Source organism: Gopherus evgoodei, chromosome 9 (assembly GCF_007399415.2).
Source record: "Gopherus evgoodei ecotype Sinaloan lineage chromosome 9, rGopEvg1_v1.p, whole genome shotgun sequence".
NCBI lineage: Eukaryota > Metazoa > Chordata > Testudines > Testudinidae > Gopherus > Gopherus evgoodei.
Genome location: NC_044330.1, coordinates 103185308 through 103329486, shown reverse-complemented (window position 1 = coordinate 103329486; position 144179 = coordinate 103185308). Strand labels below are relative to the sequence as shown.

Here is a 144179-nt window from a genome sequence, read left to right as displayed (position 1 = left end):
TACACCTTTCCTGTCACAGCATTTTAATAATATAAAAACTAAAATCAAAGGCCCTTTAAATTGTGAACTACAAATGGAAAGTCAAAACTCTGCTGCACATGACCTCAGCAGAGCTATTTTCACAAGTTCTGGTGATAGGTATCTCAGAACCGAGAGCCAAAGAGCTCTCAGGGCGAAATTGTAACCTCACTAACACCTTTTGAATACAGTGCTGGGGAACAGGAATAAATGAGGTCAGTAGTAGGTCTTAAATATCTGCTGTACCAAAGCAATGAAAAATACTGCTTACCATAAAAATGAATTCCAATAGGCTGCACTGAAGGGAAGAAAAGATTTCACAACACAGTTGATGAAAATGGGAACTTACTGGCATTTTTCTTTCTGCTTTCTCAAATATTTATCTTATCCTCTCTCCATACATCAGAAACACTGATAAGGTAGTTCAGGCACTAGAGAGAACCAAGAGGATTACACTCAATGATGATGAGCTGTCAATTTCTTTTATTCAAACCTTGCCAAACAGTAATAACCAATGTCACTTGTTAGAGGGGCACTGTATTGTCCCCCACAAGTGCTATGCTTTGTTTATGTACTAACAGTGATTCTGCTAATGCAAGGTCAGAGTGGTTGCCAGAAAAACAAAAAGGGGTGATCTATTCTCCAATCTTTTTCTACTCATGGAATTTTTACTGTATAATGAGGCTGGTAGATAGGGGATGCCTTAGTGTTCTAGGCATCTGATTTGAAATGCAAGCAGCCCTTCATCCTCCTGTCAGACAAAAGGAATAACATGCAGTTTAATATGGATTAACCTTTAGGGTCAAACTGTTTTGCTCTGTATGTATATTTACATATGAGTAAAGGTTTGGTTCCCCCACCCTGCCACTATTTTTCATTATGCTGTCCTACCTTCTAGCTCCCCGAATTGGCTGCCTTTCCTTTCGTATGGCCCTGCAATCCTTTAGGATGATAAGTTTCATGTAAATCTAAAATATTAGAGGTCAAACTCTGCTCTTAGTTATGCTGGTGTCCTTTTACTATGAATATTGTTATATGGTCAGAGATAACTCCAAGGGTACTATTCTGATACCTTTGGTTATCACACATACATTGTAGGATGAGATGTGCTATGTTTGGAACACTAATTAAATGTGATTTCAAATCTCTGAATAACCTTTTTTAACGCTCTGGTTTTAGGATACAGAAGTCAGCAAGGATGATGCAAAATTTGAAATGCAAAAAGGTACATTTCTTGATATTCTGGAAACTTTTACTAAACGAAATAAAGTGGAAACTAGGTCTGTCAAGAGACAATGTTCTTTGCATCACTGAAAACATCAAAGATAACATAGGAAATCTGGGAATGGCCTGCACTGTGCTTGGAGCCTGATCTTGCTCCCAGTGAAGTCAATGGCAACGCTACCATGCAGCAGGTTTTGTTCCTTATGGTTCAGAAGGTCTAGAGTCAGTATCTTAATATCTTTGGCAAACTTTAGCTTTGCAGTGTCATTTTGGAACAAGATTTGAGGCATCCTTTGCTCAGCATCTGGTTCTTTCAATGTTATTATATCATGATAGCATGAGGCAGCGGAACATCTCTACGAACCTAAGAAGGATAAGATGTCAGAAGAATAGAAAGTGCTTACCAGGAAAGTGACCAAAAAGTGCTGAATTGCTAAATCTGCTGGTATAAAAGCCAGTAACGAAGCACTGTTCTGCCAGTGCCCCCATGCAGCTAATCCTTCAGTTTACGTAGGCAGAAAATATTTTACCAACTATTTACTATGTATTGTATGCCCATCATCTGTGTGAGGCCATTGTTCATACCAAACAAATTGAAGAGTTCCTGCTGCTAATTAAAGCCAGGGAGTTAAAGCCCTTTTGAAGTCAGTGGGGCTGTACACCTGCAACCAAAGGGAGGATTGAAACACAGCATATACAGAAGGAATATCAAGGTGGCATGCATATAAATACTTATTGGTGGTGTGCATTTTACAGTCCTGCCTGATGGATTCCTGTTGGTGCATCTGTCATATCTTGACTGGGCTCCTATAAGGGAATGTCTTCACTGCAGAGTTAGCCCAGGTGATTAGCACCTGAGTCCGAGCATTCAAGTTAGTCTAGCTCAGATGTGAGCAGCCACACAGCAAAGCTATGCCTGTATTACTGCATCCTCACTGATGCTACACTCACCCATGTGTGTAACTAGGACTTCTGGGGGCACATCTCATAATGCTTGGCACTGCAGTAAATTGAGCCACTCTATAATTTTTTCCCAGTAAATTGTGGGAGGATTTGTCTGTCCTTCTAGGCACATGGGGAATTATGGGAAGGCATTGGAGGATTATCAGCATTGAGTGATTTAGCCTGTGTCCTCTCTGCAAAGTGGGCACGTTACCAGCCCGAGTGAAAGTGGAACCCAGGCTCTAATCATCACCCCCAGCCAGCCCAGCTAACCCAGGGTGAAAGCACCATCAAACTTGGGTGAAAGGGTTTTTGCTTGTGGAAGGGAGGGGAGTTAGGGGCAACCTTTGAGTCAGAGCCTGAGCTAACCCTGCAGTGAAGACATTCCCTGCTCACCTCAAGCAGAGGGTGTTAGGGTAAGGCTTATTGAAGTGGTTAGTGCTGCAGTACACAGCATCCTACTGTCTGGGTGAGGCTGGTTTCTGTGAGCGCATAACACCTTTACACTGTGTGACCCACAAGCAACCTATTGGTAATTCAGCATGCCAGCCAGCCCTTCAGGGTCTGGGAGTTGGTTATTTAATGCACCATCTGTCACTTCATTTGAACCTTACATTTGATGTTTGATGAGATGTCTCTGCTGTCAGTGCCTTTCAGGGCAGCACCAAGGCACTCTGAGCTGAAAGTCCCCATCTTGCTGTGCCCATCAAAGCTCGAATTTGCATTTGTACACATGGAAATTTGTACAGGTTTTGTTTGGTCAGACTTTTGACTGAATATTAATTTAGGCCCTGGTCCTGCAGGTCTCAGCATGGGCACAGGGGGCTGCTTCCATAGGGCTCATTGCAAGATCGGGGCCATTAACTCTATTAGACAGGGAAGTTTTCTGTCAGGGGTGGGGCTTTTTAAAATCATTCCTGATTATTCTGGCTCTTGAGTACTTTAATATTATTACACAGCACAGTGCGTCCAGGGCAGTTGCTGTACCGCCCAAGATAACGAATAAGGATAAATACATGAATAAATCACTGGCCTTGTTTGATTGCAGATGACAGGCAGCAACCAATTTCAGCTCACCTAATGGGGTTCAAAAACAGCACCAAGAAAGTATCAGGTAAGGAACTCAGCTTTGCCAGACCTTATTCACAAATCAGAGGGGTGGGGAAGGAAACTGGGAGTTATAAATGGTGAAATAATCATACTAATTATTATAATAATTGGGAGGGCATATCTAGTGGAGTCTCCCAGGAGTCAATCCTTGCCCAAAGTCACCCAGCAGGCCAGTGGCAGAGCCAGGAATAGCATCAGATCTCTTGAGTCCCCGTCTTCTGCTCTAGCCACTGGGCTCACATTTTCCTGTGTGGGGTTTTGCTCTTCAGGGAATCAAACACAGCGGTAACTATGTAGAGTATTATTCTTGAGTATGATGGTATTGCATGTAGGCTAACTCCTGCTTGCCTTACTCATGCGTATCTGCCCACTGAACTCCACTGGGTCAATGCACTTGAATAAGGTGGGCTCAGTTTGGTCCTATGTGAAGTGTAATTGAAGGGCTACAGAGAGTTAGAAGACAATAATTCTAGCATAGGAGTTTGGTGACAACATAAACTAAACCTTGCAATGAACGTTTTTCCTTTTGCTTCATTCCTGGTTGTTTTCTGTGTTTTTTTATTTTAATGTTTCCTAGAAATAAATAATAAATTTTCATTAAGAAAAGGAAATAATGTCATTGTTTTCAAATGGACCACGCTCCTGCTGCAATCTGGCTAAAATACATTTGATCTTGTAGGGCATGTCAGAGGATGCCTACAAGGATTGTGTGCCTTTTGCAGAGTGTGTGTGTGTGGTATATGTGTGTGTGCGCTTTTTGTAACATTATTTCTGGTGGTCATTTTACAAGAAAAATGCTAAACGAAGAATAGCATCATACCAGGGATTGTCAGGGTCAGCTGTGAGCGGAGAGGGTTAGGGCTGGTTTAAGTGAAGGGTAATGTTCATCATATGCAGAATCTGAAATAGCCCAAGGCATAGGCAAAATAAGGCCTAGTCCTGCAAACCCTTTGTCATGAGTGTAGTCCTTACTCATGCAAAGCGTCTCACTCTTCTCAAGGCTGTCTCCACATTTCCCCTAAAATTTCCCACCTTTGATATCAACAGTGAGAACACTCATTAGATAAGGCGCTGGTGGTCACTGGCTTTAAAGGGTATATCTACACTGCAATTAAAAACCCATGACTGGCCTGTGCCAGCTGACTCAGGCTCACGGGGCTCAGGCTATGCGGCTGCTTAATTGCAGTGTAGATGTTTGGGCTCAGGTTGGAGCCAGACTCTAGGACCCTGCAAGGTGGGAGGGCCCTGTAGCCTGAGCCTGAACCTCTCTACTGCAATTAAACAGCCCCTTAGCCAGAGCCCCACGAGCCTGAGACAGCTGTCACAGGTCAGCCACGGGTGTCTAACTGTAGTGTAGACAGATCCTTAGTCACTATAATGAATGTATAGACACCACAGAGCCATGTTCTGTACCATCTCAATTACATTTACCTAGAACAGTTTTCTGAAACTGCTCAATATGTTGTGGTCCTGTCTACACTTGCATTTATACCATTTTCATCACTGGTTCGGCTGCACTAATTGTCAGCAATAGGTAAATTTTCTAGAGTAGTCCTGGCCCAGGAGACAGCCTGCAAGAGCAAAGGTGTATGAGTAAGCGTCTGCAAGATCAAACCTATAATCTGGTAAAAATCTCTAAACCTAAGCACATTTCGATTGACTCTGGAGTAACTACCAGTAAACAGAAATTGCTCTTTCCATCTCTGACGCTACAACTCACACAGACTTTATTCCACTTTATAGCTCAACCCATAGCCTTGGGGAAACCTTAGTATCAGATGAAAATCACAAAAAAACTCCCTGTAATCCTATAGATATTATAATGTAAACTAACAAAAACTCAGAAATGAACTAGTTTGGCTGGAACTCAGTGCTTAGACTCAGCCATTAGGGAAAAAGAAAACAAGACAGTAACATGCCTATGTATAGATCCCATGCTGAATTATTCCTTCACTAACAGAACTTCTTATTAAAGGACAAGATACCCATCCTGCTCCCATTGCAGTGAATGGTATTTCAGTTTCTCCAGGGTTGGGTTTTTTGTGAGGTAATTAGAAACCCTGATACTGGATATTATTTTCATATTAATATCTGAAGCTGGAGTTCATTCTATTCTCTTCACTGGATTATAGAGGGTCACTCAACATATAGCTTGCTCTGGAACAGTCATAACCATCAATGGGATTATTTGTGTGCCCTAAATCCAGAACAGACCGTGGGTGTTTAAATTCTGCTCTGTGCTGTAATGCCACTCTCAGAACTCCATCAGGTCTAGCAAACTTTCAAAAACCTTAGTTATTTATTTTCTACTTCCTTACCTGATTCTCACTCTTTTTTTCCTATTAGGAAAAAAAATCAAGACTTTTTTTTAATTTAAAGTTGAAAATGAGTATTTGCTCGGTAGACTTCAATAGGACTTGATTTTGCATTAGAGAAGTCAATGGGAACATTGTAATTGACTTCAATGGGCACAGGATCAGGCCCGCAGAGAAAAAAAGCCCTCTAAAGGTATGTCTACACAGCAACTAGACACTCATGCCTGGCCTGTGCCAGCCAACTTGGGCTCGTGGGGCTCGGGCTGTTTCATTGTTGTGTAGACTTCCAGGCTCGGACTGGAGCCTGAGCTCTAGGATCCTTCTACCTCACAGGGTCCCAGAGCCCGGGCTCCAGTCCGAGCCCAGAAATATTCACAGCAATGAAACAGCCCTGCAGCCCAAGCTCTGCAAGCCTCTCAGCTGGCAGGTGCCAGCCACGAGCATTTAGCTGCTGGGCAGACATATCCAAAGGGTTCCAGCTGGAGCTCAGGCTCTGCAGCCTAGGGAGAAGGGTGGGCTTCAGAGCTCAAGCTGCAACATCTACGCAGCAGTTTTTAGTGCTGTAGTGTGAGACCAAGTCTGCAGCCTGGGGCCCGGATACTCGCTGCTGGAGGCTGTGTAGGTGTGTACTCTGATTGCTTGTCATATTTCATGTTCTAAATTAGAGAGGGTTTTTAGTTATTTTAGTTTAGTTATTTGACGATGCTCAAGGTGGTTGTACAAGTCAGCCAAGAAAAGGCCCCTCCTGTGCTCTTTTACTCAGCTCTCTTTGATCTAATGGGTACTTTACCTGAGTAAGGATGTACTCTGAAAATGTCCTTGGCACCTCCACTCACCCCCTCTAGCTGTGGCAACTGGTGCACACACAACAGCCCAGCCTGGCATGCAGCAGATAGTGCTGCAGATGCTGTTGGTGGAGATTTGTGTCTTGCCACAAGAACATTTATGGTACATAAGTTGCTAGGCTCGGAGGCACCCACTACAACTGTAGAGTGAAACCTGCAGCAAGTTTATTTTATACTTCCTCATCTGATTCTCACCCTCTTCAGTAGCTGGAAGAGGGCAATGGAAGGGGGAATCTAAATACAGGGTACAGGTCAGAAACAAATGTCGGCACCTGGGTGTTGAACACACCTGATAACATAAAAACAATCATTCATTTCAGAGGGACTCTTCATGGCTATGAGTCAGCTCCTCTCATAGGCAATGCCCGAGCACCTGAAGGCTGCATTGATTTCAGTGGAGCTATGCCCATTTACACCAGCTGAGAATCTGGCTTTTTGTGTTTATTATTTGTAGCAAAACGTATTATAACCATGACTACTTCTCTGCTGCGTAAAGAAGGCCAAATGCTAAGCCACACACCAGGTCAATCAGAGGGGACAGTGTGGGTTAAGAACCAAAAAAACCCAACTTCCTTCCTGTGTATAAATAACACAGCAGGGCAAAAGGCCACTCTAGTGCTGGGATCCCGCTAGAGCGCATAGGGGAAGGACAGAATATCCACCTAGAGCTCCCAATCCAGCTCTAATAATTCCCATCCGCTTGTACCTCACAGACTCATAGACTTTAAGGTCAGAAGGGACCATTATGATCATCTAGTCTGACCTCCTGCACCAGGTCTGGCTTTAGGCCTATTCCACCAATTCCCCCAAATTGGGCCCCGCGCCTAAGAGGGCCCTGCACCCTTCCCTGAAAGAATCCCTTCCCTGGCTACAGGCGCCTTTTTAATTTTTACTCACCTAGCAGCGCTCCAGGTCTTCAGCGGCACTTCAGCAGCGGGTCCTTCACTTGCTCTGGGTCTTTGGTGACACTTCGGCGGCGGGTCCTTCAGTGCTGCTGAAGACTTGGAGCGAGTCAAGGACCCACCGCCAAAGTGCCGCCAAAGACTCGGAGCACCACCCAGTGAGTACAAGCCCCATGTGTTTTACATGTGTGGGGTTTTTTTTTTTTTTTTAAATCGTACTTGCCAGGGCCCCATCGAAACTGTTCGAATTGGGCCCCGCACTTCCTAAAGCCGGCCCTGTCCTGCACAATGCAGGCCACAGAATCTCACTCATCCACTTCTATAACAAACCCCACATCTATGTCTGAGTTATTGAAGTCCTCAAATCGTGGTTTGAAGACCTCAAGCTGCAGAGAATCCTGATGACAACTGATACAACTACTTGCCATGAAGAACAAGGATCCCCTTTCTCCCAGAGCAGGAAGAGGGAGCACAGAAAGAGGGAGGCTGTGCTGTGCTGTGGGTAGCGCTCATGGCCCCAGAGGAGGAGCATCTGGGCAAGGGCAGGATGGAGTCTGGGAAGCTGTGCTGGGGAGCAGTTATCTTGCTACATGCTGTAGATACACTTCGAGAGACAGTTCTTACTACAATGAGCTTACAGTCTAAACAGACAAGAGAGATTCGGGGTGGGACTGATTCCATTCACACGAAATGTTCTAATGGTATTTTTTTCTCTTAATATGATTTCTGACTCATTCAACTCAAAAGTGATATTTTTCCCTCCACAGTTTTACAATGGCAGAAAACTGGGTATGCCCCTATGAGCAACCTGATATCTTACAAAGGAGGGACATTGAAGGTGGAAAAAGAAGGGCTTTACTACATCTACTCCCAGGTCAGCTTCTGCACCAAGACAGCACCTGGGGCGCCATTTACAGTGTTTATTTATTTGAACCTACCATCAGAATCTGATCGGCTCTTATTAAAGGGACAGGATACACACAGCTCATCCAGTGTTTACTGTGCCCTACAATCCACTCACCTGGGAGGAGTGTTTGAACTCCGGAAAGGTGACATGGTGTTTGTTAATGTGACAGATTCGACTCAAGTGAACTATGATCATGGAAACACATACTTTGGTATGTTTAAACTCTATTGAGAAGTGACCTGCCACGAAGAACAGAACTGCAGGAGGCCCCATCCCAACTTTGTTGAACAAAGTGAATCCTGGTTTCCAATATTTATGTTCCTTTGCATCTTTAGTTTTCTTGTATTTAGTTCTGTATATTTTGTTATTTATTAACTGGGGCAGAATGAGCCCTTAGAACAGAAACAGAACAAAGTTTGGAGCTGTTACTGTGTGCACTTTGTTCTCACCTTTACTCATTGTGGAATGTCTGTACACATCTGTATCATATGTATTTAAGCCTTCCATGCCCTGTGTGCTATTACTTGTCTGACAGAGTGGATATGCTTATTTAGTAGAACATAATATGAGTGTTTCTTTCCAAACAACATTACGTATCTCTCAGGGGACTCCAGTCAGATAGATTATATGCACCTCTTTTTCAATCTGCTTATAAAGTAACAATGGAAAAACTTTAATGGTTTAGAAATATCTTCTCTAGGAAAAAAGCAATCAGCAAATTGCCATCCTTAAGCGGTAACTGCCAATGACACATATTAACCATTTAAATCGTATATTTCACCTGAAGTCTCCCTTCTTTTCATCTCTGTATATGTACAATATACAATCAGCAGAGACTTGTACCTTTTATAATCATGTGATATTTGCTGGGGCTTGTTCACACTGGGTGAAATTCACTCTGGAGCAGAAGGGCCTGCACAAGGTCCATGTGCCACTCCTGTCCTCAGAACAGGGCTTCAGTGAGATGTAAATAGTCCTCTGCCCCAGGGTGAATTTCATCCACAGGCCTAGACTGTCCTGTATAGATTTGTGAATGAAGGGGACACTGCTCATGGAACAACCCACACCCATGTGAAAGGGAGCTTCAGCCACCCTCCCCGTACCACGACCCCTTCTCTTCAGGCCCCCTGGACAGTCCTCCTCCATTGGCCCTTATTCCACACTAGGGGAAGAAATGAGAAGGCAGAAGGCTAGACCAGGCAGGATCCCTTGTCCAGTCCTATGATACACCTCCAAGCTGTATTATCTATTGTGTAGCGCCTCCTCTGGACATTTTGGGGCTACCACTGCCAGGGTAGGTCCTGTTAGAGAGGCTCCATTGGGGTCACTAGGGCCATAGCTGGTGCAAAGGGACTGGACCTCTATGGACAGGCCCCAGAGCCTTTTTCATGTGGGAACAATGGGTAATATGGGATGTCTTTGCTGAGATTTTCTCCCCGAGACTTTCCTCCCATGGACTGTGAGAGAGGATGATCCGGCCCATAATAAATTAAGACAGTTACATAGCACCTTGCATCCAAAGATCCCAAAAACCAAGAGACTTTTAAGGGTCCTGATCCTGGAACTCTGACTCACTCAAGTAGTATTCACTCATGGGAGTAGCTCGGTTGAAGTAAATAAAATTGCTTGTATAAGGGCTGCAGGATTGGGACATAGGATTTTTGCCTGAGTAAAGATTGCAAGATTGGCCCATATAGCATAGCATGGTCACTTGCCCCATCTTCAATATGTAGCCATCTCTGGGATGGAAGGCAGTAGTCTTTACATGCAGAACACACCAATACCAGTGACTGTGGAATTAAGGCCTGATGCTGTACCTACGGATGTCAATGGGAGGCATGCTCAGAATCTGCCAATATAATTTTATACGTAGTGTTGGTGGCATAACTTTGTTAGAGAATGGAGTCAGTGAAATGTTTTTGTTTGATGAGTTATGTAAAAATTATTTATTTAATTAAAGCTGAATTATATTAATGGACAAAGGGAGGGAACAACTCAAAGTTGCATTGAAAAATAGAAAGTATGCAAGGAATAAACATGACTGTTGTTATGTTTGTTCAGTAATGTTGGAGCCCCAGTATTGAATGTTGAGTTCTGAAGTGCTAAACAGGAAGTGCTGTATTGTTTACACATCACAGCACTGAGCTAATTTGCAGTCTCGCTACAACAGTTGGTGTAGAATTCTGCATACTGTAGTGTTACAAATAACAAATCATTTAGAAATTAACCAATAAAATTTCATTTGTATACAGTTTTTAACGTGGTTGCATTTTTTTAAAAATATGCCAGAGTTTGCCACTCTGATTTGGGGTCTAGTGTAGAGTTCTGTACTGTTGCCCATCATTGTATCATCTGAGCACTTACGCTACAGGATACTGTATGTGCTTTCCTAACTGAAGTCATGACACTCAACATTATATGTACTCTTGCAGTTTGACAGGGATTTTGATTTTTCCTCTCTTGCCATACACAATATGCCTGTGCTTCTTTTATCCATGTATTTCCTGTGTATTTTCTGTATGAGTTTCCTCCCATCTCTCTTTTTTGCATAACTTCTTCCTCCTGCAAAAGTTACTCTTCATCAGACGGAAGTGGAAAAGTGAAATTATCTCAGCCAATCAGAGTGCAGTTACGTACAATTCTCTTCACACTGACTCTGTGCAATAACTACGTAGTATGGAAATATATGTACCTTAGCTGGTTGTCAGCCATTATTAGCCAGTTAAAGAACAAGGATCGGTAGAACCACTGGATGGTTATTTCTCACAGATTGTTCTGTGAATGCAACTCTTTGCACTCCCATTTCTTCAATGCAGCAGTGGTGAGTCCTGTGATGGGGGAGAAGAGGCAGCTGCAGCATGTAATACACAGAGGTGTCTGTTGCATTCAACAACCAATATTAAAATAAGAAACAATATGGGATATTTAGCACAAGGGAATTTACAGAGTTTTTTTAATCATTTCACATTGTCGTAGAAACCGAACCCTGCTAAAGGAGCCAATGGGAATGGACAGCAGATATCTCAGGGCCAAAGATCAGCTACAGCTGGGAAACAATTAACTTATCAAGGCTTCTGTCCCTGAAGCAGGGGCTTTTACCAGGTCTCTGCAGCAGTCAAAACCGCTGACCATGAGATACTGCCATCTCACCTGCAAGAGATGGCAGGGATCCAGGAACTCCATGGCCTGGTCCCAAGACATCTAAAAGAGCCTAAAGACCTGGGAGGAAGACAGTGGTCGACACTTGCACTGCTCAGGCACGATGGAACTCTCCGCAATAAGGGTAAGGTTCTTCTGTGTGGGACACAGAGCTTTCCTGGGGACTGGTCGGAGACTATGGAACAAACTGCCCTAGTGTTCTGTGTTCAAGCATAAAAACAGAGAGAGCATAATTCAAGCTTTAATCCTTCCTCCACATATAGTGCACTCTGTCCTCAAGCACTTACGGAAAGTAGAGTCCTCTACATTCCTAGCCATTACCCTATACATAATCATACTCTTCATACCGTGACACCCCCACTGAGCAGCGAACTATTGTAGCCCACAGGAACGAAGGACCGTTACAAATCCACTACCTTTTGCTCCAAATGCAAGATGCATTTATTTGACAGAGTAATGTGTATTAAAAAACAAACAAACAAAAAACCCTACCAAAACAGAACATTCCTCTGCACACACAATTGGCCCCTGGGAAGAGGATGAGAGAACACATAACATGTGACAGATGTTAGTCACTTTGTTTAATGCACTCTACTGAAGCTGCTCAGATACCATGGAGATGAGGGGGGTAGAAGAAGCTATATACAATAGGGTTTCAGGTGTGGCTGTAGGCACAAGTGGAAGACAGTCACACTGTTCCCTGCAGGGTGAGATACTGAGACTCAGTGGGGGGCATGCGTGAGTTCATGTCGAGGTGGAGCTTTCTAGTGCAGACCTGCAAGGATCGGTACTAAGCTCGCTTAGCCTCTCACTCTCCCCATCCCCAAGCCCACCTCTCGCGCTGGTATTTCTGCAAGGTTATGGTTGCAGTGGCTTTGAGGGCACCATTTCTTGATATTCACATGGGTTTAGTGCTTACTCTTCCTTTTTCCTGCCTAATTCCTGTAAAACTCTATACAGAATAGAATACAATAGACACAAGAGTTGCACCAGTAGAATTCATCTTATTTCGGTGGCGGCACCCACGCATCCAAACTCATGTGTGTCTATCACCAAAATATCCTTCAGGTTTTTCAGTGGCACAAAACCCGAATGGTGGACCTATATCGGCACAGCGTCAACATGGACACACAGACATCAGTACTGTATTGCCAACCTCCACAGATCTCCCCTGGCCCATCCCCGGTGTGTGTGGACAACCACTATTGTCCACTCTCCCAAATTTATTGGGCAAGCTGATTCTGGCCTGTACTGCAGAAGCTCTTACTCCCACATCTGCCTGTCCTCTACCCAGCAATTAATTCTGCCCCCCAGCTCCCACCCCCTCAGTTCAGCCCTCCAGTCCTCCTACCTGTATCAGTTCAGCTGCCCTCAGTGCCCAGCACCTCTGTTCAGCCCCCTCAGCCCCATCTATTCAATCCCCACTCAGTTCAGCCCCCTCTGTCCCCCTCCATTCAGCCCCCTTAATCTCCATCTGTTCAGCCATCCTCAGTGCCCAGCACCTCCGTTCAGCTCCCTCAGCCCCATCTATTCAATCCCCACTCAGTTCAGCCCCCTCTGTCCCCCTCCATTCAGCCCCCTCAGCCCCATCTGTTCAGCTCCCTGTGCGCCTCCGTTCAGCCCCCCCAAACTCCCCTCAGTTCAGTCCCCTCAGCCCTGTCTGTTCAGCCCCCCAGCCTCAGTTCTGCCCCCCCTTAGTTCAGTCCCCATCCCCAAGTTCAGCCCCCCAGCCTCAGTTCTGCCCCCCCTCAGTTCAGTCCCCATCCCCAAGTTCAGCCCCCCAGCCTCAGTTCTGCCCCCCTTAGTTCAGTCCCCATCCCCAAGTTCAGCCCCCCAGCCTCAGTTCTGCCCCCCCTTAGTTCAGTCCCCATCCCCAAGTTCAGCCCCCCAGCCTCAGTTCTGCTCCTCCTGGGTTCTTCACACCCCTCTCCAGGCCTAGGGGCTGCAGTGGGGTCCCCTCCTGGTTCCAGGCGGGGGGCAGCTCATGGGCTGTTCACCCCCCAGTGCCCCTCCCCAGGCGATGCTGCAGGGGGCAGAGGAGCCATCCTGTCCCCATTGCTCACAGGAGAGGATGGGGCCACCCCTCCCCCTCCCCCTCCCCCTCCTGAGGGGAGAGAGAGCGCACCAGCGAGCCAGCCTGCAGTAGTTTTGATTGGTTGTTCTGCCCCAAGAGGCGGGCAAGCAGGCTGGGTGTCCAATCAGAGGGCTCAAATTCCCCAAAAGGCCAGAGCGCCTCACTTCATGGCCAGAAAGGCTCATGCCCAGGCCAAGGCCCTGTGGCTGAGAAGGTGGCGGTGTCGGGCAGGTGCACACCGAAGCCATGCCGGCAGCCCCCCCGCTGCAATCCTACACTGCACCACTCCCGTCAGCCGTGACGCTCCCCCCGGTAATGCCACCAGGGAGAGTGGGATTGTCATAACATTTCTTCCCAGATCTGGACCTTAGCGTCCAAAATATGGGTGTTAGCATGAAAACCTCCAAGCTTAGTTACCAGCTTGGACCTGGTAATTGCTGCCACCAGCTAGGAATTATACAGTGCCTAACTCACTGTGGTCTCCCCAAAACCTTCCCTGGGGGACCCCCAGACTCAGATGCCTTGAGTCTTACAACAAAGGGAAATAGCCCCTCCCCTTGTTTCCTTGTTACTTCCTCCCAGGCTCCCCTCCCTGGACGACCCTAGGAGATTCCCTGCTTCCAGTCCTGGAAACACAAGTACCAAGAGATCTAATCTCTCTCCCCCTCACCCAGAGGTTATGCAAAGTCAGGCTTAGTAAATCTAACACAGAGATTTTCCCCCTGACTTCTTCCTCCCACCAATTCCCTGGTGAGGTGCAGACTCAATTCCCTGGAGTCCCCACTAAAGAAAAACTCCAACAAGTCTTAAAAAGAAAGCTTTATATAAAAAAGAAAGAAAAATACATTAAAAATAGTCTCTGTATAACGGTGAAAATATACAGGGTCAATTGCTTAAGAAAAAATGTGAATAAACAGCCTTATTCCAAAAGAATACAATTTAACACATTCCAGCAACTACACACATGAAAATACAAAAAAAACAATATAAACCTATTGTCTTACTATCCTTGTACTTACAACTTGGAAACAGAAGATTAGAAAAACCTGGAGATAGAAAAATCACTCTCAGAGCCGAGAGAGGGAACAGAACAAGAACAAAGAACAAAAACTTCCCTCCACCCAGATTTGAAAAAGTCTTGTTTCCTGATTGGTCCTCTGGTCAGGTGTTTGGTTCCCTTTGTTAACCCTTTACAGGTAAAAAAACATTAACCCTTAGCTATCTGTTTATGACAGGGATGAGGGTGGGTTTGGGAAGAAGGTGAAAGACTCTGGGATACCTACCCCCAGTGCACCATGACTGTAGTGACAGAGCTGTAGTCTGAGGAGTAGAATTGGAGAGGGAGGATCTGGCTTCAGGAGGGGTTTGTTGCAAAGTGACACCAAATCGCTCCTTATTTCGGGCCTTTCGTAACAGGTGACTTCAACACAAAGTTATAGTTTAAAAACGATTCTAGGAGTGGTGTTGGTGATTGACAGGCATCAAGGTATATGCACTTCATTAGAATTTTAGAATCCTCCTGTCCCCACTCCCATTATTTTAAGAAAACACACCCAAGTCTGTGAACTTTCTGGCCCGTCCACTTGACACAGCCTATGTTCCAGTTTTTCGTCCCAAACCGGGATATAGGCACGTCCCTTACAACTAATGGCAGCGACCTGTGTGCAGGACATCGTTAGACTGACCTCACACTTGGTAAGGCAACTCCCATCTTTTCATGTTTTTATACCTGCTCCTGTATTTTCCCCTCCATGCATCTGATGAAGTGGGTTTTAGCCCACAAAAGCTTATGCCCAAATAAATGTGTTAATCTCTAAGGTGCCATAAGGACTCCTCGTTATTTTTGCTGATACAGACTAACACGGCTACCTCTCTGAAACTTAATGTGTGTCAGCAATGTAATGCAGTTGTGAAAAAGGCTATTATCTTTTTGGGATGTATTAACTGAAGTGTCACATGTAAGACATGGGAGATAATTGGACTGCTCTAATCTACTGGGCACTGGAGAGGCCTCAGCTGGAGTACTGTGTCCAGTTCTGGGTGCCATGCTTCAGAAAAGATGTGGACAAGTTGAAGAGCATCCAGAAGAGAGCAACAGACATGATAAAAGTTTTAGAAAACCTGACCTATGAGGAAAGGTTAAAAAAATTGGGCCTGTTTGGTGTTGAGAAAAGATGACTGAGGGGGAACCTAATAGTGCTGAAATATGTTAAGGACTGTTATAAAGAGGAGGGTGATCAATTGTTCTCCATGCCCACTGAAGGAGCAAGGGAGATTCTGGTTAGATATTAGGAAAATCTTCCTAAGTATAAGGATAGTTAAGTTCTTGAATAGGCTTCCTAGGGAGAATGCGGAATCCTCATCACTGCAGCTTTTTAAGAACAGGTTGGACAAACACCTGTCAGGGATGGTCTAGGTCTGTGGTTCTCAAACTTTTGTACTGGTGACCCCTCTCATATAGCAACCCTCTGAGTGTGACCCCCCCCTTATAAATTAAGAACACTTTTTTATATATTTAACACCATTATAAAGGCAAAGGAGGGGTTAGGGTGGAGGCTGACAGCTCGCAACCCCCCCTGTAATAACCTTGTGACCCCTGAGGGGTCCTGATTTCCAGTTTGAGAACCCCTGGTCTAGGTGTATTTGGTTCTGCCTCAGTGCAAGAGGCTGGACTTGATGATCTATTGAGGTCCCTTCCAGTCCTACATACTATGATTCTCTGACCCCTAAATCCTTTTCAGAGTCATTGTTTTCCAGGGCACAGTCCTCCATTCAGTAGGTATGGTCTGTGTTCCTTGTTCTTAGATGTATTAAAATGTATTTTATTTAGATCTAGATCACTCTGTAGGACGGCTCTGTCCTCATACTTATTTACCATTCTTTGTGTCATCCACAAATTTTATCAGCAGTTACTTCCTGATCATCTATGAAATAGTATTGAGCTTAATACTGATCCTTGCAGGACCTCAGTAGAAAGCTCTACCTCGACATGAACTCATGCATGCCCCCTACTGAGTCTCAGTATATATTAATATATGGAGCTATACCTATCTCATAGAGCTGGAAGGGACCTTGAAAGGTCATCCTGTCCAGCCCCCTGCCTTCTCTAGCAGGGCCAAATACTGATTTTTGCCCCAGATCCCTAAGTGGCCCCCTTAAGGACTGAACTCACAATGCTGGCTTTAGCAGGCCAATGCTCAAACCACTGAGCTATCCCTCACCCCTGAGGGAATGGGGGTGCACAGGTGGAAGACAGTCATGCAGCCACACCTGTGGACAGCATGCAGGGAAACAGCAGCGCTGTTGGGAAAAACATATTTTTCACTGGTTTTTTTTTTCATTTTTATTTTATTTTGTTGAAAAACTTGGTCTTTGGTTGCTGAAAACCAATTTTGTTTTTTAACAAAACCACCTAAAACTTAGATAAAAGTGGACATTTTCTTGTGATCAGAAAGCTGTTTTTGGTTGCAAAAAGGTTTTGATTAACATTTTTTCAACCAGCTCCACTAACCAGGCAAATGCCCCTGAAGTTAATGCAGCCTCAGACAGCAGTGACTTCAGGAACATGGGCTACATGGATTGCAAGAGATTCCCTGCTCCTCATACTCTCTGCAGTTTTGGCCATGTCTGAGACAGCCATGTGAACATGGCTCCAGGGCCACTTTGCTCAGAGCAGGGCATCTTTGTGCATTTGGGATGGGGGACTCCAACTGGGTCTCTGCTCTCTTTGCACTGGATCTTTCCACCCCTTTCTCTACACTCTGTCTCTAGGACTCTTGGTGGTGCCAGTCTCCTGCCTTGGACTATGGGCTCTTCTTCAGTGCCTTGCCCTTTCTAACGGTTCTTTGTACCGGAGGGAACTGTGGCAGCTTGTATGCACATTATGTAATATCCGTTCTCAGGAAAACACTGAAGCAGTACTAGATAACCATCTGCTCTCTCAAGTAGCACATCTTCTGCTCGGTTCTAGCCTCTCACTCTCCCCACCCCCAAGCCCACCTCTCACGCTGGTATTTCTGCAAGGTTATGGTTGCAGTGGCTATGAGGTCACCGTTTCTTGATATTCACAGGGTTTCCTGCCTGGGTTTGATGCTTACTTTTCCTTTTTCCTCTGAAGGGACAATCTGCCTAATTCCTGTCAAATTCCTGTTGCTAGGAAGCCCTGCAACTAGACACAGGGGCAGGGCTGGCTCCAGACCCCAGCGCGCCAAGCGCGTGCTTGGGGCAGCATGCCACGGGGGGCTCTCTGCCGGTTGCTGGGAGGGCGGCAGGCGGCTCCAGTGGACCTCCCTCAGGCCTGCCTGCGGAGGGTCTGCTGGTCCCACAGCTCCGGTGGAGCATCCGCAGGCACGCCTGTGGGAGGTCCACCGGAGCCGCTGGACCGGCGAGTGGCAGAGCGCTCCCCGCGGCGTGCCACCGTGCTTGGGGTGGCGAAATGGCTAGAGCAGGCCCTGCATGGGGGGCCTGAGTCTCCATGCCTGTACACCTTGTGCAGTCATTGACACCAATGCAAAGTGGGTGTAAAACTCTACCAAAGCAGAATCGAGGAAATGTAGGACTGGAAGGGACCTCCAGAGGTCATCTTGTCCAGTCCCCTGAACTTAGGCAGGACTAGATATTATCAAGACCATCCCTAACAAGTGTTTGTCTAACCTGCTCTTAAAATTCTCCACTGACAGAGATTCCGCAGCCTCCCTAGGCAATTTATTCCAGTGCTTAATCACCCTGACAGTTAGGAAGTTTTTCCTAAATGTCTAATCTAAATCTTCCTTGCTTTCCTAAGCACATTACTTCCTGTCCTCGGTGGTTAAACAAATAATTTATCGCCCTCCTCTTTACAATAACCTTTTCATACTTGAAGACTATGTCTCCCCTCAGTCTTCTCTTCTCCAAACTAACAAACCTAGGTTTTTCCATCTCTCCTTGTAGATCATGCTTTCTAAACCTTCAATCAATTTTGCTGATCTCTTCTGGACTTTTTCCAATTTGTCCACATCTTCCCTGACGTGCAGTGCCCAGAACTGGACATAGTCCTCCAGCTGAGGCCTCGTCCATGCTGAGTACAGGGAAAGAATGGGAGCTTTATACCCATTTTGCTCTGATGTCAGTGGCAACACAAGGTTCAGGGCAACAGGCAACCAGGCTCAGTGCGTATGACCTGGGGGAGGGGAGGGGAGGGGAGGGGAATTCCCATCCTGCTGCAATTTGGTTTTTTGTGGTCACATTCTTCTTCCCCTGCCATGGGAACAAGATCATGTTAACATTTCAGTCAGACTTGAGAACCACATTAAACCATTGTGAGGCATCAGAGAGGAGATGGTCTCAAAAGACCAGGTATTTAGAAGGGTTAGATTCTGCTAATAACTTCCTGAGATTTGTGCATATGCAGCTGAGGGGACAGTTGGGTCCCAGACATCTGGCCTCATGATCCAAAGCTGCTTAGGGGAGAGTGGGAAGAGAAATAGACAGACTCTCTCATAGTGATCTGGGGACAAAATACTCAGCTCTGAATCAGGAAGTGCAGAGACTTGAACTTGAATGGAGGGAGCGGTGGCCCCCGTTGCCTCCCAAACTGCTCAGGTTTCCAGCTGAAAATGACCACTTTGACAGAGGCCCATTTTCACGAAGCCTTTCGAAAGGGCTCGTTTGTTCCAAAGCAGAATGAAAACAAATATCAAAACCACAAAAGTTGCCGGGAAACACCAGTGTTGCCCTGTGCTCAGCTGTGTTCACGCTGCTTTGCACACAGTTCTGCCTAAGCACCAATGCACCTCACAGCCCAAGCCTCAAACATTTGCCTCCACAGCGAGGCTGATGTATTTCTCCTCGCCTTAAAATAAACGCTAGTGCTAGTGTAACCCACACACCTCCTGGGTGTGGAGCTCTGTCCCATCTAGTGGCACCGAGACCACTGAGAGAGAGAGAGAAAAGAAGTCTGCTCTCACCCTTAGCTAACAGCCAGCTGGCTTATAGCTCATGCAGTAAACTCCAGAGGTCCCAGGTTTGATCCCTCACACCACTGACCTGGTCTGTTGGCATTACACTACCACTTTCCAGTCACTGAAGGAAAGAGCAGTTTACAGCCCTCTACTGTTGTTCAGTATAGCTCCATTTCTGAGTCAGATCCAAAGTCCATGGAAGTCTTTCCACTGATGTCAGATCAAGTGTCACGTGCATTATCAAAGAATAGATGCTTGTCTCTGCCTGCTGTTACTATATGAGATACTTTCTCAGGGAGTCCTGAGGTGTAAGTCACACTGGCACCTTTCTGCCTCAGCAAAAGAGTGATTTGCTGTGTGATAGCCGGCCAGCCAGCCAAACAAATGCCTTGGGATTCTGCCAGTCCGAACTTTGCCTTACAGGTAACCCTGGGTTCCCCCAGCTCCCAAACCCACTGGAAGAGCATTCCTCCATACTGGCCACTCTCTGAAATAACCAAGTCTCCAAAGAAAGAGAATGCACACCAGCCTGCTGGCTCAGCTGAGGATGGGCACCTCACTGGAATATCACAGCACTGAGATGAATTTACAATAAAACTAGAATAAGTTTAGTAATAAAGAACAGATATTTACATGATATGAAGCAGAGATGATAGAAACAGAAAATGATTCCAAATAATTTAAAAGTATGACATGCTTCAAAGCTTTGTCTAAAGCAATTTTCTCACCTAGTTACTTTTCCAGCATCACCAACCCACAAAATCAGGGACCTACTGCTCAGAAATGCAATGAGTGCTGATGCAGCAGTTTTGGCTCACAGCCCCATCCTACCGTGCCTCAGTTTCCCTGCTCTCAGTCGCATGCAGGCTCACATCTTTCTCAGCTGTGCCAGAGTCTCACCATTCCCAGGGGTCTTCCCTGCTCTCAGTGGACTGTTGGGGTCAGTGAGTCACTGGTACAGCTAGTAAAGCTCTTGAATCTACTGGGAACCATCTGCCGAGTGGTAAGAGCTCTGGTTTCACACCTTAAGGGGGTGACAGAACTCTTCACTGGTCTGAGTGAAGGAAACAGGCACAGCTCAAAGATGCTGTGGCCCAGAATCTACTGTGGGCCAGGACTCCATCAGAAGTAAAGAGGCGTGTCTGTGCCAGGGGCCCAGCTAGGCATGGAGGCAGAAAGCGCTGGCCAGGGAGGTTCGAGTCGATTGGTCACTCCCTCCCCCTGTGTGAGAGAGGTGTGCAGGAGTGTGTGTGTGTGTGCGTGTGTGTGTGTGTGTGACCCCTTCCCATATGTGGGGTAGAAGTGTGTGTGTGTCACCCCTCCGTGTGTGAACCCTAATGCCTTAAAGATAAGGAAGTAAATAAAAAGAATCCAACTGTGCAGTATTTCTTTTTAACACAGGCTTAGTCAACTTGATGTTAATTTGAACATTTGTACTGCATATGATTGCTGTTGAACTCGCTTGAATATGAGTAATTTTACCAGGTGTCCCGTATTTAGCATAGAGAAATATGGTCATCTTATTTAGGATGGTCATTTCAGATATCATTAAACCAATTGTGAGACTGGAGAACAAAGTAGTCAATGCTCTGTCCAGAAAAGAGATGGCAGAGGTGAAGCTTACATCATGGCCAGTGGCCAAAAGGGAGTTGTGACAATCAGGGTCCAGATACCGCATGGTGAGAACAGGGGTCTGAACCCTGAAGGATAAGCAATGAATCAACTGATTGCATACAATATTATTGTCCTATAAAAGTGTATCCAGTAAGGTCTTTTACTGGTGATGAATATCAGCGTGGTCTGTATGTTTCAGCTCTATATGAGGAATTTTGGCTATTTACTGATATGTTTAAGTCTGTGACCAAACAAAGGGAGAAAGAGGCTATCTCCCTGTCTGCGCTGTGAATTAAGCATTGTGGAGTGGAACCAAAACGCTGGAAGCTCTATTTACATAGGAATCAAGGGGAAGAGAAGAATGGTGGCGTGGGATGGGGGGTGGGAGTCATCCTGTCTCTGGCTACAAAAATGAGTTTTTGGAAACATAAGGAGAAGAACAAAAGCCATTTTGGCATCCATCACTGGGGGAATAGAGGTCGGCTCTCTTTGCATCTCCGAACAGTGGGTCCCCCTGCTATGTGGGTTGGTGATGCTGAAGAGAAGTTGTAGAGGAGAAAACTGCTTTAGACAGAGCGTGGAGCCTGCTAGGAGTCCCCTAGAAGCATGTTATATTTTTGTTTTATTTGTAATCATTTTCTGTTTCTATTATCTCTACTTGGTATCACTTAAATCTCTGTTCTTTATTAATAAACGAGTTTTATTATGAACTCATCTCAGTGTGGTTATATAAAACTGAGGTGTGCATCCTCTGCTAAGCCAGCAGGCTAGTGAGCGTTCAGTCTCTTTGGAGACAGCAGGCTTGGTAATTTCTGCGTGTCCAGCAAGAGAGCCTGGATTCTGCAGAGGAACACTCTTCCAGCGGGGTTCAGGAATTAGGGGCACCAATAGTTACCTGCCAGGCAAGGACTAGCAGAGTCCTGAGGAGGTTGTTAGGCTAGCTAACGATCTGGAGTGACATGGAGCTGATGGAGTTTAGCAGCTGCAAATCTCTCTCTTGCTGAGGCAGAAGGGTAACAAGGTGACTTACTGTTCTGGACACCCCGTGAAAGCATCCCCAGTAGTGTGTCTGTACACTGATTGTCACACTATGCAAGAACTTATTCCCTTCCACAACTACCCTCACAGCCATGCTCTCCACTGACTTTAGGCCTGAATTTACACCAGTAAACCACTTATGGAGAGCACCAGTTCCTTTAGGATGGTTGAATTAATTAAAATCACAAGGTACTATTACAAATGTAGTAGAAATGTGGGCATGTACTAGAGGTTTTGTCCAAGTGGGAGACTAACTGAAATCCTGTTGCAAAGAGAAGCAATAAACTCCACCTGGGCAGAAAGTAACATACTGTATAACAGGCAAGTGACTCATGCAGTAGAAAGAACAGATACTTCTCTGTAAAATACCCTAGTTAGAAAACCTTTACAAGAATGAATATGGGGCACAGGCAAGGTTTTGAGACCCAAAGCTTCACTGCTGTCTTCATGTGTCCTAGCTAGAAGGGCTTTTCTCATTTTTCAGAGGGTGACAGGTTAGTGGTAGATATTGCAAGTGCTTGTGCAGGTAAATTACAGCAGATCTGTGCCAGGATTGAGTAATTTGGGATTTGAGAAATCTGGGTATAAGTCCCTGCTCTGCCACAGCCTTTGTGTGACATCTTGGGCAAGTCACTTAGCCTCTCTGTTCCTCTTCTGTACAGTGGGGACAATAGCACTGCTCTGCCTCACAGAGGGTTGTGAAGATAAACACATTAAAAGATAGTGAGACACTCAGATACTACAGTAATGGAGCCATGTAAGAGTACTTACCTAGATAGATGTCGATGCAGGACATCATTACACTGCCAGAAGCCAGTGAGAAAGACCAGAACTGAGTACTGTAAGCTGGCATGTGAAGGAGCAAATCCTCATCCATGAGGGGCACAAATAGAGCAGAGACTCAACTCCTCTGCTTGCTGGGATATCCCCCAGCATGGAGGAGTGCCCAGTGGACAAAGAACTGGCTGAGCAGGCACTTCCACCCACATCCCTATAGACCAAGCACGGGGGGCATGACGGGAGGAGGATGGGACCATGGCCAGCTGACATAGACTTCAGCAGGCTGTTCTAATCTATGGCTGGAGTCAGGCAGAGACTCAGTGAGTGGCCAGCTCCCCAACAGCCCAGCCCACCACCCCTCCCTGTGCTGCAGAGAATCAGCCTGCAATCACCACACAACTCACCTTCTCCATATAAATCTGGTTGACTGTGGGCAGTATTTTGAACACCTCCAGATTTCACTGTGGCAGGATTTTCAGTAAAATCCACTGATGCCAGAGCCTGCCAACAACCTGTATCCTAGATAAGATAGGACCGAGCCTGCAAACTCTAGCCTTAGATTGACTTCTGTATTGCCATACCAACTCGTTCTTGGCATAGCCTTTGTGCCAAATGCCAGACTGTCAGTGGGTACACGGGGGGGTGGCACTGCTGCCCTGTCACTAAGCATGCGCTTCCATGCCCAGGCCCAGGCCAGGAGGTTTATTCTTTTATAAGAAAGGTTAACAAGCAAAGAGAACACAGTCTTAAGCCTATACCTGGTCCCCAGGCTGCTAGGTCACTCCTTCCAGCTGGTTCTCCAGCTCCTGGCAGCACCTTGTCTCCTCCAGCTCTGCTCCCATCTTGGAGTTGTGGAGTTGCCCCTTTACTCCAGAGACCCACCACAGGAATCAGCTCCACTCCAGTGTGACCTCTGCTGACGGGTGCTCAGCCTGTCTCAGTCCTGTCCCACCAGCTGCCTATTAGCTGCACTTTATAGGCTCAGGTGTAGCCCAACCCTCTTCAATTAGCTGGATTGGGCTCCCCTGCTCCAGTCCAGTGGCCCTGGGCTCAGTCTATTCACAGAAATCAGCGATCCTGTGACACAGACACTGAAAACCTAACCGAACAGGTGCTATATTTTGAGGATTCCAATCCCGGGGAAGAGGGGAACTGGACACAAAGAAATCAATAGATGTAGCAAAGAAGCCATTTTTATCCTTCTTTATTTGTTGAAAATGTCACTTAAAAATAGTTCAAAATAAAAACATTAGAAAATTGAACTTGCATAAGTAGTAACAGTAAATAAATCTACATGACAAAAGATCAAGTGGAAGGCAGCTGACACAGAGCATCCATCTTAAGACAGACTAACCAGAACCTATTTACAAAGTACTGTAAACAAAGTAACTATGGCAACACTGCTCTCCGTTTGACATGGCTTCCTTTCCTTTATTTATTTCTTTTCTTTTATTTTTGGCTTGTTATGCTCAGTACATGCATCTGTTCCAAAAACGTACTAGCACATCCTCCAGCACATCAAAAATCCTATAAACATGCATATGTACACAGCATGGGTTCAAATAAACTCTAACTAGAGGGATATATTTATACCTTTTGCCCAGGACTATAAGTCACAGTCTGGCTTAGTTCACTTATTGATTACAGTTCATGAGCCAAATGTGGCCTGGGTGCGTAAGTGCATGCCAGCCCAGCGAGTCAGAAGACACAGCTGGCCTGCTGCTGGAGCATGGGGTAGATTACTGCCTCTCCTACTCTGGCTCCCCAAAAATCAGTGGAGAAGTTACTCTGACAGGAGCAGCACAGGTAGGGTGACCAGACAGCAAGTATGAAAAATTAGGACAGGGGGAGGGAGTAATAGGAGCCTATACAAGAAAAAGCCCAAAAAATCAGGACTGTCCCTATAAAATCAGGACATCTGGTCACCCTAAGCACAGGGATGTTACTAGGGAAGTCAGAGAACCAGCTTCATGACATCCAGCGACACACCAAAATTTCACACTTCTGCCCTTCAGAAGTGAATGCATGTTAAAGCCCAGTGCCCGTGCAATGGGGCATGGACAGATTGCCATGGCCAGTGTCAGCTCGGTACATCTCAGCTTCACACACTCGATGCCAATGTGAGAGGAGTCAGAGAGCTGGTCACTTCAGGGACCACCTACCATCGAGAAGTAAGGACAGGGACAGTGAATGTTGGCCAAAGCAAACAAGGCCCAAGATTTAAAAAAAAAAAAAAAAAATCAAAATCAAACAAACTCACAATAAAATGAAAACCCATTTGAAAATGCTCTGCCGCTTTGAATCCAGCTTTTCAGCCTAATTGCTTCTCAACCCCAAATGCAATTTGCACCACTCATGTTGAACTTTAATTGCATTAGGAGGGTAATAATTATTCCCTGTAATATTTCCTTCATGAAGAACTTAGAGTAATGTGCTATGATATGTGTCTACATCACTGTGGGACACTGCCCCTTGATATTCATTCTCACCAGTTAGAATATTCCAGACCTTCTGCTAAAATGAATGACGAATTGCTAGCAAGGAAAATAAAGCAACAATAACAAAACAAGGGGAACCCAGAGCCAGATAGTCTACATATGCACACTGTATGTGTTCTTTGATTTAGCTGGTATTTCTGCCAGCAATTTGTAAACACTGTATAAATTCTTATACAGGAGGGAGATTGACCATTGCAGCTCTTGTCAAAGCATAAATGTAAATATTTCTCCTATTGCAGCAGAATATTGTTTCCTATTATAAAGCCCCTTTTGGGGTGGACGGAGTAATTAGTGGTCATTGTCTTTTTTTCATAACCAAGGTGAAGGAACTACAAATGTTTTAAGTAGGGGAAAAAACCTCTAGCAACCCCTTGTCAAGCCAAGTGTGCATTCCATAAAGGGGGGAGCACATATGGCAAAGTAAAAGCACTGGGAAAATATAAAACGTATTCACTACATGGAGGTTTAGAAAGTGAAAGTGTAACAGGAACCAGTATCAGAGGTCACACATTAGAAACAAGCCTTTGGGCAAAAGAGAAGTTAACTGTTATGTTAACCATTAGCTGCTAAGAGTTTCATCCAATGTGACTTCCTGATGTGCTAATGACAGAACAAGATCCTACTGCTCCAAGGAGTTAAATTAAAAATGTCTTAAAATGTTAATTGCACATTTTCATCTTTATAAAGGCCACATGGGAACCACACTATTGCAGGGCACTATCTTGCTACAGACAACTAATGGGGGGTGGGGGGAATATTTGGAGGGGAAAACTTCCATTCTTGATTTTCAGAAAACAAGTGCTAGTTGCTTTTTGGTTTTTACCTGACTCCAGCTCAATAACATTTCCATTTAATAAATTAAGTACCAGGGATGTTAAAAAGCATAAAAAGGAAAGCATAAAAAGTGCTTACATTTCCTTTATAGGAAACCACTGCCAAGCCCCTCTTCTGAGTGGCAGTCATTTGCAGACTTCTTATTTGCTTCCAGTAGCAGGTACAATGAGGTATTAGTTGCTGCAGATGAACTGTGAATCTTAGACCCCTTGCTGACCATTTTAGCTGTTGACTATTTAATTGTTTGTGGTATGTGTTATATCCTTATGGAATAGAAACAAACTATTTTTCATTACCACTTTTTTTTTTGTAACAAAAAACCAAACCCCCCAACAAAATACAATAAGGAGCAAGAAGAGGCAAAGCATCCAGTTCTGCTTCCCAAGAATGCCTGAGGTCACACGCAACTGCCAGCAGCTTCGTCCCGAATTCAAGCTAAAACCGAGGACTTGCGCCCAGTCTCATCCCTGGCACATTCATCAGTTTGCTTCAATAGCCTTCTGACTAACTTCTCTAAATCTTTTCTTGACTTCAGCTCTTCTTCCAAACATTGTTTCATTTTTTTACTCTCCTGTGGGGGGGAAGAAAAAACCTGCTATATTTATTCTTAGCAAAGTTCAAAAACCTTATAGGCCCAAAAAAGCAAAGTATTAAATATGTGGTTAATGTTAAATGCATGCCTAATGCTTTGCTGAACAGTAATAGACTTAAACATGTGCATAAGTGTTTTGCTGTAGCATGGCCTTAATCGTCACCAAAAAGTGGTGGTGTGGGGAAGCCCCCCCAAACCCAAACACACCCAAAACAGGGACAATTGACAAAATTTAGTGCTGGTTTCCAACGATTCGCAGACCAGGTCACTTGTGGTTTTGAATAAACTAAGAGTCTGATCCTGCTCAGCCAGAGCTGTGCTGCTATACCGGTCCACATCGAAGTAACTGGGACTTCACATGGGCATAAGCATCCACCAGCAGGAATCCCATTCCAGGACCAGGACTTCAAGGCCCTCTGGTAGTGGAGTGAGTCAATAAGATCTAGAACTGGGGTGCAGGGGAGGGGAAGGAGGGATGCTTCCCTCTCCTACCCCAACGGGCATTAATTTTTACATCTGTTTATCAAAATTCTATAAAAGGAACACTATGGACAATAGAGATTAAAGGACAGGACAATTAAAAAGCCAATATACAGCTGACAGAGGCTAAACCTGCTCTGTACTCTTCATATACTGAGACAAAGCATAGAGCCCCACGGATCCTGCAGCCACTTGGCACACAGAACTCAAGTTGATGTCAGGGCTTGGCTACACTAGAGTTGCAGCGCTGGTGAGGGGGTTACAGCGCTGCAACTTAGGATGTGGCCACACTTGCAAAGCACGGCCAGCGCTGCAACTCCCTGGTTGCAGCGCTGGCTGTACACCCGGTCGAGCCTCGGGTGTAGGGATTCCAGCGCTGGTGATCCAGCGCTGGTCAGCAAGTGTGGACGCCCACCAGCGCTTTTATTGACCTCCGGGGTATAAGGAGGTATCCCAGAATTCCTGTCCACAACAAACCGGAAGAAAGGGAGAGCTCGGAGTTCAGCCAAACTGCTTATTTAAAAAACGAACACAGCTCCTGTTTGCTGAGCGAGCTGAGGCAGGCAGGGGAATTACTTTGGAATGTTCACAGCTGTTTGCTTGAAGAGAGAAACAGCACTCTCACACAGCAAGGGGAGAGGGAGAAGTCCATGTTCAGCAGTTGCTGATCTGGTCTGACGGGTATTTAGCAGTACATAATTTGCATTTAGTGAATGAGAGAGGAGTGGGGGAAGGGAGTTAGAACTTTTAAAATGATTGAAGGTAGGCACAGTCCTTAGAACTTGCAAGGCAGGGAGCTGAGAACAGTGTCAACTCCAAAAATCCATTCTCTCTGTCTCCTCCACGCTCCCTGTCACATTCCACCCCACCCCCCTCTTTTGAAAAGCACGTTGCAGCCACTTGAATGCTGGGATAGCTGTCCACAATGCACCACTCCCAACAGCGCTGCAAGTGCTGCAAATGTGGCCACACTGCAGCGCTGGCCCTACACAGCTGTACGAACACAGCTGTAACTACCAGCGCTGCAAAACTGTAAGTGTAGCCATACCCTCAGTGTTAAGTATGCCTGTCAGGCAGCTGCAGGATCAGACCCATCATTTTGAAGGCAGCTGAGTTCTCAAACAAAGATCAGCTAATTGATAGAATGTGGGTAGAGCAAGGCCACCTGTTTAATCACTGCTCTTACTGACAGCACATGCAGAAATACTCTAGTTACCTGCTTTAATTCTTTGACCTGATCTTTCAGTGCATAAACCGTGTCTACCAGACTTCTAGAAAATAAGCAGAAAATTAAGATAAGAGAGCTGAGGTGCAATAAATCTACATCAGAATGATATCTGCATACAAATAGTTGGGGGAGGTGCTGGTAGTTTGTATTTTATCTTAGGCTGCTTATTCCAGCAAGGCTATTAACATTTCCTGAGCTAAGTATGTGCCAGCACTTCAGTGCTGAGGGTCCATCCAGGAGACCTAGTTCTGGAGTCTTAGCAGAGGAGTATTTAAACCTCACAGCCATCAAAATGTAACTCTCTTTTCAAATTTTAGAAAATATTGTTTATCTAGGTCTCAACAACAAAACATACAAGGCATTTACATCGAACGGTATGCATGGAAGATGGATGGATGGATGAATCTGTCGGGGCTTGGCAGGAGCAGTAATGATTTTACAAATAAATAACCTGTAAAAAGGATTTACCTTAGCTGTCACAGTGAAAAATCCAGGTGCAGACCCTGAGCTGGTGTACACTGGCATAGCCTCCAATGAAATGGTGCTGATTTACACCAGCTGAGGATCTGGCCTCCAATTTTAAAAAGAAAAGGAGCTAAATACAAATTGGAATCAATCTTATATTCCTTGCCACCTGAAACTCACAGTGAATGTCAAGGGCCATAGTTTGTAAGGATGCACCGGGCATGTTCTGACCTGAGTACCTATATCCTTCCAATGACATCTACACAGAGAAGACATGGCCTTGGTTTTTAAGGTATCACCCAAAATCCACTGCAATTTATCATAAAGTTTAAAGCATAAACACGCAAACAGGGAAACCTCACGCACTTTTCCTCCGTGACAGTCTGACCATTGCTTCTTGTTTCCTCTATGATGATTTTCTCTTCCTCAGGCAGTAGGACCTGAGGTAGGGAGTCTTTACGAGAGCCTATAAACAAGAGTTGCCAAACAAAAAGAAAAACTGAAACCTGCCACAACAGCTGACACCATTTAGAAATCACAAGCCTAATTGTGAACTAGCTCACCCTAGTCTATATTAGGAACACCTCCAGTGAAGCCAATGAGGATAGATCATTGTGAAACTGCTGAAGGCAGAACTGGGTCCATTCATTATTTAGTTTTTATATGACAGTAGCACCCAGAAGCTCCAGGCAGGATGGGATCCCTGTTGTCTACACATGTCCCCTGCTTAGGGTACGTCTATACTACCCCCTGGATTGGCGAGTAGTGTTCGATGTATCGAGGATCAATCTCGTCTGGACGCGATATATCGATCCACTAATCAACGCCCGTACTCCACCACGGCAGGAGGAGTAAGCAGAGTCGACAGGGGAGCCGCAGCAGTCGACTCGCCACTGTGAGGATGGCCAGGTAAGTTGAACTAAGATGCTTTGACTTCAGCTATGCGAATAGCATAGCTGAAGTTGCGTATCTTAGTTCGAACCCCCCCAGTAGTGTAGCCCAGGCCGTAGAGGGTTTCTTCAAAGGCCACGTACAACATTCCTCTTTTGAGCTAACTTGCCATTTACACCTTGATAATCCACTAGTTTCTGCACAAACAACATACATCCAGGAGTAAAACTTTCAACAGCACGTGCAGAGGCAGACAGGCCAAGTCCGCTAACAATGAGAGCAGAAGTGACTCCACTAGGTCCCCACGATGCCTACACTGCAATACGTTAAATACCCACATGGAGTCAGCACCCAATTAGCTGTGGCCATTCTCAATCCAAGCAGCAGGAATACTGAAAGAAGGTACATTATGGGCAATGGCCTAATTCAGCAAAGCACTAAATCACATGCTTAAATACAAGCATGTGTTTAAATCCTGTTGACTTCAATGGGACAGCAAGTGCTTAAGTGCTTTGCTGAAGAAGGATGGACTTAAGCATGTGCTTAAGTTAACTGAGGCTAAAGCAGTAAATGGCAAGTTGTTGGAGGCACTGCCTGAATCTAAAATTATTTGATTGCTTATAAATTAAAGTATTTGTTTAGGGTAGGAACCATTAGAAGATACATTTTTCATGGGTCCCAATTTAAAAATGTTTCCTCATCTGATAGTTCACCAATTGACTCTGATCTCTCACCAGCACTGATAAATAGCTGTAGTTCCAGAGTTTCACAAAATGTTAGATACTCGGGTTCTCATGAAGCAGCTTGTTCTTAAACATGCGGCTGATCAAGAGATAATATTCAAGCTTCCTTTCAAAAGCTATCTACCAACCTGAGATTAGCATCAGTTTCTCTTACTCACAGCCACAGGCACAAACTAGGTTTGTTTAATTCCTACCAAGTGCTAGTGAAGTAGCTGTGTACTACAACCCAGAGCGTCTGCCATCTTACCTCCTACTTTCTCATCCTCTGTGATAGAAGAAAAAACAATAGCAAATAAACCACTAGATGTATGAAATGTACTTATCTTGATGATTCAGACACCATGGTTTCTTTGCACAAGCTTGATTGCCATATGTTGCAACACTGTTTTTTTCCTAAGAGGTGATGATCATTTCAGATACCTTGTGAATTATGTAATAGGTTTGTGTGTCTACCTGAACTGAGAGTTTGCTGAAAACCTGCACCAGTGCAATAGGCCTCAATAACTTTCAGAATCTGGGCATCCTCTTCTAGTGCAGCAGTACCTGCAAAACATTACAAATATTGGCTAAAAGCAATATATTTTGGCTTCTTTTTTCTCTTTCAAAACCCTTGCAACAAACTCACTTACGAGGAGAGACAGCCGTGCTTGTATGACAAATAGTATTGTCTCTGGGAGTAAGGCAGAGGTGATAGGGACGGAGAGCTTTGTATGTCACAGGAAGGCCAGTTAAGTGGAGTGGTGCCTACCTCTGGCTGAGGTCTGACTAAAGGAATGATGGGGATACTGGATAGCAAGTGCTGTGAAGGGTGAGGTAGCTACTACCCATGGTATGCAGGACTTGCAGGGGAAATAAGTGCACTTGTTAAGAAGCTGCAGGCTTAAAACCCCACTGCCAGGATCCTCGAGAGAGGTACGACTAAGAACCAGGACGTCCTGATTTCTAATCCTGCCTCTGTCACTGTCTCACTCTGTGACCTTGGGGAAGTCACTCATCTCTTTTAGGGTTTTGTACTGCCACTCTTCATCACAGTATCTGATCCCCTTCCACGTAAAAATCAAAAGTTATGTCCTAAGTAGACTTCATGGAATCTCCAACAGATCTCCCTTAGCATGATAAAAACGTTTTTGGGGGGCGGGGGGAGGAGAGGGAGAGAAGGAGAGTTAGATTTTATCAATTTTTTTTGTTGGCAGGGGTTTAGCAGTACAAGAAGAAGCCTGTATTGGGAATACTACTCTTATGTTGGAAAGCTTTTTTGAAGAGAGAGGTTTTGCAGAGTTCCTTAAAGATGGGCAGACGCTGAACTGGCCTGATCTCCTCTGAAAGTTAGTTTCATAGCCAGATCCCCTTGACAAAGAATGTTTTGTCCCCAGCTTTCACTGGCTTCCTTCTTGGGCTTTGTGATCTGCATTGTCCAAGAAGAGCACAGCTATTGTGACTTAACCGCTTTGAAGATTATCATCTTGGTCCCTGTTTCCCTGTCTGTATGGTGAGGACAATAACTTCCCTACCTTTCTCATCGTGATTTTGTGATGCTTAAATCAATGGTAAAAGGGATATAAATGCTAAGCATTCCCACAAGAGTCTTACAAAACTAAGATAGATGGCAGCTGTGCATGACATAGTGGGAAGCTTATGAGGTATGACGAAGGCTTTCAAAAAATCTCAGAAACAAAGTACCTTTAGTTATTTATGTGCAACACAGGATGCATTGAACAAATGGCTCCGTCTTCATTTAAAATCTCATGTAAATTACTTTGCAAACAGAACTCCCCTACAGAAAAGAAAACACTTACTTTTTCTAATAACAAACTCCTCATCAGATGCTTTTCTTTCCGTTTTCCTTTTAGGAAGAAACTTCTTCATTGTCTTTGGACTCTTGCTGGAATCCTATAGAGAAACAGACTTTCCTTCTAAATAAGAGTCAAAGGTAGCTAAAATAGCAGGGCAATTCAGACTGAATGTGATTCATTGCATTATGCACTAAACTCCTTTGCACGCAATTATAAAGTTAAGGAACTTCACAGCACTTAGCGCTATTCCCTGCACGAGGTCTGTGTGCACAAGTCCCAGTAAAAGCAATGGGAACTGTGCATGTATCTCAAGGAAATGACTGAGGAATAAAACACAATCAGATGAAATATAAGTATTTGGTAAGTGACTCACATAAATTCACTAGAAATATCAGTATGATCAACTTTTCTGTGGTCAGTTATAAAATTCCCTATGGAACTGTATACATGTTAATTCCTATATTACATTTTTGTTTATAATATAGAACATATCATAAATGATACAGTGTTTATATATATACACACTATATCTGTGTGTGTATAATTATAAACACCTTCCCATACACATATGTATGAAATATAGGCATATACACACAGAGTTAGTGTCTGATAAGATTGTAAAGATAAGAAACAAGTTTTTAGTTCTTTTGTTGAGCCACAATCATTCTGATTGATTTTGAAAGCATTTGTATATGACAGGTTATGTGTAATATAAATATCAAGGCTAAAAGATCTAGTAACTATACAAATAACAGGGGTGTCATGTTTTTCATGCAATTCAGCCTTTGTGTCACAGTCCTAAATATTTTTGGTGAACCTGTTCAAAATGTATATACCAATCAGAATTGAGTCATACTGTAAATTATTAAAAGCAGGCACAATTAGGAAAAAGCAAACAGGAGAAGAAGGATCTGCTTAATAAAGGTCACAGCACAAGCATTCTATGTTACAATAAGCCAAAGAGATGTATCTACCCTTACCTTTAAGATATAAGACATCCTCTAAAATGAATATGTAAAGAAAGAGAAGATGAGAGTGAGTGGTCGATGATTTTACTGACCAAGTTCATTTAATCAATAATTCTAAAACAACATTTAAATGTTAGTGTTGCAATTAATGTGTTACAGGGATTGTCACACCCTCAGTATCAATATGCAAAAGAACCAAAAAGAGCATGGTTTCATGCAAAATTATGAATGTTGAAAAATAAATGAAATATGAAATACATGGCAAGCAGGCATTCATACACTCCTAATACAGCAAAAATAGTGATCATGCTTCAATGAGTAGTAGTAGGATGTCAGTAAATACTGCTTATTTATAACCATACATCTTAGAAATGCAATAAATCACAAGAAATCCAACCTCAATATGCAAGCTAAGGCACCGACTCTGCAGCTGCTCTGCATCCACAACTCCCACCCACCCAGACTCGTGGAGAAGCTGTAGGGTCACGGTCAGGCTCAGGGGTGTTGCTCTAGGCTTAGATTTGTTTCAAGAACAGTAACCCTTTCTTCAAGTCAATGGGGCTGAGGGAACATTTGGTGTTAGGGTGGCAATGTCCCCTGGCGTGCGGTGAACTGTGTTTTCTAAAGTAGAATGGGACCCTATCCTAGCGGAATTATTTTTTTTTCCTGATCAATGTCCTCCTAAATGAGAGACTGCTACAGTGCAAGGCATTGAAATACACCAGAACTCTCCTCCTACTTCACTAGAAATAGAGTTTCCCCTATAACCATCGTCAATATGGCCCAAATCCTCAGCAGGCACACAGGGCTCCCAACACGGTGGAACCACTGTGGATCTGTTGCAGAAGAGGGCAGAAAGATGCCAGGAGATTTTGCAGGGAGGTGTCCACACACGCTGCATCCAATAGGGTCCCGCACCATGGGTTTCTGTGGTATCCATTTGCTCTGAGGACAGTGTGGTGTGGACTGGGGTTGATTGAACCTCTATTTTTCCCTTCCCTAGTGTGGGCTGCAAAGGCCACAGAAACTATTCTAGTCCTTAGGATGGATTAGCAAAGTAGCTCCCTGGCCTGATAACCTGCTGTCATGTGTTCCCCAGCAGTTAGATAAGTTTCATAGCTGAAGTACTGAGGGCCAGATTTGCTCCTACAAGCAGCTCTTACTACAAATGGTTTTGTGGGGTCTCTGGGAAAGACCCACAGAATCTATATGATATGGGTTTTGAGGCAAGATTCCTCCTCCAGGTGCACTCATGCACGTGATGCCCTCTGACCCAACAGAAGTTGCTGTTTGCACAGAAATGTGCTGCTGTAAGAAGAAACCTTACAAGTCATGCAAACCAGGTAATTTTTCAAGCTAGGAAATGTGTGTCACACCCCATTACCCCAAATCCGGACATGAAAATTTACCAGTGGGCACCTGCTCTGTAATTTCAAATTATGACTAGAAACAGAACAGGAAAAATGACCCAGTTTACACTGAAATGGCAACACTGATACACAGTGCGTAAGCAGGGTTCTGGGGTTTCCTGAATGCAGCTCGCTATGAGAAAGAGCACAAAAATCTGTGAAATTCCGTCCTACGAACAAGAAACCAATTGAAATTTCAGTGGATGTCTAAAAATCTCCTTTCTTTCCATCAAACTCTGCACTATCCCCCCAAGACAATAATGAATTTCTTTCAATTGAAGCTCTAAATTCTCTTTTCAGAAATGGATTTCTAAAATCACTTTTATATGTCTCATAACAGGAATCTGACCTGGTCTGATTTCTCATCCCCATTACATGGTTGTATCCATGAGGTGCAGCCTAAATTTTAAAAGGTCTCATTCAAAGCCATTACTGTGCGCCACGTAATTGTGGGAGGTGTAAATTAAGAATGCATTGTGTGGAAGCCCTTTGAATCACTTAGTGTGTGAACAGAAATGTTATGCCTTTAAAAACAGAGCTGAGTACTGGCTTCTAGTGCATGAACAAAGCTCCAGCTGGAGTTCATCTGAATTTACACAGTGTAACACCAAGATCAGAATGTTGCCTTATATGTTTAAAATTTACGTTTTTTCCTTCCTGCTCAAAGTGGGTCAATCAATTAGTGCACATTCCAGATGAGTCATGTCGGGTCTGGTTCTACTTGGAACTGGGGTTCTGATTTGCAAAATGCAAACAGCTCTGAAAAGGCTTTTTATCTTTAAGCTACAAAATGATGCCAGGGAGGGTCCACAGACAGATCCTAGCAAGTGAGGTCCACTTCCCAAGACCCCTCTTCACAATTGGCGCTAAAGAGCACCCTGCCAGGAACCTCAGTAGAGTGAGTCTGAGCTGAATGGCTCATTCCTAGATCCAATCCTGCCAAAATGCATGTGACGCATGCTGGTAGGGCAGCGTGAGACACATCAACTACCCATGCTGGGCCTGGTCCATAAACATTCAATAAGTGGCTTTTAATTATCAACCTGACATCTTTCCATGAACACTAGCTTCACTTACACATTTTAAATTAAGGTTTGTGTGGATGGGGGCTGGGAGCTGCCACCAGAACGTTCCCCCTTAGCACCAGTGGCAGGCTAATGATTTTGCTGCCCCTAGGCCCTGAAATAATTGTCACCCCTGGCCCCATACGAACTTATTAAACATCAATATTTTTAATATCAACACCAATATTTTCACTTTTTACTTCGCTACTACTTTCAACTATTTTTTCTGTTTCACTATTGGCACTAACTGATACGACAAAGAATCTATTTTGCACATTTTTGATATAATTTCATTTTCCCTTTCTTTCTTTTGTATAGCTTTTTTTTTTTTTTAACTGAGAACTGCTTAATTTCTTCCTTCCGGTCATATTATTAATGTTTAGTATTCTCGTGAGTACGTTTACTAAATGGTGTTGTGCCGTCACTGGTGGTTTCAATACGTGCTATGCGTGGTAGAATCGCGGCATCACTGATGCCGTGATTACAAAAATGCTGCTATTATAAATTTCCCGCCCCTGTAAATTTGTCGGCCTAGGCAATAATATGCCTCTGCTTAGCACACAGGGCATTGCTGACATCCACTTTGTGCAGGGGTTCATCGCAGCCTGCCCCTATGCTCTGTGGAGAGTTTTTCACTGTACGGTAGGCTTTACGCACCAGGATTTGACCCTAAGTCACATGGTCATTCTCTTATCACACAACGGTTGCTATGGAATCACCAATAATAAATTCTCTTCTTGAGAAATCTTAAACTGTTTTCTAGACATATAGTCTAACGTGCTGTGTTGCAACTACCCAGTAATAACTTCTGAATGAGATTCAAAGGGCTGTGGTGTCAATAGTTATATTGGTCAACCTATACATTTTTTGGCCTATTTTAAAAAAATCCATTTATTATTGCAAAGCAGTGATTCAGCCTTAGATTAAAATGTAGTAAGTGGACAACAGTTTGTCATGCAAGTATGAAACTGCTTAGTCAACATTAGGGACTCAGAGCAAGCAAAGATTAAGGGTCTTAAAACCCAATTTAGTTTTCAAAATAAAATTTCTGAATTTTCTTAATTAAAAAAATCATCTCAATTGACACAGTGATGTCTCAACCCTCCTCCTAAATAATTCACTCCTGCAGCCCGCAGACCCCTGCCCACTAGGTTTCAGAGTACTGAAGGCCCTTATAACAGAAAGGTGGCTGACACAAGGCTAGGATGTGTCTAGGACCGTGAGACAGTAATGGTCACACCTTTACTGTAACCAGGATGATTGGTGATTCAGCTGTTTAGTCATCTACTTCTACCGGGAACATTACACAATTACTCAGTTTATTCTAAGGGAGGGAAGGATGGTCTTGTGGTTAAAACAGGGGACTAAGAATCAGACCTGGGTTCTATTATGGGCTTCCCCACAACTTCCCGCGTGTCACCTAAGCCCTGGAAACTGAGTTTCCCCAGGGGAATAATATTGACAGGGGATCCGTGATCTAGCACCAAAAATACACGGTGGAGAAATATAATCAAAATTAATGGTGGTTTCCTTCCCATAACTTTCTGTGTTAAGCCCAGTCTGGAGGTCCTCAGGTACATAAAACTCTCAGATGGAAGTTTTGTCTAAAGACTGCAGGACTGGAATCAGTGGAAAATATTAACTCTTCAATCCTGCAAATACATATGCACTTAACTTAAAGCACGAAACCAGTTCCATTGATTTGGTGGGACATACATGCTGAAAGTTAAGTATTTGCATAAGTGTTTGCAAGATCAGGGTTTTATTTTGTGGAGACCTTTAATTTAAAACCTATCTTCGTTAAAGGTCATTAACCCTACTCCTTTCTACTATAATCATGCAAAACAACTCTGTGCATAAACGTTAAAGATGTCTATGAAAGGCACAATATGCTGCATGTATCCAAGATTACCTCTTTGTAACCTAAAGCCGCTGATGGTCTGAGTGGAGGAGCAGGTCGGAGACAACTTAAGGTCCAGGGTTTAAGGATTTTGGGCGGTTCCAGTGGTCCACGAAGCTGTCCAGTAGAACTAAAAGTCTGAGAAAATACCTGATGAGATTGTGAAAGCTGTTTGCCTTCGCATAGAATCACAGAATATCAGGGCTGGAAGGGACCTCAGGAGGTCATCTAGTCCAACCCCCTGTTCAAAACAGGACCAACACCAACTAAATCATCCCAGCCAGGGCTTCATCAAGCCTGTCCTTAAAAACCTCTAAGGAAGGAGATTCCACCAGCTCCCTAAGTAACCCATTCCAGTGCTGATGTTAAGTGTCTGTAAAATTTAAGTCTCTTGCCTGAAGTCTCCTCACCATTTTAATTAAATCAGATTAATTACAATATGTGAGAGGAAAAAAAAGGACCTTTCTCCATCTGAACTACTATACGATCATGGCTTACCACAGGGATAGCAAGGGAGATTAGAAAAATGACATGAATAGCCAGCTATAGCGTTAAGTGTGAACTATACAGTCACAGGCCCAGAACCATGACCTCAGTGTGAAAAATCCTGTAGCTCTGTAAACTGGTCTGAAATCAACAAGATGAAATTCAATAATGACAAGTGCAAAGTACTTCACTTAAGAAGGAAAAATCAAATGCAAAACTACAGAATGTGGCGTAACTGTCTAGGTGGTAGTACTGCCGAAAGGGATCTGGGGGTTATAGTGGACCACAAGCTGAATAGGAGTGGCCAATGTGATGCAGCTGCAAAAAAGGCAAATATGATTCTGGGGTGTATTAACAGAAGTGTTGTATGTAAGACACAGGAGGTAATTGTCGCATTCTACTCAGCAATGGTGAGGCTCCAGCTGGAGTACTGGGTCCAATTCTGGGCACCACAGTTCAGGAAAAATGTGGACAAACTGGAAAGAGTTCAGAGGAGAGCAACAAAATGATGAAAGGTTTAGAAAAATATTTAAACTTGAGACAAGAAGGCTGATGGGGGACCTGATAACAGGCTTCCAATATATTCAGGGATGTTCTAAAGAAGATGGTGATAAATTGTTCTCCCTCTCCACTGAAGGTAGGACAAAAAGCAATGGGCTTCATCTGCAGCAAGGGAGGCTTAGGTTAGCTATTAGGAAAACCGTTCTAACTACAAGGCTAGTTCAGCTCTGGAATAGATTTCCAAGGGAGGTTGTGGAAGCTTTAAAAACAAGTTGGACAAACATCTGTCAGGGATGATCTAGGTTTACTTGATCCTGCCACAGCAGAGGGGCCTGGATTGAAAGACTTTTCAAGGTCCCTTCCAGCCCAACATTTCTATGATTCTGTGAAACTGGCTAGATACAAAACCATCTGCTTTTGTCACATTAGGTAAGAAGCCTAGTGACAATACTGAGATGCAATAAATTCAGAAAGGGCTGGAATGGTCCAACATACTTACAGAATGAGCACTCCAGGACTGTGTTTTGGATATTGTCCCTTTGGTTAGCCTTTGCAAATGGTCGAGCCATTCGTGCAAATCCTGGCTGCTGTTACATGACACTGTGATTCGTTCTATCATGTTCCCTGAATTAGAGGATTAAATTACATTCTTTACAAAATGGCATCAATCCACCGAAGAGAGAAATTCAGCCCAATTCATTCTGAGAACAAGCACCTCCTGTGTTTGCAATGCGATATGGCTGCAAAAAAAGCACTGTGTCCCAGAGGAGGAAGGTGCAAGCCCCTCTATATGTGCCTGTTCCAAAGCCCAACTAAGTCAATGGGAGCTTTTTTCCTAGGGTCAGTAGGCTTTGGGAATCAAGCACTCTGGTATGAATGTATCTGGAACAGTGTACTCAATTCAGGGCACCTCATTGCCGGAAAGCTATTGACAAACTGGGGGGAGTTCAGAGAAGATCAGCAGAAATGACCAGGGTACTGGAGGGATAAACTTGTGAAGATTTATTAAAAGATAAGTGTAGCTTCAGTAAGTAGTAACTAACGGGGGCCACGATAACAATCTACAAATATTTACAGGGTTCAAATGCTAATGATGCAGCCAAAGTACTGAGCATGGTACAAGGTTGGTCTAACTAGGAGTCACAGGATGAAATTATGAAAGGGAAAAATTTAGATTGAGTATTAGGAAAAGCTTCCTAGCAGTGAAATGTTTTGGGCTGTAGCATGATCTGTCAAGGGACCCCAAGGCACAAGACATTTATAACTAGAATGGACAAGAAATTAGGAAATATAAATCAGGGAACAATGCTGCATTGGTCAGGGATGGACTGGATGATCCAGATCTTTTTCCATTTCTAGCTCTGATGATATTCTGACTCAATGCGCAGTAGTGGTGGCTTGTGAATAAACTGGTAGTAGATTATGGACGTGGCTCCCAACATTTTCACAAGACAGTACCAACTTAAGCAGACCTTGGCTGTACCCTACACTCTCCTCTTTCCTCAGCATACAAGCTACTGGTAACTCATAATGGAGTTTGAAGCAGCCCAAACCCAGTCATGGCAGATTAAACTGCACACAGATGGATCAAAAGCAGACCCCATTCTTGCTCAACAAGGGAGCTGGACACACAACTCAGATGTCACTGTAGCATAAGAACAAGAAAAGAATAGCATATCATGCCAGTGAAAGTGTAAAGCATATCATGTAGCAGCAGCTTGGAACTACTTATACAATAGATGCTGCTCCCACTGGACAGGAAATGCAAAAAGTGTAGTGACCTGTGATTTCAAAAGCATGCTCAGTCCCTTCTGTTCCTTCTAATTTTGTCAGCGTCATTCCTGTTAATGGCAGTTTTCCCTACAAAAAGAAATGACAATGATTCAGACTCTACATCTATCATTTTTAGCCAATTTGCCTTTCTCAGAAATCACCACCAGAAATAATTGAAGGCTTCAGAAAACCAGAAAAGATTCCCCTTCAGTCTGTGGATCTAGTTTTCCCTGTCCTTAGCAGGCCAAACACCTCAGTCGTGTAGTAAGCCCCAAAAAACTCATTGCCTGGAGCATCAAATTATGTAAAATGGAAATTATCAGCCTATGGTTAAAAAAAGGTCATAATGAAAGCTTTTAACCAGTCATCATTGAGATGGGGGTGGTACACGCCACGATACCCAGTTTGAAGTTTCTATTTGGGTTCAGAATGGTAAAGCCATGTCAGCATTTATTGTGCATGCACCAAAGTAATTGCTCAGAACTCTCTGAGTATAAGAAAGTGAGATATTTTAATTCAAGGGCACTCATGCTTGTGGAAACTGTCTAACGACTCCCCATGCTGTATGTATGGTAAGCTAAAGTTCTCAGTTTCCTGGCGGTGGGGGGTTAGCACCACAACAGAGGAGTTTCAGAAAGCAGAGGAATTTAATCTGATTACAGACATTTGGTTTCCTTCTTTACGCCCAAATACTTGCAACTTCAAATCAAATGTGCCTACCTGATAGATAAACCCAGTCATCCGAGGGCTTGCAGACAACATTAGCAGAACATTGGAAAACAACATGAAATACCTCTCTTCTTTCTCCTAAAGTGAAAAATACGTCCATTTTACAATGCATCACAAAGATTTTCCTCAGAGACATTAGTATAATGGGCCCAATCCAGTTGCAACAGAAATCAAAGGCAATGTTCCCAATGGTGATAACAGGACCAGAACTGAGCCTATTAATTTGAAATTTCCTTACTTTCTTTACTTAATATCCCTTCAGAGACTATAAACATTCATACATGCATCCTCCCAAGCATTAATTTGCCTGGCAGTGAGAAGTACCAATGCTCTACTAGGTAAATACTCAATCAAAACCAATAAGAGCTACTGTAGTAAGAAATTACTCATATATAATACACACCCACGTACACATATATATGTACTAGAATATATAACACATATATTAATATATACACAGAGAGAGAGTGCATTAGAACTACCACGTCTCACTTGTTTATTTAAAACTTAAAGGTCAAAACCTGCCCTGATTCTACTCACAGAACTTCGGGTAACGGCAACAGGAGTAGTGCATATAGATCGATGACAGAACATGTTCGCTTGACAATATGAAACCAGCTTTTTGTTTGAGAGATAAATGCCAGCCAGATAGGGCATGAGCCTGCATGGTGCTGAGCACTCAGGATCTGATCCAGGGACGCATTTAAGCACATACTTAACTTTAAGTACACGAGCAGTCCCACTGACTCCTTAACTTAAAGTTAAGCAGATGCTTAAGTGCTTTGTTGGGCTGGGACCAGAGCGCTTAGCATCTTTCACAAACACGACCATGATAAAGAAAATTTTTAGACTTGAGCATTCTTTTACCATTTTAGCATTGAGAGGGAGAGAAGGACTTTTGCCATGTTAAACACCTTACCTCACTTGCCCCACACTGTACCATGACCTGTGACATATAGATTACATTGCCCATGGTTTTGATATCCTCCCCTTCCCATCCTGGAATGGACTCTGAAAGGATCTGCAATTCAAGTTGTTTCCTCTTCCTCAGCTCCTGGCACTGTGACTGTAAAGGCGATATCACAGACAAAAAAAAGTTTTGTTAAAATGAGAACAGGAAAACTTCAGAATCGTACCTGCTCTGACCCACCAAGAAGAGATTTTCTGGCAATGCTCCTATCAGTCTGATGGCTAACTCCAAATGCAGTCATTAGTGTGACCACTTACAAGGAGAATGTCTTTCTACAGGGCAGATTTTTAAAAGTATTTAGGATTTTCAAAGGCATCTAGATATCTAAAATGCATTGATTTCAATGGGTGTTAGGTGCATAGGTGCTTTTGAAAATCCAACTAGGTGCCTAAATACCTTTAAAAATCTGGCCCTAACATTCTACATTGTATATTACTTATTTAGGGTCACATGAATCTGGCTAAAGATTATGGTTTATTGTAACTTTCCCTTAATAAAAAGTATCAAAAATCTGGCCTTAGAGGAAGACAGAAAAGACCAGGCCACCACCAATTATCTCAGTGAGAAATGAACAGCATCACTCAGTTTTATATAATAGAATTCAAGCAAGCAGAAAATCTTAAATTTGCTTTATTGTACTAAGTTTGTTAAAGTCACAACAGTCTGATGAATTACAAAGTCAGAAGATATTTTAAAAATGAAAATTAGAAAAAGAGAAAATAAAGGGGCACTGAGGTATATGTTCTTTTGTCAAACCAGCCCTGTATCTAAGTGAAAAATGTACCCATTTTCTAAGCCAAGGTGGCCACACAGAATGGGAATTGTGAACTTTCTATTTTTGTAGGTTTTTAATGGGAAAACAGCAATTTTGTCCAAACTGTAAATAAAGTGCAAAACTGCATGAAGCAAATCAGCGAATATTTTCCTATTAAATACTGCATAACAGAAACTGTGAATTTTGCGCATCTTGAGTACGTAGACAGAGGAATAGAATAACTTAAAAGGAATCCATGTAAGTTGATCTAAAACCAAAATATCTCGTTATAGTTCAACAGAATGGGCCAAACGCTCGGCCTGTCTAAATGCATATAGCTCCAATGAGCAAAATGTGTTGCTCTTCTTTCCTGCTGCCTTAGTTGGCACATGGGAACAATTATACAAGATGCAAATGGAAAAGAAAATGAAAAAGCTGTTGAGAAAAATTTACATTTAAAAAACCCTAACAACATCATTATACATTTATTTTTATTAATTGTATCTAGGTTCAGGAGTACTGATTATACATACATGATCTCACTCTCTGAGGGCAAAGGGCCTGGTCCGAAACACTCTGTAGTCAATGGGAAACCTCTCATTGATTTCAATAGGCTTTGGATCAGGCCCTAACTCCTGAAGTCTTCATACAGTATGTACACAGGCAAAATTCCCAATGAAGTCAATGGAGGGCCTGACTGAGCAAGGATTGCAGGATATTGTCCTAAAGCACATGAACTACTCGGTGGGGCTGTGGAAGCATTTCATTATGGAACCTGATATAGGGTGAAGTTCTGATGACTTGGGAGGAAAAATCCTGCAAGGCCAAGCCTTGGCTCAATTTTTACTCAGTCCTCACACTTGCCAAGCTCTGATTTCTTACCCCATTTTAAACTCAGGATTTAAGCCAGTTTTGTACAAATCTTTCAGGGGCTGTGACCCTTTCGCTGTGACTGAAGGAGGAGCCCCTTTTGGCTGTACCCTTAAGGCACTCATTTTTAGAACCAGAGTTTAGTGGTTTCCTTTTGGTTTGCAAAACTTTGTGCCAAAAGTCATGCGGTACAAGTCACATGGTAGGTTTTCTGTGACCCTGATTGGCTGAACCTGCAGTTCAGGAGATGGAAACCCACATAAAACCTACAAAAGTTTTCTGCAATCCCTATAAACTGAAACCACTGTATTATCACCCTACTGCTATGACAGGACTACAAATAGCATTTTTGTTAGCTTTGTGCAACCCATACACTGTGCTTGGAAGCATACACTTGACTGATCCCTGACTCCATGAAAGTCATGCATGCATTTCTGAAGGCAGAATTTAACTCTTTGACCATCTAACCTCAGACATATAGTAAGTACACTACAGTGACAAGTAAGAGCCCAATCCTGAGATGTGCTGAGCTTCAGCAAATTCCACTGAAGCCTACAAGATTTGCAGATGCTGAGCCCCTTGCAGAATTAAGTGTTTATCTTACCTTATGCACCACAGACAGTTTAAAAATAGGACCTAATACATGAATAGCTCAAGTACAAATCTCCTTACATTACTAGCATCTCTAAAGCTTTAAGCCAGTTTGAAGTTAATATAACTGAATTCCTCCCCATTATCTGCTATAATGAATGCAAATTGTCGAGCTTCTAAGCAAATGTAACGTGACACCCTGTTTCCTGTTTTCTATGAAATTTCTCCTCCCTTTCTTCACTGGCATCACTAATCATTGTAAACTTGCATCTTCTCTGGTAAGGAAGGAAGGAAGCTGGACCACATCTGGAGTGGTTATAGTGAAAGATATTCAGTAGCTTAACAGACACAGAACATAACTTCCTTGATAACTGAGGATTAAACCTTCCTGAGTAAAACGGTCAACCATGTGCAAAGTTTTCTTTCTCCTTTCATTTGCCAAAAGGTTCTAAAGTGATTTGGAATGATTAACTGAAATATGTTCACTATTGAATTGCTACTGATCGCTTTACTGTTATTTGTAAAGACACAAAGAGACAGTAGACTAATAACTTCTCTACGTATTGCCATTTCACATGGTGTTATAATGTTTATAATATACAAGGACCTGTTTATTATATGTTTATATTATAATGTTTATAATATACAAGGACCTGATCCCAAGTCCATGGATACCAGTGGAAAGAATCCCAATCAAAATCAATGGGCTCTGGATCAGCCCTGGAATGCATCTCTTTATTAGAAGTGGCAGTTGAGTCATATACTTGCGTTAATCCTTCATAGCTCATTTTAATGAGTAAGGAATTGTGCAATTACATGCAGCAAAAATGACAAAGGTGTAAAGGGGAAAGAGATGAAAAGAAACTCCCCACCCACACGTGGCTTCCTTCTGCGGCACACATTTAAAATATGTTTCTTTATCTAGTTAGGTACTGCACTACAGAGATCACAATGCAATTGTTGGAACATGCTGCCAGATAGCAAAGTCAGGCAAAATTTCAAATAAGGTGTCTCCATAACCCGTCTTTCCATTCTAAAAGACCTTTTCACAAGGAGACAAATGTCAGGCTTGACTCACTCTTTGTGAAACACAGTACAGAGAAGGAGCACTCTATTTTGAGAATCGCCACCTACCATAAGGGACTTGAAAGATGCGAACGCTTTCAAAACATCTTCATGATCCGGATGTGCCTCCTAGTGAAGGAAGAAATCTTGGTTACTTACGAATAGCAACAGCATTTGGAAATGCAGATTTCCCTCATTACTGCCATGGTTTAAAAGCCATGAAAATTCTATATTGCCACATGGACCCGGGCTGCAATCATTCAGCACAGGGAGGATGCAGTATGGCCCAGGGAACTGCACATCCCAGTGGGATGAAGGACCCCCTCAGATTCTATCCTTCACTCTTCTACTGCCTTCGTCATCCTCATGTGATATAAAGCAACTAAGTGAAGTGCTGATGCAAAACTGTTCAACAAAAGAAAAGGGATGAAGGATAAATACCATTTCAGCTCAACCAAATGTTGCTTTTTAAAAAAACTACAGCCCAGTGCCAGATTGTATAGGGCAAAGTTCTGCTCTCTTGTCCACAGAACAGATCTTGACTCTCATATGAAATAGTCCACCACATCACCTCCCATGTATGGAATTCCCATTAATGTCAGTGGAGCTCTGCATATGCACAGAGAACAGAAGGCTAGAGGGGCAGAGATCAGGGCAGGACACTGCCCTTAGTCTCTGCCTCCATCACTGTATGCATATGGCCATTTTGATATTGAACAGACACACACAACTCCCATCAACTTCCACTGGAGTAGTTCACACAGATCTGTGGGCAGAATTTGGCCTATACATTACACAATCTTTATAACCAGACTCCAGAGCCCAATCGCTGGACATAGTAGCTGGCCCAGTCATGGGCAGTTGGGCCAACAGCAGTGCTTAAATTGTAACAAAAGAGGTGCTGGGACTCACACAAATAGGTGCCAGCGGCTCAAATAAAATGTTTTTACTTTCATAACTGATGCAGCAGGCCCAGAGGCTCAGCCCTGGCAAACTCCAGCACAAATTAAGCTCACAACATACTGCCACTCCCATTTCTATCACATTTGCTTAAATCAAGGGTATATACACTCATACAGGCATGAGGTTCATATAAGGTGCAGCATGTATAAACCCACTCACCATGTTCACAATCTAGAAACCAACAAAAATAGGTGACCTGTGTCTGACCAACCTTCCAGCTCTTCTCTCACCTTGGTTAGAGTGTTGACCACAGCCGCTGTGGACATGCAGTCAGAGAAGCATGGGCAGTAGTCAGTGAGTTAGGGGAGTTTCTCTTTTCCTCTCTAGCCTGGGCCCTACACTAGAAACATTAGCCGTTGCTGACATGCACAGCTGGGATGGTGCCGGAAGGAATGTAAGGGCAAAGTGCAGACCAGATCAAGCCCTTTTTAGCCCAGCTATAGAAAACACGGCTGTGCTTTCCCTGGAGCTGATGTAACATGGAGAGACCCCAGTCATCAGCAGGCAGGATTGAACCTGGGACCTCTGAAACGTCGTGCATGAGCCTCTACTGCATGAGCTAAAAGCCACGTGTCGCTTAGCTAAGGCTGTAGCAGACTCGTCAGTCTCTAGCGGGGGACAGGGTGCCACACCGAGCAGGCAAGGGTTACACCTAGAGGATCTCCCAGTCAATCGCAAGCTCCGGCAGCGCAGTGATGCTGCCACTAACTCAGGCTCCCTGCCTGCCCGGGCCCCACGCTGCTCCCGGAAGTGGCCAGCCTGGCTCCACAGCCCCAGGGGTGAAGGAAGGCATCTCCCTCCACGCACTGCTCCTGCCTGCAAGCACTGTCCCCGCAGCAGCCATTGGCTGGGAGCAGGGAGCTGGGGCCAATGGGTGCTGCAGGGGTGATGCTTGCAGAGAGGGGCAGCATGTGGAGCCACGTGCCCTCCCATCCCCAGGGGCACATTGGCCCCTTCCGGGAGTGGTGTGGGGCCAGGGTGGGCAGGGAGCCTGCATTAGCGGCAGCCACACCGAGCCACAGACTGGGAGCCTCCAGAGGTAAGTGCTGTCCAGTGGGAGGCCTCACCTCAACCCCCAGCCCTGAGCCCCCTCCTAGAGCCAGCACCCCATATCCCCTCCTGCACCCCAAACCACAGCCCTGACCCCAAACCAGAGCCAGCACCCTGTACTCCCTCCTGCACCCCAACCCTCGGCCCCAGCCATGACCCCCCTCCCAGAGTCAGCACCCTGTACCCCCTCCTACATCCCAACCCCATGTCCCAGCCCAGAGCCTGCACCCCAACCCCGTGCCCCAGCCTGATGAAAGTGAGTGACGGTAGGGGAGAGTGAGTGACAGAGAGTGGGGGGCATGGAGTGAGTGGGGCAGGGCTTTGGGGAAGGGGCAGGATAGATCCTGGGTTGCCCTTAAATTCAAAAAGTGATCTTGGGCATAAAAAGATGGGAGACCACTGGGTTACACAGATTTAACTGGCCTGGGCAGGAACAGGGTCAGCAACCAGATGGATTATCTGTACTAGGCCTTTCAAAGTTTTTAACACAGCGGCTCACCTGAACCTAGGTTAACAATGGTAAGACATTTTTAGGACACTTCCCTGGTGTGAACAAGCTTCTAGCTGCCCATCCAGAGCTGAGCTGTATTTTGCATAAAAAAGTCTGGATAAAATGTGTCCTCTGGGATCCTATCCCAGTGTGGTAACCAGGCGACCGGATCTCCCCTCTCTCACCCCTCTGCTGCTGTCAGCATTTGATAGATTTTGCTAAGGCCAAATTTCCAAATAAGCCAGTGACATGGGGCTTGTGGGGAACTGCAGAAGCTTTCCAAAAATATAAGTATCTTACTTAGCAAGCCTCAAAACTGAGCCTTCTTTGGGCATTTCTCAGAGCCCTGCCCTGGTGCCAAGACCCTCTGCTGCCTCCTGCGTTCAGCCCACCATGGTGTGGCCCACCATCACTGCCACAGAGCACCACAGCTCCTCGCCAATTCACCTACTGCTGAAAGCACACGGGACAGCAGCAATTCCCCAAGCAGCCACGTGGGAGCTGTCTTGGGCAAACCCTCCGGAAGAGGGGCCTAACGCTGGAGCCTCCCTAGACCCTTCTCCAGAAATCCCCACCCCCCAACGGGTGAACTGCCTCTCCCACCCACCCTCTAGGGGCCTGCTCCCCATCTGGTGCCACCAGGTCTGCTTGTGCCTCAGCAGTTTTCCCGGGGTAGCTCCTCCTGGCCTGCATTAGCCCCGTTTCCACTCTTCCTCTGCCCCACCCTAGTTGCATCCCCTCCTTCCTCATTGCCCTCTCCCCACTGCGTGTGCCTGCTGCCTGCAGGGTTCTCGCTTGCCACTGGGAGGGTCTGTTCATGGATACACCAGGTGCCTGAGCAGAGCAGCTGCCTCAGTGGTATGAGCGCACTTGTGCTAGGAGAAGCTCGGAGCAACAGCAGAGCAGCCTTTGGTTGCTACGCTGGGAGCAGTGGCCTCTTGTGGCCACAGACAAGAATTGCAAACAAAACATCTATTTTGGTCCAGCTCCTCAAGGACACAATATGGGGACCCAGGATAGAGGCCAAAATCTGTCCTGCTCAAAATGAGACTGTTAGCCAATCTGATGCCTTCCCCTCTTCACCTCCTATCTCGTTAGCCTAGGTACCCAGTACTTTCATAGCCCTCACTGCCACGGTGTCCAAGAGCCCCCTGCCCTCCCATATCTCCCTCCTGCTGCTGCAGTGTCCAGAGGGCAGGGCTCAGGGTCACGATGCTCCATGGGGAAGGTGCTGGAGGATGAGCAGCTGAAAGCTTGTAGCTTTGCGGAGGAAGAGCTGATGCGCTAAGTCTCTACATGGGTGACAGCCCAGTGGCTGTGACCCAGTTGGGCCCTGTCCTCACTGCTCAGCCAACCCGTTAGATTAGAGCACTTTGAACCTGATTACCCATCATGATTAGACACAGCTATAAGGCTTGAGAGTAAGAATGGCCCAGCAGTTAGGGTGCTAGTCTCCGATTTGGAAGACCCAAGTTTAGTTCCTTGTTCTGCCACAAATTTCCCGTGTGACCTTGGGCCAGCTTCTAATTCCTCTGTGCCAGAAGATTGGGGATAATGGCACTGTCCTACCTCACGGGGCGTGTGAGGAGAAATATGTTGAAGCATGTGGGGTGCTCAGTTACTACAGTAGAGGCTCCCCTGCCCCCCTAGACAGAAGGACCCCGGGTACAAGCAATTCTCAATGCAGTTTTTTTGGCAGCACAAAACCCCACTTATGATCTGCCTGGCAGACACTATGTTTCATTTACCTCCATGTGCCGCTCCAGTTCTTGGAGAAGGGTGACGTACTTATCCAGTCTCACGAAGGGTTTGCTGAGGCTTGTTGTCAAGATCAAAATCCCTGGGTTGGACGCGCCCTGGTTCTCCATAAACTTCTCCAGTTCATCACTATAAACAGAGACAAGGAAGGTTCACCAGCCTTTAAGGGTCATGTTTTACTAATGCCTTCACTGTCCAAATAATGGTGGCCCAGCTTCTTCTACATTTGCCAGCTGATGCAAACACAGTGGGCCAGAGAGGGCCAGGATGGGGTTCTGGCAGATCAAAGCCACTGCTCCCCAAGGAGACCTTGTGGGAGGGCGGGGGAATCATGCCTCTGGGAAACCCTGGTGCTATGCAGGCGTGTGCATGCTGTGCAACCACCACAGGTAGTTACAGCCACCTCCACACACTAGTGCACTGGCCAGCTCTGCAGGGGTAGGAAACCAAGTTCCTCTGGGGTGACTTGAGTCCCAGGAACACTAGGAAGAAGCAGTACTTGTGCTTCCCCGCACTGCAGCTGGCCCTTGCATGAAGTCCCCAGTGAGAGATGGCTCCTAGCACCCTTCCCCCACCCCCACATACCTGTGCCAGGACCCAGACACAATGCAGGCCCAATGTACAGTTCCAGAGAATACATTTGTAATGATAGCTGCTCATGTTAGATGGCAAGTAGGGACTGCTGTTACAAGCTGCTGTAGCGTAGGCATGCCAAGTACTGTCAGGGCTCTGCCTACCACTAGGCCTCTCTCCTGTGGAATGAGGCCTGGGCACCCTGGATCCACTTGCTGCTGGGTGCCTGAACAACCCACTGGGAGTAGTAAGCAGGATTTCCTTTCTAGAGAACACGCTTTACAGAGATCACTAAGTTACCAGTGACCACTGCTGGAAGACTGTGTCCACAATTCAAGAACAATGTTGCTATATTGGAGAGGGTTCAGAGAAGAGCCAAAGAACGATTAAAGGGTTAGAAAATGCACCTTACAGTGACAGATTCAAAGAGCTCTATTTAGCTGAACAAAGAGAAGTTGAGGAGTGACTTAATTACAGTCTATAAGTACCTCTGTGGGAAACAAAGACGTAAAAATGGGCTCTTCAATCAAGCAGAGAAAGGGCTAACATAACACAGTGGACACAATCCAATCTAACACATTTCAACAGCTGGAAGCTGAAGCTAGAAAAATTCAGACTGAAAATAAAACGTAAATTTTACCCAGTGAGGCTAATTAAACATTGGAAGTTGTTCCAAGGGTCATGGTGGATTCTCCACCACTGGCCATTTTTAAATCATGATTGGATCGTTTTCTGAAAGTTCTGCTCTAGGAATTATTTTGGGGAAGTTCTATGATCTGTGTTTTACAGATCACAATGGTCTGTTTTGGCCTAGGCACCTACTAATCATGCACAACATGCTCAGCTTTGGCTCACAACACTTTGGAGAGCACATTTTGTGTGTATCAGCATTTTCACCAACACAGACCAGTTAAATGCGCATTTGAAACATTCTCTGGCTAATGAACTGAATGAAGCAGTCACTCACAATAGCCAGGACTGTAATTAGGCTAAATTACAGTCAGATGTGTTAAAAGAGAAACATTTGAAAGGCCTTGGGCTGAGGTCACAGCTTTCACAGCTGTGTGCAGGAGAGCTAAGCAGCACTGGGGGGAACGCAGCCGTAGCCTGCCAGCTCAGAGGACTCTCTTAGTTCTCAGTTTACAGTATAAAGCTACGGCACATGTAGGTGTCTGCCCAGGAGTCACACCTTGAATGAGAATGTCGCCATGATTAGTGAAATAATGTACAGAACTGCATGGCCTCTTTGTGGTTTGCTGAGCAAACCTCTGTTTCAAGCCTCTTCAGGCTGTATTTCGGGCCTGATCCTGAGAGGTGGGGAGCACTCTCAGGTAAGTGAATGCAAGTTGAAGGTGTCTGAATCTCACAGGATCAGACCCCTGATATTAGCGTGTCAGTGTCATGTGGGATGCTTGTGTGTCCTTGCAGTGGAGGCAGGTGGGCACAGGTTGATCTGCATGGTGGCAGGTTCCTCTGAACACACACAGGGTCTTTGGAAAGGCTCCGTGCAAACATGTTGCCTTTGGATCCTGTTGTCGAGATCCCAGGCAAAGGCCCTGGCTGGACTTGGCATTGTTAAAAACGGATGGTTTGCCCTTTTGACACAAGTCGTTCCTGACCTGTGTTGGGTTAGCACGTTAACAGCGGAAGGGTGGTTAGCGCAATACGTGAGGTACAGAGATCGGAACTGTGGCATCAGGTTCATAAAACAGCCTCCCACTCTCTGCTGGTTCTCGGGAAGCCTGCAAATATAAGCAGCAACATCTTCAGAGCATGTCATTGAAACAGGAGTTAATGAGCCAGGTCCTCAGACATGACAAAGCATCAGTGAAATGGACACACTGTATTTCATAACCAGCTGTCAGTGCTAGCTGTGGTAGAAATTCAGCTATGTAGAGCAGTGGTTCTCAACCAGGGGTACATGTATCCGTGGGAGTACGCAGAGATCTTCCAGGGCGTACCTCAACTCATCAAGATATTTGCCTAGTTATAAAACAGGCTACATAAAAAGCACTAGCAAAGTCACTACAAATTAAAATTTCATACAGACAATGGCTTATTTATACTGCTCTACCTACTATACACTGAAACATAAGCACAATATTTGTATTCCGATTGATTTATTTTATAATTATATGGTAAAAATGAGAAAGTCAGCAATTTTTCAGTAACAGTGTGGCTGTGACACTTTCGTATTTTTATGTCTGATTTTGTAAGCAAGTAGTTTTTTAAGTGAGGTGAACGTGGGGGTCGCAAGGCAAATCAGACTCCTGAAAGGGGTACCGTCGTCTGGAATGGTTCAGAGTCATTCATGTAGCCCACAATAAGACAGAATTCAGAATTCTAGCTGGGGTGCTGGTCAAACACTCCATAGCTGAGGACACACATGGAAGTGCCTCTCAGGTCTCTGCTGTGGCAGCTTAATGAAGTGTGAGTGTTCTCTCTGACATCTCTGGCCTGTTGCTTTGGGCCAAAGGAGCCCCTGTCCTGCATGGCTCCTTCCCTCAGAAGCTCTGTGCAGTACTTGAATAGGAGATGAGAAAGAAAGCCCAGAGTCTGAAATGATTCTGCTATTTTGACAAGCTTCCCTCCACCCCGTCCCATTAGTCAGCTTTCTTTTTCTCTTTTCAGCTATCCCCAGTAAGAGGGATGAGACAGAACTACCCACTTCTCCCAGTTCTAGCCCAGGCTCTGCCCTGGTCACATTGACAGCTGGGGATGGTACATTCGCTTGGGATGAAAGGAAAAGATTTAGGTTGATACTGTACAAAAAGGCTTATGAGAGTTAGACACCTAGTCTCCCCTGACTTCCAGTGGGACTTGGTATCGGTCTCCTAAAGGCAAATGCCAGTCTTAACTTTCTGTTTATAAGCAGAGCAGTTCAGAAGACACCTCAGAGGTACACGTCACTATTTCTATTACCTTGTCTTACCCTCTAAGCACTGATGACAGCCTTCTCTAGCTCCTCTTTCTTCTATATTAAAACAAATGTACAGACAGTAGCTAGGAGCAAGCTTAATAAATAGGCCTTTGTATTATTTTTAACCACAGGTTAGTAACTCATCACCCTTAATTGCAATGGCAGGTGCTTACTTTGCACATTCTTCCAAGGCTTGATTCAGTGTTAGCTGAAATGAACATATTTCTTCAACATTTCCCAGTAAAGATGCAATATCCACCACACTTAGCCTGAAAGAATTAAAATACTGAATAGTACTTGATAGGTACTTTGCAATGATTCAAAACAATTCTCTTATTAAAAAAAAAAAAAATCTGAGAACGTAGCCATATAACCTGTGCAAAATATGGGAGATTTAAAGTATTTGTTCCAACAGAAACACAAATTAATGTAATGAAATACAAAACCAAAATTCATGATACACAAATAATACCTTATAGAAGATGTTTGCTATCAAGGATTAACTGAATTGTATTTTAATCCTGTAATTGTCTCACATTGTTTAATTGTTCTCATCGATATAGACAGGATTTCTTCTGGAGGCAGAGGAGGATGTAGACACAGAGATACGGGCAGAATAGTATTCACAGGCAGGCCAACCCTGACTCATGTTGCAAGATCGGAGCGTTAGATTGTAATCTCTTCCATGAACGGACTTTGTACAGCATCTAGCACTTAGGAGCTATTGCACACGAATTACAATGACAATCTCTGTGCTCCCTGCACTTCCTACTAGCCTTCCCATCATCATCTCAGCACCCTCAGTCATTTCAGCCTTTCTTCCCTTTGTGCTCTCTACAGTTTTGTGATAAATCAGACTTCTAGATACGATTGTTACAGCAATATGAGAAAGTCACATCACCTAGTGTTGTGCCCCTGGATCCCAGGATAAGAACTGTGACTAAGAAGGCCAACATGCATCCTGTGGAGAAGAAAGGCTGGGGTCTTGAGACTTTTCCATTGCTGAATTTATCCACACAAATATTTCCAAAGGTTTGACGAATCTGGACACCATGTGACTTAAAAAACAGAAACTTTGTTCCCATAGAAAATATGAAGGGCTTGAGATTCTGCCCTCAGATCTCTCCAAACTGGAAAAAGGCTGTGTTTGACTTCTCTCTGCACTTATAACGTACTGGAGTTCTACTTTCTCCTCACAGTATGCAGTACCAAAATCCAGAGATACCGCTACTCCACGGTTACAACTGCACAACTTCTTAAGAGGGGGTGGCTGGCTCTACTAGATGGAATTATCCAAGCATGCATGTTGTGCCTATTTATGCTACTACCTAGGACAAAGGACTATAAAGCCAATGCAGTAAGCATAAGAGACAGGTTACTGAAACTGGAAAAATTTATGCACAGTGAGACTATTGATGTGTAGGCAACCGAGAGATATCTATATGCCAGTGCTTGGAAAAATGAAAGACAAAGGTTTGATAAAATCCTAAATTTGTGATTGGATGTAGATGGAATCTGAAATTTTCACATAAGCTTTTCTCATGATAGTGATGGAAAACATTTTGGTCTATGTCTTATTTCTGCACCTAGATCCTGACAATGACCCCCTGTTGTCCATACATCACTTTGGCTATCCATAACTACAGGATGATGTGTAGAGAACAAGAAAACACTTCAAGCAGATCAATGTACAGAGAGCGGGGCAATGCTTACTAGTTAGCAAGTTCAGAATAAACTAACCATAGTTAATGCAATTCCCAGATCATAGCCTGGTCTAAATAATGTCCACTGAAGAAATGACTAGGAGGTCCCACCTGAAGTTGAGCAGCCAAAATAAGGCACATTGGAGGAGAATACACATGAGATAACAATTCCATGTATGAGCCTGTAGTGATCATATCTATCAGAATCGCATATTTAATAATCCATCGCACAATCAGATGTCTATGCAAAAATGCAGGAAAAGAAAGAGTCAGAAGCTATCACAAACTTTGTTTTCCTGATGATTCTGAGGTTTTGCATGAGTACCTTTAAAGAGCAGAACTGGTCCCTAAATATTCAAAACTGAAAAGGCTTTGAAGTGTTGTGTCATCACAGACTGACTTGGGTCTTACTTGTCATAGGATTGGAGAGGTCTCAAGTAAGTTCCCAGAAGTGACTGTAGTTCCTTAGCATAGTCACGTTCTGTTTCCAGAATACTTTGCAGTACCTACAGTGAGAGACAGAACAAAGAGCAGATCTCAGCACTAATGACTAGGTGCATGACTACATCAGCTTCCAACAACAGAGCAACCTGGAAACATATTTTAAATCCACCTCTGACTTTAAAACACATGCTAATGCAAGACAGAAACTGTGCAAAACAGGAATGAGGTTTCAAATTACAGATTTGATCTCAGAAGGTGCAGAGTGTCCCAGGAAAGCAATAAAAATAAGCCTTAGAAGCTGCTCCTTCTTGACTTCTCTTTTCTGCTATCCAGGGCCGGCTCCAGGCACCAGCACAGCAAGCAGGTGCTTGGGGCGGCCAACGGAAAGGGGCAGCACGGCCGGCTCTTCGGTGGCAAGTCCCTCAGTCCCTTTCGGAGGGAAGGACCTGCCGCCAAATTGCCACTGAAGAATGAAGCAGCAGCACTGCGGCAGTAGAGCTGCCGCTGAAGTGCCGATCGCAGCTTTTTTTTTTTTTTTTGCTGCTTGGGGTGGCAAAAACACTGGAGCCGGCCCTGATGCTATTGGAACATAATGTAAATGCACAGGCAGATTAGGTATTTGCTCCCACAAAAGGCCATTTGCATGCATAAGTGGCTATTTGGCTATGCCAACACTGACTGGGGAAGCATGCAGGCACAGTAACTACACACAAATCACATGCCACTGGACTAGTGCTAGATGAAAACAGTGCAACTGCAAGAGTAGACAGGACTATGCCCAGTTCAACACAGTTTCAGCCCGGACCACGGTTCAGTCATCACTTGCTGGTTGGTTCACGCCTCGCCTGCCTACCTTGGCAGTTAATCTCTGGTGCAGCAAGACCCACTGCAATCACCCTTTGTTATAGTGAAACAGCAGCTTTCTTACTGTAGATCAAGCTCTAAGACAGATGAGGCTGTTCCTAGTCGAGGTTTTCAGCACCTGGGCATGGGCTGTTTAAGTTGGTTTGTACAAAATATATTTTGCCACACTGACAAATGCATTTAACCTCCGCCAGTCTGTATGTCCAAATGCAGACGTTTTAACTCTCTCTTATGCCATGGGGCAATGCTTATAATTTGCCTTGCTCCATCACAAACCCGATTACTTTCTGACTTATATGAAGGTACATAATTTACATCAGAAATAATAAAATGGAACAAAGGCAAATTATGTTTTTTTAAATACCAATCTCGCAACTTACTAAACTTCCATCCTCGCTCTTCTGTCTGGGCTCTCTGTTTTCAGTCTCTCTCTCTCACATACTGTAGCATCTTATACGTGTAGTTCATCATCTCAATAGCCAAGCAGATATCTTGAACCAGTGAAGTCTCAATAGTTAAATTTAAACACAGACTCCCAGATCCTCAACTGGCATAAATTAAATTAGCTCCAAGGACTTCAGTGAAGCTGCAACAATTTATATCAGCTGAGGATCTGGTCCAGAGGATAAAAATAATACTCTGCTTATTAAAACACATGATCAATGCTTTAAAACTTACCACTGTATAATAATTCTTTGTAAGTTGAGGGCTTTCCTGTCCTTTTAATGCTTTGGGAGAGAGTGGTTTATCTGAACAAAAAAAAACAGCAAAAAACCCTGTAAATTATAAAGCAGAACTGCTATCATCCTATCAGGAAAATCCACATCTGTATCTTGTCCAGCAGACTGCAAAAAGTCACATAGTCACAGAAAAAAGAGAAGCCCAATTGCAGGGATTTTTAAATGAAACCTGAAGCAAAGGGAATGCATGCATGAAACTGACAGCTGTGTAAATCTGGACAGAACTGCAACACAGCCATTCTATGATATTTACAAGTTTTTTTTCTAAAATAACTGGCAACCGTGCAACAGCTGGGGGGTTTGCAGCAGGGGTTTTGCTTCAGCCAATCCGCAGAATTCAGATTTCATACTCCTAACTCCGGGGACTTCTGAGTTTCTGGGTTGCTGTGGGCGATCTCTAATTCATGATTTATTTAAACAAACCTCAATAAGTAGTTGCAAGTTGAGGTTCAACCCTGCGGTCCTTTGAAAGGCAAAATCCTCACTGAAATTAAGGGAGTTTTGAGTGAATAAGGAACAGCCCAAAGCTGAAAGGCTCAAAGTTCAACCTACAGTACATCTTTCTCTTCCATCCATTTGCTAAGATGACTCACAGTAGCCCCTTTTATCCATTTGGTCTGTCCCCTCCCCCCACACCTCCCAGTCACTGTTGCACGGCTCTTTTCCCTAGAAAAAGCTAACTATGCCAACAACGTGCAGGGATAAATTGCTGTGGGTTCACAAGGAAGAGAACAATACCTCTGCCTTAAGCTGTTCTTAACTTTCAGGGCCTAAAAAACCACATTATGACTGCAATTCATGCTAATTGCCAGGAGGCGTTTCCATTTGGGGCATTGTTTCCTCTGTCTAGAAGAACGGGTTTGATGGTATGCCCTGCTCCTCCACCTGTATAGGTAATCAGCCCACACATGGGCTGCCCACGGGCTCATTTCTGCATTCCTTTGGTGAACCAAGCTCCCCTTGGTGTTAGTGGGAGCTCTGAACATATAGGAAGAGCTTGAGAGTTGCCAGGCAGACTAGACAGTGGTATTTTGTCCTGTGTGCGCTCTTCTTGCAGTCTCCAAAGCACAGTCACACAGACAATAGGGGAGAAGCTGAAGTTGATAAATTGAGCATATTTCAGACTGCAGCTTGTTGTATTTTCTATTTACTGCCCTTGCAGCATTTCCTGTCTCCTCCACAGAGGGTCCCTGTGCATCACTTAAAGCACTTGATGATGCTTTACTCCACACTGGTAGATATTATGGCCCCAAAATATACTGAGGATACACGGTGAGCGCAAATAGCATCATGCAACTGAAGCACTGAAAAAAAGGTAGAACAGCTCTGTTGTGCAGATGCAATCAAACTGCAATGGTAACTGAATCAATGAGAGTTAATGTCTGTGTTCTAACATCTGCTGTCGTGTTATTTAGAGACTTTAATTATAAACCTGCAGCAAATTTATCTACAGCCTCTATTAACTTGGCCTAGGGGGCTTTGGTTCAGGTCCTTTCTGAGCTTTAACTTGCTTTAGGCTCTGAGGGCTCTAGGTAGGAGGACCAGATAGGAAATGTGAAAAAAGGGGCAGGGGGTAATAGGAGCCTATATAAAAAAATGACCCAAAAATCGGGACTGTCCCTATAAAATCGGGACATCTGGTCATCCTAGAGCCTCTAGGGGACAGGGGTGCAGGTGTATCTACTGACTTTTTCCGTCGGGATATCAGAGTCCACCTCTTGGCAGACGTCACAGGTAAAGAACGTAGGCCATTTTAGTGCCTTCCCCTTCTGTGCAGACTGCAACCCTCCATGAAGCCTGGTACAACGAGCAGTGCCTGCGTGACACGAGAGTGTCTGTGCAGGGTCAGCCCTGCAAGACGTTAGCAAACAGTGGGCACAGGCCCTGCCCAGAGCTTCTGGAACTAAGGACGCTGGGGCTGCTGCAACCCGCCCGGCTTGAAGTGGTTTCCATCCTATCAAGGATTTAGTTTGGTCCATTGGCTCTCTATATAAATTGGGCCTGTCCATGCTGGGCCATTGTCAAGCCTGTGCAGAGGGCCAGCACAAGGTTCATCTATCTCCAAAATAGGGAAAAATCCATGGTAACAGCTGGTGCTCACCTCCAAAATACTGGCCACAAAGGGCCTGGTTCACTCCACTAAAGTCAATGGGAAGACTTCAGTTGACTTAATGAGAGTTGGAGCAGGCAGGTGCCTAAATATGGATCGAAGGGCTTAACTTTAACTCCCATCTTTGAAAACTTTCCCCGCTATTTAAAAATCTGCTGAAACCAGATTCCAAAACTCAGCGCACGAGGAGGGAAAGCAGCTCCCTGAAACCACCTCCACCTCCACTCAAACGTCACAAGCCAGTCTGCAGTTACCTGGCGAACAGGTAACTGCTTCCTGCTTGACAGCCCAAACCTGCCCCCTCCTCCATATGCCTGGAGGCCCTTGACAAACACAGCCAATCCCTTCTGCATGCCCAGCTCTGGAAGGGCTCCTAGCATGAGCACATGAACCAGGGCGCTGGGACTGGGGGGTGTCAGGAGGCAGGGTGAGGTTACAGGTTCAGCAGCTACGTGGATTCTCTAGTCCATCTCCACCCCCAGATATGGGGGGAGGGGAAGGGGGCAGGGCCTAGAGCTGGCATACAGGCTACTTATTACGGCTGCTCTTGCCCTGCAGCCTTTGCCCAGTGAATTCCTAGCTCCCTGTGGAGCTACTTGAGTTGGGTGCTAGAGGGAGGATTGGAGGTGAACAGATTTACAGCTCAAAAGGCTGTCATGCTCCTCTTGGGCTCACTGGGAGATTAGCTCCAGTGTGGCCCCTTCCTCTTACTTTATGAAACCTTCATTTTTCTGCTTCACATGACTGACATTTGTTTGCCCCCACGGCTTTCCCTGATAGACTCATTCTTTGAAAAAGCTGCAGCAGCAAGTCTCAGAGTCTTGGTCAACTGACTTGGGCTCACGGGGCTCACACTACTCAGCTAAAACCAGCAGTGCAGATGTTCCCGCTCAGCTGGAGCCTGGCTATGAGACCCAGCCAGGAGGGTGGGTCTCAGAGCCCAAGCAGGAACATCTACACTTCTAGTGTTAGCCCCATTGCACAAGCCCGACTCAGTTGACCCAGGCTCTGAGACCCGCTGCCCCTGGGGGAAGAGGGAGTTGCAGTGGAGACAGACCCTATGACTCCACTGTAAAATCTTGGTGCAGCTGTTACGTTTTCCTTAGACAAAGGGAAATAGCGGAAGGACTGATCTTATGGCCATGTTTATATTACTGGTTGTAATTTGGCATGTATCAAAGCGATGAGTTCTCTGTATCACTACTTGCACCAGTAGTGATATAAACTCATAGATACACGGAGGCAGTGTCGGTTAGTGGACCAGGCACTGAAATGGGAATAAGGAGACCTATTTCCAGCTCTGCCACTGACCTGCTGGGTGACTTTGGGCAAGTCACTTCCTCACTTAGTGCTCAGCCCCTCCCTCCCGCAGTCTATTTACATTGTAAGTTCTTCAGGGCAGGGACTGTCTCTAACTATACCTATGTCCAGCGCCTTGCACAATAATATACTGATCTTGGTTAGGGCTTCTAGACCCTGCTGTAATCAACAATAATAATTGAAAGGTAAAACTTTGTTTTCAAAAATACAACATTCGTCATCACAAAGTGGCTCCAAACGCGTAACAGATCTAACATGGGGAGTCCTATTTAAATGGACTTGAAACCACAAGAGGGCAGTTAACCAGGATGAGTTCTGACGTCATGATTGTTGCATAATTATGAAAAGTTAGATTTCTGAATATTTACAGGAAATTCAAGGCAAAACTGAAAGGAGTTAAGATTTCATCAGACAGGATCTCTTCTCTTATGCTGCCTGCAGCTGAAGATGCACCTAGATAAAGCATACTATGTGAAATCAGCCAGAGCTCCATATAAACAAAGGAATCGTTCCCTATGGCCATGTAGTTATTGCTGCCTTCCACGCTGAAATTGTGAGCGTTCACGATACTGCTCCCAGGAATGGCTACATCAAAAGGAAAATATGCACCAGACACATAGGAAGGTCCTCAACGGAAAGCGAGCTCTGTGCTTAGAAACTGGAGAGACCAACTGGCCCCCACTTAAAATTGAAGGAAAATGCCATGGAGTCAACACAGCATGCTCTTCCTGTTTCTAAAGCCAGGGAAGCTACTCTGCTCCCACTCTGTGCTGTTGGGGCTGTGCAGTTTCAGACGGAGTGCTGGCTTGAGGTGGGTAAAAGCTGCAGAGCAAGGCGTGCAAAGAATGGGGCTGTCTCCTTCTATCCCTGTTCCGGTCACTATTTCTGGTACAGCACTGAGCACGCTAACAGTGCTTAACAAACAACTGCAATTCCTGAAAGGCGTCAGGGGACAAACTGCATTATCCTGTTATTAAATGAGCCACTGAAGATTTGCTTACCGGCAGACTTGATTTCTTTGACATAGTTACTGGGGAACCAGCCTGTTTTTCCATTCAATGTACCTTCCCACCAGCCCCCTTCTTCAACTCTGGTGACATAAATAATGTCTCCTTTATTCACCGAGAGCTCATCTTCATTGGTCTGCTTAAAATTGAATCTGGCTTTTACCACCAACTGATAACTACCATTTTCGACCATCTCCTAAGAAAACAAACATTAAAGAGTGTTAGAAACCAATTCAAGGGGTAACCAAAATTATACTAAGGTCATGAGGATACTATTCTTTGCATTTTTATGCCACCAATAATATCACCCCTTTATCTAAAACTTTCCATCAGAGGATTATAATGTCTCTTACAAGCAATAATTAACCTTCACAATAGCATGAGAGGCAGATAAGTATTAGTCCTTTGACTTGCTCAAGATCATATAGCAATCCAGTTGCAGGGCTGGGAAGAGAACTTAAACTCTGATTCCCAGTCCCTCTGCTCTCGTCACTAGAATGTGTTCCCTCTGTCTATGATAGATCAATGGTTGTCACCGTTAGGCTTGATATTAGATTTTAAATCAAGAGTACCACAGGTTTCGACTGCCTCCTTAACACTCTTGAAGTTATAGATGTTGTCCCGTGTAAATTAGTCTGGGAGCTGCTGGCAGCCGCGCTATGAGATGATAAACGTGAACATGGCCTTTCTGATGGCTGATCTGTTGAAGGAAAAACATAAACTGAAATGTAATCTGTGTTTTACAAAATTGTCTCTATTTCCTCACAATTAAGAGAACAAATAAATGCATGGAACTATAAAGTCTCCAAATATTTAGGGGCTCAGAGCAGACAGCTGAATGCTGCAGTGCTTATTTTGACTGGAGCAATGACATTAACCATGTAAATAAATAGTTTAAGATGTGTTACATTTTAGCATGATAAGAGATTATGATATGTCATCCTCTAATGACTGACGGAAAACAACAGGAAAAATAAATCCCTACAGACAGCTAGTGAAGATTCTTCCTCTGTTCCAACAGACAGAGCTTGCAGTTTTGGAATTTAGTTCTTGGTCTCTATTCTCAATGCCACCTGCATAAGATGTGGGAGATAAGTGGGTGGCTGGTATTTATGGCTTTTTTTCATGACCAATAAGTTTACTTGTTTCTACTCTAGCCACTTAAAATATTTGTCAAGTGATAAAAACCTGTTGGTCACTACAGACCTTAGCTCCATTTAAACCAGAGGCATAAGTATTAGAAACTGCTTAACCCACTATCAATCCCATGAACCATCCGGTCCCCTGCACAACAGAATTTTCACTCATATGCTTTCAAGCAGAGAAATCACATTTTAAGAAATTATCACTCTCATTTACCCTCTGCTACTGTGTCACGTTTCCATGTTATCGGAAAAATAATCAAATCATGTTAGTTTCATATGTTGTCATTTGCAAATGAAAAGGCAGATGTTATCATTTCAAGAAGCTGTAAAGTACAGGGGATTTAAAGGCTTGCTGTAGGTACTCTTATTCCATTTAAATATAACATAAGAACGGCCATACTGGGTAAGACCAAAGGTCCATCTAGCCCAGTATCCTGTCTTCCGACAGTGACCAATGCCAGGTCCCCCAGAGGGAATGAACGGAACTGGTAATCATCAAGTGATCCATCCCCTGTCGCTCATTCCCAGCTTCTGGCAAACAGAGACTAGAGACACCATTTCGGCCAATCCTGGCTAATAGCCATTGATGAACTTATCTTCCATGAATTTATCTAGTTCTTTTTTTAACTCTGTTATAGTCTTGACCTTTACAACATCCTCTGGCAAAGAGTTCCACAGGTTGACTGTGCGTTGTGTGAAGAAATCCTTCCTTTTGTTTTAAACCTGCTGTCTACTAATTTCATTTGATGACCTCTAGTTCTTGTATTATGAGAAGTAAATAGCACTTCCTTATTTACTTTCCCCATACGTGTCACGATTTTATAGACCTCTATCATATCTCCCCTTAGCCGTCTCTTTCCCAAGCTGAATAGTCCCAGTCTTATAAATCTCTCCTTATACGGAAGCCATTCTACACCCCTAATCATTTTTGTTGCCCTTTTCTGAACCTTTTCCAATTTCAATATATCTTTTTTGAGATGGGGCAACCACATCTGCACACAGTATTCAAGATGTGGCCATACCATGAATTTATATAGAGGCGGCAATATAATATTTTTGTCTTATTATCTATCCCTTTCTTAATGATTCCCAGCATTCTGTTTGCTTTTTTGACTGCTGCTGCACATTGAGTGGATGTTTTTAAGAGAACTATCCAGAATGACTCCAAGATCTCTTTCTTGAGTGGTAACAGCTAATTTAAACCATATCATTTTATATGTATAGTTGGGATTATGTTTTCCAATGTGCATTACTTTGCATTTATCAACACTGAATGTCATCTGCCATTTTGTTGCCCCATCACCCAGTTTTGTAGCTCTTTGCAATCTGCCTGGGACTGAACTACCTTGAGTAGTTTTGTATCATCTGCAAATATTGTGACCTCACTGTTTACTCCTTTTTCCAGATCATTTAAGGCTATGTCTACACTGGCAACTGAATGACAAAACTTTTGTCGTTCAGAGGTGTTAAAAAACCACACACTCGAAAGATAAACATTTTGCCAATGAAAAGCGCTGGTGTGAACAGCGCTTTGTCAGCATGAACGCTCTCCTGCTGACAAAGCTACCACCACTCATTGGGCGTGGAAGTTTTTTGTTGGAGGAAGAGCTCTCTCATGGCGACAAACAGCAGCTACACTGCGTGCCACCTTATCTGTGGCAATGTTCATGAATAATTCTACCGCTCCTTCTTGACTGAATTATTTTCCTCACCCCCATGTAATCAAATTGCCTGATGCACACAAAGTGAAATCTAATTCTTAGCTCCTTGAATTGTACTGTTGGTAGCAATAACTAACAGGATGAAAACCCACTTTGCAAAGACAGGGTGTTTTTCTCTAAAATGTACTGACATTTGATCAGACTTGTTTCAGCTGTTTTCAGTGTTCTGAGGGTGGGCAAACTGGCAGGACTGGCATGTGGCCAATTTTAGATGTTTTTCCACATGATTTGTTTTGAAAAGACAGAGTACATAAACCACAAGTCTCTATTCCTCAACCTATCCAAGTCATGAACAACAGTATCAAGAACATTATTTGGTTACTGTAGATTTTAAAGTTTTACCTCCTTGTATTACTAGTTCGGGACGTATGTAAATATCCAGGGACAAATGTAAAACTGACTCTGACAATTTGGCAGCAAAACCTACCATTTATAGTACATCAAATTGACATCCTACTTTACGCCTGCTCCAAAATGGAATGATGCTGCATGTAGCTCACCATATGTTGTCAAAATATGGTTAAACTAGCTGAGTTTTCTGTTCAGAGCTGGATGATACTATTTTAGGCATATCATCACAGCCTGATAGATCATATTATTATAGCCTGATTTTTTCCCCTAAAATGAAAGCCTAACACTTGATATGCAATGCAGAGAACTCCTGCATTCTACCTTTACACACTATTATGGATAACCAGAGTTACCTTGCACGATAGCATCCATGAAGTCACCACGCATGTGGGCTTCACAAATATACACTGGACTGGGTGTGCAAATGCATTGAGGGCGAGCACAATGTCCTCTGCATGAGGAAATGGAGTGTGTGGGGAAGTATGTGCTCAGAGCAGCCACTAAGAGGAACCTCTGTTATCCACAGGACAGTCAGGCAGCACCAGGGCAAGCTTCCCTGCACTGTCCCATTAAGATGACTCAGCTCCCAACTGGAGGGACTCCAGGATACGGAGGCGTTTCACCCCAGTGCTCCACTCAGTCCTGGGCCTCTCTGGTGAGACCACACACCTGGAAGCCAATCTGTGCCATCTGTGGCGGTGGTTTCTGGGACAAGGTCTCCTGTTTCCTGGGAACTGGGCCAAGCCGCCAAATGGTTTGACATTTTAGAACTATAGCTTTTTACCTCTCTCCTTTTCCCAAAGGTTTTCTCCCTCTGAGCAATTAATAATGTCACAGGCATCAAGCTATACTAACTTTTAACAGAAAAGGCACATGTTCAAACTGATGTTTCTCATGAAACTTCCTCTGATCCCATTTTCACCGGCCCCTTTGGTAAAGTAAGAACAGTGACTATTACACAGCAGAGCGATGCTGCAACTTTTACAACGACTGTACGAACAAAGTCTTCTGTTACCATGTTCATGCAGGCTCATGGGGCGACTAGCTTCCAAAGTGGGTGAATGCCGCAATTGTGCTTTGGCACTTCAGCTGCATGAGCACAGACGTGAAGGGAAAGTGAGACAGCTTACCCCCAGCAAGCAGTGCTCATGAAAGCAACAGCACTAAAATTCACAAGACAAAACAGATTTTCACTGTTATGCTGCCTACTGCATTCCAGATAGTTGGTGCCCTCTTCCTCCCCCCCACCTCCCGGTGGATGCATTTCAGATGCTCTACATGTAAATAGTTTGTATATAGTTTCGGACAGAAAGGTGCTATATCAATGTAAAACTACTATTATTACACCATAAACACTGTAAGGATTGGTGCTCTGGAAATACCTGAGACATATACAGCAGACAGACAGAGATTATAATAGTCTTGAACGATCTCCCAAATGTATTAGGCAGAAACCTTCTTTCCTAAAACATCTAGTTTGCTGGCAAATAGTCCTGTTATTTACATTTTCATAATAAATAATAATAATGATGATAGCTAATGCAACAATCCAGAGTATAGCATATATCTCTAGCTCTATAATTACATCACTTGTTATGAAGTTTGCTGACACTACAGAACTTTTTCCAGTTACATTATGTTTGGTAACATTTCTGCTACCATATCAGACTTTCCTCCTTTCCAATTCTGAGATGTAGGACATATGTTGATGCCATATGGGAACTATTTTGCTTGATGTATGTTGTGTACATCCAAAGGCACTAAGGAATTAATGGGTACAGGAGATGGTTTCAACTGACTGAAAACAGGATCTTTTGTTTCTTAAATGTTTATCTGTTCCTGAAGTTCATCCCTTAGCTGAAATAAATCTTCATTTGTGATGGTCATCATAATTTCAGAAGCCAACCAGTCAATATAAGAGAGGATTCTGAGTTCAGGTGGGGAAAAGCACCAGAGCAGATGAAAACTGAAAACAAAAGATCCTGTTTTCATGCAAATTTACCTTGCATACCTTCCAACTGACCTGCATTTTGTACTAGCATCCCATTGGCCCACAAGGATCTTCTAAATTGGCTCCAGGAGGTCTTCTCATTTAATAGGCCCACTGAGAAGATGCACTGAGGATGAATTGCTGATTGTGGGCTTCTCCGACAGCTGACTAACCAGCTAAAGCAGTGGATCAGCTGGAGACCTCGAGGTAAGAAGTTGTATTTTCTTATCTAAGAGGAGCAGCATTCAGAAAAGGGAGACTTCTTTTAAAGGGGCATTGTCAGGTCAGCTCAGGCCCAAAAATTAGGTTTTGTATATATGTGGTTTTACAAAACCTCAGCTCAGCAAAAATGTTTCTATAGCATTTTAATTCCAATGAGAAGGTTTCTTCCTTGTACGTCAGCGTTTCCCTGCAGCATTGCACTCGTGACAGCACAACTAACTAGGCAAGAGTGGGCATATTGTCCCTTCCCACCCTGAGAGAAATGCAAATTGGATTTTAAAATTCTTTCTGTGTGAATAACCTAAGATGCAATTTGCAACATAATAAGGAAATATGAGAGGCTTTAAAGCATGCCATTTGTAACCTGCAGAATTCTCCGAGACCCGATCCTGCCACTGGGCACAGAGGTCTGCTTGTGTAGATCCAGTTGCAAGATTGGGGCTGTAACTACCTTCCTGCCTCCAACCTCTTTTCAGATCTGTGAAATGTAGCTCTCTTACCAAACCTACCCACTAAGGCATCCTGCTCCTCTCCCCCCTATCCCCTCCAGAATAGACAGTGCCAGGAATGTAATTCCTTCCTACGGTCAGTACGGGGTGCAGAGAGTTCTACCTAATAAAGTAAGTTTCCCCACTCGTGGTGTTTAGTGGTTTGCTTTTGAACCTTCTCACTTTATATCTGATTTGACAGAAAATGTGAGAGAACAGCTAAATATGGAGAAGGGACAAACCAGATTTGCTCTGCCTGGATGACCTGCTCCTGCACTGACCAGAGCAGACAGTACTGTCAGTGGCACAGTGCACATAGCGGACATCTGATTCCTGATCAGGGACACACACTTCACAGACCTACACAAGGGAAAGCAAAGGTCATTGACACATTGGACTGAGTGTCTGGCAATTCTGTGTGTTTAGACATTTGACAAATGTCCAATGCAGATGGGTCTACTTTTTTGGTCAAACTTTAAAATGTACCATTTAAAATTCAATGCTTGCATTTGTTGGGGCTAGAGTCTCATTTATCTTAAGGCCCATTTATGCTGATGCACCTGAAGGTCCATCTATACAGCCAGAACCATGTAAAGGGCCATAATGTAAACAAGATTTTAACCTCCAAAATACCTCTGTCAGGTAGCACATTTCAATCTTAAATCACTAGAAATGCAAATGTTAATCCCACTGTACCACATGCTCCAGGTGGGCAGTTCTGTCTGCCAAACCTTTGAAAATAATTAGAAATCATGAGTTACTAAAAATAGCAGATCATACTCAGAGATAGTATTTTCTTTTAAAAGATAAAAGTTTTCATACCTTCAGTAGCTTTGTTTACAGCTGCTAAGGTGCTCAGCACCTTGGAGAAATTTTCTCCGGCATACAGATCGCGTGCATCAAAGAGCTGTAAAAAAGGAACTGTGTCAGTTTAACACAAAACATTTTATAATCCCAGTCTTACTGGCTCCTTCTGGTAAGCAACGACAGTGATTATTAAATGGTCAAAACCCCCTAAGCATCTTTGTGGCATTTCAAATATAGGAAGAGGTTTTGGAGTTGATTTGCTCAGCTTCCTTTTAGCTTAGTGGGGTTAAACTGGCAACAGATGTTGGAAAAAGGTGCATGTACCCATTCAGAGCAGGATGCTATGGACATGAAAGGAAGAACAGTGTGACGTTTGCAAATGAGGGTCAGATCTTGCTCCCCTTGAAATCATTCAGAGTTTTGTCACTTGCTTGGAGGAAAGGAATGATTTCATTGCCATTTTAGTTATCTAAGCTAATGGGACTGAGAGTGTAAATACTTTAACAGCGAAGGGGCCAAACCAGGATGTTCTGCACTTACAACCTGGCATGCAGTACACCTTTACAGTTATCCCAGGCAGCAGGCACTCACTATCCAGTGTATAAGACATTCCATTCAGAAGGATTCATTGCTCCAGTTAGCAGGTGGAAAAATATATGTCAATGGGAAGGGTTTTATTTTCATGCCAGTGACCTGTTGGGTTCAGTGGATCTTCTGGACCTGGCCTATTAGAAACCATCATCACCATAGAGATAAAATTCTGCATTGTAAGTGGCATTCACTGTTACACATCAATCCAGTATAACAGATGAGATGCTTTTGGGGTTTTCAAAGCACTCTAGCTCACTCTTTGATATGGGAGAAATTCACCTTAGTGCAGAGGGTCTGTGCAAATCCTTTCAAACCACTTGAGTGGGGTTGAAGAGGTACAAGAAGCCTTGTGTGGGGACACCACCTGCTCATTCAGAGGTATACTTTGTACTGGGGCTAGAGCTATAGTTCTGCAAAGCCAATGAGCACGGAAGGCCTTAACCACTGTCCAGTTAGATACTATTCACTGACAGATTCTCCCGGTGTGCTAAAAAGTACTTAGTGAAAACAAGCACAAGATCATTCCTTATCTTAAAAAACTCAAAGAGGGGTTACTCTTAAATGGGGCCCTTTTTCATTTCCTGCATATAGTTCCTCGTGCACGTTTACCAAATTCCTAATTAAGTCAGAAGTAAAAAGTGCCTTTGCCCTCCCCCGAATCCCAGTTTCTATATTCTCTCTCCCTAGATGTATGTGCCACACGCATTGCAGAACATCTGAGCAGTAGGCATTTTACAGTAGGTGAGGAAGACAATAACATGCAGTTCTCAGTTTTAAAAATCTATATAATCACTTGGATCCTTGCAATCAGGCATTCTAGCTGAATATCATCTGCAAGAAGAGGTATTAAAGCCACCTCTGATAAAACTCTAATAAGTGGAAGCAGAAGCCTCCCCATTTAGAGTTGTATGAAAGAGTGTGTTAAACTTAGTAGCTCCCTTTTCAAACGACACTACTCCAAACTACCCAGACTTATCCCTTTGATACTTCTATAACTGTAAGATTGAAGGAAGTTTCCACATATATATTGGGGATACTCTAAGCAGATCTTCTAATGAGTGTGCTGAATCTATTCTTGGGTTCGTTTCTGTCAGACTCCAACAGGAATGGGCCATACACAATCCACTGGTGTCCGAAGTAGTTTTTCTGCAGTAGGTGCCACTTAAGCAAGGGTTTCAGCTTTAAATAGCAACATTAGTTCCTCCCTCAAAAGGCAGGCTAGAAGAGATCATGAGTGCAGTGACCCCATGGGCAGTGACTAGTGTATGTGATGTCACATTAGCACGGCTTCATTCTGCCAAGCCGAAGATGAAAGTAAATACTGGGATTGCAATGTTTGCTTATGTTTTCTCTGCTGTGTCATTTTCTGGGTCACGTCCTTTTCTTTCCACTTCAGCAGTCAAGGAAAACAAGTCCAGACTTGCAACGGTGGCATCAGTATTTTTTTTTAAGGAGTGATTGAGAACAATTCTTCAAGAAAGCAGTGATCTCTCCAGACCCAGAATGAATGGGAGCGCTCATCTTCATTAGATTTATCCTGTGTGTGTGTGCACGCGCACATGTGCAAAAGAGATGGTGATGGAAGGAAAGAAAACAACTTTCAGGTTTATCTACATGGAAGAAATTGACCAGAATAGCGCTCTGAAATAACTGTGTCCACGCAGGGAATTATTCTGAAATAACTACTGCACTTAAAATTCACTCCATACTTTATTCCAGAATAACTTTCCGTGTAGACAAGCCCTTACTTGTAAGATATAAACTCTTCTCCTTCTGTTTCTCCTGTCTCTAATTTTGTTCTCTTAATTAAAGATGAGCTACAAATCCAAAAGGAGAAGTGTGTGTGGCACTTTCCACCGATATTTTATGATAGTAAATTACAAGAGGCCAACTCCACAGCTGGTGTAAATCAGTGTAGCTTCACTGAAGTCAACGGACCTATGCCAATTTACCCAAACTGAGTCATGGTGTTTTTCCTACATTAGAAATAACAGATCCTGGCTTCCTCCTATGGAAACATGTGGCCGCACTGGTGACATCATATTAGGAAAAATCAATTGCAGCTTTCCCAGTCCTCAGCTGTAACGGGGAGAGAGGAAGTGGATAGAGGTGGGAGCTTGGAGGGAGATTAGAAGAGCAGCAATCCTTTCCTGTGGATCCAGGTGCTAAAGGAGCAATCAAAGAAGACAAGGCCATTGTAGAGAAGCTAAATGAATGATTTGCATCAGTCTTCACTGCAGAGGATGTAAGGGAGATTCCCACATGGGCCATTCTTCTTAGGTGACAAATCTGAGGAAGTGTCTCAGATTGAGGTGTCAGTGGAAGAGGTTTTGGAACAAACAAACAAATTAAACAGTAATAAGTCACCAAGACCAGATGGGATTCACCCAAGAGTTCTGAAGGAACTCAAATATGAAATTGTAAAACTACTAATTGTGGTATGTAACCTATCATTTAAATCAGCCTCTATATCAGATGACTGGCAGAGAGCTAATGAAATCCTGATTTTTGTAAAAAGGCTCCGAGGGCTATCCTGACAATTGCAGGCCAATAAGCCTAACTTCAGTACCAGGCAAACTGGTTGAAACTATAGTAAAGAACAGAATGATCAGACATACAGATGAACGTGATATCTTGGGGAAGAGGCAACACGGTTTTTGTAAAGGGAACCCATGCCTCACCAATTTCTAAGGAGGTCAACAAACATGTGGACAAGGGTGATTCAGTAGATATAGTGTACTTGAGAAAGCCTCACTAGAGGCTCTTAAGCAAAGTAGACAGTCATGGGATAAAAGGGAAGGTCCTTTAATGGATCAGTAACAGGTTAAAAGACCGAAAACAAAGGTGGGAGTAAATTGCCAGTTTTTTTAGAAGGGAGAGAGGTAAATAGCAGAGTCCCCCAAGGATCTATACTCGGATCAGTGCTGTTCAGCATATTCATAAATGATCTGGGAAAAGAGGTGAACAGTGAGGTGAAAAAGTTTGCAGATGATACAAAATTACTCAAGATAGTTTATTTCAAAGCAGACTGCGAAGAGTTACAAAGGGTTCTCACAAAACTAGGTGATTGGGCAACAAAATGGCAGATGAAATTCAGATGATAAATGCAAAGTAATGCACATTGGAAAACGTAATTCCAACTATGCAATTAAAATGATATGGTCTAAATTAGCTGCTACCATTCAAGAAAGAGATCTCGGAGTCATTGTGGATAGTTCTCTGAAAACACCCACTCAATGTGCAGCAGCAGTCAAAAAACCTAACAGAATGTTAGGAACCATTAGGAAAGGAATAGGTAATAAGACAGTAAATATCATAATGCCACTATATAAAGCCATGGTACTCTCACACATTGAATAATGTGTACAGGTCTGGTCGCTCCACCTAAAAAAGATATGTTAGAATTGGAAAGGATATACAGAAAAAAGGAGAACAAAAATAATTAAGGGATGGAATAGCTTCCATCTGAGGAGAGATTAAAAAGACTAGGACTGTTCAGCTGAGAGAAGAGAAGAGATGACTGGAGGGGGGGTTATGATAGAGTCTACAAAGTCATGAATGGTGTGGAGAGAGTGTATAAAGAAGTGTTATTTACCTCTTCACATACCCAAGAACGAGGGGTCACCCACTGAAATTTATAGGCACCAGATTTAAAACAAACGGAAGGGAGTACTTCTTCACACAGCACACAGCCAACCTGTGGAATATGTTGCCAAGGGATGTTGTGACACTGCATTTTGAAGTGCATTCAAAAAAGAATTAGATAAATACATGCAGAATAGGCTCATCAATGGCAATTAGCCAACATGGTCAGGGACACAATCCCATGCTCTGGGTGTCCCTGAACCTCTGACTGCCAGAAGCTGGGACTCGATGACAGGGGATGGATCCCTTGATAAATTGCCTGGTTCTGTTCATTCCCTCTGAAGCATCTGGCACTGGGCACTGTCAGGTGACAGGGCACTGAGCTAGATGGATCATTGCCTGACCCAGTCTGGCCACTGTTAATTTCTTAAGGTCTGCAGAGGGAGAGACATTCCACTCATATTATATGAGACCTGTCGCTGCTCAGCACCTCTGAAAATCAGGCCCTAACATATTCAGCAAGTCACTAACTGAGAACAAAACCTAGGAATGTGTGTGAAAGTTTTGGAATATCTGGATTTATTATAAGCCCAGTATGTGAATGAGGTTCACCAAGGGTTAAGACCCGTATAGCAAACTGGAAATAAATTAGGGCTTTGGATGAAAGAAGGCAGATTTGCATGGTTCTAACATGAAACCAGCAGAACTCAGACCATTAGCACAAGCTCAAAACTCAAAGTGAAACAGACAGCAAGGATATATAGACCCATGTGACCAAAAGAGAACAAAGATTTGTGAACTAAGACAGCTGTACTCCCACCTGCTGCTCTAACTACTAGGCAGTCAGTCCTTTTCAGCAATTAGGACCCTAATCCTGCTTCCACTGAAGTCAATGAGAGTTTTGCCATGGATTTCAGTGAGAGCAGGAACAGGTCCAAACTTCTGTATCTGTGAAAACCAGCAAAATTGAGATATGCCAGAACAGTGGGGAATATTTTTATCAGCACTATCCAGTCCTTGCTCTGATGAAGAGAATTTTCTCAAGGAAGATTCTGCACAGCACAAAATAGCTGGTCCCACAGTCTTAGCAGCGCTACCTTGGTCACACCTCCACCTTTCCCAACACCCTCGGTACCCGCCAGTCCTTGTGCATTGTACCACTTCTGCGCATGGCACCTTCTCCTCATAAAGAGCAAATCCATTTTCCAACTTGACCACCATAAATGTCACTTATGCAACTTGTGCTGGTCCAGAGACATTTGGGATCCTGGTATTTCTTGTTTGCTCAGGCCCCACCCCCTCCTGTTTCACCCAGTACCCATCACCCAGAGCTGAGCTCAGGGCCCCGGTACAATTGTTTCTGCTCCCCACCAGCCTTGGTTGCATCCTCTCTCCAAACATAAATAGCAGCGAACTTTAAAATATGTAGACAGCGGCTTCAGTCAGTACGGGGCACGGACTGCCCTAGTTCCGCGTGCACTCAGCACACGGGGGGACGCCGGGCACAAGTGGCAAGTCGCTTTACCGGCTGCCACGGAAGGTCAGAGAAGGGTTTGCAATGCCAGGGCGGCGAGCAGGGGGCTTGGTGGTGGAGGCTGCCACTGAATCAACCTGCGACCGTGCTCCGGGCTGCAGAGGGGACGGGACACTTCCCACGCGCCCTAGCCCCGAGCAGTGCGGGGCAGGGGGCACCGGGCACTCAGCACAGGGGCTGCCAAGGGGCACCCAGGACAGGACTGGGGAGGGAGCGGCGCGGGGGCGCCGGGCACTCACGGCAGGAGGAGCGGGCACTCAGTCTCCACGCGGCGCAGGGCGGCCTGGCGGCCACCCCCGGGGCATGACAGCGGCCCCCGGGTCTGTCCGCGGCGGAGGCGGCACTGCTGGGTGCGGAAGGCGGCTGCTGGCTCTGACCCGGAGCCGGATCGCGGCGCTAGGAAGGGGAAGTGACAGGGAGCGCCTCCCCCCAGCGCGCACGCTGCGCCCGGGTCCCGGGAGCGCACGGCCAGGGCGCCCCAGCCCAGGACCAGCAGCGGCTGCCCCCTCCCCTGACGCTTTACCGGCGGTTCCCGGCGCACAGAGCGGCTCCCCCGCGCTGCCGCCCCACGCTCAGCGCCAGGAGATGCCTAGTGCCCAGCGCATCTCTCGCCAAAGCGAGTGTATCCAGCTTGCAGCCTCCCCAAACGCTCGGTGCATCGGCTAGCAGCTTCTCGTACCAGCCCAGCGCTGAAAGCAGCCCTGGGAACAGGTTAAATAAGGGAGAAACTCTGCCAAAGGAAAAGGAGCTCCCTCGCTTCGCCCTGGCTGGTGCAGAAGTTCACCCATCCTGTTTCCATCTATTGTAATGACTACCTCTAAAATATTGTCATCCCTCTGCCCATGTAGCATATGTCAGGGGCAGAAGTCAAGGTGTTTTCTTAGTGTAACTTGTTTTATTTACACGATATGCATCAGTCCTGGAACAAAGGTGATCACAAAATCAACCAGGGAATCCTTGCTTTCGGGATTCTCCACCCACACGCCAGTGCACGGTTCCCAGAGAGCAACTCTACCCCAGGAGAACCAGCTCTCCTACTGCTTGCCACAGCTCCCTCAAACAGAAATCCACCAAACTAACACTGCAGCTTTTCCCCAGAGCCAGCCAACAGTGCTCCTGCGGTAGGAAAAAGAACTTGTCAGACTATATGCAACAGCACAGGCTGGTGCTCTCACTAGCACAATACCTTACTATGAAAAATTAGTAGTAGTAATGACCAACAGAACTGTCAGAAATATCAAGAGAAGGTGATAGAAACCAATATGGATCTGATATCTAGGTGGGATAAAGCCAGAAAAAAATCCAATAAAAGCCCAATATCAAGAGAACAAAGGCAAAGAGACAACAGACTGTTAAAATGAAAGCGTCTCCTTTTCTAAACTTTTTGAAAATAGAGACAAATTGCTATGCAGGGCCTTGTGAAAGAGTCACAATTTGATCAAGGAAGTGACATTTTAAAAAACAAAATCTAATTGCCACAAGATAGCAAACTCAGAGCCTCCTGGCTCTGTGTGTCCATATGTCCAATTACAACCCTGCTTCCACTAAGTGTGAAATTCCCAGTACACTTCAGCAAAGTATTTGGCTGCATTTTGGAAAGGAAAGCATAGAATCATAGAATCTTAGGGTTGGAAGAGACCTCAGGAGGTCATCTAGTCCAACCCCCTGCTCAAAGCAGGACCAACACCAACTAAATCATCCTCATGGCTCATGGAAGTTTTGGACTGAGATCTAATATAAAACACAAAATTTTGGCCCCAATCCTGCTACACACTTCTGTACATGTTTTACTTTAAGCCAATTTGTAGTCTCTCTGAAGACAATGAGACTAACTCATAAGCTTAAAGTTAAGCACATGCAAAGAGTGTTTACAGGATCAGCGTCTTAGAACCTGCAGCCCAGATTTCCAACCACTCAGAACTGCAGCATTAATGGTCCATACTCTACTATCTAAATATTGACTATACGATTTAATCCAAACATCTGATTAATTTTGCAGGTACCTGGCTTGGTTCAGAAATCCAGCCATTTGCAGGAACTATTTTCTCACACCAATAACAATTTTACCTTGCTAAATAAAGTTCTCCTTCTTGTTAAAATAAACAAACATCCAGTCAAATTCAGCCCTCACATATGTGTGCATGCTAGGAGTTGCATATAAGCATGTGAAGGTAAAATTTAATAATCTACAGGAGAGGAAGGATGGCCCAGTGGCTAGGGTGCAAATTTGGGATTCAGGAGACCCAAATTCAATTCCTTGCTCCATGACAGGTGTCCTGCAGGACCCTGGGCAAGTCATTCAGTCTCTCTCTAGGCCTCAGTTCCCTGTCCGTACAATGAGGATAATAGCATTGCCCTCTCACACAGGGCTGGTGTGAGGATAAATACATTAAAGTCTGTGAGGAACTCAAGGAATATGGTAATGGTTGGTACCAAAAATAGATATTGCTGTTGATTCTCCACTTGAATAAACTTATCCTTGATTTGCTTGTGGTGTCGCTATTACTGTGGAAACTGATGTGAAGTCACTAACAAAATGTTATGACATGAGGTAGAAAGAAAGTGCAGAAGCTGATGACCTCAAAAGGAACAGTATTTCAGGAGATGGATTTGGAGGGAATGGAGATGGGAAAAGGGATAAGAGACGCTTTTTATCACTTGGTCTAGCTTAGACTTTTAAGTGTGTCCTTGAGCATGTGAGTATATAGTATCTGGTATCAGAGGGTAGCCGTGTTAGTCTGGATCTGTAAAAGCAGCAAAGAATCCTGTGGCACCTTATAGACTAACAGACGTTTTGGAGCATGAGCTTTCGTGGGTGAATACCCACTTCCTCAGGTGCATCTGAGGAAGTGGGTATTCACCCACGAAAGCTCATGCTCCAAAACGTCTGTTAGTCTATAAGGTGCCACAGGATTCTTTGCTGCTTTTATAGTATCTGGTGAGCCTGTGCAGGAGCTTTCTCCTTGCTTTGTATCCCATGGCATCCTAAAAAATTGTCCTTTCTACTGCACCTCAAATTGCACCCAATTTCATCACAAATCTTTTGGTCCCACTGTAAGTGGTTCTTACACAGCCCTGCCTCACATCTGAATCATGGTGAGTGAGGAAAGCATTTACACTTTTTAACTCAGATAGTCAATAGTGACTGTAAGTCATGACCACCTGACAACTCTCCAGCGCTCTGTGGAGGATCTCCAGTGATCTGTTGGTGGTCTGAGTCTGGTTCATGGAGGTCAGGTTCACGTGTTACTCCACAAGAGACCACCAGTGTAATTCACACCCAGCAGTCTCAACAGAGAAAATAAAGAATGTGCCAATACCTTCTTGCTCCCTAGAAATGGTCCTTTCAGAACAAGCTTTGGGTATATTGAGGTGGGAGGGAGTTTATTGTAGATTATGTAATACCAGATGGCATACACCACCATCTTCTTTTTTTTCTTTCCTTCCTTCCTTCCAGTTTTTTATTCTCTTCAGTTGACCTACCTTTCAGTCAGGTAGCTCAGGTTTTCCATTGTCTCACCTGACTTTCTCTCTCCTTCCTTCTCTCCATCTCTTCTCTGTATTTTCTATCCTAGGCTTGCTGTTTCCCTCATGCCTGAGTGAGTCTGAGCTTTCGCTGGGGAGAGCAAACCTTCCCTACATCTCACCAAGTTCATTCATTTCATCTCCCTCCCTATCTCTTCCCACTGAATACAGCTGGCTGAAATTCTTCCAATTTAGACATAATATTGAAATTGGAAAAAAATGGGGGAAATGATTTTTTTTTTGCTAAATTCCCATTTTTTGACTAACTATAGTGCTAAGTTTACATTGTTCAAATTTTGAAGTAAGTGCCAGTTCTCCTATTGGCCTCAGAGACGATGCTTTCCATAAGTAAAATTCAGTGGCAGTAACTGAGTGAGTAGGGTTTGCAGTATCTGACCCCTTTGTGCTAAAGTTAAGGAAAAGCAAAATTCTTGTTTTCAGAGAGGTTTTTACAGTATGACTGTTTCTGGTATTTCTGATAATTACGTGAAAACCAAGAAATTGTTTGTTTAAATAATGGCTTTTTATTAATGCCATGTGCTTCAATTAATATACAGACTAGCCACCAGTCCAGTGGTTTGGGCATTTATCTGGGATGTAGGCAATCCTGGTTCAAGTCCCTACTCTGCCTGATTTGGAGTAATTCTTCCACATCCCAGGTGAGTGCACTTGGATATTCTGGTGTGGGTGTCTCGTTCTCCCTCATTTTGACCAGAAATTCCATCCTGGACCCGAAAGCCTCCCAGAAGAAAGTTTGCTCTAAACTGACATGTTTCTGCAAATCAGCATTTTCTGACAAAAAAAGTTTTGTCAAAAAATTCCCAACCAGCTCTACTTATTTCCCTCGAAAACAGTATTTTTTCCCCAGACTCATCATTAGTACTCTAAGGAAGTTAATGACAAATTTTCAAATAAACTTCCATAGTAAGATGTCATTGCAACTGTGTGAAATAAGAGGCTTTTTTTAAAAAAGGCTGTTTTGAATCAACTCAAGGGATGCCACATGACCACTCTGAAAGAACACAGCAAAATTAGTAAACTTCTTTTTTTAAGAATCAGCACAGTCATTTAGGCCCTGATCCCACAACCTGTCGTGTGTGGGCATACCCTTCCACTCACATTGGGGTTAGGCTTGGGCACAGGAATCAGCTTGCACTCATTGGGACCATATAGAAGGCCCATACCGCAACCCCTACTCATTCAAACAGATGATATTTACGTAAATAATCTCTTTGATTTCATTGACTTTTTTGTGTGAATAAAGGCTACATCTATACATGCATATTTTGCAGAATCAGGCCCAATATTTGTACAGCATTTTAGGATCCTGTTGTAATAACTGGGGTCTATCAGGCCTACCCCAATTGTAAGTTTAGCTATTGGAAAGTAAGTGAAAGTTTATAACACTTCTTCCGCACTAAGAAGGGCTGTCTGACAAAATAAGACTAACATATGCTCTCTGTGAAAAAGGGATTTAGATAGTTTCTGCTTAAGTTTGTTCTGTTAACCAGTCAATTTGAATTCCAAAATGCCTTCTTCTGATTCTTTTTTCTCCTGTGTATCCTGATCAATGTCTAGATTTTGGCATGAATTTTCTAGTATGTTTAGCATGGGATTAAGTAGCCCAAGGTCTCTGTTTTCAAAACCTGAAGTTTTATTTAACTGTTTAGTGTTGTACAGAGACAGGGTCATGTTCATACTTTTGACTCCCTGGAACCATTTATTCTATCACAGTTAACACAATTGTGAGGAAAGACCTTGGATAAATGTAAAGTAGTTTTAATATTACTACAACATAAAGCCAATTCAAGCAAGGCTGAGGATTGCATGAACTTTTCTTTAGTACCAAAAAATATTCAACAGGATCAAACTGCTCAGCTCTCTCTAGAAAGAATGTTATTTTTAGTATATGTTTCTATTTCAACATTTAGTTTCATCTCAAATACTTGAAAGGTAGTCTGTTCAACTCTGAGACTCTGTATTACATTTGCATCATCTCTCTGAATCCCTGTTCTGAATATTAAGGAATCCAGACTCTCATGTATTTTACTAAAACAAGAGGAGATCATCAATGATCAATTTAATTTCTTGCTATGTGGTCTCATTTAGGAACATTCACAAGGGAAACAGATTAGCAGAATAATAATTTTAAAAAGTGTAATGGAAAGAAGTTGAATCACTTACCTCCACTTTAAGTGTGGCACAGCCTTTTAAGAACGCCTGAATGTTACTGATGCAATCTGCTTCATTTTTGGGCTCCAGACAATACTAAAGAAACAAAACCCAGACATGATTATTGTATTACCATCAGGATAGTCTCTGCTCAGCAGGCTTGCATGGATATTTGACATGTGCATCTTATTCTGAATTAGGGAAGCTTTTTATGGGGAGGTATGGGGGTGGTTGGCAAGCTGTTGAACCAGGAAGAGCCACTGGAGGAAGTGATGCATAAATCTAAATGGTCGGCATATTGCTTTGAATGTCAGCATATAACACTGCCCTAAGTGATAGTGAGAAGCTTGACCTTTATTAGCCCACTGCCCAAAACCACCACTACATACATAAACGGAGATCTATATCCAGCTAGCTCAAGTTATTTTTTTTAAAGGCTCCTGTTCCATAGAATGAAGAGGAATGTTTTTTCTATCATTTTACTGACAGCCTGTCCTCTGTGTTGCCATTTCCTATCTCTCATCAAGCTCCTTCCGCTTTTCTGTTTGCAGTTACTTATTGCTGATTTGAACTGACTGCCTACGTACCAAGTAAAACTATAACATGATGTACTGATTTGGTTTAGCAGCTTCAAAACACTGCAAATGTATTGGCCAGACCAAATACAAACTGCCACTAATGAAAGGTACTTTTATTCCTAGTTGAGTCCCTTCTCTATCTTCTTATTTTTCCTGATTAGCAAGATATTAGTACATTCTTTATGGAATTGTCTTGAAAATTCAAGCATTATATTTACAAGTCATAGATACATTATCTAAAACTTGGAGATTTGACCTCTGGTTGAGTAAATAAATATTTCTACTTTAAATATAAGAGCATACATGAAAGTCATGGCAGGACATATGCCATGCATGCATAATTCAGCCAATTCCAATTATAAATGCAAGCAATATGCGTTTGTGATTGTTTGTTTCTTGTTGCTGACAAAATTTCTCTAAGAGATTACACATTTTAAAAAAGCTACAATCCAAATTTATATTTTACTTATATCCAACTAACAATACAGTATCTTTGACCCAAGAAAAATTACTGAAGTCTCTCTGAAGCTCAGATGGCATCTTTCCTTGCTTCCCTCCTCTAAAAAGTCATTAGAAACAGTGCCTGCTGGTAAAATATCATGCTTTGGTTTCTCAGAGTATTAGAGACATGCAGCAGTGTGGCAAGATGCTCCTCCCATAGTGACTACCAAAATACACTTAAGAAGTTACCTTTTCCACATGTCCTGGAAGAAGCCGATTAACCAATTTGCAAAGTACTACTCCATCTTTCAGAGAAACTTTCAGGAACTGCTCTGGATCACCTATCATCTTTTTGGGGGAATTTAAAACTCCTAATGAAATAAGCCATGTCACAAGTCGCTCTTCTGGATTCATAGTTAAGAATTCTGCCTTCACTGCAGAAGTTTAGTGCAGCTACGAGCTCTAACCCACATCCGTGATTGCATCTTCCTGTCTCTTCTAGTGACTGCCGAGCTAAAGTTTGAAACAACTTTTAATTCTGCATTGAAAACCTCTTAACGTGTGATTTTTTAAAAAACAGAAGCTTTGCTCATTCTAAATGAAGAAATAAGTTTGTGGCTGTATAAATGGTTTCAGGTCCTTTATTATTGTGCTTAAATATAGTGAAAGTAAGTAGAACTTTTGTGTTGAATGGTTGCTTGTAAATAAAAATGAATATCTTCTCTGTTTAGATATTTATATCACACCCATCGGTATCTTATCTGAGTACTTTATCCTAATATCGGGGAACAATCCTGCAAGTTCTTAAGGATGTGAGTAACTACCCTATGTATATGTTTAAGTGTTTGCAAGTGTGCACAGAATCAGGTATCTTATCTTAGTACTTTATCCTAATAATAATATAATATATCCTTTATCCTAATTATATAATATCCTATATAATATATCCTAATTATATAATATCCTTTATCCTAATAATAATAATAATAATATAATATCCTTTACCCTAATAATATCTGAGTACTTATCTGAGTTTGCAAGCGTGTGCAGAATCAGGTATCTTATCTGAGTACTTTATCCTAATATAGGGGAGCAATCCTGCAAGTTCTTAAGGATGTCAGTAATTACTCTCTGTATATGTTTAAGTGTTTGCAAGTGTGCACAGAATCAGGACTGCAGTCAACAATTAAGAGCTTGAAAATTTAATTGAAAAAAATCAATAAAGCATTTTGAAATAATTGTTTAATTTTTGTGTGACTTTTTTATAAATCTTACATAAAATGTTTATAGAACACATTGAATTTTTCCATTTTCAAAATCTTAAGTGTTTAAAATGAGTTTTTCAGGCAGTTTAGTCACATGGTGAGATTTCTTCTGCCCTCTCCTCCCCCCCCACCCCCATCCCCCTTGTTTAAAATATCACTGTTGAAGTTATTTTGAGCACAGAAAAATGATAAATGAACATTTTAGATAAAAATATTGATAACATGAAGTTTCACAAAACAACATAGAAAAAAGCACATTTTCCATTGGAAACAGAAGTTTAAACTATTTTCAACAAGTTCTACTCAGAACACATCATTCTAAAACACATGAACTACTCCACTGTACTTTGGAAAGTTAAAAGAAAATCTGGCTACTGCAGTGTGAATAAAGAACTCACATGAGACAGATCTGGGAGAAAGTAAAGCCCATTCATTCCGTTAGCATAGGACCTCATAGTAATTTAGAACAGGGCAGCTGTCCTTTCTTCTGTTCTCTTCAGAGCTTGCACCAGCAGAGCCAGAACCTGCATCTTAGCTAGTAACAAGTTCATGGTTCAAAATGGCAGAGAGAATCTGGCCCATCAAGGAAAAGTCAGTTACAAATGGTCATCTGGATACCAGTAGCTATCTCCTTCAAAACAATAATTGACAGCTCAGCTGGGGAGAAACACTCATCAGGAATAAGCTCTATTTGAAAATAAAGTTTTAATTACTAATTGGCAGTTTGAGGCTTACTACTACAGGTGCCATTTTCAGGCAAAGTGTGACCTTATTTGAACTACTAAGGTCCACGTGCAAAAATGTGCATGCAGTTACCCAAGCAATTGCTGGTACACAATTGCACAACCATTTCTGTATGTGGAACTTGTACCTCCTTTCTTGTTTAGCTCTGAAAATATGGGAGTCTATTCTCAGATTGGAATGTTAACAGTTAAATGGATCCACAGTGGCAGTGAAATGATGGCACAACAGTCCAGTAGCACCAGCAGCTCTACTATTGGAGCTTTGCTCTTCCCTTCTCTGTCATTACTTTTTTTTTCCCCCCAGGTTATTTGGGTACTATTCAAAACTAGGCAGCACCACTCTCTAGCAGAAAAAAGGGTTAATCTCTTGCAATGGCAGGCCATACTGTGCATGACTGACCTCACCTTCTTCAGCAGGGGACTGAGGCTGTTCCCACCAAGCCTTTGCAGCAGTTGAAGTAAAGTTGGCTATGAAAGGCTGCCTCTTGGCTTCTTGCTATTAATTGAGAAAGAAATTGCAACACTTCCACTTCTCACTGGGTGGAATCTCTCTTGGAGGGAAGAGAGCAAATGAATGTCTTACAGTGGAAGCCTAAATTGGAGAGGGTGGGGGTGACTGGACACAAGATTCTGCATAGAAAGCCAAGCATCGGACAAGGAGTGTTGCCATGGGGAAGAGTTTGCATGGAGAAAAGTGGACTGCTTGTTGTATCTGGAAGATAGGAATTCAGCCACCAGCAGTCTTGCCCATTATTGAACGGTAGAACTTTGTGGCAGATCTCACCTCTGCTGCATCTTGGTCCTCTGATAACATTGAGAGACTGAGGCAAAAATAGCAAGGCCCAGGAGTCATCTTTGGCTCTCAAATATTCAAAACGCACATCCCCAGATATCAAAGAGGCCTTGTTTCCACATTCCCTGTAGGCATTTTCATGGTAGGAGAGTGGGCAGGTATTTCAGTAACTATGTATTTCTTCTGTACACTGGAATTTCTAATGTGAGCTCAGATTCCCCATCTTTTCAAAAGTGTGATACTCCCTTGGAGTAAACCCCCATTCTACTGCCTGTTGTGATCTTGTCAGTTTTAAGTGTTATTCCATTTCCTGTTTTATTTTTCAAAGGTCTTCTGATAACCACAGAACCAGTAAGCAGCAGCCAAGATTTTCACAGGTGACTAGTAGTTTGGGGCATCTAATGTACAAACAATGCCCAACTTTCATGAGGGGCCTCAGCACTTCTCAATTTTCAACACCATTATGGGGGTTTGATTTTTAGAACCCCCCAATTAAGGATCACTTCTGAAAATTGTGGCCTGTATTCCTGCACAGACTGCTGGCTTCCATGCAAGTTAAAGGCATGCAACACTTTCCTGAATCCAACTTCAATTTGAAACAAAACTTGGTATCTAAATACAACTTTTCCAATTTGTGGACAATTTTGCATAAGCATCCAATACCAATCTACCACACTGAATTCCTGTTGAAAGCCCCAGGATTAGACAGTTGGGCACCTCACACAGCTAATAAGTCTGAATTCTGCAGCACACAAGGGGAAGTTTTGCAGCACCTTCAGATCAGTTAGAGCAGTAGATCTGATACTGTTTTACTGGTGAGCCCTTTCAATTCGCAAGCCTCTGAGTGTGACACCTCCTAATAAAATAGTTTAATATATTTAACACCATTATAAATGTTGGAGGCAAGCGGGATTTGGGGTAGAGGTTGACACCTCATGACCCCCTGAGGGATTCCACCCCCCCAGTTTGAGACCACCGCACTTAGGGCCACTGCCAAAAGGAGAGCTCCCATCAGTGTAATCATCCACCTCCGGAAGCGGTAACTATGTTGTGGGAGAAGCTTTCTACTTGACATAGTGCTGTCTCCAGGTCAGTATTAACTACATCCCTCAAACAACGTAATGATACAAATATAGGCCTGTAGTATAGACCTGGCAAAGAAGTTATCAGAATCTTCAGTTTTGGCAGCTTGGTAGAGGCTTTTGACACCGAAAGGTGTGGCACTTTGGGATAAGCACATTAAACTAGATGTCTTTTCTTAAGACATGAGCAATGAATAATTCAGTGCTGATTTTTATAATCAAGTTTGAATTCACATTCTATGGCTGGTATCAATGCAATAATTTACAACTGGTTTGCATTTTCAAGGTTTCTTTTTCCAGCACTGACCACTAGACAATTTTAAAAAGGCACACCAGCTACGAGTCTCAGGGAACATTAGTCAATGACTCCCCCTATGGAGTATTTTAAAGATGGCATGAATTTACTTTCTAATCAACAGCCCTATTTAGCCAGTAAGCCTTAAGACCACAGGCACACAAAGTATTTTAATCCTAATAATTGTCTAACACACTGGTGGGGGAAGGAAGAGATGGAGAGTTGTTTGACAGAGGATAGCTGTTTTGGAGGTTTGCAATATTAAAAACAGGTTCAGTAGTAGCAGTACTGAAGCAGATGACCAAGCTCGCAATCTAAACTACAAAAACAGTAAAATTTAATCATATGCCTATTGCCATATAAACATGTACTGCAAGCTTCAAATTTGGGGCCCATTACAAGGCCTCTCTCTCACAGATGTGATCCTCAGTTTTATTTTTTATCTGTTATGGACAAGTGTAGTATTTAGGTTTAAAACAGTAAAATTATTTACAGCCGTTTTTAATCTTTGGTGTTAAGACATTTTTTCTTCCCCCGAAAAACCTATACTTGGAACTTAAGGTAACCTGACAATGCTCCTTTGTCTAAGACTATTCTTCCACAAAAATACACACTCCCCTGGTTTAGAGAATCATCAATGCCTAGCGAAAAGAAGTTCAGTCTATTTTAAATGTAAAAGCAGCAAAGAGTCCTGTGGCACCTTATAGACTAACAGACATATTGGAGCATGAGCTTTCGTGGGTGGATACTCACTTTGTCGGATTGCATGCATTCACCCAGGAAAGCTCATGCTCCAATACGTCTGTTAATCTATAAGGTGCCACAGGACTCTCTGCTGCTTTTACAGATCCAGACTAACAGGGCTACCTCTCTGACATTTTAAATGTGTTGTTCAAAAGGAAAATACCTAGCTGTAATTGTTTCTCCAGAGTTAATATTTCCAAACTAGATTTTGCATTTGAGGAAATGTAGTACCCCAGGGATTTAGACATTTAATACTTTAAAAAAAAAATTTTTTTTTAAAGGGGTGGGAGCAGAGCAGTGCCATGGGTTATTTTGTGGACCCCATGAGTTTGTTTTTCAATGCCTATTGGTAATTTGCATCCACAATTACCATGATTGCCTGAACAAACAACCATTCCTTCATGATTATTTGCATGCAACTGCATGTTTTAAAAATAGATCAGACCCTGGATTTTTATAAAGTTTTAAAAATAACCCGTGCAGAGAAAAATAAATTGGTGCCCTTTCTTTTATGATAAAGGCAGCCTGAAAGACTAAAGCAAAGATTTAAAAATTAGTGATTAGTGTGCCACCTTTATCTTTCCACGACTGCTCACCCCTCTCTAGCAAAGAAAACCCCACCAGCACGCCTCAAGTTGCTCACCTAAACTAGTGATATGGATTCTTTGGTAGCAGAATCCTGGGTACTGAAAACACAGCTACTGAACATAATCAAGAGTCCATTGGGCTGACTTTGGCGGTCAGCTGACAAGGTGAATTGATAGGGGTGTGGTATAGCTATTCATGTTAATTAAGACTGTTTCTCAACTCCCTCATGTCCTCTTTTATATTATGGTCAGTTTTGTTAAACAGCTTTACATAACTACAGAAAACGTGTATGAGAATAGAAGCAGGTATAGAACTAAGCTGAGGTATTATTTAGTAGTTAAGAAATGTGTTTAAAATCAGACATTTCAAGAGTTCCGTTAACCTTACACTTTAACAATTATGAAATACTAAGCCTAGCACCAGAATTTAGACAATTACTTGTAACGTACGTAGTACAAAGGTTCATTGTATAATATGTAACTGTAGTCAATCCCATCAGAGATCAGCACTATTCCAAGCAAAAACTGGATTTTGTTTAATATTCCAGGAGTTATGCATCTTTAATATACATATCAATATAGAAGTCTACAACCTATGCACAATATGGTAAGCAGGACCTAAAATTCTACAGCAGCACTCTTACTACAAATTATGTAGACTCAAGCTCAGTCCACCATCCAGAACTTCCTGGCACACTAATCACCTGGCCTAGTTTTTTGCATCCACAATCCCTAAATCAACTGTAGAAGTGGAGGGAAGCTGGATTTTTAGCAGTCAGATACTGGGCACCACGGAACATACACACTGGAGTTTGGGCGCACAGGATGAACACTAAGTGGATATTCTGCTTAACCTTTAAGTTTTAGAATTAGTCCCCCCACCCCAACTGAATGAACAAAATACCACACTTGTTTCTGTAAGATCTAGTTAAAATGCAGTGAAATTTGTACAGTACTTCACACACAAAGTTAGCATCTTCATTTCAAGCCATCCTTTGTCTGGACAGCTGGGTCAGGGACAGGCACGAACATGTTCAATGACTGTATTTGTACACTGAAGCTTAGCTGCTTCACTTACACCACTTTGCATCTATCACACATTCAGTCAATGTAAAGTTTATTAACCATGACACTGCATTTTCACAAATGAGAAAGATGAGGGATAGCATATAGAATTTTTGATGCTTGAAAACTGGATTTCACTTCTACCATGTATTGGCAAAATAAGCAATAAACTTACGTAATACAGAATATGAATGCTATAGAGACAACCTGGAGATGTACTTAAAAGACAAGATTCCATACAAACTAATTAGCTCTATCTTAGAAGGATCACGTCATTTATGAAAGATGCTGATACAAGGGTACTGATAACTCCAAGGATGGATTTGAACATTCCCCAGAAGTCCTCTACACCTCATTTTAGGTTTATGAAATTTTCTCTGACCCAAAAGGGAAAAATCTATTTCTGCTCTCTTGCAATGTCCAAAAAATTCACTTTAGAGGACAAATGCATTTTATGTTAGGTGGTAGACAACTCCCTACAAAACCGCCACCATAACTCATAGGTCATATTGTGGCATGCAATATGGAAGAACTCGCCGGTCTCTTACCCCCAAAAAAGATCTAAAGGTTGGAAAATTAAAGTTGCTTATGCAGAATACCCTGAAACAAAAATGTTCTTGTGCTTGCAAGTCCTCCCCCTATTGTGAGTGGGCAGTTGCTTTTGCTTAAGTGACTTGTCATTCCATTTTCAGCTCAGAGGGACAGTTTCTGCAAACTGTTCACTAAGGCTATCTACACTATAGAGTTTTATCAATGAAGTTATGCCACTTCAATTAAACCACTGTTGCGTGTCCACACTATGCTCGTGCCACTGGAGCACATCCACACTGGCCGCTCTTGTATCGAGAGAGAGCACTGCACTGTGCGTAGCTATCCCACTGTGCAACTGGCCACAGGGTGCTTCAGGAAGGATTTGCAAGGTCTCATGGGTCAGGTACAGAGCAGCATCACGTGATGCAGGTTTCTCAAGCTCATGGTTCCTTGGCCATTCTACTAGATTGCCACCTGCTTTTTAATTGAAGTGTATGGGGGGAGGGGGGAGTGTGTATAGATGGGTTGTCTTTAAATTCAGACAGCTGCTGGAATCAGACAGTCCTGAGGCAGGGAAACCCTCCCTCTTCCCTCCATGCATACATCAGCTCCCACCTGGCTCTGCACAGCAATTTCTCTTACATACACACCTGCCTCTATGTTCCTAGCACAGAAGACAGCAGCATTCCACATTAATGAATTACTCTTTGCTGCTGGAGCTTAACTGTCAGAAATTCCAGAACTTCCTGGAGCTCTGAAAGGGGAGGGGCACATGCATGCAGAGCAGAAGAGTTCCAAACAGTGAGCAGATCAGTCAGCACGGGCACTGATAAGATACTGGGGGAGGCCAATACTGGCAATCTAATGAACAGCAGCATCTACACTGACACTGTCGCTTTAACTTTGTCGCCAAAAGTGGCACTGCAATGTATACCCCTCCACGGTTTTGCTGACAAAGGCTGCCTTTTCTGGATAAGACTCTGCAGTGTAGACAAGGCCTAAAAGTAGCTCAAGAATGTTTGTTCTGCTGCAGCATCAACGTGAGCACACCCACACTTACTTCTTGGAAGTGGACAGTTAAAAAAGCCAGACAAAAGCAACTTAATTCACACTTTTCATCTATAAAGGAGATACTCCAGTCAGATGTTACCATTAGTAACCTTTCATGCAGCAATGCTCCAACAAGAACAGCTCTAAAATAGTAATTAAGAACTTTTTCTTCAAAGCGAACATTAACATCTGCACATGCTGAATGTGGCCAAGACCACTTTTAGAGGTGGTTAAAATCTGTGTTGCACTAGTTATCCTTTGATTTCCCAATATGCATCCATTGTTCCATCGCTTTCTTCCAGTCACTCTGTAACTGAGGAAAGGAAATGTGTTAGTACATAGTGTATTGCAGAACAATGAAATAATGCAGTTTCTTCTCCTTAAGTGGTAACTGAATACATTTAGGCTGAGGCTAGACTTCAAGAAGCAGAATGCTCTTCAGCACCCTTTTCACACTAGAATAGATGATGGCAAAAGCCACTAGGTTGGAACATTTGAGCGTGACCCAAGACATGCTCAGCTCTTGCACTAATTGTAGCTGGAATGTGCAAACGTTATGACTTACTGAATTAACTAAGACACAGCACAAAGCTTTCAGACCAAACTGAACTGCTGATACAACTGTGGGAACAAAAACATTAAAGTTACATGTCCATCTGCTAATTCACTCCCCGCACATGAAATGATCCGCATTTGTTGCAGGGAACCAAAGTCACTTGCTGATCATTAGGACCATTATGAATACCAGTGCATTCTAGGACAATCATGACTACAAGGAGTGATGAGTATATCAGCTGGATCATCAAGACACTGTTTATAAGAAAACGGTTTCAAGTAGAGGCAAACAACTTGTTGCATTAATGCCCATTGCAATGGTTTACTCCATTAGCACAGCTGCCATTCTTGGAGGAAAGAATTAGAAAAATAAGGCACGAGTGTATATTAAATCTACAGGTTGCAGCAGACCTCACACAATGCTTACATGTAACATCTTTTGAACTACAACTGGTCCAGTACACAGTAGATGACACGTCGAGAAATTTATTGACATAAGCATCAGCTCCATTATCCAAAACATTAGGAGTTATACTCTTGGCAATTGAACAACTGCTCATTGCAGTAACTGAATTCTACCAGGGCATGACAATTTTTGTAAAATATTTAACGTAGCTAGAGAATTACATCTATTAAGCCAGATGATTATATGAAAGATGAAGAGAAATGAGCTCTACCAGCAAGATGCCTTGGCAAAAGCCTGGCAAGCAGTCCAAGCTGCACCACTTAACTTGGCTCTTTCCTCTTGATTGGGGAATTCACATTCTGATCAAGGCTCTGGCTTTTTGTAACTTAAGCTTCACCTTCCCTAGCAGGAATAAACATACCATCTCTTCAACTTTCCAGTCTTCTCACTGATGCAAGTGGGAAAGACGACTCAGCAAGGAAAGACATTTGCTTCTTAATGAGGGGAGAGAGTAATTTATAGGGAAGGATCAATGTCTACTTTTGCTGATGTTTGTAAGCTTTCCTAAACACCGTCAATTTAAGAGTTTGTTCGCCCAGAAGGTTTGGAATTACTGTCACTGAAACATATTTAAATGTCAGTCTCACACTAGAGATGCACCGCAAAATGGAGCAGCAGTTGAGTACTTCTCCAGATTCTGCAAACCTACTCTGATTTACTTTTGATGGCTGTATTAACAGCCGTTAAAGCTAGGAATTTGTCTTCCTATTTGCCACTGGCCAAGATTTTTTTTGAGCCCTAGACTCAGATAAAGTTAATTCTGTACTAAACCTTCCATGAGAGGATTTCAGAACACTCGACAAACAGCTTTGTCATTTACCCCCATGAGGTTAACTTTTATAGGTAAGGAAACAAAAGTGGAGATTAAGTGGTTTGTATAATGCCACAAAAATCACCTGTAGCCAATCTGGTAATAAAACTGGGCCTCCCAGTTCCAAGATGGTCCTTAACCCTGACCCTGGGCTCCAGTTAGTGGTGGTTTAGCGCAGTGGTTCTCAACCAGGGATACACAGAGGTCTTCCAGGGGATACATCAAGTCATCTAGGTATTTGGCTAGTTTTACAGCAGGCTATATAAAAAGCACTAGTGAAGTCAGTACAAGCTAAAACTTCATACAGACAATTACCTGTTTATATTGCTCTATATACTAAAATGTAAAATATTTATATTCAAATTGATTTTATAATTATATGGCAATGAGAAAGTAAGCAATTTTTCAGTAATATATAGTGTGCTGAGACACTTTTGTATTTTTATGTCTGATTTTGTAAGCAAGTAGTTTAAGTCAGATGAAACTTGGAATATGCAAGACAAATCAGACACCTGAAGTAACGTGGAAAGGTTGAGAACCACTGGCTTAGAGATGTTAATACTAATCCTTAACGGCAAATCGAGATGGAGATCTTTTAATTAATTTTACTTTTCCAACGTCACATATTACTGATAAGGAATAGGAATGTATGCTGGCCAAACCTTTCTGTTGCATCCACTATACTGTCCTAGATATGTAGTGGGAAAGTGTAAATTAGTGCAGGAACAAATCCTAGAGTAAAACAGTGTTCTAAATTAATACTGCATCCTAGTTAGTAAATATTTTTCCTCCTCATATCAAAATAGCTTTAAGTAGTTACAGTAAGTTACAAAGCAATATTATAACATTCTGATAGGGAATCGAGCAGCTATGTAAGCCCCTGGGGGCTGTACTTTTAAATGACAATTCCAACAGAACAATAATGTGAAAACACCCCACACAGTAAGAGTCACACTGGTATGTGACATGCTCCACCTTTGTCAGCTAAAAGCTCTCCAAAAAACTTTCATAAACCAGTGAAAGTCACATGCACAAGGCAGTACCTGCTTCCCTATTTCAGTTTTTTTATAGCAGCACTTTAGAAAGCAAACAAGACAACAAGGTTTTACTGCAAGTTCTCTTTTAGAGTATAGATTTTTCACGCAGTTTCTTTTAAATGGGAATGTCCCATCTTTTTCTATGCTTTATTAGGTTTTGAGGTTCACCCAACATCCAAGCTAACCCACATCTTTGCTACTGCAACTGTTTGGTTGGAGGCTTTTTGGTAAAATTGTGTTAACAGAGCAATAATCCATCTGCTTTTATGCTTTTTTTGGGGGGTGAAGATATTTGTTTCAATGATCCTTTCATCCTTATTCAGTTGTCCCAGCACACTGGAAACATCTGTTCCTGTGCCTGCTGGGCCCTTGATTAAAGGGAATATGCACTGATGTGAAAGAGGTAGGTTTTGTTGTGCTAAACAATAAGCAAATGACCTACAGAACTTGAGCTGTTTTGCTTCACTTGTTATTCCACAGTTTAGTAGGAGAACTTCAACAAAGGCAAACTCAAAGATCATTAGATATTAAATTAAGCTTAGTCATATGATTTTGGAACAAATCTCCATAAAGAAGGTAGCACTGCTTAAAAATTAAAGCTAAACTGCAAAAGCAGCATGGCCATTTTCTTTCAAACAGGCTTATTTAGGCTTAGCTTCATTAGCTCAGGAGTAAATTTAAAGCTAAAAAAGCCAACTCAAAAAACAAAATAAGCATCCATACAGCAGTTTCGGCTAGTTTAACTACTCTTTACTGAACTCTTAGCCAAGCTAGTGCATCACACATAGACAAGGCTTCTGTGTATGCATGTGGTCCAAGCCCCTTCCAGTTATCCTTGCCACTTCCTAACCTGCTGAAGTATTCTGTTCAAACATCCTAAAAATTTTGCTTTCAAGCATAAAAACAGGCAGTCTCACCATCCCCCACCACACACACAAAAAAGTGAGATCAAAAGTTTGAGCATGGAAAAAAAAGGAAATGTCTGTAAAGTTACAATGCTATTATATAATTTACCTTTCCTTCTGTTACAGCTGCTGTCACTTATCCATGCAGATGTGTCAGAACTGTACTCAGACCATCATGCCTTTGAAGGTAATCAACCTGCAACAATTAAAACAGATATGACAGAGCTAGAACAGATTTAAAATGGTTATCCAACCTATAACTGTCCCGGTCCCAGAAAAGTCACAAGCTTGGGTTTGCAGATTAATGTGTTTCAAGTTCTACTACTTCTCTTTAAGTGGTGGAAGGTTCACTGGCTTGGAATGGACTGGAATGGCTTAGTGACAGGTTGCATGGCTTATGGATTCTCATTCCTTTCCAATGGTGCACTGCCATGTTAAATCCATAAGATGAACGGCAAATTTATTTTGAGGACTAGAGTAGTAACAACGTTTTTTTTAGTTGGAAGTCTTCAAGTCTACTATATTCAAGAGCATCTTTTGAACTTCATGGCTCTACCTGGGACATGACAACTCACCACAGGTTCTGCCACTTGTACTAGAATTTCCCCATATAATGCAGTTTCACAAAACTAAAATAAAGTCAGGCATCCAACTAAACGTCAAGTTTGCAATGGCTTGCTTGAAAATGCCCAATATCCGAGCTGATATATTTGGCAATCTAAGCCAATTCCTGATTTCATCAGGATTTTAATATTTGTTAGAAATATAGTATATGCAGCTTGTTTTAAGTGTCTTCAGTGAAACATACTGAGCATAGAATTCCCCCTCCCAACCCTACTTTGCAACATATTTTGTCTACGAGCTGCATTCTTAAACGCTTTAGTTTCAAAATTGATGCCATACATGCTTTATATCCATAAGAAGAAATGTTGAATTTGGAAGACTTCTAATGCTTTCCAGCACTGCTTTTCCATAAGATATTGTTTTAAATACAGAAAGCACTTCCATTGCCATGACGTACAGCATGTCTTACTGTACTAAGAGGAAGGTAATTTGGTTCAATTTTGACAGACTGAAAAACTAGTTTGCTTTGCTTACCCATCTTTGCTGTTTCACAGGCATTTGATGCTTTAAATCTGTTGTGGAATGCTGAAAGATTCACTTGTTTTTATGAAGTCATAAGCCTTTGAGAAGTTGGAGAGAAAGACTTCTTTGCTTATCTTATTTTCTCCATTTGCCTTTGGAATCAAAGATGTTCCTTTAAAAGTGAGACACTACACAGAGTTGCAAAAATTTGAAACAGTATGAGTAAGCATCGTTTTGTAGCTTCTTTGATGAATTGGTCAAACCTTTTATTTACAGTATTCTGTAGCAGACTTATTACATGTAAATGGTTTATTTTGGGGGAGAGGTCCTTGCAAATTCCCAGCAAAACAGTAGGAAGGCAAAGTATGGTCAGCATTATCCATTTGCTGTTTCTGGTTTAGTGACTGAATGGAATCCTTATTTTTTCTTTACACAAGGATCTGAAGAAATTTTGAACTGGGAATACTGTGTGATTTCAGAACCAAGAGGAAACTGAAATTATAGTGTGGCACATCCCCACCACCCTCCACACCACAAGTAACTAATTTGTTCAGAATGAGAGTTTGAATGTGTAGAACGATCCATCTCCATTTTAGATGGCTAGATGTTGTGTGGAAGATCTTAGAACTGCTTGTTCCATTCATGAGGAAAATCAGATGGGAAGTGTGGCATTTCAGGGAAACTTTTACTTTGAAAGTTACAACACTAGTACACAGCTCAACTTTTATACATTTAACATCTGCTTTTTGAAAGAAATGTTAACAATTTTGAAATGAAATTAAACATTTTTTTAACTTTTCCTCACAAAAGCATAAAAATCATGGAGGGGGAAACTTAACAGGCAACAATAAAAAAAGGTAAGAACAACTTTTCCTTTTAGTAGTCCTCTGATAGTAAAGATAGAACAACTTCCACTTGGGTTTGTGAGAAGTAATCTGTCTTGGTCCAAAAGTTTATGATTGTTTTTCAGTATCTGCTTCTGCCTCCACCCCTATCAGATCGGCTTCCTCCACGGCCACCACCTCTGGGTGCTCCGCGGCTTGAACTGCTGTATGAATCACGGGGAGGAGGGTAACCCCTTTCCATGGAAGGGGGAAGACCTCTGTCTTGTCTTCCAACACGATCACGACCACTTGAGTAGACATCACTTCTGCTGCTTGAATAACTTTCTCGACTTCCATATCCATCTCGTGTACTGCCGTAATCATCATAGCGACTGCTTCCACCATAAGATGGAGGGGGCCCTCGTGCAGGTGGAGCACTACGTGAGTTACCTGCAGGGTCAATGGTCAGGTAATATGGCAACACTATAAGTTATATATAACAATTTATATCTGAATTTACAGAATTGCTGTACTAAAGTTTACTGTTACTCTTTTGTATGAATTGAGACGTTCTTAATATAATCTGCCATGTTGGGACATTTATAGTAGGGGCTGTGTATCAGGCAGCGAATGAATTTAAAGACTGTTTGAAAGGACTGAAGACGGTGTTTATTTCAAGCAGGCTCTTTTGGGGGATATTCCAGAACAGCTTGTTATTTTTAGAGAAGAAACTCAGCCATATTTTCCAGTGATAGTTGCAATTCTGAACTGTAGACTTTGCTTCGTTAGGTTATGGTAATCATTTGATCATCTTGTTAAATAAACTAATAATTGCATTCTCACTTTCACTGTGAGGAGAAAACTGAGTGTGACATTCCCCCCTAAATGCAAGCAGCCTAGTAAAATCAGAATTAGGAAGCCTTTACAAACTCTGCTACAAGATCCTCAAATGGGTCCTTACCATAACTCTCATACGAATCTCTGTAAGAGCCTCCACTTGGATGATCTGAATAGTCTCTATCCCGTCCACCACCATAGCCATCACGATCACTATAAGAAGAAAAACTGCTGAGACTTACTACAAATCAGTGTTGTGACGGAGTGTGACTGAAGTTGAGAAAAATACAATGCTAGGTACCTGTATCCTCTAGAGGGGTACTCATCACGTGAGCTGGAATGACCATAATCACGGTATGCATAATCTCTTGGAGGCGGCGCATAATCTCTTGTATCCCTGGAACTTGGATAATCTCTACTCGAATAACTAGAAAAAAAGTGATAGTTGTATTTTTGAGGTATCATACAATCATAGGGATGGAAGGGGCCTTGAGAGGTCATCTAGTTCAGTCCCCTGCACTCATGACAGGACTAAGTATTATCTAGACCAGGGGTTCAGACCCCTCGGGGGGAAGTCACAAGGTTATTACATGGGGGGTCGCGAGCTGTCAACCTCCACCTCAAACCCCGCTTTGCCTCCAGCATTTATAATGGTGTTAAAAATATAAAAAAAAAAAGTGTTTTTAATTTATAACAGGGGTTCTCACCCAGAGACTTGCTATGTTAAAAGGGTCACCAGTAAAGTTTGAAAGCCACTGATCTAGACCATCCCTGACAGGTGTTTATCTAACCTGCTCTTTTAAATCTCCAGTGATGGAGATTCCACAACCTCCCTAGGCAAATTTATACCAGTAAATTAACCACCCTCATAGGAAGTTTTTCTTAATGTGCAACCTAATCCATCCTTGCTGCAATTTTTCCTCCTTCCTCCTTGTAACCACCTTGTATGTACTTGAATCACCTCTCCGTCTTCTCTCCAAACTAAAGAAACCTAATTTTTCAGTCTTCCCTCATAGGCCATGTTTTCTAGAACTTTAATCATTTCTGTTGCTTTTCTCTAGACTCTCCAATTTGTCCGCATCATCCCCGAAATGTGGTGCCCAGAACTGGACAGAATACTCCATTTCAGAACTAATCAGCATGGAGTAGAGCGGAAGAATTATTTCTTATGTCTGGTTTACAACACTCCTACTAATACATCCTAGATAGAATGACATTAACTTCCCGCCCCCGCCAAACTGTGTTACACTGTTGACTCATATTTAAGCTTGTGATCCAGTATGACCACCAGCTAACTTTCCGCAGAACTCCTTCCTAGGCAGTCATTCCCCATTTTGTATGTGTGCAATTGATTTTTCCTTCCTAACTGGAGCACTTTGCATTTGTCCTTATTGAATTTCAGCCTATTTACTTCAGACCACTTTGATTTTTAATCCTATCTTCCAAAGCACCTGCTCCCAGCTTTGTATCGTCCACAAACTCCGTAAGCGTACTCTCTATGCTATTATCTAAACCACTGATGAAGATGTTGAACAGAATTTGACCCAGAACGGATCTGTGCAGGCGCCCACTCAATATGCCCTTCCAGTTTGAATGTGAACTGCTAAAAACTAACTACTCTCTGGAATTTTCTTCCAACTAGTTATGCATCCACCTTATATTAGCTCCATCTAGGGTGTATTTCCCTAGTTCGTTTATGAGAAGTTCATGCGAGACAGTATCAAAAGCCTTACTAAAGTCAAAATATACCACATCTACCACTTGTTACCCTGTCAAAAAAAGCTGTTAGATTTAGTTTGACACAGTTTGTTCTCAACAAATCCATGCTGCTACTTATCACATTATCTGTAAATTGATTATTTGCTCCATTATCTGTCCACAAGCACTAAAGTTAAGCTGACTGGTCTGTAATTCCCCAGGCTGTCCTTATTTCTCTTAGATGGGCACTACATTTGCCCTTCTCCAGTCCTCTGGAATCTCTGGTCTTCCACAGCTTTTCAAAGATAATTGCTAATGTTCAGGTATCTCCTCAGTTAGCTTCTTAAATATTCTAGGACGTATTTCATCAGGCCTTGGTGACTTGAAGACATCTAACTTGTCTAGGTAATTTTTAAGTTGTTCTTTCCCTATTTTAGCCTCTGATCCCACCTCATTTTCACATTATGTTAGACACCCGATTGCGACTAACCTTTCTAGTGAAAGCTAAAAGCTAAAAGCCATTTAGCATTTCCACAGTTTGTTATTGTTCTCCCTCACTAGCATTGTGTAACATGCCTATCCTGTCATTGGTCTTCCTCTTGCTTCTAATCTATTTTGAGAATGCTTTGTTATCCTTTATGTCTCTAGCTAATTTAATCTTTTTGTGCCTTGGTCTTTCTAATTTTGTCCCTACATACTTGCATTATTTGGTTATATTCATCCTTTGTAATTTGACTTAGAGTCCTACAAAAAGTGGGAACTGAGTTTCAGATCACTGAAGAGGTCACAGTTAAGCCAGGATGGCCTCTTACCACACTTCTATCTTTCCTATGCAGTGGGATAGTTTGCTTTTGTTCCCTTAATAAAGTCTCTCTGAAAAAATGGCTAACTTCTTTTTTTCCCTTTAGACTTGATTCTCATGGGACCTTACCAACCAACTGGCTGAGTTTGCTAAAGTCTACCTTCTTGAAATCCATTCTCTTTACTGAGCTGTTCTCCCTCCTACCATTCCTTAAAATCGTGAACTCTACCATTTCATGACTACTTTCACCTAAGCTACCTTCCAATTTCAAATTCTCAACCAGCTCCTCATAGGTGAGCATAATTCTCTGCAGGCAAAATTAGAAATGAGGACACTGGTATTAAGTTTTAACTGTAATGCATTAACTTTACCTGTCTTTTGTACTATAACCATCATCTCTTGGCGACATGTAGACATCTCTTCGTGATGGCATTGGCTCTCTGCGTGGAGGACCACCATAACTGTCTCTTCCACGTGATACAGGAGCTTTAAAGAAGGACAATTCAGGTAAACCAACTGTTTAAAAATGAAGCAAGAATGCTGCAGAGGAAGTTCCTCAATGCAAAGTTGTATTAACAGCATAGCTCAGACTTATATAGGAGATCACTTTGCTATAGTCTGCATTCAGTGCAATACTGTTTCATGGCTCTGCTAGTCAAACTAAGAAACAGCAGTAGAGGAACATCTTTAAAAACTCACAGATTTGAAAGTTCTGCTGACATGAAAAGTCAATAGTTATACAAGCACAAACATTATACTAACAATGAATGTGATTTCAAGTGATTGGTGATTTGTTACAGGCATGGATAAATCCAGCCAACCAAAAAGAAACAACACATTAACTCCTTACCTCTCCCTCCCATTCCACTACTGCTACGCACTGGCCCTGAAGGTGCCGATCTTTTAGGTGGAGGTCCGCCACTTCGTGGAGGTGGACCCCTTTTCATCGGAAGTGGCCCCCTAGAAGAACCTAAAAAGATAAAGAGTAAGTCAACCGGTTATTTATATGAAGAACTAGATAAGCCATTTTTTATATGGCTTCATTTTAAATGTCTAAAATTTGACATGATTAAGCAGTGGCAAATCAGGACCACCAAGAGAGAGCAGAAGTCTGTAGGAGGAACTTAAGAGACAAGTGGAGAAGAACTGTAACACTCTGATCACATGCATGCTCCCTGAGATTCCAAAATGGCCCTTTTTTTGGTACAGTGGTCAAATCTGCGAAGCCCTAGTCAGGAATAAAAGATGTAGTGTGACCAAAGGAGGAAGGGCAATGTAAATCAGATTACATGGTCACATAGCCTAGATAATGCACAAGTCCACTGTTTCCAGATAGTGTGGCCAAATAAGGAACAGAGCAGCCTAAAAGCAGATTTGACCACATCCTACCCTCGAATACATGCAGGATCACTATACAGACCCCACAGAACAGAAATCTTTAAGTATTTAGGAGGAACTGCTTTCTGGCTGTTTTGCATTCAAGCTTCAGCTACACCGCAGATAAGGGGCCACTTGCTTCTCCCATTAAGAAAGCAGCTTGTTTCATTTTAGTCCAGTATCCAGACAAAAACACTAACAAAACCTTGTGTGCTACTCTAATGTTTTCTACATCAAAGGACAGCCAGTCAAATATCTCTCCTAAAAGCTACTGCTCTAGACAGTGCTATATTAAACAAGCAACGCTCAAAGTCTGAAGAATGAAGCTTGACCCTCAAAGGATCAATCTCTGAAGTCAGCAGCTATTGCTTATTGAGTTTGTGTCTTCTAGCAGTAAGATTGCAAATTGTTCATTTTTTTCCCAGCTGCAAGATGATTTTCAAACGAGGACACCAGAAAGCTTCCTCGCTTGCTTGCAAGGCAGGAGTTTTGCTTTCCATTTTAGTCCAAAGTCAAGCAGAATGTTATATGTAGAAAGGAACCCTCACACACTAGAAGGTTTAAGTCTTATTACCTAGCCAATAATTTGACTCAACTGCAGAGTGCACATTCTGTTGTTTTTAATTTAAAAATAAGGAATACTTTATTCAGTGGCTTGATTTTTCAGAAGGATATCATCACCTTCCAAATCTCATAGTCTTGCATGTTGTCCAAGTATAATCAGATATGTAAATACATACCCAAGTGACTCCCTCTTGAAGGTGGCCCTCTTGCTCCACTTCCGCCTCTTCCACCTCTAAGGCCCCTGGGAGGACCTCTGCTTCTTGGAGGGGGTGGAGGCCCACGTCTACCGCCACTTTCAAAGGATGGCTTGGTTGCTTGTTCCACTTTAATTGCTTTCCCATCTAATGACTAAAAAAAAAAGAAGCCGTTTTATTCAGTGCTCAGTTATGCTTCTATGTCTTAAATAAGCAATTGGGCTGGATGGACCATTGGTTTGACCCGGTAGAGCGAGCCATTCTTATGTTCAGCTTCACTGTTACTGGGTTTTTACATTATAAATTAAGTAGGGTTTGTAATTGTAGAACAGCTTTGAATCTTCAGAATGCCAGTATAAACAACTGGGAATGTACTCGGAAGGAATAAGTTCTACAGGAAGGTCCTTTGCTCCTGTGGCACTTAAGGGAAAGCTGCAGCAATTTCAGAAATTAGAACTCTGGTATTTTTCTGGCGTTTAACCTAGAACATATTACTTAAAACAGATGTATGCACTACTCTCTCCAGTTTCAGTTTTCAATAGGCCATAGGATTTTTATGCCAAGCTATAGCAGCATCAGAAGTTCCAGGGATGAAGCTTAAAGGTTTGTCAGCTGGAGCTTTTGGCACATGGAAAGATAGCTGGATGCATTAACTTGACGTTTCTGCTAAGATGATCAGCCATGAACTAAATTAAAGCTGGCATGAAAACTAAAGGCAGTTTTAGAATTAACACTGAACTGAACAGTTGATACCTTTATACTATTGCATCAGGCTGCCTACTCAAAAAGGTGACAATTTATGTTGTTTTCAAGGTCCTCTGAAACACTAGGGATAGATTTTTTTTTTTTTAATACAAGCAAGAGATTATTCGAGATCTAGATTTAAAGGCATGGCTCTACAAAAATGGATGCCTTGTTTGGCCATAATACAAGCTCAGTGGCTCAATATATTCAACAAGTAAACTCATAGCTGTTCGGCTGCTTTGTTACCAGCCTATTATATGCTGGGTTATCAAAAGTTTTGGAATCAAAGAGTCAAGAGTCCTTAAAGGATTTGAGTTTATCTATCAAGACTGCAGGCTCTGTGAAAGGTGTGTGTTATTTAGGTTTCTGCACATCTACTCTGCCCAAAACTCAAAAAGGACAAAAATACTGCGCTTAATACAACATCTCATTAAAGAGAATCAAACTGATTATTTTAGTTCTCCCTTTCCGCAGTTAGTGATCATGAGGCCTTCACTCACCAGTAAAGAGAGGTGTCTGCAGCCTGTAGGTGATGACACCCCCTTACCACTCACATCTTTGAAGCTTTATAGAAATTAGTTCCCTATGGCGCAGTACAAGCACTCTCCCATAGCATGTTACCCAAGAGTCCAACTCAGTCTGTTGGATACAAGCTGGAGACACAAATATTGGTAAACTGGATTGTTTAAGTTGGAACTACTATGACAAGGCATCTTCAAGGCTCATGGAAAAGCCATCAGTTGTCATGATGAGCTGAAATATTCTAGATATGGAAGCAAGTATTTTGATTGGTTAGTTTCAATTGCATGAGGATGCCATCACTTCTTGGACATAGTTTGTCTGAAGAGGTCACTAACAGACAGCAGAAAGACCAGAAGGAGCAAGCTTTATCACATGACCATTCTCTCCACCTTCTCCTGGCTCATTGTAGATTCCTGCCACTTTTGGGCCTTTGCTGTCCTGATACCAAAATACCTCTTTAACCATTTGGCATTGTCTACATTCTGAATACCTGTAATGCAAGCTTTAAGTGCCTGCTGTCACCTATTCCCTAATGTGTGGTTTTACTTCCCCGCATTACTTCTTTCCTATTTTTTTGCATTCTGTTCAATGAGAGCCTGGCTTACTCGGCCAAGATAGTATCAACTTCTGTAGCAGGTACTGTAAACCTGTGACCAAAGGCCAGCTACAAATGCCTGGGACAGTCCAATACTAGTAAGTTTGTAAAGATCTTAAGTGACTAATAGGATGATGTGCAGAGCCTGTTTTACCAGCAGCTAGTGAAGAAAACAAGCATTAGTGACACAAGATGCATTATTTTATCTTTGCTTTTATTTTTCCTACCTACAAGTTTCTTGTCTGATTCTAAAATAAAACAGATTTAATTCCAACTGCTCAAGACAATCTAAATGAACAATCTTTTGGGAATTAGACAGCTAATAAAATCTTCAATGCCTTCAGAGAAAGGTCAAACAAGGGTCTACCCTATAAAAAGGAGACTACAGCTGAAAAACAATTAAAAATAAAAGCCCTAATTTTAAAGCCTTAAAGTTAAAATAATTTAATTATTTCCCTTTCTTCCTGTGTCCATAAAAAGTCAGAAATTTAAATAGTGGTTACTACAATGGCAGCCAACAATAACTTTGTTTATAAAACCCCAAGCCACCTTTTACTGTTTAGTGTGGTATCAGTAGAACAGTAGTTTTACTAATACCTTATCCTTTGCTGAGCCCAAGACAGCCTTACGAACATAGCACATCCAATAGTTGGATCATGTCTTAAGCTTAGTTTCATAAACTATTTGGGGGCAGCCATCACCTTACTCTGCAACAAATACTGATGTTCAGTGCCATGGTTATAAGTCACACAGGTCCTGACCCAACAAAGAACTACAGTTGCTGGTGTAGTACCCACGCAGCAGCTGGGAATGGGAAATCAGTATAACCCTATAAAGGTGGACTGGGGAGGTTATTAAGTGAGGATTAGAGAATTACCCTTGACAACAGATGTAAAGATTGCCAAGAAACAGTACCAAGGTGTGCTATTAATGCCTAAAACCTTCAAGTAACACCACGCTAGCTAAAGCGAAAGATGTCAGTGGATTAGCTTGTGCATTGGCAGGCATTTATTAGACATGTCATTCCTCTTATACTGCTCATTGCTAACTGTTTCTCTAGTCTGACTTCAACTTCAATTAGCCAAGATGGGCAGGGATGCAAAAATGGTAAAATACTTTCATTAGCAGCAAGGTAACAGGTCCAGGTTCACAGCAAGAAATGAGCACTTCCTTGCCTTCTATCATAGCACACGGCTGTCAAACTGTCCTGACACTTTGTATTAGGATGCATCCGACAAAGTGGGTATTCACACACAAGCTCATGCTCCAATATGTCTGTTAGTCTATGAGCTGCCACAGGACTCTGTGCTACTTTGTATTATGTGGTCCTTGATTGAACAACAGAAAGGATTTTCAAGTTCACCTGATGGTGTGCAACCAGACACTCTTATTTAGAGTTTGGCTTTCCATGTGTTTTATTGACCATGAACAGCCCACTTTCTCAGACCAAACTGAAAGCATCTGCAATAGTTGGTACTAGAAAGACCTATCAGCCCACTGATGACTCTAGGACAGCCTTCAGTAAAATAATAAACGATATACCTAAATCACCTGTATTTGGACTGTATGGCACTACCAAAATGGGTGCCTTGTTTGGCCATAATATAAGCTCAGCGCTCAATATATTCAACAAGTAAACTCAAAGTTGTTCGGCTGCAAGGATCTCCTCCACAGGTAGGCAGAGGTCATACTGAGCATCATAAAAATGTATGACTAAGTGTCCTTGAAAGGTCATGGAGAGCACATTAACTATAATCTCAGGAAAACGGTACTGTGAACACCTACATTAAGACCATTTGGCAAATGCCTTCATTAGCAGAAAAGCCATGGCTACTGAAGCCTAGGATAGTTCCAGAGTGTTTATCTGTAGTGATCACCATCTATAAAGAAGCAAAGGTACGTTGTGAGCTAATCTGACTGCAGTGTAAAAGTATATGCTTTATGAACCAGTTTCAGAGAGAAAAAAATAAGGATAAAAGCTTGTGGTACTACACATAATTTGAACTCTGATGTAACTGTTCAGTTTCCTTAAATCCATTATGGGATGAAGGCAGTCTTTTCAGAATGACGAAGCATCTATGAAGTAAATTTCTTCTGTACTGCTTGAACATTTCTTTTGATGCTCATCCTTCTTAGAAAACTCAGTTTTACCCTGAATAGCGAATCATTTGAGGGATTTCTGAAAACGTATAGGAAAGAAGCTAGGAGGCAGCACAGGACGGAACTCAACCTCATATGGACCAAATAGCAGTTGAAACCCAGTGATCTGTGGTAATTTCACTCCACAAGGATGAGAATCACCCATCCTCAACAGAGAACAAAGCAAAGCTATCTTGACTCCCAGCAACTATCAAACTTGAGAATTATTAGAAGTGAGAGTGTAAAAGGCAGAATAACTACCAATCTGAAGTGTTGTGCTCTCTTTTGTGCTGTTTGGAAGACTTGAACTTGAGATGATAGAAAGAACCAGAAGTGTACAACTCCCACACTTCCTTAGGCTAGGAGATGGTCAGCCAATAACCTACTACAGATCTAGTTTAATCTTTTCCAGAGGTCAGGCTTGCTGTATCCCAATAATCCTGCACCTGGTTTAAGCAGCTACTCCCTATATAGAAAGCTTCTGCTGCTTTTGCACTTTAGGAAACCATAGAACCGAAGAGGCCTCTTTATGGGAACAAGGTAAGGATCTAAAGATGGAAACAAGGCTCTGGCTCATGGGAGCTTTGTCCAATAGAAAGCCTGGAGGAACGCATGCGCCTTTTCTGACCTAAAGTGTCTCAAAGGAATAGCGTTAGGATATCTTCCACAACATTCAAATGACAAAGATGAAGGAAGGATGCAATGTTGTAGCTATATTGGTCCCAGTATATCAGAGACAAGGTGGGTGAGGTAATGTCTCTCTCATCAACAGAAATTGGTCCAATACAAGACATGTCTCACCTATACCTTTTGCCTGTCCCTCTCTCTTTTCTTAAAAAAAGCACAAAAGATACCACTTTACCTCGGTTAACTATAATTGAGCTAGAATGCAGTGTCCAAATTTAAGCAGATGCAGATATTTAAACTGTTCTGTGGCCCAGAAACTAAGCAAGCTACTATTAAAAATATGATAAAAGTTTTAAAAGATTTTCCATGAAAGGTCCTTCATTTCATGCATCTGCAATTTACCATAAGAAGAAGGAATCAAAGGCTGTTGGACACTTCGGACCACCCTTCAGATCATTACTGGCATCGAGAGGGTGCTCTTACAACCCAAAAGGCACCACTTTATTGAGATTCTATCAGTTCAGTGATGCAGAAGGTTCATACTACTTTAGAATGCCCAGATCGCCTCAGATAAATAAAAATTAAACATTATATAAACAAGCCACCATTTTAGCTAATACACTGGGCATCTGTTCTAAAAGTTCCAAGTGTGGCCAATCTTATATTGTAATATAGAAGATCTAAAATAAGGACAAGCAATCACTTGTTGCAAGAGGAGTTTTAGAAAATAGTACTCTACACACATTGCCTAACGATCAAACCCTCTCAGCCAGTCATTAATCTCCAGTGCCTCTGCAATTAAAGCATAAAATTATTTCAAGCCACACTAGTTTAAACTGTATTTAAGAGGACTTTAGAACTGTGCTACATAGTTCTCAGTATTCAATAACCTGCATATTTTGAGGTAAATCCTGCAATAACAGCATCTTTAAGGAACTGTCTACAAGTCAGTAAAAGACTGCCTTCCAAGTCACATGATTGTGAACTTTGCCTCGGAAAGAGTGCTCATCTCTGAAATGGTGACACAAGTTGTAACACTAAGTTGGGCATGAGCATCAAGAACACATGTTCAAATCGTTTGACAGCAAGTCATCCTATAGCTAGCTTTTACTGTTTGTGTTCAATTCTCACTGAGAGACAGCATAAGGCAAGGATTAAGAGAGTTTTGCTGAAATTAAATATTTTAACTAAGAACACAACCAGCACATCGATGTCCCGTTCCCAGGATTCCATAGATACTTACTAAAAAGCTATTGAAACACTGCAAAATATAATGCTTAACAACACTACGATATGCACTCAAAACTTCAAATGATTGAATATAATCCAAATTGTGAAGAGTGCCAAATGACAACTAAAGAACTCTAGATATAAAAGATAAATAATAAGATCAATACAGGCTTCCTCAACTGCCTCACCAATGTGTCAATTGATTTAGAGGGGACATCTCCAAAGAAAAAGTAAATTCAGTCCTACTACATAGTTCTTCAGCTCTTGACAGACTGCAAAAAGGAGGGCTGTGACGCTCTGTCAGCAACAGCAGACATTTCCCATAGGGAAGGCAACTGCAATCAACTTTGCAATATCACCCTGAACTACATACTAGCCTGTGACCTACAGAGCAAAGACTATGCATCCCCATTACTACCCTGGGCCTTTTCACTTATTTCATAAAAAGCTGACAATCTATAGCTACATTATTTGAATATCAGTTTAAATGAAGCAATTCAAGCCCTTCCTATCATCAAAGGTTACTGTTCCTAGTTAAATCACCAGATTTGAGAAAGGAGCATACATGCAATCATGGTTGTTACTACTATTGAATGATACAGCTGTCAAGTCACTTTCCTTATCATGCTTCGGTCTGGTAGTGTGTACTTAGTAAGCACAGATATCCTTTATCCATCCTCTACAGCAGACACAATAAATGCTAAAAGACGTGAGTAACTGTCTCAAATTCCAACAGCTCTGTTTTTCTTTAACTGTGTATTCATCAAAATGTGTCAATATTTAGCCCATGGAGACTCCCATCTTTTCAGATTAAGAAATTGTATTTGTATCAATTCAGTACTGTAGATGCTGTTCATAATCACATTTAGACTTTGATAAGAGTTATATAGCTTTGGGCTTTACAAACAGATAGGGTAAATAATTTTTATGATAATAAAAAGCTAAAACACTATCTGAAAATCATCCTGATTTTTTCAAAGATACACAAAATTAGCTTCCCTCTTATTCTCACTAGCAGGAAGCTTTCACCCAATCCCCAAATCCTGGAACAGAAAGAGAAGCTTTAATAAATGCCACTTCTATAGGGGTAGCAAAGATTACATTTAGCATTTGTAAGTTTAACAGTAGAAAAGAAATTTGGTCATTTGTCACAGTAGGACTTATCTCTCAGATCTTAATACAAGCTTAGTTTGTAAATCACACTGCTATTAAGTTCAAATAATTAAGATTGACACTGCACTGTAGTAGTGATAGAACTAGCATGATTTATCAATCATCATACCTTTCCATTCATATCCCTGGCAGCATCCTTTGCATCTGCTGGGCTCTCAAATGTGACAAAAGCAAATCCTCTGGACTTGTTGGTTTCACGATCCTTCATCAAGAGAACTGCAAATACAAACCTAAATGTTATTCTACTTTTCCTAAGTCTCACAGCATCACCTACCCCTTACAATGTGCTCAGAACTTCTTAGAGGATCAAGAAAGCAATATCACTTCAGCTGATCAATGCCTTAAGATTCATCACAGCACAACTTTTAGTTAGCATCCATCTAGAAATTTTATTTTTACCTTCCACAATGCGCCCATATTTGCCAAATACTGCCTCAAGAGCTTTCTCATTTGTCTCTGTATTCAGTCCACCAATGAACAGTTTCCCGGGACGATCCGCTTCAACCATTTTGACTCTAGGACCTATAAAACATAAGTTCTGTTAGTGATACATGATGGCATTAGAAAAAAAAACTCTTTTTTGCCAGAAGTTGTAAACCCCAGAAAGTATTTCAACTCTCACCCTTCCTCACCATATAAAAGTGATTTATCCTAACCAAGTCAGTTAGAAACTTCAGAGTGAAAAAGAATTTCAGGCTATTTGCATGAAAGAATGAGACAGCTGGACACAACATACAGTATCAATTTGACAAAACAATATTCATAATTAGCATTCTAATGGTATTTCTAACAGATCAACCTATATAATTTAAATCATCTAGAAGGAAGACAAACATGCTATAAAATACAGTACTGGGATACAGAACCCGTTTTTTTGGGGGGGGCTGATGAGACCTTAATAAGCCCTGCTCTAACTGCACATGATGTAGGAATGACGTTTTCTGGGCAGAAGGAGCCATTTTTACATCCTATGGAAACAAAGCAAAATCCTCTAGCAGAGGGAAAGAAGCAGGACACTGCAGCTACATTTAAAATGGTGCAAAACCAAGCGCAGAGTACTTCGCTTCAGGCCGGTGTCGGCCAGTCAGCTCCTATGTCCAAACTCCGTACAAGCCTAGTTTGGAAACCATGGCCTGCTTTTCAACATGCAGCCCGCCACTGCAGCGCAGAGCGGAGTCAGCAGCTACCGGAGGAATGTGCCTACGCTGCCCCGCCCCCACCCAGTGGCGGGAAAAGCAGAGCCCCCGGAATACCGAGCCCCTGCGGCCGAGGAGAAGCGAGCACGCGGGACCAGCAGCCAGCCCACAAAGACAAAGGCGGGCAACCCCAGGCAAGGCGGGGGAGGAGCGTTAGACCCTCAACAGTCTCGCGACACTACCACAAAATGGCGGCCACGTTTGGCGGGGATAATCTCCCTACCGGAGAGGCGGGTCGGCTCAGGAGCTCAACTGGAAACTACCAGACCACGTGTGTCTGCCCGGCATCGGGCCACCCCCACCGCAACAAAGAGCCGCCGCCGCCGCGCCCCTCCCCCCGCGCGCTCACCCACACACCGCGAGGCCCACCCAGCGGGATCCGAAAATTACCCGACACCTAAAATGGCGGCCACCGCTCCTCACGCGGGTTGGCCACCCAACCCACGCGCGCGCACCCCGGGAATCCACCGAGCGAGCCGGCGCGGCGCCGAACCGCAGCCGGTGCCCGAACACCCCGCTCCAGAGCGGGAGGAAGCTTTAACTCCCCGACAGAGGGTCCGGACCTGACCCTCTCCAAAAAACCCTTCTTCCCTAGCCCTTTGGCGTCCTCTTTCCTGCCCGGCCCCGCTCTCCTCTCCCGCTCCAGTCCCGGCCGGCCGGCACTCACCTCCCGTTCCCGTCCTCGCGCACTGACCTGCAACTGCGCAATGAGAGAGCGAACAAAGGCGCTGCAGGCGTTTATATAAGTGACGTCACCGCCTCAAACGCGACGGCGGGACCCGGATGCAGCCGCCGGCCGGCAGAGGGCTCGTAAGGGGGGGGGCTAAGGAGGCTCGAGTCGTTGGAGGAGCTGGGGATAAGGAGCCTTGTTTCGTGTGGGGGCGATTGCCTGGTGTAGGGGAGAGAAAGGGCCCTAGAGCGCGCCTCATACCGCAGTGGGCCTCGCACAGACACAGCCCCCGCCTGCGCTTAACAATTGCATCGGCCTGGTGCGGGCCCAGTCCCTGCTGTGAATGCAGCGAAGCTGAGGGGGCGATTCTTCCCTGGCCGAACTGGGGATGTGGATTACCGGCAGCGGTGGCTCTCAAACTGTTGTACTGGTGACCCCATTCACACAGCAAGCCTCTCAGTGCGACCCCCCCCCCATAAATTAAAAACACTTCAATATACTTAACACCATTATAAATGCTGGCGGCAAAGCGGGGCTTGGGGTGGAGGTTAACAGCTTACACAACCCCTCAGGTAATAACCTCATGACTCCCTGAGGGGTCCCAAACCCCAGTTTGAGAACTGCTGACCTACCGGGGGGGAAAACCCCTTCTGGTGCTGTAGGAAACTACGGCTGCACAGCTGGTGTACCAGCGGTGAGTGGCTGTAGTGCAGGTACACCTGGACATGATGAAAAGCCCTCACTGACACCCAGTCTTTGTGTTGGTGCCTATCGGGCATGTCTGCAGTAGAAATGCTATAGCAGCAGTGCTGCTGTAGTATAGACACTAGAACCACAGAGGGGGTTCGTTTGTTGCTTTAGTAAATCCACCTCTCTGAATGCTGGTCTGCACTAGCGCTGTACAGTAGAACCTCAGACTTATGGACACCTCCGGAATGGAGGTTGTCCATAACTCTGAACAAGAGGTTATGGACTTCAGCCAAGGAGGAGGAGAATGGACTCCTGGTGGGGACAAAATAGCTTCATACATAACTTCTTGGTATAGCCTGGGTTTAAACTTTGTGAAATACATTTTGGGACAAAACTTAAGTTTATGCTCTGGCTGAGGGGAATTTTTAATAAAGTTTAGGCAAAATCCATACAGATTTTCAAGTTCTGTAAAGGTGGAAAAACATTCTCTCTTCTCACAAAGTTAATGCCATATTTTCCTCTGCCAGCTACATAACTGATTGGCAACCTGTGGCATGCAAACTGATTTTTACTGGCACTGTGCTGCCAGCCGGGGTCCTGGCCGCTGGCCCCACCCAGCCCGCTGCTGGCCGGGTGAACGGAACCCCCAACCAGCAGCACTGGCTGAGTGGGGCCGGTGGCTGAGACCCCAGCTAGCAGGAACCGGCAGACGGAACTCCAGACTGGCAGTGGGGTTCCGGCTGCTGGCCCCTTTCCAGCTGAGGTCCCGGCCATCAGCCCCACTCAGCCTGCTGCCGGCCTGGAAAACCAGCCGCCGGCCCCGCTCACCTCACTACTGGTCTGGGATTCCAGCCGCCTGGCCCCCTGCCAGCTGGGGTCTGGGCCTCTGGTCCTGCTGAGCCCTCCTGCCAGCCTGGGGTACCGGCAGCCATTCCAGGTCTCTGCTCCTGACCTGGTCCCAGCGCTCTGCAGCCCTTATAAAAAATTACACTACAGTTAACTTAAAAACTTGAAAACTTTGTATATTACAGTAATCGTTAAAACATGTAAAATGTTAATAAATACATAGGCTTGACTAAACAAAGTAGTTATACTTATGTGCCTGTGCTTAATTTGTGTTTTTGATGATTTACCTTCTAAAAAAATCTCGCCTGTCTTGCACCCCCAGAAAGGGCATCTCACACCCCCAGGGGATGCATGCACCCCAGGTTAAGAATCACTGCACTAAACTGATAAGATCTGCATTTTAATTTAATTTTAAATGAAGCTTCTTAAACATTTTAAAAATCTTGTTTAATTTACACACAATAGTTTAGTTATATAATATAGATTTATAGAAAGCGACCTTCTAAAAACATTAAAATGTATTACTGGCACGCAAAACCTTAAATTAGAGTGAATAAATGAAGACTTGGCACACCACTTCTGAAAGGTTGCTGACCCCTGCAGTAGTGCTTTGAAACCTGACCCCAGACCCTGCTCCATGCAGCCAGATCCCTGCGTCCACGCAGAACCCCACTGACTTTAATGGGGCTTGTGCTGCATGCAGCTTATTGTAAGATCTCACTAGGAATGAAACCTTCCAGCAAACACGAAGAAACGTGTACTGATGTGTCTATTGACAAATGTGTAATCCTCAAAAATGGCCATTAAATATACATAGTTTATTCAGAATTGTGGAAAGACTTGTAAACACTGCTTTGATGGAGAAAATAACTGTTAGCAGCAAGTGTGTGTAGTACTCCTGATGGAATTCTGTGCCAAAAAACCTAAAAATTCTGCATACCATATTGTAAAATTCTGCAAAATTCTGGGAATTTATTTAAACTGCCATACAATGGAAGGAGAACAGGAATGGGGAGCATAGTCAGAAACCCCCGAATCCCCTTTGTCTAATAATAATGTAGCTAGATTTGATCCTTTTATCTGTAGTTATTAGTCAACAAATATATGTAGCCTCAAGATAGTTAAGTCCAAAGCAGACTTCAAAAAGGTACAAAGGTATTGTCAGTAGCTACTGGTGTGGTGCTCTACTCTTGTTCGATGATGATAATAGTCGACTGCGTGCGTGTTCCCTCTGTATGCTGCCCTAGTTCTGCACAGATAGCTGACACAGCAAACCCCGAGAGAACCCCCAAAGACCACAGACTGTAGTAAGGTACGAAGGAATCCGAGCCAGGTTTATTTTCAAATGAAGCACAATAATAGTTTCCCGTAGACTCTACAAGACATACTATGAATTTGTGCCCTCTGGCAATGGACTGGCTTACTCAGTGGCGGGACTTTCCACTGCCCCCTAGGCCAGACAAAGATGCGCACTCTGGGACCTACTTTTATATAGTTACAGGACAGATGACTCATCCCTACTGAGGTATTGAAGTACAGCCCCTTGGCTCATTAGGGTGCTGTCTCCTCCTTTGATCATGTTGTTTCAAACAGACAGATCTATCCATCATGTTGTCCTTTTGACCCTTTCTTTAAGATGCACCTGCCTGTTCCTTGTTATCTCTGTGGAGCGTTCTGATGCTGTCTTGGCACAAGTTCTTCTTATTAGCACTTATGTTTGGATGCACCTGCTTCTAGCAACCCTCTTCTCCCCAACTTCTGTACGTGGGGCCTGCCTTTGGCTCACAGCTCAGCTTTTGCTTAGCAATGCCTGGAAGTACTTTGGTTCAGGCTTCAGGCCTCAGACTGGGCCTCTGACACAAGAGGTTATGTTTCAGGGCCGCATCTTACTACAAAAGGAATCTCACAAAACTTGGTGACTGTGCAACAAAATGGCACATGAAATTCAATGTTGATAAATAATTCACATTGGAAAACATAATCCCAATTATATATACAAAATAATGGAGTCCAAATTAATTGCTACCACTCAAGAAAAGATCTTGGTGTGGTGGATAGTTCTCTGAAAACTTCTGATTAATGTGGAGGGGTAGTCAAAAAAGCTAACAATATTAGGAACCACAAGGAAAGGGATTAATAATAAGACAGTAATTATCATAATGCCAGTATATAAATGTGTGGTATGCCCGCACCTTGAATAATATGTGCAGTTCTGGTCAAGCCCATCTCAAAAAAGATGCATTGGAAAAGGAAAAGATATAGAGAATGGCTACAAAGTTGATTAAGGATATGGAACAGCTTCCATGTGAGGAAAGATTAAAAAGACTGGGACCGTTAATCTTGGACAAGAGGCAGCTAAGGGGGGAATTGATAGAAGTCTATAAAATCATGAATTGGGTGGAGAAAGTGAATAGGGAAATGTTATTTATCCCTTTGCGGAGCACAAGAACCAGGGGTCATCCAATTAAATTAATAGGCAGCAGATTTAAAACAAAAGGAAGTACTTCTTCATACAACACACAGTCACCCTGTGGAACTCATTGCCCATAGGATATTCTGAAGGCCAAAACTATAACTGGGTCCAGAAAAGAATTTAGATAAGTTCATCATTGGATAAGTCCATCATTGGCTACTATCCAAGATGTTCAGGGATGCAACCCCATGCTTTGGGTGTCCTTAGGCCTCTGACTGCCAGATTCTGGGACTGGATGATAGGGGATGGATCACTTGATGACTTCCGTGTTTCGTTCATTCCCTTTGAAGCCTCTGGCGTTGGCCACTGTTGGAAGACAGGATAGTGGGCTAAGTGAACCATTGGCCTGACCCATCATGGCCATTCTCATGTTCAGTGATGATAAAACCGACTCATTAATGGTCATTGAGTGTTTTTTCAGTGAAGGCAATTTCTCTGGTGTGTTTCAGCTTTCTCTTCACATCAGTTTTGGCTGTAGCAAGAATGTTGAGTAATGGGGAGATCTATTTTCCTATTATCCTCATAATCCAAAATGGCTGAACTATGTTTGCTCAAACTTTTTAAAACCTCAAAACCAAACTCTTCACATGTGCAGAGAGACCGAGTCCATTTTGATTGTGGGCAACAAAAGCCTGTTCTCAATAAAGAAATTGTACAGCTGGTGCAAAAAGATAGAAAAGAAGATGGCTAAATTTTTCACAAGTGTCTTAATTACCTTTAAATAATTGTGAAGTTCTCTACTCAGTCAACAGGTATGAATCTTTAACATTTCTGTCTTGCTAGCTACAAGCATATGGATAAAAACAACTTAAATTGTGGAGGTCCCTCTATGGAGATTCCTGGTGAATTCATGAACAAACTGGAACTGATCTACACTTATTCTGTGAAATTTGAGGTAGGCATATTCATATTTTTGTAACCAGTCCCCTGAATTGTTTGGATCCAGGTTCTTTCTGGCAGTTATATTTGTCTAGTGTAAACATTTGCACTATTTTAACAGTTTTACGAATATTAGTTTTATGAATAACAGTGATCCAAATTTTGGTAGTAGGAGAACCTTAAAGTGAGTGTATTTTTAGTCCTTTCCAGCTGAGTTTCTGTCCTATCTGATTTGAAAGTGCCTTCATTATAGTTTTATCCAGGCTCTTGCAAGCACTAAATTAACTACTTGATAAAGAGAGAGATTGTTTTCAAAGACTATCAGTCCTTATTTCACTTAATACAGCACAGGGCAATAGCCAATCATACTTTCCAATGTGTCTTCCCCGCTATCTGAAAAGTAACCTCCTATCCTCACATCCTAGTTTCAGTTTCCCTGTTGTTTCAAAACTTGTTGCCTCTGTTCAGTCTATCCTAAAAATATGGCAATTAGGGTTTGTTTTTGTGATATAAGACACCTGTCTACTAGGAATTGGACTGAGAGCACTAGTTCATTTGGTGAAGGCAATCATACAGCTGTCATATAATAGCTTTAATTTCCTACCCAGTTGAAGTTGACTTGAACCTGTAATTTTGAAGTGCAATGCTCTATAACCTATTACTTTTCCCTTGAGTCATCCAGTCCTCCTTAGATTCTTTGATTTTACTACTTGGATGAGCTTGCTGTCCATTAACATTTGTGTTTAAATTTTTAGGCTGAATTGGAATTGTAACATCAGTTTTTTTCAGTAATTTACAAAATGTGTTGCGAATTTGTGTTCGCTCAGCAAAAGAGCAGATAATTGCTGCTAGTTCAGACATTTCCAGCAGATGTCACTATGTACAACTTAAATATCAGGTACACTTAAAATTGACTATCTGCAGTTTGCTGTCTTAAGCTTTACTTTTAAATTGCCTTTTGACTATATTTAATTTTCAAAAAGTAATAAATCAGTAAAGCCAATAGTAGGTGTTTATGGATCCAGGACACTTTTAAAAAGCAAGCTAAGCCCATTTCTTATACAGTAATGAGCTTTGATCTGTTATTGCTCCTGTGTTGTTTTAGTTTGGCCACTGTTTTGTTAGTCTGATCTTGCAGCCTGCACACTGAGCCCACGTCCAGACTAACCCGCGGCATTGGCGGGTTAAAATCGATTGCTCGGGATCGATATATCGCGTCTAGTCTGGACGCGATGTATCGATCCCCGAGCGCGCTTACATCGATTCCGGAACACCATCAACCCGAACGGAGTTCCGGAATCGACACGGAGAGTCGCGGACATCGATGCCGAGCCGTCCAGACTGGTGAGTACCTCGATTTTAGAAATTCGACTTCAGCTACGTTATTCACGTAGCTGAAGTTGCGTATCTAAAATCGATTTTAATACCCTAGTCTGGACGTGGCCTGAGAAGACAGAAATCTGCACTCTGTTCTACAGTAGCTGACTTTTGATTGCGAGGCTGTGAAGGACTGACATATTGGGCCATTTAGAAATGCTAGGCTTTCACACCTGTGCATGTGCAAAAATATGCACATTTGTGCCCTTGCTGTTTGCATACAGCACATACAAAAGTTCAGTTGGAGGCAAAAATAATGAATAATACAGTTTTCTGAAAATCTGATCCAGTGAATCATGATCTATTTAACAAATTGTGGGATGGTAACTTCACGGAATATCTTGATGAACTCACATGAAGAAGTGACTTCAATCTTGTGTTGTACAATTTACTCTGAAGAACACTGATCAATATAAACTGTGCCCAGAAACATTACACACAAATCAAAAAGTTACAGAGAAGGACAAAGTCATAAAATAAAGGTTTCAGAGTAGCAGCCGTCTTAGCCCACGTCCAGACTAACCTGCGGCATCGGCGGGTTAAAATCGATTGCTCGGGGATTGATATATCGCGTCTAGTCTGGACGCGATGTATCGATCCCCGAGCGCGCTTACATCGATTCCGGAACTCCATCAACCCGAACAGAGTTCCGGAATCGACACGGAGAGCCATGGACATCGATGCCGCGCCGTCCAGGCTGGTGAGTACCTCGATTTTAGAAATTCGACTTCAGCTACGTTATTCACGTAGCTGAAGTTGCGTATCTAAAATCGATTTTAATACCCTAGTCTGGACGTGGCCTTAGTCTGTATCAGCAAAAAGAACGAGGAGTCCTTGTGGCACTTTAACGACAGGTTCCAGAGTAGCAGCTGTGTTAGTCTGTATCCGCAAAAAGAGCAGGAGTGCCACAAGTACTCCTGTTCTTTTTGTGGCACTTTAGAGACTAACAAATGTATTTGGGCATAAGCTTTTATGGGCTAAAACCCACTTCATCAGATGAATAAAATAAAGCTGTCAGATGAGACTGAAGAGTATAAGGCGGGGAAAAGACCTGTATCTAAGGTGAAGATTGGAGGCAAGTGAGTATGCATACTCGCTAACTTTAGGAAGTGGCATCAAAACCTTTACTCCTGCAAAGCCATTTTTAAAATTGGTTTGGGTTTTTTTGTTTACAGGAAAATGATATCAAGTGAGCTTCCAGATGGGACTACATTTTGGAGTCTATGCCACATACCAGCATTCAGTGGTTTAGGTAAAATTTTTAATTTATGGAATGAATAAATAATCTTGCTGTGAAGCACAAAGATCTTCTTCAGTTTTCAGGATATGTAACTCTTACATGTACAATGAAGTCTGTTAGTTTCCAAGCAAATGAACTTCCTTGTTTCAATATGTGAAACAACTTTTATCGGTCTTGGATCTCTTGGGAGCACTAAAGTATTGTATGTCACCAAAGGAATGTGCCATTAGTATCCAAAAGTAAAGTAAAAACATAGAGGTTGCTTTATCATCTTGTTCCATGGAACTTCTGGGAGGTTACTGCATATCAGTTTTCTTACCATTACCATCTGGTTTGCTCTGATAACCTTTATTTGACAATCTGTATGAATAGGTTGGTTTTTGTTTTTAAAATTAGCTGCTGCTTTTAAATACAAAATATATGGTCAGTGAAGATTTTATGCTATATATATATATATACTGTACATGAAATAATCTAATATTTTATATGAAACTAATTTGTTTAATGGAATTACATGGATTTTATACAGATGAAATACAATGAAATCTATTTGACAGAAATAGGTGGGCTTGAGATTCTCTAGCATTCTCTGCCCTTAGGCAGAAGGGCTTCACAGGGGTTTTACTATTTGTTTATTTTATGGTATTACGTTATATTGTAATTTCTTTCATATGTAGGAAAACATTAAAATTAAAACATCTGACAGAACAATTTAAACAAAAACTTGGTATCTAAACATATGCTACAGACTTCAGATGTGCACATATGTATGTATTGTATGTGTATGTATTGTAGTCTCTCTAAAAAGAATGGAAGGCCATTAATGACTATTAGCCAGGATGGGTAAGGAATGGTGTCCCTAGCCTCTGTTTGTCAGAGGGTGGTGATGGATAGCAGGAGACAGATCGCTTGATCGTTACCTGTTAGGTTGACTCCCTCTGGGGCACCTGGCATTGGCCACTGTTGGTAGACAGGATACTGGGCTGGATGGACCTTTGGTCTGACCCAGTATAGCCATTCTTATGTTCTTATGTGATTGTCAGTTTGAATTTTTCTCTATGTACAGTAGAATGAATTCCCCCGTAATTGTTCTCTTCTTGTCTGGCTTGGTGGCTATGATGAAACTGAGGACTCTTCATAAAGATATTGCAGAAGATACAACCAGATTGATTCTCCTGTGAGTAGAACTCTTATGGCTTTTAGATGAGCTTATTTTCTAGGAAGAATAATCTATTAACTACAGTTTTGAAGCCATCTAGGGATTGGTATAAGTAATGAAGCAAAAGTCTGGAGTATGTAAACGTATCTGCTGTTTAAGAGTATTAAGAGGCCTTACTAAAATTATCAGTTTCTTCAAATAAGGGAGTACTTGATATAAATATGATTAAGAGGTTCAGTTTCCCACCTCGATTTGACAAACTTTTAATGTGGAAGGACAAACCTTAGGGGTAAGAAAAGGTGAGGTGTGAGTGACGCTCAGATATTTCAGAGAACTTAATGTTGAGTGCCTGTGCACATACTTGGATGCTTGTGAGGGACACTAATAAGTAAATTCGTCAAGCGATGGCTACAAAGGGAAGCTGAACATTTCTATACTGCAGTAGTTAGGTTTCTGTGAATCCACTGTAATGGCAAAAATCAATATCTTTATACTGCTCTTATTGGTTAAATGTATCAACTTGAAGTGAATTTGATACAATTTTGTAACTAGAAGACTTTTCTCCTGGAGGAGAATTTATGATGATACTGACTTTGGCAGCATCTCGTCCACGTTATACTTTAATAATCATGTTCTCTGTTACCTAACTGTGGATCTATGGTTTCTGCTTCCCTGCTGACATAACATTTGCTGTAAAACGGTCTTCTGTACGCATTAAAAGAAAAATCCCACGTCTAGCATACTCCCAGCTCTTGAGAGCAGTTTATTAACAACAAGGCGGACACAAAGCTCCTCACACTAGGGAGATGATGAAATGATCCAGAGGAAATGAAGAGATGTCATTGTCAGTCATGCAGTTCTGTTTCCCTTCCTTCCCACCTCTTTTCTGTCAATGTTTGATTTTGGGACCAGACACCCCAGGGAAATATTAACTGATTACAGTTAGGCTGGAGGATGGATAGGAAACCCAGCACTCTCTGACTGAATGGTGCACGGGTATTTGGGAAAGGCCATGTTTGTGGGAAACCACCAGTTTTTCAAAGTTGGCTGCTGCTTAGTTCCTCCAGACTGGTATTCCCTAAAACTCAGAGACTACATTAGTTTATTTAGCAACTCGATTGCAACATAGTGAAGAACACTATGGTCCCACCTCAGGAATTAACAGGCAAGATATTTGGAGCAGAGGGAGACCAAATTTGCACTTATGAAGTAAAGCAAAATAAACCACCCCATCATTCCTTACCATTATCGTTATTGAGCCTGATATTCTTTGAGATAAATATTTAAACCAAGGTAAACTGCTGTATTCCAAGTGGAATTAAATGGAATACTTTGTTTTGCTTTACATTTACATTTGTTTTATGAGGATCTTTGTTAATTACAGTGTTTGTTTCTCTGTCACTCTCAAAGGCAAGTATTCTCATGATAAATCTTGCCTTTTTTTCCCCAGTAAACCATGAGGGGATTGTAAAATCAATGATGTCAAGTATCAGAGGGTAGCCGAGTTAGTCTGGATCTGTAAAAGCAGCAAAGAATCCTGTGGCACCTTATAGACTGACAGACGTTTTGGAGCATGAGCTTTCGTGGGTGAATACCCACTTCCTCAGATGCATGTAATGGAAATATCCAGGGGCAGGTATATATATGTGTGCTAGCAAGCAAGCTAGAGATAACGAGGTCAGTTCAATCAGGGAGGATGAGGCCCTGTTCTAGCAGTTGAGGTGTGAAAACCAAGAGAGGAGAAACTGGTTCTGTAATTGGCAAGCCATTCACAGTCTTTGTTCAATCCTGAGCTGATGGTGTCAAATTTGCAGATGAACTGAAGCTCAGCAGTTTCTCTTTGAAGTCTGGTCCTGAAGTTTTTTTGCTGCAGGATGGCCACCTTAAGGTCTGCTATAGTGTGGCCAGGGAGGTTGAAGTGCTCTCCTACAGGTTTTTGTATATTGCCATTCCTAATGTCTGATTTGTGTCCATTTATCCTTTTCCGTAGAGACTGTCCAGTTTGGCCGATGTACATAGCAGAAGGGCATTGCTGGCATATGATGGCGTATATTACATTGGTGGATGTGCAGGTGAATGAACCAGTGATGGGGTGGCTGATCTGGTTAGGTCCTGTGATGGTGTCGCTGGTGTAGATATGTGGGCAGAGTTGGCATCGAGGTTTGTTGCATGGATTGGTTCCTGAGCTAGAGTTATTATGGTGTGGTGTGCAGTTACTGGTGAGAATATGTTTCAGGTTGGCAGGTTGTCTGTGGGCAAGGATTGGCCTGCCACCCAAGGCCTGTGAAAGTGTGGGATCATTGTCCAGGATGGGTTGTAGATCCTTGATGATGCGTTGGAGGGGTTTTAGCTGGGGGCTGTATGTGATGGCCAGTGGAGTCCTGTTGGTTTCTCTCTTGGGTTTGTCTTGCAGTAGGAGGCTTCTGGGTACACGTCTGGCTCTGTTGATCTGTTTCCTTATTTCCTCATGCGGGTATTGTAGTTTTGAGAATGCTTGGTGGAGATTTTGTAGGTGTTGGTCTCTGTCTGAGGGGTTAGAGCAGATGCGGTTGTACCTCAGTGCTTGGCTGTAGACAATGGATCGTGTGATGTGCCCGGGATGGAAGCTGGAGGCATGAAGGTAGGCATAGCGGTCGGTGGGTTTTCGATATAGGGTGGTGTTAATGTGACCATCACTTATTTGCACCGTGGTATCAAGAAAGTGGACCTCCCGTGTAGATTGGTCCAGGCTGAGGTTGATGGTGGGGTGGAAGCTGTTGAAATCATGGTGGAATTTTTCCAGAGTCTCCTTCCCATGGGTCCAGATGATGAAGATGTCATCAATGTAGCGTAGATAGAGAAGGAGTGTGAGTGGACGAGAGCTGAGGAAGCGTTGTTCCAGGTCGGCCATGAAGATATTGGCATATTGTGGGGCCATGCGGGTGCCCATAGCAGTGCCACTGATCTGGAGATATATATTGTCATCAAATTTGAAATAGTTGTGTGTAAGTATAAAGGCACAGAGCTCAGCAGCCAGTTGTGCTGTGGCATCATCAGGGATAGTGTTCCTGACAGCTTGTATTCCATCTGTGTGTGGGATGTTTGTGTAGAGAGCCTCTACATCCATGGTGGCTAGGATGGTGTTTTCTGGGCGGTCACCAATGCATTGTAGTTTCCTCAGGAAATCAGTGGTGTCGCGGAGATAGCTGGGAGTGCTGGTGGCATAGGGTCTGAGTAGAGAGTCCATATATCCAGACAGTCCTTCAGTGAGAGTGCCAATGCCCGAGATGATGGGGCGTCCAGGATTTCCGGGTTTGTGGATCTTGGGTAGTAGATAGAATAACCCTGGTCGGGGCTCTAGGGCTATGTTGATTTCTTCTGGTGTTAGTGTAGGGAGTGTCCTGAGTAGATGCTGCAGTTTCTTAGTGTATTCCTCAGTGGGATCTGAGGGAAGTGGCCTGTAGAATTTGGTATTGGAGAGTTGTCTGGCTGCCTCCTTTTGATAGTCAGACCTGTTCATGATGACAACGGCACCTCCTTTATCAGCCTCTTTGATGATAATGTCAGGGTGGTTTCTGAGGCTGTGGATGGCATTGCGTTCTGCACGGCTTAGGTTGTGAGGCAAGCGATGTTGTTGTTCCACGATTTCTGCCTGTGCATGCCGGCGGAAGCATTCAATGTATAGGTCCAGGCTGTCATTTCGACCCTCAGGAGGAGTCCATGTGGAGTTCTTTTTCTTGTGCTGTTGGTGGGAGGGCACCCGTGTATCAGTGCACTGTTCAGTGTTGTCCTGGAAGTATTCTTTGAGTCGGAGACGGCGAAAGTAGGCTTCCAGATTGCCACAGAACTGTATCATGTTGGTGGGGGTGGCAGGGCAGAAAGAGAGTCCCCGAGATAGGACAGACTTTTCTTCTGGGCTGAGTGTGTAGTTGGATAGATTGACGATATTGCTGGGTGGGTTAGGGGTACCACTGTTGTGGCCCCATGTGGCAGGTAGGAGTTTAGACAGCTTACAGTCCTTTTTTCCTTTGAAGAGAGGTGAAGTGAGTAATGTAGATCTCCTGTCTTATTCTAGTGAAGTCCGTTTGTATAGAAGTTTGGTTATTAATGAGAGTCTCATTTATTAATGGGGCCACCATGAGAGTCTCATTAATAACCAAACTTCTATACAAACGGACTTCACTAGAATAAGACAGGAGATCTACATTACTTATTCTAGTGAAGTCCGTTTGTATAGAAGTTTGGTTATTAATGAGACTCTCATGGTGGCCCCATTAATAAATGAGACTCTCATTAATAACCAAACTTCTATACAAACCATGGTGGCCCTCATTAATAAAGTTTGGTTATTAATGAGTGTCCTGAGTAGATGCTGTAGTTTCTTAGTGTATTCCTCAGTGGGATCTGAGGGAAGTGGCCTGTAGAATTTGGTATTGGAGAGTCTCATTAATGAGAGTCTCATTTATTAATGGGGCCACCATGAGAGTCTCATTAATAACCAAACTTTTATACAAACGGACTTCACTAGAATAAGTAATGTAGATCTCCTGTCTTATTCTAGTGAAGTCCGTTTGTATAGAAGTTTGGTTATTAATGAGACTCTCATGGTGGCCCCATTAATAAATGAGACTCTCATTAATAACCAAACTTCTATACAAACGGACTTCACTAGAATAAGATCCCACTGAGGAATACACTAAGAAACTACAGCATCTACTCAGGACACTCCCTACACTAACACCAGAAGAAATCAACATAGCCCTAGAGCCCCGACCAGGGTTATTCTATCTACTACCCAAGATCCACAAACCCGGAAATCCTGGACGCCCCATCATCTCGGGCATTGGCACTCTCACTGAAGGACTGTCTGGATATATGGACTCTCTACTCAGACCCTATGCCACCAGCACTCCCAGCTATCTCCGCGACACCACTGATTTCCTGAGGAAACTACAATGCATTGGTGACCGCCCAGAAAACACCATCCTAGCCACCATGGATGTAGAGGCTCTCTACACAAACATCCCACACACAGATGGAATACAAGCTGTCAGGAACACTATCCCTGATGATGCCACAGCACAACTGGCTGCTGAGCTCTGTGCCTTTATACTTACACACAACTATTTCAAATTTGATGACAATATATATCTCCAGATCAGTGGCACTGCTATGGGCACCCGCATGGCCCCACAATATGCCAATATCTTCATGGCCGACCTGGAACAACGCTTCCTCAGCTCTCGTCCACTCACACCCCTTCTCTATCTACGCTACATTGATGACATCTTCATCATCTGGACCCATGGGAAGGAGGACTCTGGAAAAATTCCACCATGGATTTCAACAGCTTCCACCCCACCATCAACCTCAGCCTGGACCAATCTACACGGGAGGTCCACTTTCTTGATACCACGGTGCAAATAAGTGATGGTCACATTAACACCACCCTATATCGAAAACCCACCGACCGCTATGCCTACCTTCATGCCTCCAGCTTCCATCCCGGGCACATCACACGATCCATTGTCTACAGCCAAGCACTGAGGTTACAACCGCATCTGCTCTAACCCCTCAGACAGAGACCAACACCTACAAATCTCCACCAAGCATTCTCAAAACTACAATACCCGCATGAGGAAATAAGGAAACAGATCAACAGAGCCAGACGTGTACCCAGAAGCCTCCTACTGCAAGACAACCCAAGAGAGAAACCAACAGGACTCCACTGGCCATCACATACAGCCCCCAGCTAAAACCCCTCCAACGCATCATCAAGGATCTACAACCCATCCTGGACAATGATCCCACACTTTCACAGGCCTTGGGTGGCAGGCCAATCCTTGCCCACAGACAACCTGCCAACCTGAAACATATTCTCACCAGTAACTGCACACCACACCATAATAACTCTAGCTCAGGAACCAATCCATGCAACAAACCTCGATGCCAACTCTGCCGCATATCTACACCAGCGACACCATCACAGGACCTAACCAGATCAGCCACCCCATCATGGTTCATTCACCTGCACATCCACCAATGTAATATACGCCATCATATGCCAGCAATGCCCTTCTGCTATGTACATCGGCCAAACTGGACAGTCTCTACGGAAAAGGATAAATGGACACAAATCAGACATTAGGAATGGCAATATACAAAAACCTGTAGGAGAGCACTTCAACCTCCCTGGCCACACTATAGCAGACCTTAAGGTGGCCATCCTGCAGCAAAAAAACTTCAGGACCAGACTTCAAAGAGAAACTGCTGAGCTTCAGTTCATCTGCAAATTTGACACCATCAGCTCAGGATTGAACAAAGACTGTGAATGGCTTGCCAATTACAGAACCAGTTTCTCCTCTCTTGGTTTTCACACCTCAACTGCTAGAACAGGGCCTCATCCTCCCTGATTGAACTGACCTCGTTATCTCTAGCTTGCTTGCTAGCACACATATATATACCTGCCCCTGGATATTTCCATTACATGCATCTGAGGAAGTGGGTATTCACCCACGAAAGCTCATGCTCCAAAACGTCTGTTAGTCTATAAGGTGCCACAGGATTCTTTGCTAAAATCAATGAGTGATTAATCAATACAATTAGTCTGTCTTTGGAGCCAAACTTAAATTTAATCAAACTTTGAAAGCATGTTTCACGTCTTGCTTGTATTAATTCACTGCTGAATTATGTGTATTTAATAAAGATGTTGCTATTATGCAGGAAGATGCCCAAGAGGAATTTGGTTGGAAGTTGGTTCATGAAGATGTATTTAGACTTCCAAGGAAAGGAATGCTGTTATTCATCTTCTTGGGTCAAGGAACACACATTTTCATTAACATTTATTACTCGATGTAAGTAGCATTAGATTTATGAAAATTACTTACTTCAGTAATATAGCTCCTTGTGAAACTGAATATCTTAAAATAGTACAAAGATATGATGTTGGGGGGCGTATTTTGTTTTTTATGTATTGTGTCCCATGGCTGAAGAGAGATTTGCTTGTAACAATAAGTTCATCCTAAGATTAGCTCATGGTAGCCCTCCTATCGTGTTCACTCTGATATTGTGTCATAAACAGATAGTTAAGGGTTAATGTCTCTTTTACCTGAAAGGGTTAGCAAACAGGGAACCAAACACCTGACCAGGGGACCAATCAGGAGACAAGATACTTTCAAATCTTGGTGGAGGGAAGCCTTTGTTTGTGTTTTTTGGGTTTTGCTTTGTTCTCTCTGGGCTCTGAGAGTGACCACACGTACCTACAGGCTCTCTAATCTTCTATTCCAATTTTGTGAGTACAAAGGTAGAAAGGCGGTATAGTCTTTTTATTTGTTTTCCTTTATTTGCAAATGTGTAGTTTGCTGGAAGTATTTTAAATTGTATTTTGCTGTGGGGGAGGCTTCTTTCTAGTTTCTATAGGCTGACAGACCCTGTAACTTTTTACCATCTAAATTGCAGAGATAAACTTTTACTTTTTTTTCTTTCTTTTTATTAAAAGCTTTGCTTTAAGACCTGTCTGATTTTTTTCTCCTAGTTAAGGCTCAAAGGAACTGAGTCTGTGTACACCAGGGAATTGGTGGGGAGAAGGGAAAGAGAGCAGGGGGGAGAAGGGAAAAGTGGATTTCCTCTTTGTTTTAGATTCACAGAGTTTGAATCTGGATTGCCTCTGGGTGAAGGGAAAAGAGGAGGGGGGAAGGTATCATTCCTCTCTGTGTGGTGATTCAAGGAGTTTGAATCACGGTGATCTCCTAGTGTACCCAGGGCGGAAAGGAGCTGGGAGGAAGAAAGGAGGGAGAAGGGAAATGGTTTATTCCCCTTTGTTGTGAGACTCAAGGAATTTGGGTCTTGGGGTCGCCAGGGAAGGTTTTGGGGGAGACCAGAGTTTATCAGGCACTCTACTCTAAGTCCTAATTGGTGGCAGCACTACAGGATCTAAGCTAGTAATTAAGCTTAGGGGAATTCATGCTAGTACCCATATTTTGGATGCTAAGGTTCAGAATTGGGAATTATATTATGACATATGGTTTGTGGTATCTTGAATGGTGAGTTTTGCCAGCACTGAATGAATTTGGTAGAAGGAACATGTTCATTAGAAAAGAGCTATTTAAAAATATTAATAGACAATGAGCTGTGGTGGGAAGGGAAGGGTTGGCAAAGTACAGTACCATCAAGAGAGTGTTTGCTAAAACATACCATGTAACGTTTTTTGTGATAGTAGCTCTTCATGTTCCCTGGGTATGTTTATAGCCAATTAAAGGTCTTCCAAATAAGTGGCCTTATTGCTAAAAAATCCTAAAGATTAGAGACAATTATCTGTCACGAGGGCTTTAAAATAATTACCACTATTTATGAATTAGTGGGGAAACAATATTGCATGAATAGAGAATGAAATAGACTACAAGTGAATATTCATAAACTTTTAGTTTTATGAACTACCTAAAAATATTTAATTATCTTCTGATTTTACGCTGCCAGTGAGAAAATTCCCCCCCCCCCGAATTGTCTTTGTTGATTTCTTCATTATGAATCTTATTCTTTGGGTGAAGGGATCGCCAGCTGCCATCCCTTTTGGTTGCTATCCTGGCAATGTGGTTTGGAATTTCTGTCCCATTGACCTTGATTGGTGCATATTTTGGATTAAAAGAAAAGGTAGTTTTTGAGTACATTCTTTAAGTGCATCTTATCTGCCACTCACTTATTCATGCAGCATTAGTGTGTTAACTGTCAACATCAAAACAACAAAATTTGGCTAAGATGCAAATGGCTGTCCATTCTGAAATGAACTGTTTTCCAACTTCTGATCTTTTTGTATGGTAGACAAGAATACAAACTGATTTTCAAAATATTTTTCTGGCCATTTGGAGTCTCTCTTTTAAGAACACAAACTTATTGATGTTCCTCTTGTCTATGCAGTTTGTGAGCTACAGACCTCTGAATTGTTAACACATCTAGAAAAAAATCAGTGATTCCATCAAAAACTAAATAAAGACCTCTCCCTCCTGCTTGTTGAAATTTGCTAGGTCACCACTGAAATGGAGTGTCTAAAAATAACTGTTTGTTGGTTTGTGCATTAGTTTGTAATCTTTAGAGATGTGGTGTAGCTCAGTGGCATGTGGAACAGTTTATGGATGAATATAATGAGAGAGTTAAACATCAAGTTCCTAGGAGCTGATATTAGGAAAAAATCATCTAAAGTGTCTTTGATTCCCTTTGACACTTTCATATCTTAACTGTCAATAACATAGTAACAAGGTATTTGTCTTTTTAAAATTGTATTAATTTCTCTCTAAGCCTATTGAACACCCAGTTCGTACAAACCAGATTCCTTGTCAGATCCTGGAGCAGTCATTTTTCATAAAGTCGTTTCTGGGTATCATCATGGGCGGCCTCTTGCCATTTGGTTGTATTTTTATTTAGCTTTTTTTCATTCTAAACAGTATTTGTTGAGTATTGTATGTTTACTTGATAGGCAGGCTGGGCTGTCAGCTCAAGCTTGGTATAACAAACCAAAAAATTTACATGTACATGGAGAACCCCCAACTGTGGAGTCAGAAAAATCCACAAACTCCTAAGATTGATGGTCTTGCTGAAGACTTTTCAGAATTCTCCAGAATCTAAGCATATAATATGTACAATTAAAATAAAAATGTCTTGCCCTTATTGAGAACTTTAAGACAATACATTTATTTTGCATTTTGTCTGGAACCAGAAAGATCAAAAGAAAAGCACTAATCTGAAAGCATTAGCATAATTGGCCTTATACATTAGCTTGTCATGGTATAACAGGACTTAATGTGTTGCAGGACTCCATTAAAATTTGATAGACCCTTGACACTGTTAAAGCACTGTGGTGGTCTTGCATGATCAGGAGAACAAAACTGTTTTCAACTGTGTTTCTGAACGAGGCCAAGACCTTGGATGTCACAGGGCTGCAACAAAATTCAGGAACATAGTTAAAATGCAGTTTGTTTTAGTCTTGCATATAAGTATTTGACCAGTGTAGCTATTCATAGTGCAGACATAACCAAAATGTTAAACTTAGCATTTGATTGTCATATGAAAAATACCTAATGTGCTAGATTATTTTGGTCCAATGTACACTTCATATCCTGATATTACATCCACTCAGAAGGATGTTCTACAGGAATAAGACTGCAAGGTTTAAATGTAGAGAAAGTAAAATATATTGTTGGGCACTTATTCACCTTTTACCAGTAGTCCTCAACTGGGGTCTTGATTGTGGTAATAGGAGACACGTTTGAAAAATGTAGGCAGTTTCCAGACAGACACCTTTTATATTGGCCTTTCTAGTTATATAGTTAAAAATACTAAACACCATTACAGGCAGAATGAGGGAAAATTCAGGAGGGATACATTAGGAGATTGTCAGTATTCCCTTTTTCTCAAATCCCTTAAATTGTAGTAGTTGCATCCTTTTAATGATTACATTTGAGTTAATGCTTCTTCCCTCATCTCATGAACAAGATGATATTTATGCACTTGGTAGGAAAGGGTGCATTTTTGTATGGTCAAACATTTAGATGACCCTTGGACTGGAGTAAGAATGATTTGTCTAGGGGTAGGAGTCTGGGAGCGGAGGAGCAACTGTTAGAAGGTGTAACATGCTGAAATAAGACAGCTGGAGGACTAATTGCAGCAATGTGAAGAAGGTAGATGTTAAGCTGAAGAGCAGCACAAGAGAGAGGCCCTGAGATTTGAAATCAGGATAGCACTTTACTAGTGAGAAGAGTCCTTGACAGAAAGGTGGGGGAAAGGAATGATTTCCCTGGCCTATGTAGTCAGGGTCTAATTGTTTTACAAAACTATGCTATAGCTTTGAAGTGCCCTTCCCCTTTAACAATGAAATTGTGGAAGCAGCGTATTTACTCATGAAGGTAGAGGGATAGCAGGTACAGGCTGAACATTTATAGGAGTATGTCAACAATGCAGACAAAGCCTGTTCTGTTTTCTGATTACTTATTTCTTAGGTATGTAACACAAAAAAGAGTGAACACTAATTTGACACAGATTTCTTTTGTGTGTTTTAGGTCCCATCAAATGTACTACATGTTTGGTTTCCTGTTCTTAGTGTTTATAATTCTTCTTATTACGTGTTCTGAGGCTACAGTCTTGCGGTGCTATTTCCATCTATGTGCAGAGGTAAATGAACATATTATTCTGATGCATATATCATGACAGCATAATGCATAGCTAGCTGGGACATGTCAGAGTGAAGTTTGCAAGGATGCCTATGCAGGGCCAGCTCTGCAAAGTGCTGGACACTATGGACACTGTGGGTGTATTGTCAGGATTCTGTATATCGATTGTATGTACCTTTGGCCTGGTTATATTGTTGGCCTAAGATTTGTAATATATACAAGTTAAATTTTCAAAAACAATTTTTGCCTTGTCACTGCAGCTGCAGCTAGCAGTGCAAGCGCTTGTTTTATGCCCCGGAATGGTCCTGTAATAGTAGAGGAGCCACAGAACAAGAGGTATACTTTTTAATGTTATGAACAGCTTGACTGAAGGCAACTGTTGGGCATAACATGTCAGTGCTCAGCTTTGGAGGCTGTATAAAAGGGGGAGAGATGTTGTTTTCAAATTGACCGCGAGTGAGGTATTTGTAGTGTATGGATTCAGTAATTTTGTCCCTTCTGAAAAGGAGTATTTAAAAAAATTTCTAGCAATCTCCAACAAAATAATTCTTGTGGTTTAAAGAAATTAAAATCAGATTCAAAGCTAACACTTTCGCAAAAAAATGGACACTTGCAAATTCTCAGCTATACGTAGTTAAAATAACAGTAAAAGAATGAAGTCCCATTTGTGAATGTCGGGGATCTCTCTTATCCCAGATGGCTCACGTTTTATTGTTCGACCGCAAAGAGACAGGCAACGACCAGCAAGAATCCCACTATCAAGTTCTTTATTGTAGCATGCCATACAACAGAGAACTGCCCATCTCACTCCATACAGAACCAGCCCCCCTTCACAAATTCAAACGGCTTTTTATTAGCTATTCTGTCACCTCATCACTTACGTTGTGTCATCACTGTACCTTCCCAGCATTTGTTCTCAGCATACAAAATAAAGAACAATTGTTACTTCTTGATAACGTCATGCTTAGTACAAAAAAGAATACATGTTACTTTAAAAAGTGTCTGTAAGCATTTTTCTTTCCCAGCCTCTTCAAGCATTCTCTTATCTAGCAAGGTCACACCGATGTCTGTGCTGGTCTGTCTACCCCAGCCAGTAAATTAACCAGTAGGCCTTGCTATGTTATTGCTAAGCCGAACTGGGGTGCTAAGCAGAACTAGGCCAGAACCACACTCATCATGCATATTCCCTGTAAATCATGAGCTGAGGTTTCAGATACACTGGCCACAGCATAACTTAGTTATATTGCAGCTTCCGTACCAGATTTGGGTAACTTTGTTTGCCACCTAACATAGGTATGCTCCTATCCCTTCCCTCACCAAGGGGTGTGTATGTTGGCAGTCTTTTGAAGATTTGGTCCTCAGCCATACTGTGTTCATTTCCATTTTTGAGTACTTTAGTTGTACTGTGTTGTTAAACTACTACCGTGTTGACTCTTGTGGCTGCATCTCTGCGGTGGATATTTGTACCCTATATATGTAAACTTGCAAGGTGCTTTGGGATCCTTGAGAATGAACGCTGCTACATGCCTGTAAAATTGTTGTCTTAATGGATTAATAGTTACTTGCTAACACATTACCCTATGTAAATACAAGCTTAGTTTTCTTCTGAAAATATATAATTCTGCAACTTCTTAAAATCTAAAAAACAAAACAAACAAATTACAATTTAGTCCCCAGCACATTCTGCTGAGACTTTGTAGACTGAAGAGACATTTGCTGTAGTTCCCCAGTGTCTACAGTTACCAGAAAAACCCTAAATACAGTAAAAAGAACAGGAGTACTTGTGGCACCTTAGAGACTAACAAATTTATTTGAGCATAAGCTTTCGTGGGCTACAGCCCACTTTTTCGGATGCATGGAATGGAACATATATTGAGGAGATATATATACATATACAGAGAGCATGAAAAGGTGGGAGTTGCCCTACCAACTCTAAAAGGCCAATTAAGTAAGGAAAAAAAATAACTTTTGAAGTGATAATCAGGATAGCTCAATACAGACAGTTTGATAAGAAGTGTGAGAATACTTATAAGGGGAGATAGATTCAATGTTTATAATGGCTCAGCCATTCCCAGTCCCTATTTAAACCTCAGGTGATTGTATCTAGTTTGCATATCAATTCCAGCTCAGCAGTTTCTCCTTGGAGTCTGTTTTTTAAGCTTTCTGTTGCAAAATTGTCACCCGCAGGTCTGTCATTGAATGACCAGAAAGGTTGAAGTGTTCTCCTACTGGTTTTTGAGTGTTATGATTCCTGATGTCAGACTTGTGTCCATTAATTCTTTTGCTTAGAGACTGTCTGGTTTGGTCAATGTACATGGCAGAGGGACATTGCTGGCACATGATGGCATATATCACATTGGTAGATGTGCAGATGAATGAGCCCCTGATGGTATGGCTGATGTGATTAGATCCTATGATGGTGTCACTTGAATAGATATGTGGACAGAGTTGGCATCGGGCTTTGTTGCAAGGGTAGGTTCCTGGGTTAGTGTTTTTGTTCAGTGATGTGTGGTTGCTGATGATCTCTCACAGATCTTGGGGGACAGAGCTGTCCTCGCTTACAGACAACCCCCCAACCTGAAGCAAATACTCACCAGCAACCACACATCACTGAACAATTTTGCAACAGAAAAGCTTCAAAAACAGACTTCAAGGAGAAACTGCTGAGCTGGAATTGATATGCAAACTAGATACAGTCACCTGAGGTTTAAATAGGGACTGGGAATGGCTGAGCCATTACAAACATTGAATCTATCTCCCTTTGTAAGTATTCTCACACTTCTTATCAAACTGTCTGTACTGAGCTATCTTGATTATCACTTCAAAAGTTATTTTTTTCCCTTACTTAATTGGCCTCTTAGAGTTTGTAGGGCAACTCCCACCTTTTCATGCTCTCTGTATGTGTATAAATATCGCCTCAATATATGTTCCATTTCATGCATCCGAAGAAGTGGGCTGTAGCCCACAAAAGCTTATGCTCAAATAAATTTGTTAGTCTCTAAGGTGCCACAAGTACTCCTGTTCTTTTTGCAGATGCAGACTAACACGGCTGCTACTCTGAAACCTAAATACAATCTGAATCGTGGATAACATAATTTCACATTCATAGTTGAAACATCCTGACAGAATTGACTTTGAGAAAGAAATAGCAACTGGAAAAGCATAATTTTAATAAAATCAGTTTAAGCAACACTGTGAGTGTAAAAATATGCCAAGAATTAATTTAATATTTCATAGACTTGTAAATGATTATTTCCTTTGAAATAATAAAAGTGCAGTTTTAGTCTGAATTTCTTCCTGAAATGGTTTATTATTTCTTTCAGGATTATCATTGGTGGTGGAGATCGTTCTTAACGAGCAGCTTTACAGCCGTTTATCTTTTTATTTTTGCAGTTCATTACTTCTCTAAACTCCAAATAACGGGAACTGCTAGTACCATGTTATACTTCGGGTATACTATGATCATGGTTTTGATATTTTTCCTTTTTACAGGTAAGTGCAGCATTATCGGTGAAATTCAGTGCAATGGTTTCAGGACTTCTGGGTTGCTGTTTTCTGATCATTATAGCCAGAGTCAAGTTAACACTTGTTTGGAAGAAACCAGCAATTTTGATATTAAACATGGTTTGAGTCTGCTGCTACCATTATTCACTCACCCAACAATATGCACACTAGGGACATAACAGTATAGATAATGTATTGTTCCTGACTTGAAGATCTACAATCTAATTTGCAATGATACATTTCTAACTTAAGTTTCCTTGATTATTGAATTGTAGTGTAACATGGACCTAAGAACATTATAGATTTACATTTTCAAAGTGCCCTTGACAGAAAAGCTTTTATATTGGAAATTCCTTAGGAAGTCACAAAATGAAAGGAATGCTGATTGCTGATCATATATAGTGAATATAAATGAAAGATGAGAAACAGAGACTAAAAATGAGAATGGCCTTTGCTAGAAGGATGAATGTGGGACTGGAAGATTTAATCCTGACACGCTGACACTAACTGTTGCAAGTCGCTCAACATCTTGCTGTGTGTTCACGGTGTGTAAAGTGGGGCTAACACATACCTAATTAATCCTTACAACAGATCATATTTGTAGAGGTTTTGAAAATGTAAAGTGATCTGAATGCTAAATATAACTATTACTGAACGTAAAGGTTTTAAACTGCAAATATTACACGCAGTGTATAGGGACTGGACATTTGTATTTTCAACTTCTTTAACTTGATAATGAATGCAAGATGTCCAAATATTCACATGGTAGTGAACTGGTACTGAGTATGTGATAGAAACCGAATACCCAGAGAAGTCAGATACTTGAAATGCCAGCTGGTAAAGCAGATGCGATGTTGCATAACTTGCATATGCAAAGAAGAAAAGAGGGGTTAGGAATCTGTTGAACAAATCTTGCCCAACTCTCCCCCCCCACCCAAAAAAAAAAAAAGTTTGGGCAGGAGTTGCACGTCTTGGGAGTTCTGAACCTAGTGAAATGAGGCAAATGGGGACGGCTGCACGTTGTTAGACAGAGTGTGGACACTTGCAGCACTGTGCTGTTGAAATGCAGGCAGGACTGTGGTCTACTAGGATGTACTTTTCTCATATCTTCTGATGTAATTATACTTGGAGCATAATGTGAGGAACAGGATTTTTTCCAGAACTAGATGTTAGCTTTCTGGTAGAGTATGAAGAATGTATGAATTTTATTGATCACGTCATCAGCTCTTTTCCCCAGCCCCACAGAAAAGGCCAGGGGTTGTGAGGTCCAGGTTCGGCAGAAAGGTCTTTAGTGCTGCAGTGAGTCAGCAAGCACTTGGCTAATCCAAGAAACCTCCTTCTCCGCTGATGTTCAATGGGTGCATGCTATGGAGACTTCTAGCTGGTTATTCACTTCAGGCTTCCTCATTTGTTCAAGAGAAGGGTCTAAATCTGGCCTCTTGTGACTGTGGCTGTAACTTTCAGCACTTAGAAAGGCAGGATGGCTCAGTGATTAGGGTGCAAGTCTGGGACTTCAGAGACATGGCTTCTATTCCCTGCTGTGCCATAGACTTCTTTTGTAACCTTGGACAATTTACTAAGGGCCGATCTACTCTAAAGCTGTAAGTTGACCTAAGTTATGCTACTTCAGTTATGTACGTTTCATAGCTGAAGTCGATGTAACTTAGGTCGACTTACAGAAGTTTCTACACTGCGCTGTGTTGACGGGAGACACTCTCCCACCAACTTTGCGGATCTTCACCAGACCCACTATATCGACACCGCTGCATCAATCGCAGCCATGCCGAGTTTATCCATAAGTGTAGACAAGCTTGAAGTCTCTGTGCCTCAGTTCTCCCTCTGTAAAATGGAGAGAACGCTTTTCTATCTCACAAGTGTGTGTGTGTGTGTGTGTGTGTGTGTGTGTGTGTGTGAGGATAAACACATTAAAGATCATGAGGTGCTCAGGTACTGCAGTGATGGGGTCTTATAATAACACAGCATGCATATATAAATCTACAGAGAAGAGTTGGCAACTCATTTGGCATGCGTCACCATTTCAAGACACATACAATTATTTTTTTTAAAAAGCCACAATTATTCAAACTTCTGGGGAGATTCTTGGGAGCAAGTGATAGGCTAATAAAAGTCCTTTCTTAGATTCCCCCATCTCTTCTTGGCAGATCCTCATTTCCATTCAGTTAATAAGTAAAAAAATTAAATAAAAATAAATATTTTGGCCGCTTAGGGTTGCTTACAGCACCAGTCTCTTCTCTGCTGCTGCCCTGTCCCCACTTCTCTAGTGTCATTATGTTTGCTGAGATTAGTTCATTTGAGCTTGTTGGTATTTATTGCTTGTCATATGCTAATTGTGGAGAGAAGTGGATTTGGAGCCTGGCTACTTTCTAGTGTGACTTCAATGCTGTTGGAGAGAAGCAATTTTTGCTTGCTCAAATTTGGATTTGCTGCCATCCTTGTGTAAGCAGAGTCAGGATGAGCTCTACCCTGACATCTGATGGAAAGAATTTCAGAGAGTGTATTTGCATAGGCACGCCTACCTCATCCCATGCTGCCGAGCTGTGGGACTGCTTTGTGACAGAAATTACTCAACCTCAGTTGAGTGGTACTTGCTAAACAAGGGACATGGGTTCCAAAACCTAGTGAATTGAGAGAGGCTGGGGACAGGTATCTGTGCCTGGTGGTGCAGTCTCCTTGTGGAGCCAGAAGCACCAGTTCCACCCCCTTCTCTCTCCACTGTGGAATGTCAGAGTTGATTTTTTTTATTCCCTCAAGAATCTAAATACAGGTTACTGAGCTGAACTCACTTTGGGCTAATGGTGCACTAGCACTGGGGCTCCCCTACTAAGAGCTGAGATCACTAAGAGTTGAAATCACTAAAGAGCTGAAATTACTGAGCTGAGAGCACTGAGTACTGTGCTAACTAGTGGGGGAGCCTGAAGCTATACTGTGGAACAGAGCAGCTGGTGGAGTGGAGCAGTTGTGGGGACGGCTGGAGCGGATCACAGGACAGCTGGTGGCAGCGGAGCGGCTGACAGAGTGTAGCTGTGGGACGAGTGGAGCGGCCCACAGAGCGAGCGGAGCTGAGCAGTTTGCAGGGAGAACTGGAGCAGCTCATGGAGCAGAGCAGCTGGTGGAGCGGAGCAGTTTCTGAGGACGGCTGGAGGAGCAGAGTGGAGCGGCTGGTAAAGCGGAGCAGTTCGTGGAGAAGGCGGAAGCAGAACCCACAGAGAGGCAGGGCAGTTGGACCCGGACCATGTAAGGTGCCCCTTTCTACGCAGGCTGGGGGGAGGGACCTCTACAGATAAACTCTCAAACTCTGGGGTGGCATTGACCAGAGACTTTTGGGTTGTTGGACTTTGGGGTGATTGGACTTAAAACCCTAAGGGGAAAAAGGACAGTGCCAAACGTACTTGGAGGTGGGTTTTTGTTTATGGTTTGTGTTATAACCCTGTTTGTGGTGTTTCTCCAATGGGATACCGCATTGATTCCTTCCTTTATTAAAAAGATTTTGCTACACTCAGACTCCGTGCTTGCGAGAGGGGAAGTATTGCCTCCTAGAGGCGCCCAAGGGGGTGTGGTATGTGAGTGTCCCAGGTCACTGGGTGGGGGCTCGAGCCGGTTATGCATTGTGTTACTGAAACAGAACCCCTGGATACTGAACCTGGCCCTTGTTGCTGCCAACTCAGAGGGGCAGAAGGGTTACACTTGAATCTATGATTAAGACCTCAGTAAGGTACCTTTTATTCTGAGGAAACCTGAAGACAAGTGGTGAAAAGGTAAATGGTGATGAATGGAGAATGAGATGCCAGGTAGGAGTTGCCACAATTTTAACAAGATGAACATTCAGCGGGATAAAACTTCACACACTGTAGACTTCCAGATAGAGAGCCATACTTCGAAATGTGGCGTCTGAAATTACTCATGCAAACCAGGCATCTCCTATAGAATTACCCTAACATTCATAAGCAAGTGGCTCCAAGAGTAATTTTGGGGCTTGACCTGAAAATTTGGCCCAGAAAGTTTCATACTGAAGAGGAAAAGATCTTTTTTTGAACCTGTTTTGTTTGCAGAAAATTGCATCTTGTTCATGCTCAGGCTCACATCTTTATAATAATCTTTCATTATCTTGGTGCTGCAAGATGTAGAGTTCACACAGTTCTACCTTACACGTGGCATTTCACTTAGAATCTCAAAGCGCAAGTGGTAGAATTATAGAGAAAATGCCTTGTGTATGTAGAGGGTTATTTTAAACTGTGACTACTGATGTTAATTTGTAGTATCCTATTGCTGATGAGCTGCAAGACAGTGATAGATAACTCCTTGTTAGCTCTAAAAGACATCTACCTGCTTATTGAAAACCTCTGCAAATATTTATATTCACTTAACATAGATCTAGAATTATAGAAATGTAGGAGTGGAAGGGAGCTTGATAGATCATTTAGTCCAGTCTTTTGCACTGAGGCAGGACTAGGTATATATGGCCAAATCGCACACAACTGTCTCTAGGCAGTTTTTCTTTTATTTTCCTGGGCACTGTAAAAGTTGGTGGGTTTTTTCTTACTATTTAAGCCCTGCAGCTGAGAGGGGAAGAAAGCCTGATCTTTTTTATGTCTGAAACTGGTTGAATGACCATCTGAGGTAACTAAACAGCACTGTGCATGCATTTCAGAGCAAAGTGAGCCAAATACCCTGTGTAAATTATGTTTAATGATGTTAGCTACCATGTATTTGCTATATTTCTTCTTTCTCATTATTTACACCCTACTGAAGTCTGTCTCTTCTTCCCTTTTCATTGGGGGTGAGTGGGGGAGGCTGTGGATTGTATCTGCAGTTTGGAGTCTCTTAAAATTGCAAATGAGAAGGATTTAATTCTTTGAATTTTAAATTATTAGAAAGCAAACATGGAATGTGGCATGTTGCCAGTTAAACCCCTTGCTTAAATCCTGGCAAAACAGAGAAGCTCCAGATGTCTGTTGTAATTTGCAAAAAAGAAATCTATAGTTAAAACCATTTTAATTATTTTTAAACTAAAGCAATATGTTAACGTGTGTCTAGGTTAGCTGCTACTCTGCCAATTTCAAGTTAGAAGACGTAAATTGATAGAATTAAAAATATTCTTTTCACCTATAAAATGATTATTTAAATTGCCATTGCAGCTGCTGAAATGGTACTAAGAACTTCAGATGTGTTGATCCTGGAGTCCGTGATGGGGAGACCTGAAAAACTACAATAATGTGTAATTCTGTTTTCACATGTTAACTTTTATAAACCACATTAATAGTAGCACTACTTTCTATAACCATTTCATGAAGAAATCACTGTGGAATCATATTATTTTAGGAAGTGACTATTTTCTAAATTCTGTACTTGGTAATTTACCATTAATTAGCAATTCAGAGTTGAGTCATTGATAACATTCAAAACAGAATGTTAGTTTATCCTTTCTAATTAGTTTAACAATCTATGCTTTGGGTGGATAGTAAACTACTATACCGAGACCATCCAACCAAGGTTAGAGGAGTTTTGTTTGATTTATCATGACTTTTCCTTAGTAGCACCCACTTTGTAAATTAAACTGTAATATGGGCCCAATCCTGCCAACACTTCTGAATGTGATTAAAGTTACTGACATGAGTTAACGAATTGCTCACGTGAGTACATATCCTCACGTGCATAACTATTTGCAGGAGTGGGACCTTGACCTGTTCCAGTTATGTAAGCAATAGGTATCTTGTTTTACTATATTTGAAAATGTTTTTACACCACAGTAGCTGAAATCCAATATAAAAGTCATCATTAACAATTCGTATATCATATGGCATCATGGTGTGATATTTTGGTCTCCACAAAAGAGATCATAGTGAATAGCCAAGTAGGAGCTGAATGCTGAGGATAAACAAATACTTGGGAATATTTAAAATAATGACTGTTACCAGTATATAATCAAGCTGGCCAAATCTAACAATTATTGTGTACATCAAAACAGACACTTTTAACTGGTGATAGTTATGATTACATGGATTTTATGCTTGAGGACAAAAAATGGTTAAGTTTAGTTAAAGCATGTTGCTTTATAGTGACCTCTGTTTTTGAACATCACTTTCACTTGTGAGTTAATGCCATGTTCAAAATTGAGTTTTGATCTTCTGCGTAGATTGCGTTTAGAATCTGAGATTCTGAAGCACCCACCACTGAGCAGTGATTGAAACCAGTATGATACAAAGAGCTTTTAAGGTACATATGAAGTATCAGCCAAGTGCTGATATTTGCTTTCTTACATTCTGTTCGTGCTCTGAATGTTTTTTCTTCACTAAACAATAAAGCTAGAAGAGCCGAGGTAGAATAGGACAGTCTGCTTGGACGTGTTTTGGAATTATTTGGTGCAGTAATTGTGTTTTTAATATTGAAGTGAAATTAAAGAAATAGTTTACTAATAACTTGATGTTACCCAGTTAAATCCTAGCTTATGGTATTCTTTCCAAATACACCGAAAGAAAGCTATTGCTAAGTGCTATTATGTATTACTGCCTAAAGTGTTTAGAAGCCGAGGACAAAAAATCAAGCGAGCTGAATTGTTGGCTCTTTCTGGTATATTGGTCGTATTTTGCCTCTTGGGGTAGGGATGTAACTTGAGACTATCAGTTTCATGAATTTTAAATAACTATCATAAAAAAACAAGCTTACATTTACACTTCTGGAGAATCAGAGAGAAGATACATAATGGTTTGCAGTGAGCTGATGCTTTCATTTCTATGGATGAGCTCTAAGGGCTTATCAGGGAAAGTTAGAATCTTAAAGTAATTGTGAAGGACATTCCTTTGAAGATAGCTCTACCAAAAAAAGTAATTTCTTAAATGCATGTCCACCTAAATCCATATTCATATTCATATCTTTGGCAGGCAGCTTGGGAACACTTAAACTAAAATAAAAAATATAAAAAGCTGCAATGGTAATGCTTGATTCTAGAACAAATCAAGGCCTTACAAGGATGTCAGGGGAGTGTATGTAGGGATTTGGATTTTTCACAATATTATGGGGCAAAGAGAAGTGCATATCAAAGCTGAATCCCTATCCCTATTGTGGAATAACAGTAGAGTGCTAACAGAATTTTTTTCAGAAAGTAAGTTATATTTCCTCTCTGAATCAGTGATGTTTACTAATTAACATCCACAGTGAGTAGAATCCACAATGAGAAGAGTTTGTGGGTTTTCCTGTTCTGTGTTCCATCTGATATTTCACTTGAGACTGAAAGCCTTCTTGCAGTCTGATAACTAAATAGCCAGTCATATGAATGTGTAACTTGAATCAGTAGACACTGTACAGATTCTTTCAGAAAATTCTGATTTGCTTTTGACCATGCTTTGTGAAAGAAACTGAAGTAGCTTTGAATGGTAACAGATTAGACCATTATAAACAAATAACCTTGTTGGGTTTTTTGGTAAACATAAACATGTTTTTGAATTGGGCATCATGTTATAAGTATACATGCCTTGTATCAATTTTAGTAATACTGTCCTCTCTGCAGGAAAGGGTGTCCTGTTTAACAAGCTGGTTCAGATATTTACTGGAATTATATTTTAAATAAAGCAACAAAGGGTAGCAATCTAGGCAAGATTTCAGTTGAGAGAAACTGCTATCAGCTGTGTGCTTGTATTTCAAAACTGGCTTTCATGAGAGAGGTGCTCAGAGGAAAGAGAATCTGAAAATGCCAGTGCTGACTTGTCTGACTGCATCAGTGTCTCACCAGTGTGCCACGCTAGCTGATAACATTTCAAACAATGGCAGTTGGGCACCTAACTCCTTTGGGAGCCTCTGAAAATCCCAGCCTTCTTGTTCATCATATTGAAATAAATGATATAGCTAAAGCTGCAGCCTTTAAAATAGCCTTTAAAATAACTGTTTCCTTCACTTGTGTTCACCTCACCCAGGTGTTACTTGGTTTGTATTTTAATCTTAACTGGTTGGTCAGTGCCAATATCATAGAATTGCTTACATGGGACACCATCCTAATCTAACATTTTATACCCATTTATCACTTCTGTGTATTACTACACCAGGTGCTGGACAGGGAAGAATTGGGCCCACTCTGCTCAGTCAGTCAGTCATACACCGCAGCTTAGTGCAGTGGCCTTCACAATACAGGGCTCTGGGATGGGGGTGCAGGCTCCGGACTGGGGCCAGGGATGAGGGGTTTGGGGTGCAGGAAGGGGCTCCTGGTTTGGGGGGGCTCAGGGCTGGGGCAGCGGATTGGGGAACAGCATTGAGGTGCGGGCTTACCTCTGGCGGCTCCCAGTCAGCGACGCAGTTGCGGTGCAGAGGAAGGCTCCCGTCTGCAGGCACTGCTCCCCCTGGTTCCCGGGCAGTTGGAGTGCAGAGATGGTGCTCGGGGCAGGGCAGCATGTGGAGCTCCATGGCCCTCTCATGTATGAGCCATACCTGCTGCTGGCTGCTTCTGGGGCATAGTGCGGTGTCGGAATAGGTAGGGACTAGTCTGCCTTAGCCCGGCAGCACTGCCGACGGGACTTTTAATGGCCCGGTTGGTGGTGCTGACCAGTCGCCATGACCCAGTCCCTTCCATTTCACGATCCAGTTCTGGGTCGTGAACGGTTTGAAAACCACTGGACTAGACCACATGGCATTGCAGAAGTGTATGATCTAAAGACAGTGTATAATTTTAGCTGGACATGGCCTTTGCATATGTATACATTGTACGTGTAGTATACAGTTGAGGAAATTAACTACTAGCTGATTTAGAGTATCCATGTGGCTGCTAATGACAGATTTATGTAATTTTATAACTATTCAGTTTTTTAGGGGCACATCATGCAAGCAATCCTAAAAAATCTTTTAGCTTTGAAACTGATAATTAGTCCAGGGTAAATGTGCATTGTTAAAAGTTAAAAAGTGCACATTTATTTCTGGGCAGGTAACTGGAGGATAATGGGATATTTTGCCCTGCTGGATTTGCCTGCCACTAGACTTGCTCCAAGAGCATGTATGAAAGATAAACTAACTATTTTAACAATATTCTTGTTTTAGGGACGATTGGATTTTTTGCCTGCTTCTGGTTTGTTAGTAAGATTTACAGTGTTGTGAAAGAGGACTGAAGAATTTCAAAGTGTCTTTGGATCTTATCTCCCTTGCTGTGATATATTTTTACCATGTATTGAGAAACCTATTGCTCAGTTATTTTAAAAGGTAAAAGCTGAACCACAACCTGTATGGCACAAAATACAGGCTATATGGATGGAAATAGCAGCACGGGAAAATGTTTACACCAGTCATACTGTTCCTGAAAATGTTCATCCATTCTAATCACTTTTTAAAAATACTGTATCCTAGAAAAACTAATGAATGATGTAATGAAACCACTTTTTAAAATACTGTATTATATAATTTCCAGCTGAGATTTCTTATGATTTTTGTTATTTTCTTTTTACTCTTACCAGTTGTACCATCAAAGCATAGGACTGTCCAGTAAATACTATGTAAAAATGTGAAACTTTTTTAACTTAAAACTGATTGTACCTAGTATTCTGCACCTTCTTTACAGCTTGTTTATCATCTTACAAAGGAACATGCATTTAGCGTAATACAGAATTTTGTTAAGGATATCAACACTGTTATTCTTTAAAAAAAAGAAAAAAAAGGCAAAACTCTGGCTGACTTGTCCAGTTTCTTGTCAAGTATGTCTTAAGCATAAGTTTAATTTATTTACTTTGTCAAGTGGGCTGCCAAAGAGATGATTCCCTTAGTTCTCAGCTGTACTGCTAGTTACGGAGTGTTCGAATGTAGGGAACAATTGCAAGTGGAGCCTAACTGCTGCTTTGGATTATAGGATGAGAGGCATTCCCTCTCCTAACCAGATCCACTCCAGGGCTTTATAGGGTATTACCAACTCCTCCGACTGTATCTGGAAGTGAACAGGAAATCATTGCAGAGACAAGCTCTGTTATGTTCATGCTGGTCACACTTAAAGGACAAGGGGATGTTGAGTGAAATTAAAGGAAATCTTTTTTTCAGTATGATCAAACTGGAACTCGTTGCCAGAGGAAGCTGTTGAAGCCAAGAATTTAACAAGACTCAAAATGTCATAATCAGTGTTTAAGGCCAGAAGGGATCACCAGATCATCCAGTGTGACCTCCCCTATAAGGTGATTGGATTTTTACATGGTTTTGCATGTGAACGCTATACAGAGGGAGCTGTTTAAAACATCAGTGCTGCTGTGTGTGAAAGAGCAGATGATGTTTATACAAATCTTTTTAAAGCTGGGATTTGCATCATTGTCATCTGAGCCCTTTTTCTCTAGAAATTTAACTTCACTTACTATGCTTTTTTCTTTTGTTTTTCTTTGTGCATATGGCATACCAGTGTCTCTGTGATCAGAGATATCCTGCCTCTGCCATATTAGGTCAAAAGCCTAATGGGGAGAAATTGTCTTGAGTAAATTGTACTCCATTTTGCTTATTTTGTTAGCCTTGAATTAGTAAGAAGAAATTGTTTTGGTTTTATTCTTTGCTTTACATGTTATTGATTGTTTTTAGAAGGATAGAAGTATTATGGCTGCAGTTCTTGCTTTTGAAATTATTTACTGTTTTGTGTGTGAGTGAAGAATGTATGGCATGCTAACAGAGACCAGTACTGATGGGCCAGATGGTTGGGAGGGGAGCGGAGAAATCAAGAGGAATCACCTAGATGGCAGATTGACAACCCTAAAGCAAAGGCATACGCCCCAAGGACAAGACAAAGAGTGGAGCCAGAGGAACAAGACAAGAAACAACTGCGGGTACTCCCAGTAACAACCTGATTGGGAGCAACCTTGACTAACAGCTCTGGTGTGCCATAGACTTGTATGGGAATTTATTATTATAAAAGAAGGGTATATTGACATGGGACTTTGTGTTCGTTCTGCATCAACATCGGAGTTTCGAATGCGTTCGACAGAGGCCCAGCTCCCTTCCCTCGTGTGCAGTTTCAGCTGGCCACTGGAACTAACCAAGCAACACTAAGGACTGGTAACTATAAAATCCAGCTGAAGAACCTTTTGGGATGTGTGTGTGTGAATGGAAGCATATGCTGATTTTAATGCTTAAATTGTACTTTTAATAAACGTGGAGTATTGCCTTATCCCCTTGAAAAAGATTCCATGTGTAACAGTTATTGCATAGACAAAATACCTTTTGAAGCTCGCAGGTGTTTGATATGAGAAAGGACTGACTGAAGTATTAAGCCGAGGGATGGAAAGGAGGAAGTCAGGGGATGCTGCACTGTACAGAAGCTCTGGAGACAGAGGTAGGAGGACTCATAGCTTCCAAATCTTCACTTCTTAGGCCAGCTGTTAACTCCTGGGAATGGTGTTGCGCACACTGTGCTCTCCTGAGGGGCTTTTGAGGCCACTCTTCTGCGTTCTGCAACCAGACTAAGCTCCTTTGACAATCAGGCCAAATCTGCCTTGCCCCACTTCATCAGGCAGTTGTGACAAACTGTGTGCCAGGAAGCAACTGAGAAGAGCAGAGCCTTGTTTATCCAAACCTCTCTTATGTGAACCTCCTGTTTGAAACTGGATTACGATGCCTGACATATATTGTCTGTCCCCCATTTATCTGGATAAATTCCATGACCCCCTGTTCTGCTCAGGCAAATGGGGTTTAGCGTACACCAGAAACAGGCAAGGAAGGTTCAGATGTACTTGGCAGTGGGGTTGAAACAGACAAGGGAGGGCCACATGTACTTGGCAATGGAGTTGAAGGGGTTTGATGTGGTTCAGCCTCCTCTTGCAGAGAGGTCTAGTACAGAGGCATATCTCCAATTCCATGGAATATTTTGGAGTTGCCTAAGCTCCTATGTCTTTGACACCTGGGGAGTCATTCCTTTAACCCACTCTACTAGAGCCTGATCCTAAACCCATTGCAATGAAGAGACAGACTCCCATTGGCTTTGATTCTGATCCTTACTGTGTTTTTATCCCAAATAAGAAAATTTCTTCTCGCAAACAACAATACTGTTTCTATTAACTTGGCCTGGTCCCTAGTGAGACCCAGCTCAGAAATGTAACAACCAACTGCACCATAAGCGCCAAGGCTAGAGCCCAACTGCACTGTA

At 42.5% G+C, this 144179-nt stretch overlaps 3 protein-coding genes, 1 non-coding gene and 1 pseudogene across 11 annotated transcripts in view; 2 read left to right on the top strand and 3 right to left on the bottom strand.

Annotated features, from left to right (window-relative positions):
• CD40LG (CD40 ligand) overlaps positions 1-10494 on the top strand; it is a 16987-nt gene extending 6493 nt beyond the window's left edge. The window contains exons 3-5 of the mRNA XM_030576385.1: positions 1198-1243; positions 3233-3298; positions 8124-10494. Coding sequence (XP_030432245.1) covers positions 1198-1243; positions 3233-3298; positions 8124-8494 — 483 coding nt within the window. The 3' untranslated portion in view covers positions 8495-10494. The remainder of the gene's footprint in view (positions 1-1197; positions 1244-3232; positions 3299-8123) is intronic.
• Positions 10495-24054: 13560 nt separating this feature from the next.
• On the bottom strand, positions 24055-81062 carry ARHGEF6 (Rac/Cdc42 guanine nucleotide exchange factor 6). Of its 4 annotated transcripts, none has more exons than XM_030574910.1 (22): positions 80813-81058; positions 79557-79640; positions 68153-68237; positions 61986-62113; positions 61408-61609; positions 56915-56985; positions 55340-55434; positions 53399-53494; positions 51925-52047; positions 49723-49861; positions 45541-45600; positions 42141-42287; positions 41213-41299; positions 40501-40579; positions 39219-39343; positions 37745-37882; positions 33372-33392; positions 32395-32488; positions 31052-31141; positions 29331-29430; positions 28488-28542; positions 24055-26770 (listed from the first exon to the last, which is right to left on the bottom strand). In XM_030574910.1, exons 1-22 carry the CDS (start codon positions 80975-80977, stop codon positions 26630-26632), a joined length of 2325 nt encoding a protein of 774 aa, XP_030430770.1. In that variant the 5' UTR covers positions 80978-81058; the 3' UTR covers positions 24055-26629. The 4 variants fall into 4 exon arrangements, with proteins under 4 accessions (XP_030430770.1, XP_030430771.1, XP_030430774.1 ...); XM_030574911.1 differs by having other exon boundaries at positions 37745-37870; positions 80813-81056; XM_030574914.1 differs by lacking the exon at positions 51925-52047 and having other exon boundaries at positions 80813-81062.
• A 6110-nt stretch (positions 81063-87172) lies between these two features.
• Positions 87173-108879, bottom strand: RBMX (RNA binding motif protein X-linked). Of its 5 annotated transcripts, none has more exons than XM_030576655.1 (11): positions 108795-108879; positions 107304-107426; positions 107014-107120; positions 99857-100028; positions 98590-98709; positions 98111-98225; positions 95541-95666; positions 95364-95467; positions 93591-94852; positions 92602-92688; positions 87173-89031 (listed from the first exon to the last, which is right to left on the bottom strand). In XM_030576655.1, exons 2-9 carry the CDS (start codon positions 107410-107412, stop codon positions 94545-94547), a joined length of 1161 nt encoding a protein of 386 aa, XP_030432515.1. In that variant the 5' UTR covers positions 107413-107426; positions 108795-108879; the 3' UTR covers positions 87173-89031; positions 92602-92688; positions 93591-94544. The 5 variants fall into 5 exon arrangements, with proteins under 5 accessions (XP_030432515.1, XP_030432514.1, XP_030432513.1 ...); XM_030576654.1 differs by having other exon boundaries at positions 108768-108864; XM_030576653.1 differs by having other exon boundaries at positions 107304-107428; positions 108765-108856.
• On the bottom strand, positions 107189-107262 carry LOC115658153. The gene has a single exon (XR_004002186.1). It is a non-coding gene; the product is annotated as a small nucleolar RNA SNORD61 (small nucleolar RNA).
• A 4648-nt stretch (positions 108880-113527) lies between the features above and the next one.
• LOC115657038 lies at positions 113528-141250 on the top strand (annotated as a pseudogene).
• The last annotated feature ends 2929 nt before the right edge of the window (positions 141251-144179 follow it).

Coding starts and splice junctions, on each gene's coding strand:
- ARHGEF6 (XM_030574910.1), bottom strand. CDS start 80,977: ATGAATCCAGAAGAGCGACTTGTGACATGGCTTATTTCATTAGGAGTT. Junction 55,435..56,914: donor CAAAGAATTATTATACAGTG/GTAAGTTTTAAA, acceptor CTCTCACTGTAG/GTACTGCAAAGTATTCTGGA. Junction 26,771..28,487: donor AGGTCAAAGAATTAAAGCAG/GTAACTAGAGTA, acceptor TCCCCCCCACAG/GAGAGTAAAAAAATGAAACA.
- RBMX (XM_030576655.1), bottom strand. CDS start 107,412: ATGGTTGAAGCGGATCGTCCCGGGAAACTGTTCATTGGTGGACTGAAT. Junction 107,121..107,303: donor ATATGGGCGCATTGTGGAAG/GTAAAAATAAAA, acceptor TTGTATTTGCAG/TTCTCTTGATGAAGGATCGT. Junction 94,853..95,363: donor AGATTCGTATGAGAGTTATG/GTAAGGACCCAT, acceptor TTGACCCTGCAG/GTAACTCACGTAGTGCTCCA.